The sequence below is a fragment of the Pituophis catenifer genome, unplaced genomic scaffold (genome assembly GCF_029215685.1).
Source record: "Pituophis catenifer annectens isolate HBS135680 unplaced genomic scaffold, rPitCat1.0.hap2 SCAF_2, whole genome shotgun sequence".
Classification (NCBI taxonomy): domain Eukaryota; kingdom Metazoa; phylum Chordata; class Lepidosauria; order Squamata; family Colubridae; genus Pituophis; species Pituophis catenifer.
In genome coordinates this window covers 224977697-225121875 of record NW_027256882.1, presented here as the reverse complement: position 1 = coordinate 225121875, position 144179 = coordinate 224977697, and the positions used below count along the sequence as shown (strand labels likewise).

Sequence of the window (144179 nt, the reverse complement as noted above, 5' to 3'; positions counted from 1 at the left end):
CAAGCTCACAAGAGCAACGAGGACCCCCAGAACCCTAAGATTTCCTGTTGGGTCTCTCATCCAAGCAATAGGCTCGGCCATTTGCTGGGGGGCCACAGCCTTTCCCAACTGGTATAGAAGCAAGGGGTGACTCTCTCTTAATGGGGTGGGGTGGGGGGGTTGGAAAACGTCCATTTCCTCTAAGGCTCCTTTTCTTCATACACAAATTTACCTCAGGGTGAGGCTGGGCTGGGAAAAGCCCTTCTGCCCCTACGCCTCGAACTGCTTCCTCTTCCTTGCACTTCCAGCCGTCGAAAGCACGCGGAAGGCAAGCGGCTTGGGCGACGCCCCCCTCCCACTCTCTGCAAACAGGATAGCGCAAATGGAGCGCAGGGCAGCTGGGCAAGGGCTGGGCGGGCGCTTCTGTCCGAAGGCGGCAGAGCGCGGCGGAGGCGAGAGACGGGGAGAAAGAGAGGAGAGCCAGCGAGCGAGCGCGCGCGCACCAGAGCCGCTTCTCCGCCTCTGCGTCGAGCAGCCCCAGACAGCAGCGGCAGAAGCGGAGGAGACCCGCAGAGCTGCGAACGCGCCCGGCCGCCGCGAGCACGGCGGAAACCTCGGCGTCCCCCCCACGCGCGTCCCCCAGACACGCACCCAGGCAGAGCCGCGCTGGAACGCGAGGGCAGCCCGGAGAGCTTGAGCCGGAGCCTTGCTGCCGTTGACGCTTCGCCGGTCCCTCCGCTTCTCCACCTGCCTTCCCACGCCGCCCTCCCAGATCCCTCCGGGCCGCCCGTGTCCCTCCAGCTTCCCGACCCAGCCTCTCTTGGGCGGCAGCGACTGAACGGAGACGCCATGGGGAAGGAACCGCCGGGCAAGAAGGAGGGATGCGATTGCAAGCGGTTCCTGAAGAACAACTGGCTGCTTCTCAGCACCATCCTAGCCGTGGTTCTGGGTGAGTCGCGGGGGAAACCTTTCGGGGAGGGAAGGGCGGGCGGCGGTGGCGCTCGTCTCCTCTCGCCCCCTGCCCGCGTTTCGTGGGAGAAGACAATGGAGACCCGCAAGAAAGGTGGTTCAGTGTGCAAATCGCGCAAAAACTGGGAAGGTTCCTTGAAAGACTACCCGGGCTTGCCGTTTCCTTCTGGCACTCCTCCCGAAGAAAGGCTATGCTCTTGGGAGCAGAGGAAGATAAATTAGCCGGCTGGGAGGAGGGTTAGACCGGCTGAGGAATAAGGTGCCCCGGGTGACATCACAATCGTATGCACTACGTTATAAGGAGAGTTCATCAGTCCTGTTGCCATTGTGGACAAAACTCTAAATCCTTCATTAAATATCTAAAATTGCTGGTAAGGTGAAATACTGCCGGGATCGAAGGGCTGGTTCAGTACCGCCCTCTGTAAAAGTTGTTAAAATTAAGAAATCGCAGCACTTAAATGGCAAAATCTTTCTATTCTGCCCAGATGATTCTAAAGCTGTATCTATTTAGAACTGGGTCCCATGGAATTCCACAGCTTCATGTTTACCTTGGTGTCAGGTGTGATTCAGTTTATAAACTTACATCTTTTCACAGGACTGGTCCCATTGCTGTTAATTAATTGAGTATATTTATCCAAATGAACATTCCTTTCCTTTCCATTAAAATGTTTCTGCTTTTCTCCAGTCTTCTATCATGTAGATCATGATAATGACAAAATTATGAAGGTTCCAGTTCCCTTCAGTGAATGTTTTATTACAAATGCCTTGTCTAACCTAAAGTGAAACTGGATGAAATCTGTTTCTAAGTAGATGTAGGGGTTGTCAGCAGTGAGAGATTAACTGTGTTTATTTAGAAACAGGTTGTTCTGTGTTTAGTGGCACTTATACCCAAGTAGGACTTTAAAAATCCAAGCGGCAACATGGGTGGAGTTGGCTGTCTCAGATAGCCAGGTTGGATCCTATTTGAAAGGAGGGCAATAAGCATTTGGAAAAACATCACAGAAGTAGACAGTAATGAACCACTTCCATGTTATTGTCAAGCAAACAAATGACCTTTTCCAGCCACTGGGAATTTGACTTGAGATATCTACTTTTTCCAAACCAAAGAAATGTTGAAAAGAAAATAGGTAAAGCGGCATGGTCTCTCTGCAATGTTTTTCAATCTTGGCAACTTTCGGATGTATAGATTTCAAATCTTCAATATTCCCCTGTCAGCATGCCAAGTTTGTCAAGTTTGGTATGGAAGATGAAGTCAACAAAAGCAAGCAAGTTTGAAACTGGGCCTCTGGGTTTGAAGGGGGAAAAAATTCCCCAATGTATCCTTATGGGAGATGCAGTAAAGCAGCAAGGTGGAATATTTTTCACCCCGTTCATTCTAAGGCTCCCTCCTCCCCTGCAGTCATGTGACCCAGAACACAGAATTTGCAGTCTGCGTTGTGTGCAAATTCAGAACCATCCACTAATGCAACACAACAGGAGGAATACAGAAACTCAGAGGCAGCACACGTACTCCATTGTGATTAGACCCTCACAAATGCAGAGAGATTCAATATACAGTATTGAATTAGTTTAACAACACAGAGTGTTGTATTGGTTTATTACATGGCTGCTGGTGGTACAGAAGTTGAAAAGCTTTCAGGAAAACATGGTTGCTATGCTTTTCCCACCTTGTTTAAGGATGTAGGTGACCGCAACTTTCATCTACTTTCCATTCCTGAAAACAATGTTATCACTTTCTATGTTATTCAAGCCAGAAACTGGTTTTCCAGTGTGACTGAATACTAGAGATAGATGCTTGTTTTTGAATATACCCTATAACTCATTTCAGTTTAAATTTCCCCAAAAATATAAAAACCCTTCACTATTGTTCCCTGCCAAGATTGATTAAATAATTATTTTATATCCCATATAACTGAACTCATTTCTTGGCATTAACCCTAACCCTAACCATAACCCTAACCCTAACCCTAACCCTAACCCATTAAACATGTAGATTAAATATTGATCTATAGTTAAATGCTGGAACATCTTAATGGTTAGAAACAAATAAATTCTAGAGAAAATATGCTTCCATTTCCATTTTTTCCTCTCAGTGTTACTTTTTTGTTCAGTTATTATTTCTCTCAATAGTCCAAGTGTGTGTGTATCTCAAAGCAAACTATATCCCTTTCAATTTTAAGTAACTGAATAAAATAATAATAAAAAAGCTTTTGCTTACTGTTTATAAATTCCATTAAACCTGTTCAGATTTAAAGGCAGGACACTGCTTTGGGATTGGGGCATTAATTACATACATACCCATCATATGACTTCATTTCAAGATACGCAGCATTATGAAAAGTGCAGAAAAAGAAAGAAATAATTAGATGAAATAATGATGTCATATGAAGTGGCGAAAGAAATAGAAACATACCAAATCTGCCTTATGCTGACACCATTCATTATACTGATCCATACCTTTCGACCAGGGGTGACATCCAGCAGGTTCTGACAGGTTCTGGAGAACTGGTAGTGGGAATTTTGACTAGTTCGGAGAACCGGCAAATACCATCTCTGGCTGGTCCCAGAGTGGGGTGGGAATGGAGATTTTGCAATATACTTCCTCCAGGAGTGAGAAGGGAATGGGGATTTTGCAGTATCTTTCCCCTGGAGTGGGGTGGGAATGGAGATTTTGCATTCCTTCCCCTGCCACGCCCACCAAGCCACGCCCACAGAACCGGTAGTAAAAAAATGTGAATTTCACCACTGCTTTCGACCCTTACAAACCAATTTTGTTTCATGTTACTACTTTATACATTGCCTTTTGTTCTTTAAATTTCTTCCTTCTCTCTTTCAGAGTATCTCATTATCCCCATCCAACGATAGCTTTTTGGTCTTCTTTGTTTTACATGTTGGCCTTCATTCATTCCCATTGTAGAACCAAACCCCCCGAATGTATATTTTTCATACTGGTCACTAATGTTTATATTCAATCCCCATTCATTTATTATTCATTCTGCTTCTTTTACTACACATACTTCTTACCTAACCCTTCTCATTGTATTCAATTTATTTTCACATTTTTCCTGAGAAACTCAATTCTTAGTATTATATAGGAAAGTGGGTAGAAGGACAATTTTATTCACACCACTTTTTACTTCTGTTATGAAACAGTGATTCCTCACAACAAACTGGTATTTGCATAGCTTAAAATTTCTCTCTTTTTCCAATTGTACTAAATGTTTTACACAAATTAAAAAAATTGCTCTAGTTTTTCACCAGGTACATATAACTTCATTTACCCTGTCTAATGCAGCTATTTTTATCTTTAATGTTAATTTCAAATCCATATTGCTCACTACATATTATTTGTTTAACATTCCCTGTAAATTATTACTCAGCCAATTCCTTATCATGGAATTTATTTTCATTCATGTTTTATTTCCATCATATGTTGCCCTCATCTTCAACCATCAACATTCAACTTCAGAGTCATGAATAACATTCTTTAATACAAGCTCTTTATGATAATTCACTTTATCATTTTTTTTTACTAAGATGTTAAACAGGAAGAATCTGGCCTTCACAGTCATAATCTGGCACAAAGCCAAACCAGACTTCCCTAATTTCACACTTCCCTAATTATAAACAGGTAGTCCTCAATTTACGACCACAATTGAGCCCAAGATTTCTGTTACTAAGTGAAACATTTATTAAGTGAGCTTGCCCCATTTTACAATGTTTCTTGCCACAGTTGTTAAATGAATCACTACAGTTTTTAAATTAGTCAAACTGTTGTTAAATAAATCTGACTTCCCCATTGACTTGCTTGTCAGAAAGTCACAAAAGGGGATCACATGATCCTGGGATACAAAAACCGTCATAAATAAAAGTCAGCTACTAAGCATCAAATTTTGTTCACATGACTATGGGGATGCTACAACGGTCGTAAGTGTGAAAACTGGTCATAAGTTGTAACTTTGAACAATCACTAAATGAATTGTTATAAATCGAGGACTACCTGTAGTCATAATTCTGCCACCAAACATTATTCCTTCTTGGTTTTTGGTTTCTTTCCTTCTTGCTACCTTTCCCTTGTAGTGGAACAATTACTGTGAACTATCAGTTATTGGGCACAGATTCAGACTTCACATGTATCTTAAATATCATACAGCCTTTTCCTAAGTAACATCCATTTTTGCCATCTATATAGGCTACACCTGCAGCCTTATCATTTAAAAAAAATCTCATGGCATTTATAGCTTCTGTTTCAGCAGTTTTGTTCTTAGACATATTGTTCTCATTCCCTTACCTAGAACACTAGCATTGTTTCATTTCATTATCCTATATCACTTCAACACATTTAGTTTTCATTCCTTCATTCTATTGGAGGTTTCTTGTTTTAGTTACTTTCACTCACTTCTAAAACTTTTCACCTGCATTTAAATGTGCTTTTTCCTTGCTCTTTTTGAATTAATTGTTTGCAGCTATTTTACACACGCACATACACGCACACACACACACTGTACTTTATCTGTTTTTCAGCCTCCTTTTTGGCAAAATTATTCCCTTATATCTATTTTTTCATCCACAACCAATATCACCAAAATAACCATTATTTTCATATAGTGAAGCCTTGTTTTAATGAACCGATTGCAGAGATGATTTCCCGTTATTAACAAATGTCCTGTAAATCAGCAAGTATGACATTACAGCAATAACTGGGTGATCATATCATTATGAAAGAACATACAACTTACCTAATTGTGACAATTTACATCATTGGGGAAGTGACACAAATTGCAACAAATATGAGTTTTGGTATGTGCAAAGTCTATTACATCAAGGTGCCATGTATCATAGTTTCATTATATTTCCTGTTGGTTCTCTCAAACAGAAATGTATTAGTTCAGTAAGCTCTATTAAATGGGGATTTTACCTGAGTAGATGTGTGATGACTTATTATTAAAGGTTTTGTTATCCTGATAGTTTGATGAAGAATAGTTTTAGCTTTGCTCTTTTAGGGTAAAAGAGTTACCAATAGCATTGCATATACACACAAACAATGTTCAGTATTTTGAAGCATTGTTATTATGAAGCCCTTCTATGCTAGAAGTATTTGAATATTTGCTTTTTTATAATTTAAAGCAATCTGTCACAACACATGTCATAATAAAATACAGATAATCCTCAATTTACACTATTCCAGCTGGTTTCTGAAAAGCAAAGTCAATGGAGGTGACTACTTATGATGCTTGAGTCATACAATTCCCTTTTGTGACCTTCTGACAAAGTCAATGAGGGAAGCCAGATTCACTTAACAACCGTGTTATTATCTTAACAACTGCAGTGATTCACTTAATAACTCTAGCAAGAAAGGTTGTAAAATGGAGCAAAACTCACTTAAAAACTGTCTCGCCTAGCAACATAAATTTTGAGCTCCATTGTAGTTGTAAATTGAAGACTATCTGTAGTGTACCTTCAGTTTTACAAATTACAATATTAAACCTTTTGTAACTCAATTCATTTTGAAATCTGTAAATCTGCCAAATTTCAATTTCACCAAATATTTTTGAGACTAAAACTCAAAACATGGTTTATTCTTTATTTTCTTAGTGAATAGCAGCTTAAAGAGAGTTGGTTGAACATTCTGTTTTCCAGCTGCAGACGGTGCATATTAAGTGTGCATTGATGTGCAACTTTGTGTCGTTATCAGTCTCGCTAAGTTCCAAAGGATTTGCTGATACATCTATGAATACATTTGATTTTTAAAATACTTCATTGCAAAATATAGTGTAATGGTAGATTTCAAAAGGATAAATTGGCAGATGATAGCCAGGCACCTCCCTCCTCTGCACAACTCATCTCCTGTCTGCTACAAAGAGTTTACAGCTAGTCCTCAAAATTGGGACTAGATAGAATTTCCATTGTTAAGCAAGGTGGTTGTTTAGTAAGTCATGCCCAATTTTATAACCTTTTCTGCCATGATTGTTAAGCAAATCACTGCAGTTTTTAAGTGAATGATGTAGAATCTAGTTGCCTTCATTGACTTCTGCTTTTCAGAAGCCAGATGGGATAGTGCAGTTAGTGATCACATGACTCTAAGGTGCGGCAAGTGTTGTAAATATTTGCCAACACCCAAATTTTGATTCTGTGACCATGGCAATGCTGCAATGTTTGTAACTTCAAGAACCAATCATAAGTCACTTTTTTCAGTGCCATTGTAACTTTGAACAGTTGTTAAACGAATGGTTGTATATCAAGCTCCAGTCAGATTTTGTTAAATTTGCCCTGGAAATAAAACAGCCACTGGTAAATCCCCATTGACTCCAAACTATGATATGCAACTTTTCACCTATAGTGTGCTGAATGTACTTCTCCAACGATGTATATGCAGTGCTCCTAATAGAATTGAACTACAACGTTTCAAGGGACATTTCTCTAATAATACAGAAGGAAGAGAACAGAAAACAGGAATATTTTATTGCAGAGTAGAAAATAGATATATTATACATTCATAGACTTCCTGAAAAACAAACTACACTATCAAATATAAGATGATATATTCAGAAGGAAGATACTAAAAAGCAGAAAGATGTTTATTTTACATATAGTCTTATACAGCTAGTCCTTGAGTTACGACCACAATTGAGCCCAAAACTATGTTGCTAAGCAAGACAGTTGTTAAGTGAGTTTTGCATCATTTTACAACCTTTCTTGCCACAGTTGTTAAATGAATCACTGCAGTTATTAAGTTACTTACACAGTTGTTAAGTGACAACTGGCTTCCCCAATGACTTTGCTTGTCAGAAGGTTGCAAAAGGTGATCTTGTGACCCGGAGACATTGCAACTGTCATAAATATGAGTCAGTTGACAAGCATCTGAATTTTGACCATGTGACCTTGGGAATGCTGCAATGGTTGTAAGTGTGAAAAACAATCATAAATAACTTTTTTCAGTGCCATTGTAACTGAATGTTTACTAAATGAACCGTTTTAACCGTGTAAATTGAAGACCATCTGTACAATGTTGGATCGTGAATAGAGCATATTTTCCTAATGCTCCTTTGTACAATGAGTGTAAGGGGCAACTACATATGATGCACAGATGGGACCCATGTTTACAACATGCTTGTGGATTCACCATGCTTCATCCACCTTGTTATTGTGGAAACTTTGATAATTGTAACTTTGGAAATCAAAGCATAGCTAAATTGGGATAAAGAAATTGTAATGAAATACAAAAAATGGGGTGCGGTTGAATGTGAGTAATACGAAACTCATCTGAGTCATTTTACAGCTGTCTACCAAGATGTCAATTATTTTCTTTGGTGTCTCTATTCCTCCTTGTTGTTACATTAAATGAGATTTCTATGGCTGTTCGGGTAGATAATGCTAATCTCAAAAGTATAGCTGTTCGGTTTATACTGAAAAATAAATTCTTTGTGCCTCTTCTAGAAATCAAATGAGTAATCTAAACTTAAACAAAAGCTAAATCATTTGATATAATTTCTAAATATATTTCCACATCATACATGCATTGTCAATGTTTTATTTCTTTCATTTTAGCTTGCTTTAATTCTCATCTTTTCAAAGGTTTACCAAGTAATTGCTTAGAATTCTTTCCTGTTATCAGGTAATTCTCTTGCAAAGAGGAAAGTTGCTAGAAAATACAAAAGGGAAAAGGTGAAAAATATCACACAATGAGGAGAGTTGTACTCATATCCTTATTACATTCTATTTGGAAGGAGGAGGCTGAATTAATTAGATCAGTTTTAAGATCTAGTTTTATGATCAACAGGGTGATGATATACATGATGAAACTTTGATTTGTTTACATTATCATAAAGAAGTAAATATCTTAAATACCATAGTTTACCATTTTTTCAGAATCTGAATTAAAAGTATAGTTTTTTTTTCATGAAGTACAAAGTCAACTAGATAAAGAAGTATTTAATAAAAGATAATTATTTATAAACCCAAAATTCTTATTCTTATGTTCCTATTTAAGAGAGAGCCAAGTCACTATTATCTAGTTCAGTGCAAATATTAACAAAGTAGTTTACATTTATAGCTCTTTAAACAATTGAAACAGTTAAGGAAAATATATGATATATCAAAAGTCAAGCAGCTGAAATGAAATTTGTGATGCCTTTGTGTTCATAATGGGATTTCTAAAACATATTTTGGCATTTTGCAAAATTTATTTTCAGCTATTGTAGTTTCCACCATATAGAGATAGTTGATGTTGAATAAGCATTTAGTTAAATTTACTGTTAAAACAGAATTACATTTAATGAGTTTCAGCTATCTGTTAAGATAATGGTTGGAAAAATCAGAACAATAGCAATATTTTAATTTATTGTGCCTGAATTAATCTAACTTTAGGCAAATTTATATACTTAGGAACCTACTATGGAAATCAGTAGAGAAAATTCCCAGAAAAAGTTTTACAGAATTGAAACTACTGTATATTTGTCTTATACATCTATCCTGTACCTTTAAAACCAAAAATAAGTTACCAGTACAAGTATTATCTATGATTAAATTTAATTTGCTGGATCAACTCATAATAAAGACAAAGTGTGTTATTATGTAATGGCTGAGTTAAAAAGAAAAAAGAATCCCATAGATCCAAATAGGACATTAGACAAAAGGTTACACCAATCATTACATTATACATACATTGCTGTAAATTTCAGAGATTTCAGATGAAGCCACATTTAAAAAAAACATACATTTTGGCTTAGTATATTGTCTGCCTCCAGCTATTTTAGTAATCTTTAGTAATTACTAAAAAAGTAATCCTTTTTTAATGAACCCCATGGTAAGGAGCCCATTCTTAACACCTGCCCCATAGTTCCTGCCAATGTATTTTCAGCAAGAGACACTACAAATAAGTACAACTTTTATTTCTCTATTAAAATATGCTTCAATAAAACATGCTAACATTAAATCATATTCTTTAAAAATAGCCAGGTAAAATAAGAAATGTTTTAAGTTAATCTATGTCTGTACAGTATATATGCATATAATCACACACATACATTACATACACACCAATTGGAATCTTAAGTTTAAAATCTGAAAACTATGAGATAAAGCAGTAATTTAAAGGTAACCTTAACTCTCAGCCGCTGCAGTTTGGAAAACATTACTTCCATCTCCCCCAGGCTACTAATATTGATGACTAAATTATCAAAAGGCTCTGAGCAAAACCCTCTAATCTCTACCACACGTTAGAATCCAAATGGGTGGCAGGAAATAACACTCGTTAATACAAATTTATTTATTTATTTATTTATTTATTTATTTATTTATTTATTTATTTATTTAATCAAATTTATATGTTGCCCTTCTCCCGAAGGACTTGGGGCAGCTCAGAAAAATAAAAAGCATCGCGCAATAAAATAATAAATTAATTTTAGTTAATTAAAATACTCCAATTAAAACCCTTAGAAAAACTAAAAACTAAAAAACTCCCAGCAGATCAGGCGATTTGTTTAAAGAGCCACGTCTTCAGGTCCCTACGGAAGGAGCGGAGATCGGGGGCCGTGCGGAGCCCGGTGGGTAAACCATTCCAGAGGGTCGGCGCACCCACAGAGAACGCCCTCATCCTGGGCGCCATCAGCCGACATTGCCTGATGATGATCAAGCTAATCTTACAGTTCAGTAAACTGAACATTTATATATTTAATTTCTCCAGACATAATGCCTAGGGAGGTATTAAAACATAATAGTAAGGTCATATACCTTAATTAAAAATTGCTCTTCATATATGATGTTATGATCTGTGCAGCAAATGTTGCTTCCCCATATTGTGACTGTTTGAGGCTGAGGTAGGAAAAGGAGGGGGCAAAGTTACACAGTCTTTAACAATCCTTTGTTTCCTTTGACTCTTTTTATTAATATGTCTTGTTTTGTAATTTATTTCACATTTTAGGAATAGGACTAGGAGTTGCTGTTCGTGAATATGGAAAGCTCTCCAACTTGGACAAATTTTACTTTGCATTTCCTGGAGAAGTTCTGATGAGAATGCTCAAACTCATCATATTGCCATTAATTATATCAAGCATGATAACAGGTAAGAAAAATGATCTTTTTCTTAACAGAGGTTAAACAATATTACATATTTAGACTGGTTTCAGTCTGTGTTGTATCGACTTTAGCAAAAGTTTACCAAGTTTACTGACCAAACTTTGTGAGGATGAATTTTGTTATTGCAAAATATTAGAAAAATCGAACTTTCAATGAGAAGTAAATGATTCCTAAACAATCCAAACAAAATCTAAATATCCAGCAGGTCTAAAAAACACATTTCTGCCTTTTAAAAAATATGTTGCTAATTGAGTCACAGCACTATTGTTTTTCTGATATTTTTAAAACAAGTTTCTAATATATCTTGTTAATTTGTTAAAGAAACAGCACATTATAAGAGAATGGGATGCTTGAGGAACCGTTATTTCTCTCTTTGTCTCTTCTCTCTCTTTTAATATTTTCAATGAAATGGAGTTTGACTGTTAACAGTTGAAAATAAATACTCAATGTAGAATGAAATCTGAATTCTCTTCCCCAAATACTCAAAATATGAACACACTCAGTGGTAGAAATACACCCACACACTGAATAATCCTATTTCTGCTAAAATAACCAGGAACTCCAAAGTTAGAATAGGTTTAAACAATTAAGGCTTATATTCACAGTTTAACTTCCTCCTTTCCAGGCAAGAAAAAAATTGATCGGTAAATGGAGAAGATGAAGCAGGGGTATATAAATTTGGTGGGTCTTTATTGGTCTCACATGAATAGTAGATTGTATATTTTTTTTACTTTAAATGGATTGATTTCAAGTAAAACACTTTCTGAAGTGGAGTGGGGTTGCAGTGTGATAAATTATAACATGGCTTCTTGCAGCCTGAAAGTGCCAGGATTTTAATTTTAAATTCCCGGTACATTAAACTTCCCCCTAATTTTACCTCTAACCACAAGAGGGATAGTAATCCAGAACATCAGGGCCAACAGCCAGTGGCTGCTTTTGTTTTTTGTAGCCCTTGAGATTCTTTTATCCACTATTGCTTAAGATTGGTGGCACAATTTCACATCAATGGAATGGAAGTAAATGGAAGTTAAAAAAATAATTAGAACTTACCATAAAGCAAGGAACTATTAGACTTGAAATATTAGACCTGCTGGATTCTGAATATCTCCTACAACTTTGTTGTTATTTAAGGAGGATGATAATAAATTCTATGTAATAAATTTCAATTTATGAAAACACAGATGTAAGAGAAAGAAAAAAGGCAATATATAAACCTTGTGATTAAAAGCAAATTAGGAGTAACATAGCTACAAAATTATATGACTTGCAATATATTGCTAATCACATAGATGAGGGAGTGGACTGGTTATCTATTATCCTAGTAGATAGAAGGAGAATTGTTATTGTTGGTATTATACAATTTAGCAATTGCTAGAATCTATTAGGGCTCTTGGCAGCTCACCATTTAAAAAAATACAAATATTATTGGGATTCAGTTGGTTAACTTAGTTAAAACTAAGTAGTTTCTAGCAGGAGGAACTGTCTGTCCATATGAGATGTCAGCAACAGAACAGGTTGCCACATGAAGTCATAATTACTTTGCTGGAGGTCTTCAGAGGCAGAATGACCATCTGTCAAAGATGGAGTCCTTCATTTAGCAGGGGCATGGATTAGGTGAATTCTAAGGTCATTTCTAACTCCGCAACTGATAAGTGGATAGTAATTGGTACTAATCCCACAAGAACTGTATCTGGGTGGGGGGAAGCCATATGTAGTATAAAGCTGTCATTAGAAAGAAAAAAAAACGAAGCAGAAAAAGCTATACATCAAGATTGATTCAGGCCATGAACTCTAGTAATTCTAGAGTTGGGAAATCACAGAGTCATGTATTAAGGCCTGAAGTTAATTAACAATGACTACTTGGAAAAATATTTGCATTACCTTTTTGTAAATATTAAAACTAAATCATTCAAATAAACATGAGTTATGGAAGAAAGCTGTCTATTAATTCAAGATTGCCAGGGTAGGAACTAGAGAAAGTTCAGTACAGACTTATATTGACATATAAGTCTCTAGAAATATATTTATGTTGACCCACTTTGGCACCTTTTAATTGGCAGCACTGGAAGGAATGTTTGATAATATATTTATCTTTTGGCAACAGGAATGGTGGTTACAACGTGCAGTACTCCAGGCACATATTTATCAATTCTAATCTACTATATCTATAATTTACCTTTACCTCTACATAATCATGTAGAATATTGCTAAAGTTGCAGCTTATTGGTCTGATGATTTTATTCATTTTTCTGAAGTTGTAACGAGTTTGATCTGAGCTGCAATTAGCACCAGTTCCTGTTCTTGCTGACTGAATGGAGTTTTTTCTACTGTGTTTGCAGAGTATATGGTCAGTTTAGTGTTGATATTGTGCATCCAGTGATGTCCATGTATAGATTTATCTTTTAAGCTATTGGAATAAGGTACGGTATATGCTATAAAGACTGAATTTTCTTGGAAATTTAATCTGTCTCTTCTTTGTTCTGTAGATTAGGAATATTTTTTTCCCATTATTCTGATGCCATTTTACTTCCATCATTAACATTACATGAATTAATTAACATTTATACAATGTTTAGTATTACATTTGGGATGGAGTGATGTGTAGATCACTCACTGTAATCCAGCTGCACATTCAATTTTTGATTCCTCTGGAATTTGAAGCATTGGGATATTGGTTGGCTTACATTAGATTTTGAAACCATTGTATCATTTCTGGGATTGTTTCAGAGCACTAATTTTGATACCCTTTTGTATTTCATTTCTTGTGCGATTTTCTTGCCTGCAATAGAAGAGCTGAGGCTATGAAATGATCCATTTTAATCCATTCCAGTTTGCTGAATACTAGAATATTTTTATTTATTTACTAATTTATTTCAGTATTGAATCTTGACATTTCTACTGTGAAAACTTGAAGTTTGCTTTAGTTTATGGTTACGTGCCAATGCAGCATTGCACTTTCCTTTGCTTCTGGGCACATCAGCAGCTGGGCTTCCTTTCGGCTTTGATCCAGCTGCACTGTAACCATTAGTACTACTCATACTTGCTTGTTACTCCAGTATCATGTTCCATATTTTCTGAACTGGGTGGGGGGAGTGTCGGGAGGCTCATCTTCCAGTATCACGTTGACATTATCCTGATTCTAAATGCCCATTTATTGTTCTGGACAGAATTTTGGACTTGTTTCCTTCTCTTCCCCCCCTCCCCCCATTTACATAGGCCCCAGGTTTCTACAGTTGGGTGCTTGCAAATCTCTCTCAGCCCTCAGCTTTCTGTGAACATACAAAATATTTGCAGCCAAGGAGTTTTGCCGTCATGCAATAACACAGATAAACACATAAAGCCTGTAGTAAAAATGGTGTGGGGACAGGGCGTTACAATTTAGTACTTCCCTGTTTCTATGGAGGGGATGGTGAGGGAATTTTTGTTACTCCAGGAAGCCTTGCAAGTCAATGGGTGAATACTGACGGAAGATTTTTATATACTTCCAAGCCAATCAGATGGAGGGAGGACATGATGTTTCCTGGATTTCAACATTCCAGTGTTGGCAGAGGTGAAGACAATCACAATGGCAGCTTCAAACTGCTTTGGAGAGGTTAAGAATAGAGTCAGTGTTGTGTGGAGGTAGCCATTGTCTAAAGTAGCAGTGGGCAACTCATGACTTAAGGAATCCTGACTGCTTTTTTTGCCAGAGCAGGTTGTTATTGTGTTGTTGTTTCTTTGCTAATGTAACTATGAAACAAGCCTTATTAAATAGGATCATTGGGAAAAGGTCTGTCTTCCCAGTGATCCTGCTCAAAATTCCTGGTCTCCTAAGCAGCAAATGAGAAGTTTACAGACACATCTTCATTGCTTTCCTCTATTATTTTCTAAGATTGCAGGTTTCCTACTTCTACTAGTAACAGGATGTGGGAAGGGAATGGGTATGTATGGATATTTGTGGATAAGTGTATATATCCTGTCATTTAATGCAGCCATTGCCATGCATATTATTTAGTTTTTAGATGTTTTTAAAAGATAAATATTTTGGAAAATTATTGTGGAAAAACATTTTTCTTTCTTTCTTTTTTTTTTACAAAAAGGGGGGGAAACAATCTTAGAAGAATTCATTATAGTTTACTAGCCACTTTCATTGTTCAAAAGACACAAAAAGAATTCTTCAGATTCATTAATATTTGAGCTTCAGTTTCTCACATTTAGACACTGACTTTTTCATTTTTATGAAATCCTTTCCTTTCCTTTTTATATCTATGATTTGCATAACATAATTTTAATGCTAATATTGGGACTAACAATTTCCAAACAGCATCATTTGATACAGTGTTAAAATCAGAGTCTAATCAAAACTCCATTGTAAAATAGTTAAACATTCAAAAGCCTTTTGCTGTGAGTCACTTCCATCAACTGAAGTAACCATGCTACTTCCTGGCATATGTCTAAAACCCATACACTTTTGAAGTTTTGGGCAGATTACTTTAATGTCAGTGTCTAACTGCCTGTCCAATAAGATTGATTAGAACAGGCTTACTCTGAGTCCCTTCTCTTAGGTCAGTGTTTCTTAACCTGAGCAACTTTGAGATTGTAGAATTCAACTCAGGCAACATGCTGGCTAGGAATTCTGGGAGCTGATCCATACATCTTAAAGTTGCCAGGGCTGAGAAACACTGTCTAAGGACCCTTATAAAGAACCCAAGGAATCAAATATTTTCAGTCACAGCCCTCTTCTTTGGAATAGTTTATCTCAAGATCAGATGAGCCCCCACTCGGCTGAGTTTTAGGAGAACTGTACAAATTTGGCTTTTTAAGAAAATCTTGTATAAGAGTTGGAGCCTCCACCCTGGGTTTTGTTTCTATTTTTATTATTCCTCAGTAATCATAGTCTTTGTTTTTATGTTGTAGTTTTTTTTCTTTCTATTGGTTAGTTTGCATTTTTCTTAAATTATTTTACTATTGTCATACTGTAAAAAGAAAAAGTATGCTCCTCAGTATTTCTGGGATGGAGTAGCATATCTCTCCCTCTCCCTCCCTCCCTCCCTCCTTCCCTTTCTCTCTTTCCCTCCTCCCCTCTCCCTCCCCCCCTCTCTCCCTATCTCTTCCCTCCCCCCCATCTCGTGTGTCACAAATCACACAGACCTTTGAGTCAGTGTTGTCTTCTAGCAACTGCCTGAACAAGTCCCTGCAGTTTTCTTGGCAAGTTTGTTTTCAGAAATGGTTTGTCATTGCCTGCTTCTAAAATCTGAGATTGAGTGAGTAGTCCAAGGTCACCTGGCTGCCTCTGTGCCTAAACTGGGACCAGAACTTGTGGTCTCTATGTTTCTAGCCTGACCCTATAACCAATAGAGCCAACTGGCTCAACTTCCCTTTTTTTCTCCCCAGGTTTCTTAATAGGTCCACCTCAGGTCAGCCAGAGGACACCTTCAAAAAGCTTGCTGTCAGGTTGCCTGGCAAATGGGCAACCATAACATCTTAATTTCAAATTTTTATTTTCAGTGCACAACATATGTACAATGAGATTGGTTGAGCTGAATTGAATGAATTGAACATTGAATTCATTGATGATTAATATGACTGTTTTTAAGTCTTACGTGCTTATGAGATATATAAATAAATATTTATATCTCTCTGGCACTAGTCACTGAAACTTAGTTTGCAAAAATGAGTCAGTCACTCTTGCTATCTAATGAGCTTCAGGTAATAGCTATGGCAGTCAAGCTTTCTCATGTAGGAAGAAAAAGGTGGTTGTGATTTTTCATTCAGTCTTGGCTGTTGGAAACTTTTATTTTATTTTCACTCAGACTGGTACTAATTTGAGGCACCAGCTGGCCCTTTTACTGATGGCCTCTATTTATCATCAACGGGGCCCATTTCACAATTATTTCTGGAAGAGTTATCTCCGTGGCTGTGTGAATTTCTTTTACTAATTTGTCCTTCACACCTTTGTGGGGATTTTAATATGTGTATTGATCCCTTACCAATGGCACAGGAGTTTTGTTCTGTTCTTTAAAAGTATGGTCTAATTTTTTTCTTCCTTTGATTTAGCATTGTCTTCAATTATTTCACATTCCCTGGATTTACTTTTGTCCTCTGGGTAATCAGTCTGTCTATCTGTCTGTCTGTCTGTCTGTCTGTCTGTCTGTCTGTCTGTCTGTCTGTCTGTCTCTCTCTCTCTCTCTCTCTCTCTCTCTCTCTCTCTCTCTCTTCTATTCGTATAGGTGTATTACACAATTACTATGTTGAATGCTCACATGGCTCATTTTCAGCTTTTAGAACTGTCTTCACAGTTCTATTTATTGCCAAATTTATCTCATTCTGTCTCTTCTTTTTTGTAAATTCTACTATTGTGGCTTTTTTGGCTGCTTTGTTTACTTATGTAGCACCATAGTATTCTGGATAGTCCTTTGTTATGAATTTATTTTGAGGGCCAGGCTTCTCTGCCATAAATGTCTGCAGTTGTGAAGATCAAAGAATCCTGGTTAGATGGTTACAAAGGCATCTGAAAATATGTACTGGCTGAGGACATAGAGAAAAGTACTATTAATATTAATTACAGCTTGAAGTCACTCTTAATGAGCATGATTATTTAGATTTTTCATCCAGAACTGAATGTAATAAAAAAGACACTGCAGACTGCATCAAAGTAGTTGTTGTACAATAAAGATTTCTATCTTAAACTGATTACTTAGTATTAAAGCTTCCATTGTATTGATACTTAACATTATTTGTGAATATTTTAAAAGGGGGGGAGATGAACAAAGCAATTTTGACAGCAATTAAAATACAAGGGAAAAAGGAGAAGGCGGCTATTCACTTTCTAATTCCCTTCCCTTCCATTGTGCTCCTGCTAATTTGCAATATTTAAATATTTTCCCCCCCCTTAGAAGCCAGACTGTAAATGTTTGTATTTCCATGCTGTATGATGTACTGTATACATGGGAACCATTGTTGTTTAAATTTTGTTAAACTTCTATTCTGAATAGAATAGAATAGTATATACTGCCATTGCTTATGTATTCTCCAAATTTAAATTCCCAATCAGATATTGATGGAATTGTATCTTTTTTTTCCAGAATTGAGCAAAATTTATTCTCACTGCTCAGAGCATGTATTTCATCGATATGATGTTTCTTGATTTTTTTTTCTGGACTTATACTTTATAAGCCCACCCCATGCCTTTAAATAGTCTTCTCTGTCCATATCAGTCAGGTCATTCAACTTAAGAGACACTTTCTCAAATTCTGAATACTGATAGTACTTGCTCATTATGGAGTCAATGGCAGTATCCAGTGGCAGTATGGTTTTTAGACTTTTTAAAATTCCATCTTTATTATTTTTGTAAATAACTCAAGGTAGTGGATATACCTATTGTTCCTTCTTCCTCTTATTTTCCCCACAATAGTAGTCCTGTGAGGTGAGTTGGGCTGAGAGATGATTGGGCCAAGGTCACCCAGCTGGCTTTCATATCTAAGGCAGGACTAAAACTCAAAAAGTTTTCCAGTTTCTAGTCTGGTTACCTTAACCACTATACCAATGATGGCTAACCTTTTTCTCATCGTGTGCCAAAAGTACACAAGTGCCGGCACCCATAATGCAATGCGTGCGCCCCCCTGCACATATGCGCATGACCCCCATACTCCCCCAGCCCCCGTGCATGTGCGCGCAACCTCCCGTCCCCCATTTTGGGCCTAGCAGGCCTCCCTGTAGCCTCCTGGGCCCAGAAACAGGCTGTGGGGGGGCACTCCGCCCTCCCCCGCCCCCCACACATCCCGAAAATCAGCTGGCCAACAGGAGGTGCATGTGCACGGTGGAGCTGAGCTAAGTGACGGCTCGCTTGCCCACAGAAAGGACTCTATGTGCCAACTGTGGCACACGTGCCATAGGTTTGCCATCACGGCACTATACCCAACTGATTTAGGTTGCAATCTCTTGGCATCATTGGGCAAGTACTTCATTGGGTCGATTTTGTTTTGTCTTGCTGTTCTTTTCCAACTTTACATGGCAGATTACAATCTAGAGAATGTCCTCTGAGAGATCAGTATTGGATGCTAAGTAACCGAATACTCATCTCTGGTGTGCTATGGTTCATGGTCAGGGTTTTCAATATCATTGTTATGCTGATGATACTCAAGTCTGTCGGTCTTGATGACTGCATGGTCAGCCATGATGTCATGTTTTATTAGTTTTTGATCTTAGAAGTCCTCTCATTATCACCACAGGATAAATACAGTATGGATAAAACAAAGATTGTGTATCTTTTCCACTCTCCATTATATTTATTTCTATGGCTTCCATATTGTTCCAGATTCCCCTCCTTACAGTACATTATTGGGATTTTGGTTGATATCAGCTGTACCTATTTATTGATTTTACAGCATGTTTTGCACATTTTCATTTGATGAGTATTTGGAGGAGGTCCAAGGAAACTGGTGTTACTGGTGCATGTTTTCTTTTTCATCCTTATATTACAGGAATAATTTCCTGACAGATGTTTCCAATTCTTTTGTCTGTCTTCACACCATAGTCAGGAACATGGCTGTTCAAACTATTATGTAGTTTCCATGCCATATTTTGCTTTGTACATTACAGAGCTCATTAATGATTCCCTATTAGGACAGAACACAGTTCAAGCTCCTGATGCTTATATTTAGAGCCTCCAATCATGAGTCTAGAACAACTCACCAGAGCCATCTCACAGTGGCCATCTTGCCGTGGCCAACTTGCCAAGTGACAACTCACTGCAGGACAATTCCACATGTGAATCATGCCTGGGTAAAGTAATTATTTTGGTTGGTCACAGTTGCTTAGACTGGATTTAATCTTTTTGTCCAGCTATCAAGTCCTTCCCAAAGACCTGAGATAGGCCGATGTGGATGGTGTTTGATGGTGTTGCAGATATTGTTGCAGGATGTAAACTGTTTCAAGTAAAGCCATCTTTTGCAGTTGACTTTTGGTGAATTTGTCAATGCCGATGGTGTTCTGAGATTGCACCCAAGGAGCCTAGTACTATTGATACTACCTTTGTTTTCTTTTATTTACAGAGTTTTGTATTTTGTTATCTTCTCCGTTTTTTTCTCTTCTTCTATCTCCTGGGTTGCCCATTTTACACAAAGTAAGTCTGGGTGGCATGCAATAAAATCCAGAGTTTAAAAAATTCCACAAAGCCAGTTAAAAACAATTGAAACAATAAACACAAATAAAATAAGTTTGCAAGTAGAAAAATATTACATAAAATGTAGCCAACACTAGGCTCCCTATTACCAGAGGATCCCCATTCGGGCTGAAAAACATCACATTTTGAATGCTATCTGGAAGGCCAAAAATATTGTGACTAGCCTGACTTTTGGAGGGACAATGTTCCAGATGGTGGCACAAAAGGCTCGTCTTCTAGGGCCCATTATATTGAATTCTTTTCCAGACAAGACCCACCAAATGCCTCTCCTGCTGGACCTGATGGATGGTTAGATGTAATTGGGAAGAGACAGTCCCTCAAGTAACCTGCCTTAAATTTGGAAGGGAATCTGAAGGCCATATTAATGATGAAAATTGGGTGGAAATATTTTTTTTTCCCACTTGAAGAAAGTGGTAGGATTTTTCAGTTTCTAAAATGATGTTAGATCTATTGTAGGACTTGTGCTACTGTTTAAAATGTTTCCTAATTTAAAATAGTGAAAAATTGCCATCAATTCTTCAAGTCTATAAAGAAAGGTTTCAAGGATTATAGAATGCTTGTTCTTAACAAGGGATAAACAGAAACTCTTCCCTCCATAATTTGTTTGTTGTCTTTATATTTTTGTTCTCTATTCTCCTTAGAATATTATTAAAGATATAAATCTTTAATGTCACCACAGTATTTTTAAAGATTTATTGTAGCTCCCTTTTGTGCATTCAAGAAAAGAAAAAGTTGTTAACGAGGAACCAGCCTCTCAATGATATTTTCAGCATAATGTATTGCTTGTGTCTAAAAACATAATAAAGATGTTAAAAAATTAGATTTCTATTTAAAAAGGAGTAATATCTTAGATGCAATTACACATCTAACTAACAATTTACATTAAGATTGCAAAAAAAAAAAATGTAGATCCATATTCTTATTTGTTAAAGTATATGGGTCAGACCTTAATGTGGAATAGGATGATAATTCCCAATTAAGAGTTGATTCACGCTGTATCAGTGGCTTTTCTTTACTGAGAATTAACATATTCTGAAGTAGCACAATGAACTCTCTTACAGATTTGGAGGACAAACATCTATGAATAAGATCATATATGAGCATCACATATGTGGTTTGGTTAAGTAATAGTCAAGTGCAGTGGTGGGATTCTAATTTTTTTACTACCGGTTCTGTGGGTGTGGCTTGAGCATGGTGTGGCTTGGTGGGCGTGGCAGGGAAAGGATACTGTAAAGTCTCCATTCCCAACCCACTCCAGGGGAATGATACTGCAGAATCCCCATTTCCTCCCAATCAGCTGGGACTTGGGAGGCAGAGAATAGATGGGGGCAGAGCCAGTCAGAATTTTTCCTACCGGTTCTCCGAACTACTCAAAATTTCTGCTACCGGTTCTCCAGAACTGGTCAGAACCTGCTGAAACCCATCTCTGGTCACATGGACAAAAAAAGTAACACAACTAGTTAAGGACTCTTGATTTAAAGCAAATGTCACAACTGCTATATCTGCCCTGATAACTGGCCAACTATGCAATATGAAATCAATTTCTATAGAGAAAAGCTTTATGATTGGATCATCAAATATTGTAGTAGCAGAACAAGTAAAACAGACCTGTTTTTTTACTGGTTCTGTTTAATAGTCAATTTATTGTGTGGGCTGAAATGGAATCAACAAAGAACTGAATTCTATCAAATTCCCAGCTGTTCTGCTTTTGCTAAACTTTCTGAGAAAGAAAAAAGAGGGCTGATTCATATGCAGCCAGGACTTTCACATTTGATCAGTGCTTAATTTCTGAAAGCAGCTAAATTTAATTTCAAACTTGCCTAAAAGACATACATTTCAACATGAAAAAGTAAAATCTTGATTTGAGAAGTGGGTAGAAAGTTCTCATGAAGAAAAAATATTCAAAGTAACATTATCTTACTACCTCATATTATGCACAATTGAAGTGTGCTCAATTAATTCTTAATTTTCAGTGGTCAGCCTTAATAAATTCAACCTTAGGTTTTGTGAATTAAATGAGGCTTTTAAAATGCTGAAATATTAATGCCTGGCTCTGTAAATCAATATACTAATGCACTGGCCAGTAATGTAGTATAGAGCATATAGCATTGAAGATTCAACTTAACTTGCTTCTGTTGTATAGAAGAAACTCTGAGGGCCACCCTCACAATTTCAGATACAAACAACCTGGAATTAGGATAATTTGTTAGCAAAACAAGGGACAGGTGAAATCTGTCCATTCCTTAAAAGATAGTAGCTTCAAACCCATTACCCCAGGGGACAATACAAACATGTAGAAAAATTTACATCTTGCTTTTATTATAAATAGGGTTTGCATTTGCTGCCTAGCAGTCTCTGGAAATCTTCTGTGACGGCTGTGATGGTTTTTGCAATAAACCTACTTAGCAGATAATTGCACTTTTCAAAGCCTACTTCTGCCTTCTTCCAGTTCTAGGTTGTTGATAGAAACCTAACAGAAACCCCACATTAAACTAAACTGGAAAAGTGCCTCCATACGATTCAAATATAATCCAGTTGATCTTGGTTTGGAAGATAGAAGTAAGATATGATAGTCTCCAACTTTCTTGTGTAATATAGTTTGTAACATAAAAGAAGAGTGCCATAAATCAGCATTTGTACAACTAAAGATTAAAAAAGAAAAACGTGAAAGTAAAACATAAATTTTAGCTATTCTTGAAAGAAATGCTACTAAAATAATATATTTGCAATGGTGCTTGTGTGTGCAGTCCAGGTTGGGAAGGAAACATACTGCAGCAATAGTTCAAAAACAGCTGCACTTCTAAGCAGATTTATAACCAGTAGTATGAGCATTTCTTGGTAATGGAATTAGAAGATTTGCACTGATTTAATCTGTTAGAGTTTTGTTCTATAGCAGTGACATACTGAGATCTTGCAACATCTCTAGCTGCTATTGCAAATTATATAATTATAAATTGGCATTGAGGCATGAAACTTGTGAGTAAGATTTTGGCTATTTTAATTTAATTATTTTATGAACTTTGTTACTTGAAAAAGTTGCTACCTATAGGAATACATATAAAAATCTATACACTTGAAAAAGTAATAGAAGAATAATTATATACCATAAATATGACAGTACAGATAGCTCTCAACTTACAATCACAATGGGAATGAGGCATTGTTCTGCTTAGCCTTGTTATTCAGATCCAAGCTACATTTTGAGATTCTAGCTAGTTAGTAGGAGCAATGAATCTCTCTTCAATGTTAGAGGGTGGATTGTCTTGAATAAATAAATGCAAGTAGCTCTATGTGAAATAGTTACTCTTCTGCTCTGTTCTGTCAGACTACTTCCTGGGGTTCCTATGAGGGAGGGAAACAAACTCAGTAGCCTGACTAGGAATTGTCCTTCCTTCTCTATGTTAGACTCAGGTTTTTGATCTGATCAGGTCATGAAGCCCCTCCTTCATACAACACTAAAACATGTGATGAACTGCAGGACTGAAGCTTCATTTTATTCTGATGTTATCTATCAATACACAAGGATCCAACACCCTGGAAGATAATAACTCATTTATAATGGAGCTGTTCTAATCTCATCAGATGGAGTAGGATTAACAAATAAATATCACCACCTCTGTGATGCCCAGGTATAACTGGGAGTAGTCTTCCCTGCTGAGATGGTGGAAAAGCAACTTAATAAACAAGATCCTTCAGCAAGTTACAGAAATCTGGTTGTGCCATTCCAGTTGTTCCAGTGTTAAAGCCCAGTGGCACGATTAGATGGGATGGAGATTACAAATACATTATGAATAGGTCAGTTAAGCAATGCCCTTAACTTTTGTCTGCTGTCAAGCAGCAGATAAATCTTCTTGTTGAAATTTTTTTGGGAAGGCTTGGTTTGGCCAGAGCACTATAGTGAGATGGTAAAGCATTGGATTTCCAAACCCATATTGTTTATCAAGTTACTTTTCTGATTAAGGATCTCAGTTTTGATTGCTGTAGTACCCCGGGAATTCAAGGAACCTTTCCTTTCCGAAATACAAAAATTAGTTCTCCATTGTGACAATGACTTTCTTGCAAGATCCTCAGAGGTAGAACTGACAGTGCAGCTTTGGAAATTCTACACTATTTTGACAAGTCAAATCTTCCTGGGGGGAAAAAAAAAGGAGAAATGTGAGACTGGAACTTCTATAGTCACATTTTGGGATTATGTCTATAGGTTTGACATAAGGCAAATTGACAAATTGATTATAGGTTATCAGCATAATCCTTACTTGAATTGCTTTTTAGAGGTTTGAGGGTACACTGACTATCCCAAACTCTGGTCCCTCCATGAGCCTGCAGGATTTACTCTTGGCATATTTAAAAGCTTAACAAGGCCTCCTGGACCTACAAGGCCAGGTATAAGCTCTACTATGCAAATATCTCCTCTTGTGGTATACTGCTTTGTTCCTTATTGTTCCTCTTCCATTGCCAAGGAAGTCATCCTAGCTAGTTTGAGTATGTCTTGAAGGTGACAGCTGAACTCAATCTACAAACTTTTTTTGGTTGGTCATTTCCACTGTAACCTCTCTGATAGCCTTTGTTGCCAGGCTTCTTTGATGGGCTTCAACCATGGGGCCCTTTCGGTAAGGCCAGTTGTGTCCCTACTGTTCTGCCACTGATCCTCAGTGACTGTACTACTTACTACCACAAGATGCCTTTGGTGGTGTCTCCTGCTAGGCCGCTGATGGCTGTCCCTGCCAAATCCAGCAATTTGGCCATTTTGGAGTTCCTATTAGATGGTCCTAGGCCTGATTTGGCATCCCTGTCTCTGGGCCTCTTCCTGGCCTTTCTTCCATCTGCTTCAGCTTCTGCAAGCTTATCACTGTTCACTGGTGTTCACTGAGGATGTGAATAAGTAAGTCAGAAAATATTAATTAATTAATTATTAATTAATAAATATATAATTTCTTGACATTCTGTCCTCATGTTCAGCCACAAAATGCTAGCTGGCAAGGAGACTCTAATTACCTTCTACTGAGTATGCTACGCGCTGAAAAGAATTATGCATAATATATTATTTCAAGAGTCTGGAAGTTTTACAGCCACTTTTATGGCTATGCCCTTGAAATTTGTATAGTTCACAAAGCTTTGCTGTGGCTTTTCTCCCATAATAAACCTATATCATCGTTCTGTCATCTACAGTATAGAGGTGGAGCCTTAATGCTTTAAATGATAGATTTGTCTACCAGCCATGGAGAACAATTGCAAATATAGATAGTTTTGAGCCGTCTACCTTTTTTGCTTCCAGATTTTAATGTGTCTGAAAAAAAATTGTACTGAAAAAAATTATCTTGAAATTTTTACCCAACCTACTAATCCAAGCTGATCAGATTGCAAGATGACTTGGGACATCATAGTAGCTCATATTGATGTGGAAAGGATGTTCTGCTGTGGAATCACCATAACAGTTCTTGCCTTTCAGTAGTCAGAAATGTGATAATTTTCCTTTTTTTAGACTTTAGAACAGGTTTCCCAAACTGTGGGTATACCCACCTTTTATTTATATTGTTACAACAAATCCATCTTTCCCCAAGTTTCCCTTGTTTTCATTATTCATTTTGGTGGTGGTGTTTTTTTAGGAGAAGGTATATACCCGTGATGGCAAACCTATGGCACACGTGCCACAGATGGCACACAAAGCCATATCAGTGGGCATGCGAGCATTGCCCTAGCTCAGCTCCTGCACACATGCGCACTCCAGCCAGCTGATTTTCGGGTCTTCTGGGCCCACCAGAAGCTGGGAAACAAGCTATTTCCGGCCTTCGTAGGGCCTCCGGGGGGATTGGGAAGGCCCGTTTTTTGCTCTCCCCAGGCTCCAGAAGCTTTCTTGGAGCCTGGGGAGGCCAGAAATGACCCTTTCCTCACTTCCGCTCTGGAGCCTGGGGAGGGCAAAAAACAGGCCTACTGGGCCCACATGCCATCATGTGCCAAAAGCGGGGAGAGCGCGCGGGGGGGTATGTGTACATGCATGGTGGGATGTAGCACATTGAAGTATGGGTGTGGGCACATATGTGCACAACCCTCCTCCCCGCACTCCCCCCGCTTTTGGCATGCGACGGCAAAAAGGCTAGCCATCACTGGTATATACATTAAGATTACACTAAAGGCAGGTATAATGGCAGTGTAAGTTTAGGAATCCCTGTTTTCAGAATGATCTTCTATTTAATTTCCAAATCCTTCATAGGGATATTCTTAAAAATCCTACCATTGACCAACATCTGATGTTACTAATGTATCATTTGTAGAACAAAACCAGTTTTAGGGACCAATGTTACATAGAAGACTGCCAATTTAATTACACCTGCAAAGAGAGTGAAGCAAGAATATATCTTGGCATTATTTTGTTTATCATTTATCTAAATCCCTTGACAAAACACTTATAGGAGCTTGATTTGCAGATACAAAGTTGACATGTGAGCAGCTGTTACTTCATGTAGATATTGCTATAATCTTTCACTAAACCAAATCAGCTTCAGGAAGTTCCTCAGAATCTTGGCTCAGTTTTGTAGGGAATTACAATGTCATAAATTATCAAAAAAATGAAAGTTATGATTTTCTATAAGAGTACCAATTATCCACAAATGGTATATAGAGAGCCAAATAACTGAGCAAGTGAAATAGCCGAGTATGTAAGATACTTGAAAATCCTTAGTAATAGTGCCCAATTCACCAATATTGCCTCTATGATCCAAAAGAGAATAGCAGCTCTCCTAATATTCTATCACAGAGAGAAATTTTATTTCGGCTGCCATATTCATAATGAGCCATGAAACTATTGCACAGCTTTTTTTGTAGAGTATACTTGGACCTTTGCTCTAACTACATAGTTTATGAAAAAAATCAAGAATACAAAAGAAAAAACTTTTTTTCCTCACCCCTGCATGTGTTTTCAGTATGACCTTAAACTAGAGGTTAGACTACCTATAACAGAAACTAGAGACTGTTCATCTGTTTACAAACTGTTTACCTGATTAAGCCTTAAATCTAGCCCAAGGGTGTCAAACTCAAGGCCCGCAGGGCAGATCCAGCCTGCGGGGTGCTTAGATCTGGCCTGCAGGGCTGCCCTGAAAACAGCAAAGGACCAGTCCAGGATGCCTCTGCCAGTGAAAACAGAGCTCCTGGACCCATTTTCAGTGGCAGAGGGCTGCAGGAGGCTGTGGTGGCCGAAAACCCATCCTGGCCATGCCTACCCTGGCCCCCCAAGGTCAAACACAATCCTGATGCGGCCCTCAATGAAATCCAGTATGACACCCCTGATCTAGCCCTTCTGTGGCAACTTGCACTCATCAACAAAAGAACCATAGACTAAAATTTATTAATTTATTTATGACACAGACTTTAACAACTCCTGATTCCAGTTGATTCCAGGGACTTTAAATAACAACAACAACAACAACAACAACAACAACATACATTTTAAGAAGATACTTGGTTGATACCTAGGATGCTAGCAGCAATCCGTATCAATCAATCAGTGCCAGTCAATGATATTTGTGATACATGTTTAAATGTTCAGTTGACTGAGTTTCATGTGTAATGAATAAAAGATGATGATGATGATGATGATGATGATGAGAAACAGATGATACACAGCATAAAATGAATCCACATAAAAAATTTGAAAGGGCTCAACCAGTATCTGCTCTAGGGTTTAGAAGAATAGCTGCATTTTCAGTGTATTTTGGAACATAAGCAGGATGTGAGCCATATAGATCTGTAGGGCAATGCTGTTCCAGAGTGCAGGCACTGTGACAGACAAGGCATCCCTCCAAGGCTCCATTAGGTGACATTGCTTAATTGAGAGAATCCAAAGTGTTCCCACTCTGTCGAATCTTACCAGACAGAGAAAAACATAGGTAGTTCGCCAGGTAACCAGACCCTATACGAAACTCTAAACTCTTTACCTATATCTTTTACAGGTAATAAGCAGCACCTTGGATTGCACCTGGAAGCCAATATTACTCATGGAGCAATGGTGTCAGTTGACATACTGTGGCATGCTCATTACTGCCTGCCTCAGTGCATTCTGGACCAGCCATAGTCTTAGGGTTAGATGGTAGAAGAAAATAATACTCATATGGTGCATCTGATGAGTTCTTATTATTATTAGGGCTAGATAAGGCCAAAAAAGTTAATAAGAAACAAGCCAAATGTACTTAATTGTACAAGTCATGGTTTGTTATTTTGTTTCCTTCTAAAAATCCTAGTTTTGAACAATTAACACAACATTTGTTACTTGATCAGGCTTTGAATTGATTAATTCTGTTTTTTATGAAGAAAAAAATTACTAACATCCATCTAAGTAGCTTGCTACCTGCAATGCTATACAAGTTTATAAAATTGATTTTTTAAATTTTATTGGATATATGGATGAACTAATATTCTGGTTTATAAAATGGTTTCTCGGATCTCTTAAACAGTTTAAAAATTATTAAATTCCAGAAAGGCAACCATCTTGGTCTGTTGCAACAAAGTCATCCTTCTAGAGTATGTAAAGCTTGATTACTGCAGAAAATGAGGAGAATGTATAATGTGCATTAAATATATATGTACAATTATAATAGAAATAAAATGTTTGGAAAGCAGAGGCAAAGGGCCGAACACATACTCCACTATAGTAACAAATTAAAAAGGAAATGGTGAAATGGAATATTGGAGGGAAAATTTTAGAAATTTGTAGGGAGTAAAATAAAAATGTATGATGTTATTTTAATGCAGTGGTAAAAAGAACTTGTGTGGTGATGAGCTATGTTAGTTAGTTGGTGGGGACTTAAATATGTGTACACTTTTGTATGCAGATAACGCTATATTTAGGGTGAGAACTATCTACAGTAGACATTACATCATACAATTTACCTAACAAGGAGTATGAACCTAAAATTAGTATATGAAAAACAAAGGTTGTTGTGCTCAACAGGAAGAATGTGGTAAACAGTAGTAATTTATATATAAATTGTTGTGTACATCTTGGTCAGATGTTTCCTAAAGATGGGGAAATGAGTGAGAAATTTTAAGACATGCAAATGCTGGCTGGAAGGTAATGAAAAGTATATGGTCTGTTGAGAGAAACAAATATTTGTAAGAAAAAGGAAAATGATAACTGCATTAGTGTTCTTCAGCCAACTTTGTTAAATGAAAGTGAGAGTTGATCATGTCAATTAGTTGTATTGGTTATTCAACTTAAAAATAAATTGAATGCACTGAAAAATAATTTAAGAATAAGGCCAAACAAGAGGAGTTGGGTGAAGAATGGATGATGAATGAATACAAGCTAAGTGCAAAACTAAATTATCACAATGAAATACTGTATGTACATTGAGGTAGATAGTTCATATAGGAAAAAAAATCAAACTGCAAAAAACAACAAGGTAAAGGAAGTGTGAACAGATTTGAGAGGAAGAGAAGACCAAAAAGTTGATGAGATCTTTAAAAATAGAGGGGTAACAAGTTTGAAACACAAAAGACAATATTTGAAGCGGTTTATGGACATGGTAGAAATGAAGATAAAAAGGTATGAAGAGGTATTGTGAATCACTATGAATAACCATGTTGCTATAACTATGTTTAACTGTTTTTTCCTTATTTTTATACTTCATGCCTTTAATATTTTGACTATTTCTGACTGCTTTCCTGAATTTAATATAATAGAAGTAGTCTTCGACTTATGGCCACAGTTCAGCCCAAACTTTCTGTTGCTGAGTGAGAGATTTGTTCAGTGAGTTTTGCCCCATTTTATGACCTTTCTTGCCATAGTTGTTAAGCGAATGCCTGCAGCTGTAAAGTTAGTAACATGGTTATTAAGTGAATCTGGCTTCTCCATTAACTTTGCTTGCCAAAAGATTACAAAAGGTGATCACATGACCCTGTGACACTTCAGTTGTCATAAATATGAGTCAATTGCCCAGTGGCTGAATTTTGATCATGTGACGATGAGGATGCGGCAATGGTCGTAAGTGTGAAAAATAGTCATATGTCACTTTCAGTGCTGTTGTAATTTTGAACTGTTGTAAATCAAGGACTACCTGTATAGTTTATCTTGAATAATAGCATGATGGGAATATATGTACTCAAAGATCAGCACATTTATTCCGATTTAAGTATTTTGTGATATATAATAACTAAATTTCTTTAAGGCTCTTCTGATTTTTAAAAAATTGCTGGCTTTTCTTCCACCAAGTTAAAGGAGTAGTATTTATCTCAAACAATAAAATATGCATACTGTACGTGCACATGCACACTCATAGATACACTATAATACAGCAGGAAAGAGAGCTGAGTATTGGATTTGACAGCCAAGTCAGATCCCCCTGTTTAGAACAATGTATCTTTGATTATCCATGCAAGAGATAGGCAAGAATGATAGCCATAATATTCTGCTTGTGAACTTAAAATTGATTGTATAGTCAGCAAATATTGGAAGCAGAGTGCAAGACTACTTGGATTTATGACCCAATCCAGAAAGGTAATTCTTATTATAGGAAGATGAAGAATGCAGTTAAATATATCACAACTATATCACACTGGGTTTATTTATAAATATATACAGTAAAAAATTCTCTTTTTCCTTAAAATCTTTCCAGGTGTTGCTGCATTGGACTCCAGTGTTTCTGGAAAGATTGGCCTGCGAGCAGTTGTGTACTACTTCTTCACTACTGCCTTAGCTGTAATTTTAGGTAATAAGTCGTTCAACCCTTGAATAATTAAATCCTTACATTTGAAATGTAGTGGGGCATTTTTAATAAGTTAGCAAACTAGCAATAAATAGTCAATTTTTATCTAACTTCGATTTACAGAGAAGAAAAAACTTGGATATTATCCATCTTAGAGTGTCATGATAAACAGTAAGAGATTGCACCTCTTGTCCAGGTTATAGTCTCCGTGTGCCATTTCACAAGGATACAGGTTTCTCTTTACTATCAAAATTAATATTTAACCATGTGATTGACTATCTAGTTTGGAAGGACTAACTCCTAGTTTTGCTTCCTGAAAGAGATTTTATCAAGTTGTAGTGGTACAGCAATGAGACAGTTAGTCGAATGATTAAGTAAGTTGTACATAAATCACAGCAGAATTGGGGTGCTTCTAAATGGAAGGCTTCTAATCAATCCTTTTTCTGATTAAAAAAGAAGAAGCAAAGGTGTGGAAAATTATGAGGATTACTAATTGAAATACATTACAGTTAAGCTTGCTATAGGTTCTGTGAAAAAAGCAGCATAGTTGCACAATAAAGCTTAGCAGAAACCAACATGGCTATTTTCTAATGGGTTTACCATTGTCAGAGGGGAAACCATAATTCCAAAGCTGTATTCCAAGGTCATTGGAAATATTAAGGATAGCTGAAACCCTTTTCCCCCCCTGTTTGCTGTAAATAACCACAGGGTTTAGCAAAATAACTTAGGTTTGTCTGCAGCTCTGATTTAGTAGTGTTCCTATACTCTAAGATAAAGCATTGATTATATGTCAGAAAATAATAAACTACATGGTTGGAACAACCAAGGCCTGAATTTAGGGCAAGCATAATTCTCATCTTTCATTTATATAGTTGCGCTGCTATCTTTTAAAAAAATGTTTTCTGCAAGTTTTCAACTTGTTCAGGCTGTGTTCTCTCTGCCCTTCCCCTTCAACCTCCCCCCCTCCAATTATAGGGATTGTATTGGTTGTGACTATCAAACCAGGAGTATCTCAGAAAGCTGATGAAATTGACAGGATGGGTAGCACTCCGGAAGTGTCTACAGTGGATGCCATGTTAGACTTAATTAGGTGAGTCATTAAAACAATGGATTACATTCACAATTTAAAAACTTTAATAAGGCAACACCATCTCCTAAATATTCTCCTGAGAGATGAGGACCCTATTGAATTGTGCTGAGGCATGGATAAATAGGGAGAATATCTGAGTAATTGATAGTACCTTTGAGAAATTTTCAGGAGTGACCTTTCCCATTCCAGAATATATAGTCCATTTTGCTATTTTCCTTTATCCCCTATGTTTTCAGAAAGTTGCTTGATAATGTTTCTTCATAAAAGAAAATAAATCAGGCAAATCAGCTTCCACTTTTCAGTTTTACTCTGAATTCATTCCTCATTTATTTATTAAAAATGCATAATAAAATACTTTCTCCCAATTTAAGCCACAGTTTTAAAAAAAGAATAACATCTGCTATAGAACTGTAGAAAAAATGCAGGGCTGTTCAGGTTCAGAAGGCAATATATTTCTGCTTTCTTCATGTCTGCTTTTTTTCTTTTATTTCATGGAATGATTCCTTCCTTACTTGCTGGAATTTGCTTTTTGTGTAACACAAAGAACAAAGTGCTGTAAACTGAAATTTTAGGGAAAAACAATATATTTGAGAAAAAGAAAGTACAGGACCCAGATAGTTTAAGGGTTCATATCTTGAAGAGTTAAATAACTAAGCCAAGTCAAAGATTTGAAGTAAGAGAAAAAGACTTATTACATCATGGTTCTTGAATATGTTTTCAACAATTACATGTTTATCTCTTTTAACCCTTTTACAGAAATATGTTCCCAGAAAATCTTGTTCAGGCCTGCTTCCAACAGGTAGATTCTATTTTTGTAATCATTAGCAGAAGTTCTGTGAAATTTTGGCATCTTCTTATGTAATGGTTGGACTGTTTATTATTACCTATTATTTTAGATCCTGGTCCAGAAGAAATAACTTTATTTTTACACATGTAGACTTTGTGTACAAAAATCAAATGAAAGTATGTAATGTTGAAATATGAAATTTTGTAATTAAGAATCCATTTCCTTTTCCAATAATCACTGTTGAGGAGATAATGCAAATCACTAGTTGGCAGTCAATAAACATCCATATGATTTCTTCTGGACTCTGTACCTTTTGTATCTTAAAAACAAATCCCACCACCTTTAACTTTTCTTTCTTAATATTAGAAAATGTATCTCAATCAAATCCTTAGTTTTAAGCAAGAACCAATCATCAATTGATAGTTACACAGATACTCATAAGTTATCCATTTCTTATGGATCCCTATCTGCCCAGATTCTTAGGTTTTTGATGTGTAACAAACTCTGTATTCTCACATTAAAAAAATAAGAGAAAAAGGAACAGCAAAAAATAAAATAGATATGGTACTGATAGTGTCTTAGAAGCAATAGTAGTACGTGTAAACCCTTGCCTATTAATGAAGTTTTAAAAGAGCTTTAAAAATAAACATTTCCTTCATCATTCTCCACTGACACAACTCATGTATTCTTACCTTCCAGTATAAGACCAAACGTGAAGAAATAAAAATCACAAGCACAGATAAAAATGGAACCTTTCCTACAGATGAACCAATCACAGCTATAATGCCAACTGAGACCTCACAGGTAAAGAGAAGGCAACTGTGTCATTCTGTTGTGGCACAACAGAAAGATTCCTGTATCCTTAATTGCTATAAGTCTTTAAGATATTATTAGGTGATTCCTATGATATGGCTGCTATTGTGTATTATATAGCATTCACATTACTGAAATAATGTAGAAATAATTTGTATAGTGAAATTCAGGTTGTTAAAATAATGGCTAATAACATGAAGTTGAAGACAGGAGTGTCTGTAGAGGAAGGGACAATATCTGCCTGATGATGGGCCCAGTGTCATGATCAAACCTCCACCCCCTTTTAATGGGCTGCCCATTTAATGGGTAGCAAAGCTAATTCCTTTAAGACCAAGCTACAGATGCCCTATGACGCTATATAGTCAAAAAAATTGAATACAAACAAACCCATAGCAAGGTTAAGATGCTCCCAGGCAAGAGTTTAATTGTTTAATCTTCATCTTTGCAAAATATGTTATTGCTTGTTGAGCATTTCCGTCTTCCCTTCTCAACCTACAGAACAAAACTAAAGAATACAAAATAGTGGGCATGTATTCGGATGGTATTAATGTGCTTGGATTGATAGTCTTTTGTCTTGTCTTCGGAATCGTTATTGGGAAAATGGGAGAAAAAGGACAAGTGCTGGTGGATTTTTTCAATGCCCTGAATGATGCCACAATGTATATAGTTCAGATAATTATGTGGTAAGTGAGAGAGTATCTTTTCATTAATTATTTTTACTACTTGGTTGCACATTTGATCCAATAATAATAATAATAACAATAATAATAATAATAATAATAATAATAATAATAATAATAATAATAATTATTATTATTATTATTATTATTATTATTATTTTATTTCTATACCGCCCTTCTCCCGAAGAACTCAGGGCGGTGTACAGCCTATTTAAAAACACAAAACAAAACAACGATTAAAATTTAAAATCATTAAATAATTAGGCTCCAATTAAAATCCCAAAAATTTTAAATACCCCAATTTAAAATCGTTATGTTGATAGCCTGGCCTGGCGGAACAACAGGGTCTTCAGTGTGCAGCGAAACACCCGGAGGTCGGAGATCTTACGTATTTCCGGGGGCAGTTCATTCCACAGGGCTGGGGCTCCCACAGAGAAGGCCCTCCCCCTGGGTGTCGCCAGCCGACATAACTTGGCCCATGGCACCCTGAGGAGACCCTCTCTGTGGGAGCGGACTGGTCGGTGGGAGGCTATTGGTGGCAGAAGTCGGTCTCGAAGGTACCCGGGTCCTATGCCATGGAGCGCTTTAAAGGTGGTAACCAACACCTTGAAGCGCACCCGGAAGACCACTGGGAGCCAGTGCAGCTCGCGCAGAGGGGTGTCACATGGGCGCAACGAGTTGCACCCATAACCACCCGCGCGGCCGCATTCTGGACCAGTTGGAGCCTCCGAGTGCTCTTCAAGGGGAGCCCCATGTAGAGAGCATTATAATAGTCCAGCCAGGAGGTGACAAGGGCATGAGTGACCGTGCGCAGGGCGTCCCGATCCAGAAAGGGCTGCAACTGGCGAATCAGGGGAACCTGATAAAAGGCCCCCCTGGCCACGGCCGTCATATGCTCTTCTAAAGACAGCCGTGCGTCCAGGAGGACACCCAGATTGCGAGCCCTCTCTGTGGGGGGCAAAGATTCACCCCCAGTAGTCAGCGATGGCACCTGCTGACTATATTGGGGCGCCGGAAGCCACAGCCACTCAGTCTTGGAGGGGTTGAGTCTGAGCCTGTTCCTCCCCATCCAGGCCCACACAGCCTCCAGGCAGCGGGACATCACATCAAGGGCATTGTTGGGGTGGTCTGGGGTGGAGATGTACATCTGAGTATCATCCAAGAGCAGGGAAAGGCTTCAGAAAGTCTGCCACCCTTTGAGAAGATATGGCTGCTTTGCTCATGCATTTTGCAAACCTCACCTTTGAATGCTTTGCATTTGGTAGCTACATATGGGACATATGTGCGTATGTGTATCTAAATAATTTAAAATATACATAAGGATCCAGTTCAACTAATAATAATAAAAAAAGTATCTACCTGGAAGTTTGAATGGTTTGATCAAACAAAATATCATTTTGAGAAATTGCTTCTCATGCTAAATTGAATTAATTAACTTGGTCGCCAAATAATTAGAATTTCAGTAAAATTTATGTTCTAAATTATAAATTAAATGCAGATTTGATCATGCTTAGAATAGATGCATGGAAATTAATGAGATAAATTACTCATCAGTAGCCATAGTTGAATGATTTCCATAGATACATCAAATTTGGATTTAAGATTATAACTCAGTGGGTTCATTTGTTTTTTTAAGAGATCTTTTTGTGGAAAATGGCACCATTCTTGTTCAATAAGTTGAAATTGAATAAATTCAAACAAAATAATTCACAATCAGAATCAATCAATCATTTTGATAGCTTCTGAAATATTGGTTGTGGATTACTCTATAAGATTATTTTTATTTAGTTATAATGTTTTAATGGTAATACTGTCTTTTTAAATGAATGATTAAATAGATTTATATTAGGAATGCCAAAATTGTACAATTGGTTCTACCCAAAGGATTGGTATAATCAATATCTTTTGGCAAACTTCCAATAATCCTACTAATCTTTTGGATTTCTTAGAAATATTGCTTTTTGTTCCTCAAAGTTTCCATTCAAATGGCCAGAAGAAAGCTGTCATCAATTATCTTACTTTGTAGTATGGATCTTTTGGGGAAAATGTGCTTACTTCAGCTAAACAATCTACAAAAACACTGTTTAGATATCCAGAACTGTCCATTTAGTTTTTCCATCCTTTCCAATAGATGTAAGAAAAGTTAGATAAATATCCTGTCTGTGAAATAATACTGCATTCCTCTCCCCTGTGGATTATTGTTATTATATAAGAAAGAATTGTGTTGCAAATTATCTTGGCATAAATTGTAATGTTTCTTTGTACATTCTAGGTATATGCCTCTAGGTATTTTGTTTTTGATTGCTGGAAAGATAATAGAAGTTGAAGACTGGGAGATTTTTCGCAAATTAGGTCTTTATATGGCCACTGTGTTGAGTGGGTACGTTATTCCTCTAATTAATAAAATGTATTTATTTTCTTTTGAATTTGAATTGATAAATCAGGTTTTTCTATAGTTAGGGGAACTTTTATTGTATTGATATTCACTGTGTTTCAGATACATTGAAAATATACTGAATTAAGAATATAATATTTTAAATTCAATTGTTAGTTCTCAGGCAATATATTAAAAAAACAGATTGCCTAAGATATGAAAGATAAAAGAAAGCACTTGAATCTGAGTATTAGTGGACTATTGTGAACTATTCTTAGGCTGCATATTCATGGTCTGAAATCCTTATTAGATTCATGTAGAATATAATATTATTTGGGTGCATTGCACAAGTGGGGAAGAAATGTTGGGAGAATAGAGGATTTCCTAATGCATGATATTTGCAAATACCTACAAATGTGTTTCAAGAAATTTGCTTAAAGAAGAGACGGAAAGATTGCTTCATTCTTTCTTCTCTGTTCCACATTGCCACTTTTCAGTTATTTTCATAGAACACAAAAGACATCCAGATTGATTTACATGCATTTAATGATTAATTAATGACTAATTGAAAGTTTTTATTAGTATTTAAAAACATTCTACCTTATGTTATCAAATACAAAAGGGCTAATTTGTGGTCTAGCCTAAACAGCTTTATAGATTTTAGGAAAATCTGCTTCTCTTACTGTTGATAAATTTTGAAACCCATCTACATCTGTTCACTACGATTCTAATGTTAAATATTCCTGTAGTTAATGTATGTTTCCTATTTCAGACTTGCAATCCATTCTGTGGTAATTCTACCACTAATATATTTAATCATAGTGCGGAAGAATCCATACCAGTTTGCCATAGGTATGGCTCAAGCACTATTGACCGCACTCATGATTTCTTCCAGGTAAGGATAACAGTTTTTTTCCTATGCTTACATTTGGGTAATACAGTATAAATGAATTTACACATGGATTTATTTCAGACATTCATTTAATATTAATTTAGACTTTATCACATACATGCTGTATTTTTTATTGATGTTAGTTTTGTCTTAATCTGACTGTGAAATTAATAAATGCGCACATTGGCTTCTTACTGACTATTTCTTCTTAATGTCTTTATCTTTCCCCTTGATTTTGTGGGATCTAGTTCAGCCACCTTACCAGTAACTTTTCGCTGTGCAGAAGAAAAAAATCATGTTGACAAGAGAATTACTCGATTTGTTTTACCAGTTGGAGCAACTATCAACATGGATGGAACAGCACTGTATGAAGCAGTGGCTGCTGTTTTTATTGCACAGCTTAATGACTTAGAGCTAGACATTGGCCAAATAGTGACCATAAGGTAAGGATTATGCTGTATCACATATTTTATTTTATTATTTTCACAGTAACTATTACCTTTTTTCATCATCTATAATATTTAGAATCAGAGAATCTTAATGTTGCAAGGGACCTTGAAGGTCATCTAGCTTCCTGAGATGAATTTCCTGTAAAATTATGCTTTGCTGCAATACACTCTCATAAGAACAAGACCTCTGGTCACAATTAAATTGTGGCATGGATTATATTTCAACACTTAACAGTAAAACTCAACTTTGTGCCCAGTGGATTGCCTTAGCACTGAAACCGATTAGCTGTATTCATTACTAATTTACACATTGTGTTGCTAAATTCAGAGTATCACTGAATTTAACTGTATTACTCAACTAAGATCATCATATTTGGACACCATATTGCCTTTTATAACTAATTTCAAATATATTACGTTACAAATTGCTTGACTTTATAGACAACAGAAATAGAAGGAAGATGCAGAAAAGAGGTTTGTAGCTTCTTGATAGAGTTATAGATTGTTGGTTTTTCAAGTTGGGACATATTCTCTTCTCTGAATACCATATTCTGTCAAGCAAGTTGGCTCAGCTGGCAGTAGTTAGCAGTGTAACACATCTTCAATGTCAAAATATTTTTATAAAAGAGTAATAATGAGTCTTATTCCATGTCTGGAGAAGCTAGTAAGAAAAGGATCTCAAGATGGGGAGCTCTTAAACAAGGAAATAATAACAAACAATTCGTAAGCCATTCCTTTGAGCAGTTGTCCAGTTAACACTGTTTATTCCTGCAGCCTTCCTATTTCTCAACATTCTTGTATCGCTTACGGCTTCCTTTCCACCACCTAGTATTTACAGCATTCATTTTAATATTACCATCCCACTGCCCCATAAACATCTCTAAAACATTCCTTCCACCATTTCCTACTTCAATTTCATCCAATTATTTCATTACTTTTATTTTTTTTTATTCCATTCATGTTGTTCAGAAGCACCTTGTTTTGCCCTTTTCATTGTCTTTCTAATTGTAGTTGATTACAAAGAAATATGAATCAGTGATGTGGTAACAGCTTTAAAACAAGGCAAATGCAGTTTCAGGCGCCATCAACAGAGTTTACAAATACACTGTACCATTTTATGTTCTGTTGGTCAGACCCCACCTCAGTTATTGTGTCTTTTTGATTTGGGATGCAGTGTGACAGCCACAGCCGCCAGCATTGGAGCAGCAGGGGTACCACAGGCGGGCCTTGTTACCATGGTGATTGTACTGAGTGCAGTGGGACTGCCAGCTGAAGATGTTACCCTCATTATTGCCGTGGACTGGCTTCTGTAAGTTCCTACACTTCTTATGCATCTCTTTACATGAAAAATATCAATGAACCCATTGCATTGTGTAATCAGTATACTTCTAATGAGTGTTTTCTGCTGGCACCAGTTAAGATATTTCACAACTTTGTTAACATTTAGTTGACACTGTGTTGCAGTATTAATAAGTATTGGACTGAGTATTCATTTTAACGCTCCAGAATATTCAATAATATTCCCTTTTTTTCTTTTGCATGAACTTTTTCATTATTTGCATGCAATAGTAGCTAAAATTAACACCATCTGAAATATTATAAACTTGTAATCACATCTGATGCATTTTTCAGAAGACATATTCTTTCAGCAGGAAGAAAATGACATGATAATTATATACAGAAGGAATGAAATACCAAGCAATTCATTACTTTAGAAGATTTTCACATTGTTTCACTTATTACCTTAACTCTATAATCTTTCACCTTGTAAAAAGTAACTCAGAGTGCAGAGTTCAATATCCCTGAATTTGTATTAAGTGCTTAGCATACCTTTGCCAAGTGGAAGCACCTTTTTTTAAAAAAGGCCCTGCCAATCTGCTGAAGATGTGTCTGGAGAATAGGAAATCAACACTCCAACACTTAAGACATTCATTAGATTTCCTGATTTAATGTTTTTCTTTTTTCAAAGGCCAAAAACTCTTTCATGCAGAAGAAGTAGTATTGCATTTACTAGAATTTGAATTTATAGCAGTGGTGACTGACATTTCCCTTAGGTTGGTCAAAAGTTATGACCAAAGTACTGTATAAGAAAGTCAGTGCTTATAAGAAGGCTCTGCCACACAGTTACCCTATTTTATTCACAAAATATGATGAAAATTCCAGAGGATATTGTCTCCTACCTGTAGTCCTCCCAGATCAGGGGTGAAATGCTCCCAGTTTGGACTGGCTCGCCCGAGCCGGTAGCGATGGCAGCAGGTAGTTCGGAGAACCGGTAGCAAAAATCCCTGTGCCCCCCGCTCCATGCCCAGCTGAGCTGCACAATCATCAGAGGCTTTTTTTTTTGTTTGTTTACTTTTAAAAGCATTTTTTCTACAACCTCTCTGGCTGAAAAAATGCTTTTAAAAGTAAAAAAAAAGCCTCTATTGATTGCGTAGCTCAGCTGGGATTGTCAGAGGCTTTTAAAAGCATTTTTTTCTGCAACCTCTTCAGCCAAAGAGGTTGTAGAAAAATGCTTTTAAAAGTAAAAAAAAAAAAAAGTTGGCCACGCCCACCCAGTCACATTACCCCACACACACACCAAGCCATGCCCACAGAACCAGTAGTAACAGATTTTACATTTCACCACTGTCCCAGATGCATTCAGCACTTCATCCATCCTTTTCCTTACTCTCTCTCACCCACTTTGTATAGCTATTCCATATTTTCCTTACCGTGTCTTTAGTTCAGTGGTCCTAGTACTTGCCACCTGGAAATCTCCAGTACTACATAAGTGATGAAGATGTAGGTATAATGTAACCCTAGACCCCAGCATTTCTTTTGTCATTCTGTTGACCCCAAAGCAGATAGCTCTGCAGAAACGGGAAAGCCAACAGATATTAGATTGGACTTTGATGGTCAAGGACACTTAAAATTCCAATGTTGAAAAATGAATTATTGATTGCCACATGAGACTCCTCAAAATTTATTTGATCTTTGCATCATATCTTTAGTTACAGTATAAGAATTCTGAACTGACATATTTTTGCCAATATTGATAATGATGGGATATAAATCTTGTTTATATATAGGTTGAATTTATTGTCACCTATCCTGACTATCCTAAAAATGTTGTTTTGTAGGGATCGATTCAGAACAATGGTTAATGTTCTTGGTGATGCCTTTGGAACTGGAGTTGTGGAAAAACTCTCCAAAATGGAACTAGAGCAGATGGACACTATCTCTGAAGTTAACATTGTGAATCCTTTTGCTTTGGAAACAACCGACAGTGAGGAAAAAGAGACAAAGAAATCCTATGTGAATGGAGCTTTTGCGGTTGATAAGTCTGACACCATATCATTCACCCAGACATCACAATTCTAAAGTTGATTGACTAACAGAGGACCACATTGGATTAAAGGACATGAGAGACCCTAAGTCAATCCATATTTTGGGATCATTACACTATCGATTCCTCATGCTGTTCTTTGTCTTCTGCCTGTATTCCTACAGGCATACAGAGAAAAGAATATATATCTATATATATCTATATCTCACAATTCCCGTTTCCCTCAGCCATTCAAAAACAGAGAATGCAGCCATTCTGTTCCTCCTGTTGTACAGGCTGCCCATACTATATTTCCCCACAACTGGGAACATGGGCTCGTTCTTCCCAGTCAATTGATGAGAGGCAGCCATCCATGTTCAGAGCTGTGGAGATTTCTTCAGGAGGCCCAATACAGAAATATAAGTATATTCTCGAGCCTAGTTATGTTGTCAGAAAAAATGTTCCTCATAGTTGAGAATGAATGTTAGCACTCTAAGATTCCTCAGCAGCACCTGTCTAAGATTCTGAATTGAAATCTTTTAGCGAGATTCAGAGGATAAATACATTTCTTTGGGACAGATTGTCTTTGGCTCGTAGTTATCACAAGATTCGGTCATTGTGTACAGATATATGAAAAAGCCAGGTTATAAAAATATGAATCTTTTAAAAAGCTGTGTCGTATTTCTAGGGATTCTTAGATGTCTGCTTACTATGACCATTCCCAGAAGTTGGAGCAATGAGCTGGAGACAAGCTATTTATGAGGAATAATAAAACAGTATTTCCAGATGCACAGAATTCCATGCACAGAATTATTTTTTAAAATGATATCCTCACTATTCTTATATTTCAATTGCTACTGAGACATTTCTCTTTAAATTGATTCTGTGCAAAAATAATTACTCCTGTAGCTAATTAACTATTAAATAGAAAAAACAGAAGGATAGTTCTGGAGTAAGTGTGAAGTTTTTGAAAATATATGTGTATTTTTAAATCTTGTTGTTGAAATTGGAAATTATTACTTGAGAACTTTATATTTTCATTTCCATTAGAAATTACAGCTATGACATAGTGGAACTTCTTGAATAATCCAATCACAACAGCTTTGCAGCAAACTACAGTAAACCCTAATAATGTAGTTTTCCTCATTTGGTAATCTTCTTTTGGAAGCTGTAAGACACAATTTTAGAGCTCTCTGTTTGAAAGAGGAGATAAAAGAATGCATTTCATGGGTATATAAGCAAACTATAATTTCATATCTTTCCTCTAGTCTCCTGTCTATTCCAATCCAAATTCCTTATGTGTCATTGCAGATGCTATTCTATCGAGGGAGAGGGTGTAATTAAATACAACCCTAACTTCACAGCTATTCACTGAATGGCTTAGAGAAAATGTATGTTTTTAAAGTATTGCATTTACTGTATGTGATTCACTGCATGTTGTTTGTTTGCTTCTTTGTTTAATCTTGTAACTGAATCAGAAAGCTTGCAGTACCAAAATACAGGTCTCATGACCGAGAAGCAGGCTTATGGTGAATTATATACCAGCTTGTCTACCAGCATATACACCTTGACTGGTGAAAGATAAATAGCAGCCTTTTATGAAAGTTCATAGTGTAGAGTAATGGAGATGTATTCTCATATGGCATTTGAGTGTGATTTCTTTATGAAAACATTCCGTACTGTTAAATAGTTCATCTAGTTAGTACTTAACACCAATACCTATGGTGCAGTTTTATTCTCCCTTGAAAAACATTATTGCAGAAGATAAACTTTTCTTTGGACATTGCCGGTTAGCTACGTAACACAAACTGAAATTCATAGAAGATAATGATTTTGTAAATAAGCTTGTGCTAATTTGAAAAAAATGCACTTAATTACTATCAACGAACAACGAATCTGTAGCCTTAGACAGTCTTACACTGTTCTGTTCAATAAATAATCCAGGTACGTGCCAAAGAACACTGAAAAGTAACTATTCAAATAATCATGTTTTGATAAATTGCACCTTAATTGTGTGAAAGGCATAATACTGTACTGTATGTATTTAAATATAATAAGCTATAAATGAAATGCGCAAAGTGCAAACATTGATCTGTTTGTACAAATAAAGGAGTGTACAGTGTAAATCTTGTGCAAAATTATTTTTTAAAAAACATTTGTACAGCTTTGCTATTGTTAGGGGGAGAAATGTTCTTAATAGTATTTTGCCTTTTCCTTGCACCCTTCAATACTATACATGTTCCCTTTCTTTGATTTCAATAAATAGTTTGATCATCCAGTCTATCCTTGTTCTATGTCTGTATTAGACTTGTGTATCAGCACTGATGAAGAATGGGAGCTTCTATTCATCTGTTTTAGTTAGAAAAGCAGGATAGAAGGAAAGCGCAGCCATTCTATTCCTCTTCCTGTTGTGCAGTCTGCCCATGCCATAGTTCCCCACAAATGGGCTCTTTCTTCCCAGTCAATTATGAGAAGCAGCCAGCATGTTCAGAGCTGTGGCGTTTTCTTGTGACATAGTTTTGTGAAAAGCCATATTAGGAGCTAGTCTCAAATAAGTGGCTCCTGATGACTCCTATGTTAATGGATTTCAACATTCGCCTATATTTAAGTAACAAAAGTTTTACAATTAAGCCAGATGGGTTTACTTATATCCTGCCTTTATTACTTTCTTATAATGGTGGCAAATTTACTTAATATTCCATCCTCCTATTTTCTCCAAAACAAGTAACCCTGTGAGGTTACTGAGACAAAATTGACTGGCCCAAAGTTACCGAGCCACATTTCATGCCTAAGGCCTTAACCTGGTGCCTTAACCACTACACCAAACTGGCTTTATATAATATAACAAACAAACATACATTTAGCAGATATTTTTACCTAAAGAAACAGTGGTGAATTAGACCTGAAACTCCTAAAGAACCTTGAAGAGAACTGCTTCAATACTTGGGATGACAGAAGCAAGCAACCTATAAGAAACAATCCTAAGCAATGGAATCAATTGTGTACACATCCTAAGCCATGATCAATACATAGTTTACTTCTTTTTACTAATGGAGAGCCTGAAGCAACAAATCACAAATATTGGCTCTGTCCTAAAGAAGTACATTATGTGCCCGGTTGAAGGGCTGCATCCCTTCTTTCAGAGGTCTACATGTGCAAAAATTAATCATTTCCATTGGAGTTTCTGTATATTACTTGAGCATTTTAAGTTCCTTTTTAAATATGGTATTCCTAGGACATTTTCAGACTGGAATAAGAGTAGCAAGGAATTTCCTATTGGGAGAATAGCAGTGTTGTCTTATATACAAACAGTATGTATCAATACTATATTCTAAATATTAAAATATATTTAAAATACTTTGTGTATGCAGCCTAATTTCTTTATAATATTAACTAATTTTATTTAAACAAGGTGTAATCAGAAATGTCATAAAGATGCACAAAGGTGGCTTTCTTCCGTTCTTATGTCCCAAAAAGAATGAATTGTTCATGTTTCAATAATTATACCCTGCCGTTGTATAAAATATTGAGCAATAAATAGGTTATGTGTTATGTTCAATACTTCGGATGAATTCAGGCATTTCTAGGCAGGTTCTATCTCTTCTTCATGATTTCTGCCTGAAACCTAGAAGTTGAGAGGCCTTGCTGAGTAGGCTTAGCTGTTAGAGAAGAGCTCTGCAGTTGAGCAGGAGACCCTTTTGTGAGCAGACTGGTTTGGTTTGATTCTCAGAGTACCTCCCTTCTCCCTGCTTCATAGCTACTCCTTCCAATAGGACCTCCTAGGGGAAAAAGTGGCAGAACCTGGAGGGGAAGTTTAAAAAAGGATCAGCCTAGAATCTCTACATAGCCACAAACAAGCTAATTCCACCCACTCTTTGAATTCATTCATCCCTTATCTAATCCTTAGCACAGAGTTCCCCAATCTTTTCAGATTTGCGGGCCACTGGGAGGAAGAGGGGATGGTTCCACGTGCGCCCACCACTTCCACGGCTCAGTTCTGAAAGGCTCAAGGCCTGGTAGTGGGTCGCGGCATGAGGGTTGGGGACTCCTTCCCTAGCAGGTGCTAACCATTAGTTAAGATTTCTGTGCATAGGCATGAGTAGTAATATATCAGTTTAATTGGACCATCATGTGTGGACCTGATCTTTTCTGCTTGACAGACCTGCCTCCCCCATGAAATAATGTTTTAATAGTTCCAGTAACAATAGTATCATAGAAAGAGGAGGCAGGAAATTGACTAGGGATGTAAATCAGCATCTCCACACAAAATCGTGTTCCTAATTTAGTCATCTGACCACACATCCAGATGCTTAACCAATATGCCCATAAAGAATTCAGATTCCGCCGGGTGACATTTTCAGGTCGAGTCAGGCAGATTTCTAGCGGTAGAAGTGACCAACAAAATCATGAATGCATCTCTTTACATTACGGCAAACCACATTTTTTGCCTGTCTTGTACCTACTGCAGTTAGGTGGCTTAAGCTTTTAGTATTCATTTATCATGGCTGGATTTTTGAAACATGATCTTCATTTATACTAACAGATTCTGGGAAATGAAGCAGATGCAGAGGAGGAATGAGTAGGATTCTTATGTAACACATTGTACTAGAAGGAGCAAGCTAACCTCAGAAATAAAAATGAATGGGTAATTGATGGTTTCTATTTATTCTGTTTGCAGTCATGAAACCATGAAACTATATTGTCACATCCTTTAATACAGAATTCAGAAACAGTAGCTGGATTAGAAACAACTCCTCCATACAGCATTCATATCACAATTAAAACTAGTTTCCTTGCCATTTGTATTGTGTAGGATCTTTTAAAAAATAATAGTTTTAAAGACAAGGTAGAAATGTTTAGAATGACCCTGGAATTCCTGCAAAGAATTCAGTTTTTGCAGTGTTTTTTTTAACTTTTATATAGTTGAAAACCTACAAGTAAAAAAGGTGTTGCTACAATTACAGTGTAAACATATTATATACCATATTTGATTCAATAGAATTATTTTCTGAAGTAGAATGGTATGCAATTGGAATATTTTAATTGTCTTAATGCCATTAGTAATGTGGGAGAGGAATTAGGATTAAGGAGAGAAAGATTTGCAACTCTATAATGCGAAATATAGGAGAGGATAGAGAAGTCATACCCAATTATTAAAGACAGGAAAATCTGAAATAGAAAAGCTCTTTTAAGGTGAGATTTCCTTTACTGAATTCAGGGGGGTGAAGGCTAAAAGTAGAAGAATGACTGTTATAATAAAAATAGTGCATAGTATTTATGATTACCAATCCCATATGTAGGTGGTAATTTGCCCATCCAGAATGCTGGGGCAGCCTTGCCATATTTGAGTGCTAATTCTTGGGCCTTTTATCTTTGTTCCCAGACTTGAGATTGGTGCTCGATTTAGTGTTGCTCAGCCCACTTCTATAAATGTCTGCCATAGCCCTTCCCTTGCAAATCACTTTTGGACCCTTCTAGAGATCTGAAAGACATGTTACTTTCACATCATGTGGCCATGGGCATTTTAAAGAAATGGCTGACTGGAACAGGAGGGTAGTTGAAGTAGATGGCTTGTGCTAAGCAGGAGTATCTGCAGAATGTGGAGACCACAACAGCATGAACAAAAACTCTTGTGTTAAGATATTTAAATTTAGTAGCTGGTACAATGGGGTTGTACAATGAGCCAGAAGACACAATTATAGTTTATTGGTTTGAGATTGCTGGCACCAGCATGAGGCAATCTGTGCTGTGATTGGTTGCTGTGGATATGAAAGGGGAGTTTTCCTTTTTTCCCGCCTTTTTCTTCTGTGTGCTCTGTGATTTACCTCATGATGCTCCTGTTTGCCAGACTACCTAGTTTGCTGGATAGACATAGATAGACAGACAGATGATAGACAGACAGATGATAGATAGATAGATAGATAGATAGATAGATAGATAGATAGATAGATAGATAGATAGATGTAAAATATACTTATTTATATAAAACTACAAGTTTGTGTCAGCATCTATTACTTCATTTGGATACCTGCTGCACAATTCCCAGACATGCTGTCCAAAGAATATTGCACCACACATAAAAATCAGGCAATGCTTCTCAGCCACCCTGCCTTTTTTTTTCAGGAAGTCCAATGGACATCTCTGGGCTGAAGGACAATTCTTTCATGACAAATGGTTGCCAGAAGGAGCAGACCATCCACCCTCTGGACCCACATCATGGTCTTGATCAGGCTCAGTTGACCTTGTACCATTGATTTATGAAAAGCCATAAAAATCATGTCACACCTGTTTTACCTTAGTGTATGGAAAACTAATATCTACCTAACATGAAAATTTGGAGAAGGATCCAACATATGGCGCACATACTTGTTTGTCTGCCACTTACCTAGAACTAGAATTGCAGGGAAGATAAAAAAGAGGGCAGTTCCATGAGATTTTATGCCAGACTCCTTTACATGCTACCCCATACAGCTATGCTGGATGAGGAATTCTGGGAATTGAAGTCCACAGGTCTTAAAGTTGCCCAGGCTGATAGCTTATGATTGAATGTTAAGTATTAGAGGTATTTAGTTATCTATAGTGGAGTTAAGGTTTCAGGGGGGGAGTTAGTAGTCTGAGGATAAGTAGGTTAATCTAGTTTATGATTGTTAAATGAAACACCTTGTATTTTGCTCTGGGAAGTCTGGGGGGGAAGGTGGGATGAGGGGAGGGAAAGGGTGGGGGGAATAGGGGAGGGAAGAAAAAAAAATTTTTTGTAAAACTTTTTAATAAAAGTTGCCCAGGCTGGAGACCTCTGCTCTAGTCTATCAGGACTAAAATTCCAGAAAATCAAACTCATACTTCTAAGGTATATTAAGAGCATTTTTTGCTTTCCTTCTATAATTTAAGCATGAATTCAGAGGAGCAACAACTTCAGCAGCATGTTTGGTTCTGCTTATGATAATGCTGAAATGCCCAAGACCTTAGTCCTAATATCACCAAAGAAACATAAGACAGATATTGAGGAAAGGATAGATATATCAGCTTAGATATAGACACAGTAATGCATAATTTTCTGTTCCTATTTTTGGTTTTTATCTCTCAGACATACACATCCACATACTTTTCTTTTGAGCAAGAAAGTGTTTGAATCTGTTATCTGCTAATGTTAAATCATAATTACAGTACATTGTAGAAGCCAGGACAGAAGGATACCGAACAGTATGAATGCTAGTTAGTATTTAGTTTTGTGATAGAGAATATCAGGGGAAAATAGTTATTTTTCATTATTCCAGCAAAATAGAAACTATAAAAGAAAGTGCTTTGGTCCACTTAATTTTACTTGCACAGAATGAGAATATACTAAAAGAAATGTATATTTATGTTCTTAGAAAAGAGTTTCAAACAAATAGGCAATTGTAGCTCAACCCTACATGGATTTACATAAAGGTAACTTTTTTTTTTGCGCAAATAGGACATACAGGTATAATGCATCATGTTGATTTCAGAAGTATAGCAAGTATACTTTGAATTATTCTCTTTATAATTCAGGTACAGGACAGGGAGGCAGTTTGCTATTGTTTGATTTTTTTTTAATGCTTCCACAGTAGCATCCAAAAGACAATGACCACATGCATGGAATGACATCGTCCTGCAAATGGTGCAATCATATATTTGCATCAGGACAACTGACACAAGTTCAAAAGTCATTGGTGTGATTATATTGTCACATGTCTGCCACGTACCCTTGTGTTTGCACTGAGCATGTGGAAGTACTTGACTATGACTGTAAGATAAAGTCAAAGCTCAGTGCCTAACTATTACATAGCCAGGTCCAAGTAGCTCTTTTAGCAACAACACAAAAATTCTTATCTATTGACTTCTGGGAAAAAAAAGTTTTCCCAATCTAGTCTACAGGACTGAATTTTCCTGGTGGCTGTATATCCAGCTATTAGTTGGGTCTAGCGTCTTGAGATCAGCCAAAGTGCTTTGACAAAGGTTAACGAAAACCTCAACTAGTGGTAAAAACACATCATTCAGTCTTCTTGCCAACTAGTATACCAATATTTTGCAGCCCCCATCTTCCTAGATGTGTTAATTTCCCAATTTAGCTTAACAATTCTGAAATTCCCTAAGGAAAACTCATCCAAATGCCAAATAGCTTAAACCTATTTTAACCTTTCTCATTTTAACTTCTCTCAGCTGCTGACTTAGGTTCAGAATCAAATCCCTTTAGTTGGTTATTGGCTGTTTGGTATTTTGAACTTTGGCTTCTAGTCATTTCCTTTTTTTCCCTCTCTTAATAATTTTTGTTTTCTTTTAATTTTTATCTGTAAGCTGCCTATGGAATTACGCAGCCTCAAAATAAAAATAAATAAACAAACTTCAAAGTTGGTTAGGTACTATCATAGGATGAGACATTATGGCCATCATCTTTTTAATCCAAGATTAATCTCCATTTCCAATTTGTGGTGGGTTATTTTTTGCCTTCATTTTTTTTCCTGAGGCTGATGGCATTGAAGCAACTGATCTTAATTAAGTTTTGGAATTCCCTACCACAAGGGAATTCAGCATAGCTGGTTTCCAAAAAGAATTGGACTAATTCATGGAAATCTTGGGTTATATTACAGTATATAAACTTGAGGGTGGTTGTGCTTACCTTTGAAGATCATCTGCTGGAAGACTATTGGGCTATCTTGGACACTCTAAAAACAAACTGCTGGACTAGCTGAGCCAAGGGTACCAGCCAATCCCCCCACACTCCCTATATCCTTATGTTCTTAATGCTACTCAGGGAATAATGTCTGTTCATCCAGTGAATAGGGCTGTCATACCCATTTTCAATATATAATTATTATTTGTTATATACCATTCTGGTTTAATTGGTATCCAAATAGTTCAATTTAATTTTTTGAAAAATAATGTTATAATTCAATGTTACAGATGTCATTGTCATCCTCTCCCTAAATTAAATGACTCATCTTTGTGTGCTGGCTGTTTCTGCCATGCTGTTGCCATTTCTTATAGCTCTTTCACTGCTGCAGAGGACCTCTCTCTCCCCCCCACCCCAATTTTAATTAAAAAAAAAACTCACATAGAGGAAAACAATCTAAAATAGCACAATTGGGATGGTATGTCACTCCTTACCAACATCTATTGATTCCTACCTTCTGTACACCTCCAAATTTAACCCACAGGACAGGAAAAACAAAACAGGTCCAGAAGTGGAATATATTGTTCCAGTGACAAATGTCAGAAAAGATACTTTGCTCTCCTATAAATAATTTGTTTGTTAGTAGTAGGAGTTGATAAGAGGTAAATGTTCTAGTTAACCTAGTTAAGCAGATCATTTATGAGACAGATTTCTCTCCCAACCTCATAGTCCAGTTGAATGAGCCATGCAAACACGGTTACTGAACTATAGGTTAATGAACAATTTAGCAAGAACTAAGATGGATTTTCCTGTCATTATTTTTTTCCTTTCATTATTCTTTTCATTATTGTGGCTGTTATTACTCATGGTGACGTGGCCAAATAAATAAAATCTGTACCTCAATCCACAGCCCCACAAATTAAAACAGAATCATCAGTTGCTAATGCTCTAATTGAATAATATATTGCTTAAAAATATGTAATCCTAAAAAAAATCTTTCTATACAATGTTGTGTTTAGTCTTGAAAGTCTTCATTGTTTTTTGCTCCAACTACTTGTCACCTATTTGTGCAAGAACATTCTCATATTAGCAAGCAGGAAAATAATTATAATTTTTCCCAGAACATATTCTAAAAATCTGGGAGTACATCACGAGTTCAGTTTTGGATGTGGAATTTTACTCCTTCCAAGGTTAAGTAACTCAGCTGATTGAAATGAATTGGGGATGGCAATGTCTGTGCACTGTGAAGTATCGGAGCGGAAAGAAAGAAGCCTGCCATTCCATTAGAGTTTCAATTTGTATAAATCATTTTCTTACAAGGTGGTAAGGGTGAACAATCGTTTAAAACAGCAATTTTAAGAGAAAATTACTTTGATCTTCTTCCAACTGTTGAGACGTAATTTTGACTTAGCAATTTGCTGTGAAGAATAAATTTGTGTAGTTCAAGGTCATTTTTTTGTTTCCTGAGCAAAAGCATTCCAAAATTGAAAAAGAATCGTTAATATTCTCCTCAAATAATTGTGTTGCCTTTCCAAAAAGAATCAGAGATGGATTGTTTGTTTGCAAGAAAACAAAAAACAAAATCTACCTGGAAGTTGCACTTTCTGAATCTAGAAATCTTCCCACATGAATCCAATTGTAAACCAGGGCTTCTTGGCAATAAGCTAAAAGCCCTCTTTAGATATTGAGAGAAACTATTATCATATCATGTTTCTGGCATGAGTAAAGCTGAATAAATAGAATTAAAATTCTGAGTGTACTCTTCCCTCTGTGGCCTAAGTCTCAGAAGGTACTATTGTCCTTGATATGGTAGTTAATCCATTATTTCTTAATTGTAAATAGCCGCTGCCAGTTAATGCAAAATCAGTTCCTTTAACTTGTCCGACATATACATGAAATATGCCTATACTCAATTTTAAAAATTCTCACTCCCCAAGTGCATTGGAAACTATACTTTTGTGAAGAGGTTTAGAATACTTTCTTTAGAGAGGTCAGATCAGTATACGTTGCAGCTTTTCAAGCAGAGTAAAAGTCACTGGAGAATAAAAGTCCTCCAATGCTTTAGTGAACCTCCTTTTAATTTTCCTTCTAAAACTGCAAGACCAGGGGATGATGATGTTAAATAGTAGGCCACACAAATATTGTTGTTAGGCTGGGCGGACCTAGCCTTCTCCTTTCCACCCCTTTTGTTTAACTTTCTTTGGCTCTGAGCCATAGCTGAGAGTGATATGGCATTCATTTTCCATAGCAGTGGTATACATTAATTGTCACTGGCAGTGCATCTCACAAAAGGAAAATAGTTGATAGTCTAGACCAGTGGTGTTCAACCTTGGCAACTTTGACTTGTGGACTTCAATTCCCAGAATGTCTCAATCAGCCAAAGAAGTTGAAGTCCACAAGTCTTAAAGTTGCCAAGGTTGGACAACATTGGTATAGAAGGAGAATGACATGATATGTAGCTCAAGGTTAGACCACTAGATGTGCTTAAGCCTGTTGAATTTCAACAGGATTTATATACATCTCAGTCTGCAGTGGTTATAATTGTAAATCAGTGATGTCAGAATGACTACTTTGGTGTACTTGTAAGATCTCATGGTTTGTTTTCAAGGGAAAAAGTGACTCATGTTTCTTTTTAGAAAAACCCAGGATTACAATGCCAGTGTGTAATCTGTTTTTCAAGATACATTCAAATGAACTGTAAGTTGATAAATACTTAAGTCACCCTATCATTGTGTATTTGGTTTAAAACATAAGAGGAGATACTCTCAAAAATGAAGACGGAAAAATGCAGACTTCAGGTGTTTTTTATTTGAACAAACTTTTTATTCATAACTGTGATTCTTAAAATATTTGTGCATTTGACCTTCTCAATTGAGTATCTTCTGTAGAAAAGTGTTGGAAAGAATTAGCCTTACCCAAGCTGCACAATTTCAACAGAAGGTGTGTTCTAATCTCCCTTCTCAACTCTGGAAACTACTATAGTAACTCTAGAAATCTATTTTTTAAATAAATTCTACCAAGGTAGTAGTCAAAATGGGCACTGCCCTCTGCCCACTGAAATGGGCCACAAAAATATCATTGTTAGGCTTGGTTTTCAATTCAAGTTTATGGAACAGATAAAAAATTACTCATGTGCAAGTTCCAAGTAAAGCTAAGCAGAACAAAACTAACCAGCTTTTATAATATGATCTTGATCATACACTTAACATTTTCAATGAGTACATTAGAAATCGCTTTGAAGTTCTGAACCTGGTTGATAGAAAAAGGGAACAATGGAATAAAAGAAGCTGGTAAGGATGAAAATGAAAAGCAACTGCCAAAGACCAAGAAGCTAGATAAAAGAACAATTGTGGAAATTGCCAAGATTAACAGAGAAGCCAAAGCCAAAGAAAATCAAAGATCTTGGAAAATAACTTAACAAATTTTTTTTAGAAAACTATTAGAAGAAAAAAGGAAACAGTATTACAATGAAGCCTTTAAGAACACTGAAGATGGAAACAGACATAAAAGAATAATGGAAATCTAAGATTTCTGGACTCAGGAAGGTCCAACATCATACTCAAATTGGTATACTTTGTTGTTTGTATGTACACTGAGAGCTTATACACCGGAAACAAATTCATTGTGTCCAATCACACTTGGCCAATAAAGAATTATTCTGTTCTGTCCCAACCCGTCCCGTCCCATTCCATTATGGGGTTGGAAGGGATCTAGGTCTTGCCAACTTTAGGAATTTTCATTTTATTATGGACAAATGGCTGTCTAATTTTCTTTTAAAAACCTCTAGTAATGAAAACCTCAACTACAGGAAGAGGCTGTTCCATGGCTTAATAGTTCTCACACTTGGGAAATCCCTCCTTAGTTCAAGTTTTGCTCTATCACTGTAAAGCTTTCACTGCTCTTGCCTTGTCTTTATGTGAATAAATCCACATTCTCTGCTCTGTGACAACCCTTTGTATATTGGAAGGCTGCTATCATGTTTTCCTTTTCCCTTTTCTTCTTTAAGCTAAACATACCATGTTTCTTTAACCGATCTTTAGACCCCAAGCCCCATACCATCTTCGTTGCTCTTCTCCTATAAGGCGACCACGGCAGTCATGCCTGGGTAGTGACACGTCTGGCAGCCAATAGGACCGAGTCTACTGAATTTTGTCACCGCCCCTTCCCGGACTATCCAGTTTTTCGACTCGGTCTGCACTTGGACAGTTGTGTCTGTGGATTGCTTCTTGCCTGATTGTGACTTGCTGTCTTTTTGCTTCTAAATTTGGACTCAAAATTAATTTTAAAGCATTTAGGAGCCTATTGTTAATTTAACAGCTGCGAGGACTGCCGGCCGGCAGCTCCCTTCGCCCATGCGCACGAGCTTGCTTGTCTCGCTCCGCCGCATTATTTCGCCCAGCCGACCCTGCAGCGCCGATTCTAGCGGCTCCAACCTTTGATCTACAGCTGAGGGGCGCGAGGCTTGATTCCGCGCCTGTTTCCTGCCTCCTCGCGTCGGACCTGCCGGCTACCGATATTAGACAGACCGCTGTCTTCTGTGGCTGTCAATCAAGGCGGCGCCATTTTACCGACTCACAGTTGACGGGTGCGGCGCGGCAATTCCGCTCCCTTTTCTTCTCGCAGTCAAGCCTGAGAGCTAGCGAGAATCTGGGCCAGCAGCTGCATCGATCGAGCCTCTTCAAGGTACTGGCATTATTTGGGGCTCATCTTTTCCTCTATCGGAGAGTTTTGGCGCCATTTTTGCCCGCCTTTCTTTCACTCCAAAATGGCTGCCGTAAATGATAGAACCTCGGATCGCTCCAAGTCAAAGGCTAAGCGGCGCTATGAGGAGGATCCTGAGGAGGGCCCTTCAACTGGCCACAAGAACAAGTCTAGGGCAACAACCTCTGACCGCACCTCCCATAAAAAAGGGGCTGCTATTTCCAGGGATGAGGATAGGCGCCACAGGGCTATAGAGAAGGCCTTTCAAAAGGCGCATTCCAAGGCGGCGCAGGATCTTCCAGCCCCATCCGTCACGGTCTCTGGCCCTCATCCCAGGCCTCCACCTTCTTTATCTCCTGACCATTCAGTTCAGGATGATCCAGCCAGCGCACCTGATGTTGCCTCTATTTTCCCATCTGCATCTGAGGAACCTCAGAGGCAGGCTCAACAATCGCCTCCTCCAAACGAGGCTGAGCAGGGCCTTACCTCTTCTGGTACTACTTCTCAACCTGCTACGTTAGCTTCTCAGTTGCCTCTGGATATGCAGGGTTCCTTGGCCGATATCATCTCTGAGGCTATTCGCCAGGGGATTGCCCAGGGCCTGCAACAGCATCTGTCTGTGGCTCCTACTCCAGTTAGCCATCACATGAAGGGCCAAGCTAGGCCTCACCATTCCCATGGCGAGCCAGAGGATACCTGTGATCACGATTCGGCCAGTCAGGATTCTCTCTCTGAAGAAGGGGCTTTACCTGACCAAGATCTCTCGGAGGACGAGGGTCTAGAGCCTGATCAACCAGCCTTCGTGGGCCTCTTCAAGCCCCACATGTTTCGTTCCTTACTCTACAAGGCGAAGACGATCACCCGCCTAGATACAGGTAATTCTGATTCTTCGGCACCTCCTACTCCGGTGGATCCTGCCTCGGCCCTGTTCCAAGAGCCCACAGTTCAATCTGAGGTGATCCCTGTGCCTAAACTGTTTTCAGAGGTTCTGAAACGTCAATGGTCATCTCCCAGCTCGGGGCCCATCCCGAACAATTTGGACAGAAGGTTCTACAACCTGGCCCCAGACGTCTCCAGTCTTCTGCAAGTACCCGCCGTCGATTCCCCGGTCGTGGCCTTATATTCTTCTTCTCCCCCGACGGGGCCATCGGAAGACTATTTGCGACCTGAGGAAAAGAAGGTCGAAAGGACCCTCATCAAAGGGCACCAAGCCTCTGCTTGGTCTATCCAGGCCACCTCGGCGGCGTCTTTCTTCAATCGAGCGTCCATTCTGTGGTTGCGCCAGCTTCAAGACCACATCCCGGCATCCGACCACCGCTCCCATCAGGACATCAATAAAATCCTAGGGGCGGTGGAATCCTCTGCCGACGCTACGCTTAACGCCGCTCGCTTCGCAGCTAAGGCCATGGGTACGTCAGTAACATCGAGACGTCTTCTCTGGCTTTGAAATTGGCAAGCTGATGCCTGCAATAAGTGGCGCCTGGCTTCTTCCCCGTACTCCTCTGACAAGTTGTTCGGCTCCCAGCTGGACCCACTGTTAACAGAAACGAGGGACCAACATAAAATTCTTCCTCCCATAACCCGTCGATCTGAATATCGTTCTCAAGGCTCCTTTCGTGCTTCATCTTCCTTTCGAGGCTCCGATTCCAACTACTTCCAACACCGTTCTCACCGATCCCTGCCTTCCAGGTCTCAGCAGCAGTTCGGAAACGAGGTCAGACAGGGGGCTAGGTTTACATCGAAACCTTCCTTTCGTGGGGGGAGGGGTCGCCCCTTTAGACGGTCCCGTTGAGGCTCTGCCTGACTCTTTAATTGGCGGCCGTTTGTCCCATTTCTCTGCCCAATGGGATATTTCTGTCTCGGACCTTTGGGTCAGGGATACAATTAAATTTGGTCTTAAACTCGAATTTCTATCCCCACCCCCTAACCACTATCTCCGTTGCCCCGTCTCCCTGGACCCTATTAAGAGGGCTAGGGTTCAGCAGGCCATCCAACATCTATTGGCCATTAAGGCCATTCAGCCTGTCCCCTCCCACCAAAGGGGCCGGGGGTTCTACTCCCATTTGTTCCTGGTTCCCAAATCATCGGGTAGCTGGAGGGCCATCCTTGATTTAAAGTCCCTAAATCGGCATATCACATATCGCCGTTTTAAAATGCAGTCTCTTCACACCATTCTGCTCTGCATTCGGAAGGGAGATTTCATGTCCTCCATTGACTTAACGGAGGCCTACCTCCATGTCCCCATTTTCCCTCCCCATCGCAAATTCCTTCGCTTTTCGTATAATGGGCAACATTTCCAGTATGCTGCCTTACCATTTGATCTTTCCTCTGCCCCCGGGTATTCACTAAAATCATGGCTGCCCTCATAGGCCATATTAGCTCTATCCCTATTCGCACCCTCTTTTACTTAGACGATATTCTCATACTTTCTAAAACCCAGTCCCAGGCTACCAGGGATCTAGCCTCGGTCACTTCCATTTTGCAATGGCATGGCTTCTCCATTAATTGGGCCAAGAGCCATCTGTTCCCCACTACATGTCTCCAGCACCTCGGGGCTGTTATTAATTCCGATACCCTTCAAGTGGCTCTGTCACTGGAGCGCCAGACCAGCCTATCTGACATGGCCTCCAAGTTCCAGAGGCGGGGCTCCGCCTCCCTGCTGGCTCTTTCTAGTCTTCTAGGCAAAATGGTCTCTGCTTACGGCATCGTGCCGTGGTCTCACCTCCACAGCAGGGAGCTGCAGTGGCTTCTTCTCCCCTACCAACGGAGACGGGCCAACACATTGTCCGCGAGCATCTCCTTGTCCCCGGAAGTTCGAGACTCGCTCACTTGGTGGACGTTGTCAGCAATTTCCCAGGGCTCTTCGTTCGGGGAGGTCCCCAGGATGGTCATCACTACAGACGCCAGTCTCTCAGGTTGGGGGGCTCACCTGGACTCTCACATGGCGCAAGGCCTTTGGTCCCAGACGGAACAGGCCATGAACATCAATGTCCTGGAATTGAGAGCCATCTACCTCGCTCTTCTCAACTTCGAGCATCTGATTCTTGGTCGGGACGTTCTTGTCCTGACGGACAATGTCTCGGCCAAGGCTCACGTCAATCAACAGGGGGGGACTCGGTCCCGATCCTTGATGCGGGAGTCTCTCCAGTTGGGTCTCTGGGCCGAATCCCGCCTCGAGCAACAACCATCAGCTTCCACGCTTCTTCTCCTGCTTCCCCTCTCAGGGAGCGGAAGCAGTGGATGCTCTGAGGAGCCCCTGACCTCCGGGGCAACTGCTCTACGCCTTCCCTCCTCTTCCCCTTCTGTCCAGGGTAGTGAGGAAGTTAGTCATGGAACGGGGGGAGGTCCTGCTGCTGGCTCCTCACTGGCCTCGCCACCCGTGGTTCGCCGAGCTGGTGTCTCTGTCTGTCTCCCCCACTTGGAGGATACCCGACGATCGGATCTCTCTTCACCAAGGTCCTCTCCTCCACCTGGAGCCACAGTCCTTCCAGCTGACCGCATGGCGGTTGAGCGGCTCCTCCTAACCGAGGCCCGAGTTTCACCGGGCGCCATTACCATCATTCAAGCTGCTCGCCGCCCGTCTACCCGCCGGATTTATGACTCCACCTGACGAGCCTTTTCTTCGTGGTGCCGCAGAAAGGGCATTTCTCCCACAAAGATCACAGTTGTCCAGCTGTTGGACTTCCTTCACCAGGGTTTTGTCTCGGGCTTAGCCCCTAATACTCTCCGACGTCAGGTGGCCGCCCTGTCGTCAATACTTACCTGTTCTTCACCTATGTCTCTCTCTAATGACCCTCTCATAAGGGCCTTTCTACGGGGCGCTACTAACCTGCGACCACCTATGGTCCATAGATTCCCCACTTGGGGCCTAAATAAGGTCCTTTCTGCCTTGACTGGTCCTCCGTTCGAGCCTTTGTGGGACATCAGCCTTAAGTTTTTATCCTTTAAAGTTTCGTTCCTAGTGGCTATCACCTCAGCTCGGCGGATATCTGAACTCGCGGCCCTGTCCGTACGTTCCGACCTATGCATCTTCCACACGGACAGGGTGGTTCTTCGCCTGGACCCGGCGTTCGTCCCGAAAATCAATACCATCTTTCACAGAGCGCTCTCCCAAACTTTTGTTCTTCTCCTCGTCGACACCAGGAATACATGTGGCATAAACTCGACGTCCGTAGGGCACTCAAGATCTATGTGGCCCGTACGGCTTCCTTTCGCAGAACAGAGGCTCTCTTTCTTTCCTTTCAACCGGCTTCGATGGGTTCCCGTGCCTCATCAGTGACCATAGGGAGGTGGATCAGGGCCACCATAGCGTCAGCCTATGAAGCTCACTCGCTTCCCGTTCCTCAGAACATCACTGCGCACTCTACCAGGAGCGCCTCCACCTCTGCCGCCTGGTCCACACAAGCTCCCTTGGAGGAGGTCTGCCGAGCCGCCACTTGGTCCTCGGTGTCTCCGTTCATAAAGCATTACCGGCTTGACTCATACGCATTGGCTGACGCAGCTTTTGGCAGGAGGGTCCTACAGCAGGTCCGGCCTCTCCCTCCCTAGGAGACATCTGGCTTTGGTATGTCCCAGGCATGACTGCCGTGGGTGCCTTATAAGAGAAAGGGTGTTGGTCTTACCTGATACGCCTCTTCTCTAGCTGGCGCCCACGGCAGTCAGCCCCACCCTTTCGGCCGTCCCTGGTTCTGGTGGGTGGGTGGTCTTTAATTCTCTGATTTCTTTCCACAGACACCTTCAATCTACTGCACAACCTCGCCTCAAAACTGGATAGTCCAGGAAGGGGCGGTGACAAAATTCAGTAGACTTGGTCCTATTGGCTGCCAGACGTGTCACTACCCAGGCATGACTGCCGTGGGTGCCAGCTAGAGAAGAGGCGTATCAGGTAAGACCAACGCCCTTTCTCTGCAGTCTTTCTAATTTCCTCAGGATTCTTTTTGTATTGTAGTGAGCAGATCTTAAGATATATACTTTCCCCTTATTTATTCAAACCAAGTGTGTAACATATGGAAGAAATCAGGATTAGTTTCAAAATTGGAGGAAGAAACTCAATAACCTGTGCTGTGCTGATCACACTGTTCTAGACAGCTGAAAATGAGCTGGAAAAATGAAACAATGAAACTAACTCTAGGCTCTATAAAAATGAAATTCAGTGGTAGAAAACCACTGAGGCAAGAAAAATCATATTCATGGGTATAGAATAGGTGGTACCTGGCTAAACAGCCATAAATGTGAGAGGGATAATATCAAAATAATGTGAAGGGTCAGTAATGCTTTAGCTGCACTGGTAGGATCACACTTGGAATACTGTGTCAGTTTTGATCACCATGATACAAAAAAGGATGCTGAGACTCTAGAAACAGCGCATAGAGTAAGAATAAAGATGATTAGGGGACTGGAAGGTAAAACATATGAACGGTTGCAGGAACTGAATATGTGCACTCTAACAAAGAGAAGGACTATGGGTGACTTGATATCAGTCTTCCAATATTTGAGGGGCTATCATAAAGAAGGGGGGTGTCAATCTATTCTCCAGAGCACCTGAGGGCAGGACATGAATTAACAGATGGACATCTGTCAAAGAGAGATCCATTCTAGAACTAAGAAATTTCCTGACAATGAGAACAATTAATCAGTGGAACAGCTTGCCTCCAGAAGTTGTGAGTGTTCCATCACTGGAGGTTTTTAAGAGGAGATTGGACAGCCATTTGTCCAGACTGGTATCAAGTCTCCTGCTTGAGCAGAATGCTGGACTAGAATACCTCCAAGGTCCCCGTTATTGTTATTTATAAGAAAGAAAAAATAGTTTAGCTGGCACAGTTAAGATTAAATGTAAAGACCAAACTAAATACAGCAAGTGCAGCACCCAACCTTAGAACTGAAGATATTGTAATGGTGAATAGTTTCTGTCTTGGCTATCGGAAGTAAAGGAACCAAGAATCAAGAAATATACGACAGACTGTATTACATTCAGATGCTATGAAGTTTCTCTCTAAATTTTAAAATGCTTTTCCTGACATCCTATAGAGGATATTCTCCAGCGCGCTGCTTGGAGAATTCAAAGCGTGGGTTATTCTTAGGCTATTAGCTAGAGACTGAGTGTATGTTCCTTTAAATTTTTCTGGTCACGCCTCCTGTGCTTGGCTGAGGTCAGTTTTATTCACTCAGTCGAACTGAAGAGGCTGATTTTTTTGGCTTGCTCTGACGAATAGATGAATATTTCCACGCTTTGGATTGATTTTTGTTGTTTCTGACCTTATTTTTGTTTTTGAGATTCTTTTCTGGACTTCTTAATTTGATAGTGTTTGGCTGACAATGGTGGTGAGTCGTCCTGGGGCTCCAGGGGTGTCCCCCTGATTTTCCTACCAACTGCTTATTAATATCTTCAGAGCTCTGTCCCCTTAGGGCCATCTCTGTCCCTTATCATTGCCGCCAGTGAGTGCGTTGGTTCCCCGGCCAGCACAACCGCTGCCACCTCATCGATCTTATTGACTGTCAGCCAGTTTGGGCGGCTCCAGAGTCCCTGCCACCTGTCAGGGCATACTCTGTGTGATTTGTCGGGTTCGCTGCGCTGGGAGCGAGATCTCCAGAGCTTGCACAGCTCCCCTAAACGAGGCAACGGGCTGGATTTAAATTTAGAACATTTTCGTTGCAACCGGCTCTTTGAATGGCAGTCGGCGCAGAGGCTTGAATTCCCGCCCGACGCCATCCTGTTCCTTGCTGAGCCGACTGCGGAGGCGTTCAGCGACGGTTTTCCCGCCCGGCGCCATTTTGGATCGGCCAGTCAGACGGCGATTCCCCTATCAACCGGGCTGGCAGCAGGGTCGCTCCCACCAATGTGACAAACGAGTCCCTAACACAAAGAAGGACACTAGACCCACACTCACGAAAACCACACAGGATGTCACCACCACACATCTACGCAAAAAGCAAACCCACACCGATGAAGCACGACCACAAACCAGAAGCCATACCACAGCTCCATCATTAGCCACTTTAAATCCCTCTAATCCATACATGAAGCAAACTGACACCCACCATGAAGATGTGGCACGACCACGAACGCGAAGCCAAACAAAAGCAACGCAGCTCACCAGCCAAATCCCCCTGCAACTCAGACTAACCTGAGCACAACCAAGCCCCCACCTAAACAGAACACACCCCCATCCAATCAGAGCACAGCCAACCCCCATCCAATCAGAGCACAGCCAAACCCCCAACCAATCAGAACACACCTCCACCCAATCAGAACACAGCCAAGCTCCCACCCATTCAGTTCACACCCCCACTAGCAGTTAAAAGGAAGAAACAGCTGCGATCACACATTGCTCCTGGAAGCACGAAGCCGAGAACACCAGCCTAAAGATGACGAATGAGACTTCGTCAAAACATCGCCAAGACACTTCCAATTTTATGTGGGAGAAGACCCGAATAACCAAAGACCTATATATATCCATATCCATAATTAACTATTATTCTGTATCTGCAACAATTACAAATATGGCTGACCCTGAGTTGTCCTCCGACTTGGAGCAACCTGACAGACCTGTCACTGCCATACCGCCCCCCCTAAGAAATCCAGGGGTGCCGGAAGAAAGGCTATGGACGCTTCATCTGGGTCCGCCCCACAGTCCTCTCGGGTATCCAAACAGCCGGCAACATCCAACAAGGCCAAACAACGGAGGCACTTGGTCTTAGAGCGACAGTTTGAGCTGGCACAGCAAAGGGCCCAGCCATCGAGCCTGTATGGGGCACCTGTATTCGCTCAGGGGCTGCGGAGTACACCGATACCGCCCCGCGCCAGTTGTGACAGCTCTGAATGTTGCACCAGATGTGGCAATACAGCAGTCTGCTACAGACAGTTCCAGTGGCCATGCTATTTCATCCAGGGGTGGTGTTTCCTACCCGGTCAGTGGCGGCGCGCCCCACACCTGAGGCCACCTTCACGCCAATGGCAGCGGGCCTCCGCACAGGGGAAGGTCTCCATTCTAACCTACCCCTTAATGTGCAGTCCATAGTGGCGGAGACAATCTCCAGAATTTTAGCTACGGGCTCTCTTCCCTCACTGCAACCTCAGTTGGATTTGCCACCCCCTCCGATTCCAGCCCCAACCGGCTGGGACTGTCGTCAGGAGTACTCCGGTTATCAGGATTCCATCCACAGCGGTGATTCGCTTTGGGACGATGATGACCACAGAGATACGAGTTCTCCGAGGATGAAGGGCTGACTTCTGACTGCCCCCCTATGACCAGGCTCTTCAAGCCATCCCTCTTCAAATCCCTGCTACACAAGGCCAAGGTGTCTACCAACTTGGTTACCTCTGAAGGGCAACCTGAATCTTCAGACGATTCCCACCCACATGATGGTTTGTTCACGGTTCCAAGGGCGGAGAAGGATTTTATACCTTGCCCTCAATTATTCTCGGAGGTGGTCCAACGACCATGGGGGGTTCTAGGTTCAGTAGCCCTGCCTAACGCTCTGGACAAGAAGCTCTACTGTTCAGCTCCTAACCTACAAGAGCTGCTGCATCTTCTCTCCATTGATGCACCGGTGGCCCAGTTGACTTCATCCTCGATGCTGTCCAATGATGTGGCAGATTGTCTGCGTTCCGAGGATAGAAAGACGGAACTTGTTCTCAGAAAAAACCATCAGGCAGCGGCTTGGGCGATCAAGGCAGCCACATCGGCTTCATTTTTTAACCACGCCTCATTAATTTGGCTCCGTCAGCTGCACCAGGACATTAATAAGTTGCTAGCGGCCACGGAATACGCTGCCGATGCCTCTCTGGACGCTGTGAAATTTGCTTACAGAGCCCTCACCTCATCTGTCACTTCCCGTTGCCTCCTTTGGCTTCGCCGTTGGAGGGCAGACATCAAGTCCAAGTAGCAGCTGGCAGTGGCCCCCATCAAAGGCTCCACTCTTTTTGGCACAGCGCTAGATCCCATCCTTGTGGAGGAAAAGGACAAACGCAAGGTGATGCCTTCCTCCTATCGAAGGGCCGATCGGAGACCTACACCATACTCCAAAAGGCCGCCCTTTCGAACTGACCCCGGGCCCAGTGGGTCCTATCATTACCGCTCCTATTCCCAAGACTTCGACAGGTCCTCCGATAGATCTACTTTTGGGGACAGAGGTCACAGGCAGCCCCCGTTCAAGAAGGCCTTCTGGGGAACGGCCAATAAGGCCTTCAGGAGGGGGAAATGATTATCTAACTACCCCTCCCATTGGTGGTCATCTCCGTCTGTTCAAGGACCAATGGGAATTGACCACTACGGACGCCTGGGTCTTCCAAATGGTGCGTCTGGGGCTTACCTTGGAATTCCGCTCCAACCCTCCGACCAGATTTGTCCAGTGTCCCGTTTTGGCAAATCCGGAAAAGAGGAGGTTGATGGAGGCAGAAATCCAGCACCTCCTGGACATTTGCGCTATAGAGCCGGTTCCTATAAAACATCAAGGGACCGGCTTCTACTCCATCTTTTTCCTTGTGTCCAAGAGTTCCGGGATTTGGAGGGGGATCTTAGATCTCAAGGAGTTAAACAGATTTATAATCTACCACCAATTCAAGATGCAATCCCTGTGGTCAATATTGGATTGCATCTGTCCGGGAGATCTGATAACATCAATCGACCTGAAGGAAGCCTACCTGCACATTCCCACCCGGTCCGCACATCAACGATTCCTCCGCTTCTCATATGCCCAACGGCATTTTCAGTATCGGGCCATGCCGTTTGACCTCTCGTCGGCCCCCAGATCATTCACGAAAATGCTGGCCTCCATGGCAGTTTCTCTTCATCAGCTTCAGTACGACTCCTCTGCTACCTGGACGACATCCTCATATGTCGTCCTTGCCCGAACTTGCCTTGCAGGATCTCGCCACCATACAACATACCTTGCAGGTACACGGTTTTACCCTGAACCTCAAGAAAAGTCACCTCTATCCGATCACTTGCATCTTACATCTGGATGCAGTGACAGACTCAGAACAAGCCATGGTGTTTCTGTCCCAGGACCGCCGCCTCAGTATCTGTTCCTTGGTGGCTCAGATACTCTCGCTCCCGATGGTGCTGCTGATCTTTCTGTCAACACTGCTCAGGAAAATGATATTGTGGATATCTATCATTCCCTGGGCGAGATTCCATTCCTGGCAGTTGCAGTGGTACCTCCTACCATACCAGAGAGCACGCTGCAGCAATTCTAGGTCACGTGTTTGACTTCCATCAGAGGTACATCTCTCCCTTCGCTGGTGGGCCTCGTTGGCCACACACCAGGGGTGCCTGTTCCAGGAGCCGCCACGAGTGACTATAACAACGGATGCAAGTCTGCTAGGGTGGGGTGCCCATCTTCAGTCCCACGTTGCACAGGGCCGATAGTCTCCCGCGGAGTTGATCAACGACATCAATTGGCTCGAACTTCGGGCAATCAGACTTGCCTTTTGGCAGTTTCAGGCCCTTGTAGCAGACCAGCATGTCCTGATTCTCACGGACAACATGACTGCAAAGGCGCACGTAAATCGCGATGGCGGGACAAAGTCTCTACCCCTAATGGCGGAGGCAACGATACTCCTCACCTGGGCAGAGAAGCATGTTTTGTCGCTGACAGCGGAGCACATCGCTGGGATGGACAATCTCCAAACAGACTGGCTCAGCAGGCAGCAGATAGACCATGCGGAGTGGCGTCTCCACCCATCCCTCTTCCGCGAATTGTCAGACAGGTTCGGTCACTCAGTCCTCAACCTGTTTGTGGATCTGAACAACACCCATCTGCCACGATTCTTCACCCGGTTTCCATGCCCCACGGCCAAAGGCGTCAACGCTCTCCGCTGCCCTTGGCCTCCGGGCCTACTCTATGCCTTCCCCTCCTTACCACTCCTGCCGAGAGTTATTCGGAAGCTGCTGCGGGAGAAGGCAGAAGTCCTGCTAATTGCCCCACACTGGCCTCTCAGATCCTGGTTCGTGGACCTAGTGAGCCTCTCTGTCGACGGTCTCTGGAGGATTCCAGGGGACAGGATATCTCTCAGCCAGGGGGTCATACTGCATCCAGAGCCTCAATGGCTCCAGTTGACCGTCTAGCACTTGAGAGGATCCTCCTGAGGAAGGACAATCTCTCGGGGCGGGTGATCTCTATCATTCAGGCTTCCAGGCGGGCTTCTACGATGAGGATCTACAATGCTACTTGGCGTTCATTCTGTTCCTGGTGCGCAACCAAGCATACAGATCCAACTACTGCATCTGTCTCTGACGTCCTTGACTTCTTGCAAGCAGGCTTTGATAAGCGCCTGGCCCCAAACACGCTCCACAGACAAGTGGTGGCCTTGCACACGATCCTCTCCAATGGCGATGAGTGCTCTCTCACACACAACTCGTGGATTCGGAGCTTCCTGAGAGGTGCTTCCAACCTCCGGCCTCCTGTGGTTCACCGCTATCCTACACGGAACCTTTCTCTGGTGCTTCAAGCTCTTACTTCTTCCCCCTTCGAACCATTTTGATCTATTGGTCTCCATCTCCTGACGCTCAAAGTCGCTTTCTTGATAGCGATAACGTCTGCATGCCAAATCTCAGAACTAGCTGCCTTGTCTGTGAGAGACAATCTGTGTGTCTTCCATTCAAATAGGGTCGTCCTGCGGATGGACCCCTCCTTCCTGCCCAAGGTCAACTCACTATTCCATCACGCGCAAGAACTTGTTCTTCCGGATTTCTGTCCGAACCTGAGGCATCAGTTAGAAGAACAGTGGCATACCTTGGACGTTAGGAGGGCCCTCCGCAGGTACATTAAAAGAACTGCATCTTTTCGATGATTCGAAGCCCTATTTGTCTCGTTCCTCCCGGTTTCATTGGGCAAGAAAGTCTCCTCTTACACCATTGGGAGATGGCTGAAGGCGTGCATCTGTAAGGTGTATACGATCAAAGGCAAGCCCTTACTGGGGAGAATCCTAGCTCACTCCATGAGAAGCGCATCTACAACCGTGGTTTAGGCAACTCAAGCTTCCGTCTCCGAAATCTGCAGAGCAGCTACATGGACAACCTTGTCTCCATTTATCAGACACTATAAGGTCGACTCCTTTGCATCGACTGAAGCATCATTTGGTCGCCATGTATTACAATCAGTTCGATCTTCGGAGGCCACCCCAGACCAGTCAGCTGTCCCCCCCTAATTGAACTTGCTTAGGTATATCCCATGCTTTGGATTCTCCAAGCAGCACACTGGAGAACGGACATTGCTTACCTGAACGTCCCTTCTGAGCGCGCTGCTGGAGAATCCAACCCACCCTGTTGAGTTTCTGTGTTTCAGGTCTAGTTGGCTTGAGTTTCTTGACTTATCGTTTGGACTCCTCAGTCTGCCTTCGTGAACAAAACTGACCTAAGTCGAGCACAGGAGGGGTGACCAGAAAAAATTAAAGGAACATACACTCAGTCTCTGACTAATAGACTAAGAATAACCCACACTTTGGATTCTCCAGCAGCGCGCCCAGAAGGGACGTTCAGGTAAGCAACGTCCATTCTCTTTCTATCCTATATTCTAAAGAAGCAGGATAGAAAGCACCATTAGAAAACCTGACTATTGGGCTGGTGACAGATCATCTTGGAGAAAATTGATGTGATTATTAAGGATTGATACTGACTTAATGGCACTTTAATAATTGTCAGTCAACTCTATTCTTAAATGTTGAATGAATACTTGCAAATATGAGATGAAGCCCAGTGAATGAAGCAAAAGACAATATTGTCTCTAAAAATATGAAGTGAAGAATAAAAATTATGGTTTCCATTTGTAAGGTGGAGTCCAATATAGCAATAGCAATAAGACTTATATAGCACTTCACAGTGCTTTACAACCCTCTCTAAGTGGTTTTACAGAGTCAGCATATTGCCCCCAACAATCTGGGTCCTCATTTTACCAACCTCAGAAGGATGGAAGGCTGAGTCAACCTTGAGCCTGGTGAGATTCGATCTGCCAAACTGTTGGCAGCCGGTGATCAGCAGAAGTAGCCTGCACTCTAACCATTGCGCCACTGCAGCTCTATACATATGTTTATGTCTTGCTGAACTTTCGTGTGCCCTCTTAACTTATTATTGAAGTTGTAAGGTGAGCATTAGTTACAAGCCTTGTCTCTTTGTAGAGACAAGTTCTCCTCCAGGGATCTGGCAAAGCCAAAGGAAGCCTGAAGTCATATGTCTAATTCTGAACTTTCCAAAATTCATGTTGGTTTTTGCTGCACAGAGTACTCTTATGAACTGAGGAGGGGGGACCAAACAAAACAGAGAGCCAGTCTGGCTTAATGGTAAAGGCACCAGGCTAGAAACTCAGAGACTGTACATTCTACTCCCACCTTAGCCATGAAAGCCAGCTGGGTGACTTTGGATCAGTCATTCTCTCACAGCCGAACCACTCCACAAGCTGTTGTGGGGAAATTAAGAGGAAGAAGTAATAGGTACATTAGCCTCTTCGAGTTATTTATAAAAAATAATAAAGGTGGGATGTAAATAAAACAAACAAACTCAAACATTATAAATGTCTATCCTATTATTCCATCTGTTAATAGTACATATGTCTACTCAGAATTAGAGTCAGTTAAACTTCTTTTTATGGCCCTGCAGTCCCTTAATTTGGGTCCCTTAATTCAGGGCAACTGAATGAAGCTGAGTGTTTACTGGCCAGATGCCCTTCCTGACACCTACATGGAGTTCACGGAAAATTTTCTCTTTGCACCTTGAGAGAGAGAAACATCCACCACTGCCTAGGATTGAACTCTCAACCTTCTGAGTGGGAGGCAAGACCACCATGCTGCTCTTCCAATTAGACTTAAATTATTCTAAGTTATTTTCAAATTAAGTGTACAAATTAAGATAGTATCCAGAGAGAACAATACTAATAACACTGGAGAAGGTATGTAGAATAGACTCCACCACTTTCAAAGTCTATAAAGTTGGTGTGATCTGACTGGTTTCACTGGGATAGTAATTACTCCAGCTCTGGGTCTGATGTAATGTCTCTCTTTTGTCAACATTGTGTTGAGTAGGAACATAAGAACTTTGAACGTACTTAATTTAAGGCTTCCCCAATCATCTTCTACAGCATGGAAAGCAACCGTGGAGTGACACTGGCAACTTTTCCATCACTATAATGGATAAGCTTCCAGCGATGTACTTATCTCTGCTTTAAATATCTGAGCACTTCCAGAACCTTCTCCAAAAATGTAGAATTTACCTTCTAAATCTGAATTTATTTGAGATGGACTCTTATTATGTGGTAACTTCCTTAACCCACCTGACTAAAAATATCTGGTTATCAATCTATCCTAAACTCAGTAAGGCATTTAATTTTAAATCCACTAAGTACCATCTTAAGGTAGCAATACACAACCTTCCCGAAACAATGATTCAAATCATGCATCTGCATGATTATGCCTTCAACCTTAATACGTCAATATATTTACACTCCTTTCAAAATGTATAAATCCTCAGTTTAATCAAGGCAACCATACAGCGGTGACTTGTGTTCAAATCAATGTTGACATAACTTCATGCTGATAATGAACTTTCCATCATCTTCATTTTGTAGTGAAGACCTTGGCAGCAATAAATCTTCCAGGATATATCTCAAAGCCATGGCATTCTTTCTGCAAAAGAGATATTTATTAACCATTACTATAGGGGACAAAATAGAAAAACACTATATGAAATACTCCACTTTGAACAAAAATAGATTTTATTTTCCAAAAGACTGCAACATTATTGCTGTGAATTATTCTAATTTAAAGGCTGCAGGCTTATGAATGACAGGATAAAAAACGCTTAAAGCAAAACAAACAGATAAGACATTTCATGGATCAGAGCATACTAATCCAGACACCTATCCCTCAACCTTAATGTTTTCCAGGAATGCATGACCCACCAGGACCCAGGAAAGTTAACACCATTAAATAACTTTAATCTAGCATCCAAGGTCAAGTTCAGTTAGCGTTTGGACTTTAAACTGACTTGCAGCGCTAACCATTCAGTTGGCATTTGGACTTTAGACTGTTTTGCAGTGCTAAATAGTGTTTCTATGCTCTTGTGGAAAACAATATTAAGAATCCGGCATGTAATGTCATTTTTCTCCATAGAAGTGATTCCTTATTTTCCAACTGTTCTGGAGGGCGGGGACATTAGAAATATGTCTGGCTATAATACTGCTGTAATGGCTTATCTTACAGCTTTTGTGCATGATTTTATAGCCTTCTTGAGTTTTTTTTTTTAAAGTACATGAAATATGTTATTGCTTCCACCCCCAAGACAAGACTGCTTAAGAAACCTACCTTGCCAACCATAACTACAAGCTGTATCTCTGTTCTGTTGAGTCACAGTGTGGGGAACTCCTCAAAGAGATGGACCTTCTCTCAAGGACATCATCAATCTCAAAATCAGTGGCTCCCTGCAAAATACTTGTCCCATTAACTTGGATCATTCATCGTGATCAGCAATGCTAAATGTTCCCAACTAAAAACAAATATATCAGCTGTTACAGGAAGAATTAAAACAGCTTATCATTACATGTTCAGGAAGAACTGATGGATGACACTGTCCTCTGCACATTATTGGTCAGAATAATTTTCTATTAATGTTCATTACAAGTATGTATCATTTTAGAGAGACAACAGCAAGTAATGTCACTGTAGGTTAACTCACATGGATCTGCACTTCCAACATAGGGCACTGGATACGAGTGCAAACAGCTTCTCTGATTTAAACAGAGCATAACAAGAGGATTATGGAGGTGAGATAAAATCATCTGATTTCTGAAGAGAAATGAGCTGTGCAAAGGAGTGGGTACACCAGTAAGAAGAAATCTCTTTTATATTATAAGAACCAGCAGATTCACAAAGACAAATTCTGTGCATTTATCTACAGCAAGTGGCTCTACCATAGTAAATTAAAGGTAGCCTTGGTTGACAAACAACTCATGAGCCATTTTGCAACAATGGATACTGGTGTCATTTGACTATGGGTTGTTGTTTTTTAGCAACAATTTATGGCAACATTTAAATATCTAAATAACCATGTTCCAAACTATCCAACTAGCAAACAGGAATCAGATTAGCTTGCTAAAAGATATAGAGCAACAAGAATCTGCTGCTTTTGCTGCCTGTTATTCAAAGTCATCTGTCCCAAATGAGTGTTATTCAATTCAAATAGAAAAAGTTGCAATACAAAGTCAGAATGGCAGAAATCCAAAAAAATCCTTTTCTGTGATACTTCTTTCTCTCTTTCTTCTGATTTTCTAGTTTCCCTGCTGCAACGGGGAGTTAATATTTTATGTACAGACAAGAGCTTTTTTCTGAATGGCGGAAGGGGTATTGGTAGGATACTTTTTCCTCTTCGTTTTTTTAATTCCTACGATCCTTTTTGTCAGCCCTGGAGGCCATCTTTTTCTTTGAATCTTCAGGGCTGCCATATTTAGTGCTCTGGGAAACTAGTGCCAATATGACATCTCTAATAAAGTGGAACTTTGAGGAACATCTAGCCTTGGAATCTTCTTTTGTTGGGGGTGTTACTTGGAATCCTGACACTTTTATTTCTCCCCAAAAGCTCTTTTATCTGACCCTCTGCATAGCTGTTACAATTTTGGCTACCAAATAGCCACATTCAAGGAATTAAGTTTGCCAGTAGTACAGTCCATGGAAGAAAAGCTAGTGTATAAATGTAACAAAAAAATAGAATTCACCAGCCAAAGAGTTGTAGAGTCTTAACAAACAGCTGCTTAATACATGATATATGTAGGAAATCAGGACCCATCTTTCCCCTTATTTAAGCTGAACAAACTTCCAGTTCTGACTCTTGAAAGCTACCATCGTCTGCCTGAATCAAATATATCACATGTTCCATTGTTTTTGCTCATAAAGAGATACCAATAGCAATAGCACTTATATAGGATATATAGAGAGAATAGCAATAGCACATATACCGCTTCACAGGGTTTACAGCCCTCTTTAAGGTAAAGAAAGTTATACTCACAATGGAAAGCCGTTCTCTGGCTTCAGGAGAGGTAAGCAGATTCCTCACTCTCTCATTAATCTCCTCCCAGCTGAAATTGGGGCTGGAGTAAAGCCTGAAAAACATCCGACATACAATATTCATGCTGTTGTCTAGGCCAGAGGTCTGCAACCCATTTCTTACAGAAAAGAAAACACCGGGAGCCACAAAACCCTTCCCGTGCCTGACTATTTCTTGAGCGGCCATAAATCTAGCATATGTAGCTGAATTAAACATTCTGTTTACGTCTGAAACTTTTCTTTTCTTGGATTTATCCATGGTTGGCCTACTGGGGGTTGAAAAGCTCAATAAATCACGCGCCAGCGGGTGTCACACATTGGCGGTTGTGACACATATTTTGAGTGACAGCGAGCCGCAGCAGAGGGGTGAAAGAGCCACATGTGGCTCCAGAGCCGCAGATTGCTGACCCCTGGTCTAGACCATGGCTGGCTGGTGAATTCTGAGAGTTGAACTCCATAGGTCTTAAATTTGCCAAGGTTGGTCACCCCTGTTCTAGGCAGATGGTCCCATCAGATAACACAAGTACTTCCGTCTGCTGGCATTTCCACAGGTTCCCCATTAATAACAGATCTCCCTTGTTCTTTACTACTAAATATGACTGCAAAATATGTTCAGCTTTTGTTTTCTGCAAGTTGGGCTCACAACTTGAACAGCAAATGTCACTATTTTGCCGCAGAGATAAACTTTTGCTAAAGTGCTGACTAAGAATCCGAAGAATCTCTTTTACCAAGCGATTCAAATGTGTGAAATTCTCCCTTTTTTTTGCTATTTATACCACAAGGTCAGAATTGTTTATGGGACTTGCCTAGATCTTAGCTCATATTTTTATTAATCTAAGATGATCAGCATCACTGCATTGTATCCTTTAGTCAGCAGGAGAGAAGAAAATGCAGAAGACTTTCACTTGGACTTTCACTTTAAATTGTCAATAGCCAAGTACTCCAGACATTGTCATCTTTCATCCAAGTATATACATATACATAGATATATCTAATTTAGTCGTTGGCACTTTTCCCCCCTAACAAAATTTTGTTCCCCCTAACAAAATTCTCTGAGGCAGCTTGCAACAAAATTTTAATCTAAACTTTACAGAGTATAAAAAATAACTATTCCAATTTGTGACAGACTAAATAAAATCCATCCGATATCGCTATAGATTTGATAAATAAAATCTATTAGCTGATCTCTAAATTGTAAGAATCGGGACATGCTCAAATGAAAGGTTTCTGGTCCTGGAATCACCTCAGAAAAAGTCTCTGAGATTCACAGATGATTCAGAGTGAAAAAGGGCCATAAAGTCAATGGTGATCCCTTTCTGAAAGCTTTAAATGTCTTGGAACTGTGTCTAGAAAAAGACGGGCAGCAGGAATTTTGCTAAGCATTAGCAATAGTGTGGACAAATCTATTCAAACAGATAAAAGGGCCAGGCTATCTGAAGGATTGTCTATTTCCTATAGTTTGATAAGACCAGATAGAGCTGGAGTGATCCTGTCACTCAATGGCACCATTTATTGGGATGCAGGAAATTTGTTTTCTCTATAGTGGCACCTGCACGGAATGATATCAGTCAGAGATTCAGAACATCAGGATAAGAGCCAAATCTTAAGTGTTCTTCCAGATCTTGGGGTAGAATCCTGTTAATCATGTTTACATACAGGCAGTGTGCATGTCCAGACCCACAGAATTTTCTTTTTGTTTTTAGTGTAGGTTATGCAGGTCAGGCAGCTTCTAAATCTCATACAATAGATCTGGTGGCTGAATTTCATGCTAGCTAATGTTTCCAAGACGACTTCAAAAATAGCCCTAATTACAGCATTCTGGAGGACTCTAACATGAATGTTACTTTTAATTTTAACCTTCACGTCCTGTAGTTCTACTGCAGTGTAGACTACTAATCAACCTTATTTCTTCTGTTGAAGCAATCATTTGTTTTAATTTCTTGCTTACGTAAGTCTTTATCTGTACTATCTTAGTTGCTGTGCAGCTGCAACAATGGAAGACTACAGTACAAGATGTTTAGAGAAATGAAATAAAATTTTAAAAGCCTTAAAGAGATTTTGCTAGTAAATCAACCAATCGCTGAAAAGGGTTTTTGGGACTAGAGAATAGTGGGCATCTACACAAAAAGCTAGATCTGGATGCAATCATAAGTCGTAAAACTGATCATTCAAGAAGACATGAGCAAGCAAGATATAATGCATCCAAAACAGGCTACAGTATATACAAACTTCCTGATCTGCTGCCTTGACTGAACTGAGCTTCTGATTGCTGACTTCATTTGCAACTACAGTAGTTCTTTGACAACTGTTAACATAGCCTATGCAGTGGTAGGGAGGGAAAAATAGGCCTCTTTCCTGGTAATAGAGATTATAATCAAGAAGTGGGAATTTGAGGCTTCCTTGACAGAGAGATGGAACTTGATTATTGTATGACTGTTACTGATACCGATGAAGGCAAGAAGCAGCATCAACTGCAGCTGTCAACAATTTCTGGTGATGGGGATATGCTCTAAATTAGATAGCTGGACAACCGGTGCTACATTTAACACTTAATTATCTAAGAGTGATAACCTGTGTTGGGGAGATACCCATCTTCCACTAGGACTCATTGACTCATAATGGTTTGGGGAAGAACTTCTGTGGCAAAGACCAGGGGTCTTCCATGCATAAGTGGCAGCAGATGGCCTTGTTTCATGAAATGATGACTCATAATCCAAATTTTGGTCTTCAGCTGGTTCTCTGATAACCTATGAAGAAGAAAGAATTTCCCAATAATTAGAGAAGTCTGCTGTAGTCTGCTGTTTTTCAGATTACAACTCCCCAAAGTACCAACCAGCATTATGGCAATTACAGACTCCAAACATATCTAGAGGGAAACAAGATGGGGGAGGTGGAGTCAGAACAAGGAAAATTAATTGTGAAAAGAAAGACATAGATGGCTGCCACTGATGAGTATTAATGGAATCAATGGACTCCCAGAACAGACCTCCAGGGAGGAAGTGGGCAAATGTAACATCCTGATTTTCATATATACATATATATATATATATATATATATATATATATATATATATATATATATATATATATATATATATATATGTATATATATATGCATATATATATATATATATATATATATATATATATATATATATATATATATATACACCATCACCTGTGTGGAATAAGCATTTGTCTCACACAGGCCAAGTTTACAATGTCAGGTACATTGATGCTTCAGCCATTTTCCATTCTGAATTCTAGCATTGGAGTGGGGTGGGGGGTGGAGCTCACACATCAAAAGGCTATATTAACTATACAGTGGAATAGTTTGTTAAATGATCCAGAATTCTGAATTCATCAATTAACTTATTAGCCATGTTTTTACAAACCTCTCCCCAAATGTTTACCTTAGCAGCTGGAGATGTTGTTTTCCAGCTATCAAACGAAATTGCTACAAGAAACAATGACAAGCATTCTGATTAATGCAAATAATTTTTATATTGCACATATCTTGTATGGTAAAAGATAGTTTATGAAAGCTCACAGGACAGTTTAACATGTCTGGCTAGATCTATTTTCTGCAATACTTGTCATCCAGCTCTAATCAATTTTCAGGTACAATCTGAAATTTCAGGCGTAGATCTTGGCTACATTTATTAAAGTATATAATACAGGGCATGGTTACAGCTTCCTGCTGAATTAAAACTTCTGATTAATGCTTAAGAATAGAACAATCTATAACTAACGGTCTGGAGTGTAGCTAGAGATTGAAGCGCAGCCATTTGGGGAAGATCAAAGTATGGAACTGGGTAATCTGGACTGAATTAGGTATATGTATATTTTGCATATTTCTATTGTTTTTATTGTTTTAAAATGTTTTAATATTTTGGTTGCAATATATTCTTTGAATTGTATCCCATCCAGAGTCATTGACTGAGATGGGCAAGGATAGAAATTGAACAGGTAAACAGACAGAGAGCACAAAAGTTGTCTATTTCTCTGTGATATGCAGTGGTTTAGAATGACACAATGCCCTGATTCTCTGAAATTTAGACTAAAATATTTTTTTTAGACTAAAGTATTTTTTTTCCTGATTAACAAGAAAAAGAAACATGTTGAGCTCAACAAAGGAAATACTAATGCATGAAAGGTTTTGCTCCTTTGTTTGCCAGAATTTTGACAACATACAATTGGGCTTTCAAGAAAAGAGACAACCTCACTAGTTTCCCTCTATTAGCAGTTGAGAAAATGATTTGGCAAGGAAGAGCAAACTCCCATGTCACACATTACTTTGAAAACCAGAGAAAGAACTGTATGTAATATAGATGCTTATGATTATTTATTAGCTGGCTAAATGCCACAGTTTATTCACAACTGAGTAACTCAGAAGTGTTTTCATCACTGATAGCACCTTCTACTGTAACATGCTAATTAAGTATTTACAATACATTTATCCAGACATATAAAAGTGTAAATGTATCTAATTAGTTAATATTTAATGTTTCAAATTGTTACAAAAATGGTATGAAGTTGGAAGAAACATGCAAATCCATGGATATCTAACGAGCACCTGGGACAGCAGCTTATCTCAGTTACAATGAATTTTTTAAAAAGACAGATTTGGGTCAGGAGCAGAGAAACAGATGGCAGTTTCCCAGGTAGAGAAATCTATGATTTGAGGGGAAAAAATCTCTCTATGGGAAGACTTCTAATGAAAGCTACTTGGCTCTCTTCCAAATTTATGTAACAACTGCACCTTTATTTCACAGATAATCTATTCCAGATTTCCTACATAATATTATCTAGCAAGTGCATGCAGCAATGACTACAAGAAGAATCTTCTGAAAGAAGGCTCAGTAGATACAGGTACAAAATGTGATGCCTGAGGAACATTTTTCCTCAGCATGAACAGCATTATGAAGGATTTGTATTTATGTGCCATATTCTATTTTAATTTTATGCCATTAAGAAAGGTATTAACACATCTGATATAGAAAAGAATCAAGATTACTAATGGGTTACACAACTTGGCTTAAATCACAGATCTGGGTTATCTTCTGGGCCATAGAGACTGTGCGTCATTCACTAAAATTACTCAACTAGTCCAGCCATGTAGTTTGTGGTCTCCAATGTACATTACTGATAACGATCTTTGTTGTAATTTACAGAAACAGACATTTTTATTTACTAAATAAAATTAGAGGTTCTGCTTTTGCTCTAAAATAACTCTACTAATTTATTTAAGATCTAAATAGTTAGTGCATCTAGATCAGGCCAGTAGACCACATGCAGCCCTAGACAGTTTGTAATGCCACCTCACAAGATGTAAAATTTTAACATTATTATGTGATTTATATACTTTAACTTACACACATACACACACACACACACACACACACATATAATACACACACACACACACACACACACACATGTTCATCAGAAGAAATAAAAATGACAAAATTCAGCTTCCATAGCATCAAAACATAGCACCCTGAGATGTAAACAGACATAAAAACAATTAATATTTTAAATCAATGCCTAATAAACGAGTAAGTACCTCGTTTTAACTGGTATTTGTGAGGGTTTTTTGATGTGATGGTACCCTGTCTTGCATTTTGATACGATAAGGGAGACCGAGCTTCCTCAGAAAATCCTTTAGAAGCATCCACCTAAAAATAATGAGGAAATAATCTCAAAATGGAATCCTAAACAATACTGAAATAATTGAAATAAAGTTTCAGGAGTGTGTGGTACACTAATTACTTATGCACATTTGCCCATAACATCCTTTAATTTAATTAGTTTTAATATGATTGCAGGGTAAATATTAAAACAACTGGCTATTTAAAAACTTGAATTAAGATCAAAAAGTGGACTGCTTTTAGACCCGACATTAAGATGTCTATAAGTCAAATGCAGGGATATTTGAGGTCTTTATATGGTCCACATCTATTGTGTAGATAGGAAGGAATGCCATTTATTTATGTATTTATTTATTTTTCATACTCCAATTTTTAATGCATTTCTTGGCTTAAAATGTACCATACATTATGAGCTGAAAACACTGTGATCCGCTTATCTCCGCTCCCAAGAACCCAACTATGGCTGTTTCCTTATTGCTTACTGTTCTAGTTGATTAATTTGGGTCAGTCTGCTCTATTGATTGTGATTACATTGTTTATTTATTCAAAATTAATTCAATGAAGCAACTGGAAGTTCTAATGCCTTTGAATGAATCAGCGCCTTGGTCTCGCCTCTTTCAAAGTAAGGGTGGGGGTTCAGAATTAATGGTGTAGATAAATTTACTGAGAGGCAGTTTGGTCTAGTGGTAAAGGCACCAGGTTAGAACGCCAGAGATCATGAGTTCTAGTCCACCTTAGCCAGATCATGAGTTCTAGTCCACCTTAGCCATGAAAATCTTGGGCCATTCACAGTCTCTCAGCACGCTCACTTTACTGAGTTTTGTTGTGGGGAAAATAGGAGGAGGAAGGATGTGTTCACTGCCTTGAGTTATTTGTGAAAATAATAAATCAATGTGTATAAGCTTGCATAATGTTGACTTTATCCTACCCCCAAATAGTGGATGATACACATTTTTGTATTATCAAATGTAGAGAAGGATCATTCTCTTATTACATCTAAACCTATACTGTTTAAATCAGGGGTCAGCAATCTTAAACACTCAAAGAGCCACAAAGGTCCTAACTGAAAGCCTCCATTCAATTCTGGAGCAGAAATCCGGTTCCTGCATCACAGTCTCCTCCTAGCGCAGCATCCTTTTTCCTCTGGTGACTGGAAGTCCGGTTCTCCCACCATAGAGTCTCCTCCTAGCACAGCGTCCTTTTTCCTCTACCTGTCCTAAATGAAAGCCCTATCAATTGTGGAGCCGGCCAGCAACAGAGAGCCGCAGCAGAAGGATGAAAGAGCTACAGAATCGCGGATTGCTGATCCCTGGTTTAAATAGACCCAAGTGTATTAAATCTATCACAGTATGTGGTTTGCTGTTAATTAAATCCTGGCATTTCTTGAGAATAGGAGAAATGATTTACTAACTGGGATTGATGACATCCTGAGATGTTTGTTTTTGATATTTACAGAGGAAAAGGGCTATATTGTGAACACTGAAATACTGGATTTATGAAAACTTCTAAAGAAAGTTTTTTCTTTAGTTATAGAGAAAGAAATCAATGTAACTGCCTCTATATGGGCAGGGAAGAGACAAGAAAGGGAACATTAATTTTGGGAAGGGAAGAAAAGTGAAAATTGCACCAGAGAGTTTTCTTGGAAAACATTACAATCAGCTTTGCCTGAAGATGACAGTAGTAGGTTACACCATAAGCCTACACATGCTTACCTGGATTAAACTCTTTGAAATCAATGAACATCATTCATCAGAAATCCAGACCAAATGCTCTTATTAGGCAAGAATCCCCACCAATAGATGTACGTCTTACATCCGAGTAAAGGCACACTGGTAGCACTTATAGATGTTTGTAAACATCTTTAAGTCAATAAGAAATTATGTACTTCCCCAATTTTTATTATAACAGAGGAAAAAATGACAGCCAAAACTTTATTTTATGGCTAGATGCAGTAAAAGGAATTGACTGAAAGTATGTGTGTGTGTATGTACATGTACATGTATGCATATCTGTACAAACACACGTAATTTCTGTACAATGCAAAACACACATGGGAAGTTGAGGCAAATCAAGGCTATTTGCATGTTGCTGGAGAGAGCCTAGCATCAGAGAGAAGAAAAGTGTCTTTACAACTCTCATCAGACCAAGCCATCATGGTTAATGGTGAGGATGATGGGATGCAATCCATCAACAGAACCATATATTGTCAATCTGAAATTCTAGAATCTAGCAACAGAGATAACATTCCAGTGTATGTTGATTGCACACAGATAAAAAATAGAATCTATTTAAATCAGCCCAATTTGAATTTTAATCAGCCCAATTTGATGTATGTTCTTTTTTTAAAAAAATGACTATAATTGAGCCTCATCATCCTTTTGCTTTATTTAAAGCAAAGGTGCATTTAAAAAAAGATATTACCTATGGATGAACAGATCCTTAATGAATTTACACAACTGCCTATCAATATAATGTTGTTAAAAGATACCAAGCAGCATATATTTAGTTTTTAGGATATATAACAAGTATAATTTAAGTTTAAAGTCAACATCTGCACTTTATTATTGCTTATAAATGTTACAAAAGAAGAGAAAAAGGAAAGATGCTCCCTCCGAAGTAGAATAGGTAAATATTTAACTTCTTACTTTCCTCTTCTTTGTGCTCCAATTTACACTGAGGAGTGTTCTTTATTGTTCCAACTGAAACCTATCATTCAATTGAAATTAATTTTTATGGAATGAAGCTCTGATAAGTTCTAGTCGATCACCCCAAAAGGAAGATGCATTTTGTTTTTCTACAACGTTATGTTCGTGAAGCTTTGAGAAAACTGCCCCAATATTGAACTGAACATTTCCATCATATATTTGGGACTTACATGCCTAACTACGAAAGGCGGCCTGTGCTCCGCTTCTGTTTTGAACCGAACACCTCTCAGGTTCAGGGAAGATGATGGCTGGTCCTTATCTCTGCAGACTTCATGGAGACGCCTTCTTGAGTTCGGTGATGAGGAGCGGGACTCAAATGACCTCGAAAGTCTCTTACAACTCCGACTTTTTGCTGCCTTATGTTGCACTGGTGAGATGCTCCTTTTTTCGGGTGATGTTGAAGGCTCCCTTTGTAACTTGATTTTATTGCGATCCTGCAAAATATATCTGGTTTGTAATCTCAGGAATCAGTTGGGAAGGCAATACAGATAGTTCTCCACTTACAACTGTTCGCTTAGTGACCATTACATATGAAGTTACATATGAAAAACATATGAAGAACGGTTGCAGGAACTGGGTATGTCTAGTTTAATGAAAAGAAGGACTAGGGGAGACATGGTAGCAGTGTTCCAATATCTCAGGGGTTGCCACAAAGAAGAGGGAATCAAGTTATTCCCAGGACAAGAAGCAATGGGTGGAAACTAATCAAGGAGAAAAGCAACTTAGAACTAAGGAGAAATTTCCTGAAAGTTAGAACAATTAATCAGTGGAACAACTTGCCTGCAGAAGTTGTGAATGCTCCAACACTGGAAGTTTTTAAGAAGAGATTAGATAACCATTTGTCTGAAGTGGTGTAGGGTTTCCTGCCTGAGCAGGGGGTTGGACTAGAAGACTTCCAATGTCCCTTCCAACTCTGCTATTCTATTCTATTCTATTCTATTCTATTCTATTCTATTCTATTCTATTCTATTCTATTCTATTCTAGTCTAGTCTAGTCTAGTCTAGTCTAGTCTAGTCTAGTCTAGTCTATAACGGCACTGAAAAAAGTGAGTTATGACAGTTTTTCACTTATGACCATTGCAGCGTCCCCATGGTCACATGATTTACATTCGGATGCTTGACAACTGATTCACATTTATGATGGATGTAGTGTCCCAGGGTCATGTGATCCCCTTTTGTGACCTTCTGACAAGCAAAGTCAATGGGGAAACCAGATTCACTTAACAACCGTGTGACTGCACTGATTCACTTAACAAATGTGGCAAGAAAAGTCATAAAATGGGACAAAACTCACTTAACAAATTTCTTGCTTAGCAACATACATTTTGGGTTCAATTGTGGTCACACGTTGAGGACTATCTGAATTAAGAATAGAGATAAGGAAAAAAATAGATTTGAGTAAATATAGTTGGCTCTAAAAATGACCATTTATTAAAATTACTTACACTATACCACTTGCTGTGAAGAAGTGGAAGTTCTGTAATAGTTGTTCTTGTTGAAAATTCTAATTTTGGTGCAATGCCCTTTAAACAATTTTAACATGAGGAATTAATATAAATAAATGCATGCAGAACAAGATAATACATTAATGCACTACATGAGATTGCAACTGTCTATTTTTCATTGTTGAAGAACATCAGGTAAAACAGAAATCAATTTAAATTGACAATATGTGCATGTACTTACAAATTACTTCAAATAAGCATGTAAAGGCTGCATCATAAACTTACCGATTGCTTCCAAGTAATATTTTTATTTGCAACTCAGATTCTAGCTAGTAGTTATGCTGAGCTATCATATCATTTCAATTATCTCAAGGAACAGCAACATAAGGGTTGATTAGCAAATTGCTTAGTTTGATTGACATATGTGTGTTCTACTTTTAAATCATTCTGAATCAATTTCTAACTTTATATAGACTATATTTCCTTCCAGCAGAGGGACCAATGAGTTGGTTAGACCTACTTAGTTATTATAGGTAATCCTTGACGTATGTGATAGAGCCTGAAATTATGGTTGTAAGATATGTTGGCCATTAAGCAGGTCACACGACTGACTTGATTCTATTTATTTTTTTCAATAGTCATTAAGCAAGCCAATTGTCCTCAATGGGTATTTTTTGTCATAAACCAGAAATAGATGTCAGTTTCTGGTAAAAAACCATCATAAATTGTGGTCATATGACTACAGGACACTGTAAATGGTGGGCAATGTGGGCCAGCTGCCGATGGCCTAAAATGTGATTTCATAATTGCAGGGGGGGGGAGCAGCCATCAGAACTTCAAATCCAGGTCTTAAGTATCTTTTGGGGGTCCATTATAACTTTGACCGGTCATAAGTCAAGAACTACCTGTATAAATGCCTACTTTAGATAAATCATGACACAATTTGGGAAGGAAAGCTCTCAAAAAATAGGTAGCCACAACTGCCACTGTAGCTTTTTGAAAGCCCCTGCCATGCCCCTGGCCTGGGATCAAGCTTCAGGTTTTTGATATCTCTAGCCTGAATTTCCCTCAGGGCTCTTAAGGTCACTGTTTCTGTTTCCCAACATTATTTCCATTTGGAAACATAAAAGGCACTTTCAATATTGCACAAGAATTATATATTCAAAAAAGGATTAACAGATTGAAAGGAGTTCTCCGTCAACAGCTTTAACAGATGAAAATAAAGATGAACGATTAGAACTCTTGTAAATTTTTAATATATGTTTTCATAAAACAATCATGTGAGTTGGCAAAAATTGAGGGAGAAAACCCAACAATTTCCACCTAGGAAATCTCTTGTTATTATCTTTCATAATTCTGGGGCTGTCCAGACAACTGCTGAGAATTATGGGGTTTTAATTCTGGCCCATTTCAAATTAAATTAAAGCTGCACTAGCACATAAGATTAAAAAAAAAAAATCACACCCAAAACTTTGACACACGCTTTGTCACTTAAAAAATAATCCAAATTCCAAGTAAAAAATTAAGCTCTTCCCATACAGTGCAATGGTTTATCACTAACTTACTAACTACTGTTTTCATGATGTCAACTGAGGCTATCACTGTAGTATATTTTACCCTTTGAATGATCAGAAATGATTTTACTATAAAGGGCTTTGTGCTGTTTGTGCTCTGAAGAGTTTCTAACTATATAACATTCACAAGTAAAAAGCAAGAAGTTGATAGATCAAATAATTCATATCAAGATCGGGTTACTAAACAGACATTTCTTTCTTTGGTAGATGAAATCTCATTTCATACCAACATACCGGGAAAGAAGGATGGGTGTTCATTAATAGCTCTCGATCCACTCCAGGATATGAAGGAGTCAGCTTTGGCTCAGGAAACAGAAAATACCGAGTGTTTGTTTCATAAAATGCCAGCTCTTTTCCATCTGAATAGTAAATAGAGAATTGTGGCCAATGAATACGTTTGATCAATGAAACATACAATCTCATTACATTGTATCATATTTCAGAAAGACAAATCCCACAAGGAACACATTTATGGCACATTCTGTCCCACAATGAACAACCAATAGAATTCATACATATAGTAAACATTGGATCCTGGGTTCTTCAGCCAAATGGAACAAGCAATATGTTCACATGTACAGCTATTTCTTCTTTACACAAGCAGATAAACTAACCCAACAGAGAGATCACTGCATGATGAATAAACCCTGTATTATTCCCAGGTGGGCTAAAAATATAAAGCAGTTTCAAACAGGGTTTGTTACTGACTTACAAATTGTGGCTTGTTTAGATTTCATAACCCCAAATCCCCTAGTCAAACAACACGGTAAAATTTGAAAAAGGGCTTGTACCCACAGGCAGCTAATATCCTCAATCGTTTCATTTACAAGAATGACTAGCTTATGTGCTGCATGCAAAAGCTTTGCATTAAATCCTTATGCCTCAGAGCAAGAAGAAGAAAATGTTGATGAAATTCCAAGAATCATGACAACACCTTTTTAAAACACAAGAATCCCCAATTGTACAGAGACCTTTTTATCTGAAATCAGAGGATATATCATATTATACATCCAATTAAAGATTTCAATATCTGAAATGTGCTGCTGAATCATATTAGGAACACTGCTGGTGTGTGTGTGTGTGTGTGTGTGTGTGTGAGAGAGAGAGAGAGAGAGAGAAAGAGAGAGATGGAGGGAGAGAATGAGAATGTCACTCAATAAAACCTTTCTTCCACTGATGATCTTTTCCTTTTTTGCAAGAAATTACTTCAGTGTTCTCAGGTGGTCATGAACACTAGTTTCCATATTTCTCTCTTGAGTTATAATACAGTTTAGGACGATAAAGCTGTCTAAAGCAGTTCCAGGATACAGGTAGTCCTCATTTAGCGACTGCAATTGGGATTGGCAGCTTAATTGTTAAGCAAAGCAATTGCTAAGTGAAAAATCACATGACTCACATTTGCTTATGATTTTGTACTGACTGTAATGGCAAACACGTGACTGGGAGAGAAAAATTCAAGGACTGGTTACACAGTTATTTTTTCATCGCTGTTATAACTGCAAATGGTTGCTACCTGAGGCAGTTGCTAAATGAGGTTTACCTGTATATTCTATAAGGGCAGAGGGATCATCATAGTATCATAGAGTTGGAAGGTAAATTGAGGACCCAGTTGTGGGGGCAATAAGCTGACTTTGTATAAATATACAAAAAGGATGAAGACTATTGCTGAGCACATTGTAAGCCGCCCTGAGTCTTCGGAGAAGGGCGGCATATAAATCAAATTTAAAAAAAAAAAAAAAAGGGGGGGGGCCTTGGAGGACCTGTGAGGTGGAAGTAAAAAAACTCAGGATGGTGGCTACAACCACATGATCAATGATGGAAAAAGGGGGCGGGACTTCAGACTGTATACTCGTATTTGCCCTTCTGACTTTTTTAAACCCGCCCCTCACAGACGAACAAAGACCAACCACCTTTCCCCTCCCTTTGCAACAATCTCTAAATAAGAGTCCTTACACTGAAAGGAAGCCCAGCATAACTGGTTAGAAAAAGAGCTAGATTTTGTTTTGCCATTTGCAAAAACTGAAACATTTAGGAGCAAGGCAAATTTACTTAGCTATCAATGAAACAGCATTCTTCACTAGAGATTAAAGAGGATTTTTCCCTTCAGATGCACAAGCGCATTCTTCAGCTGCAGTGAAGCAAATTGCTAATTGCATTGATATAATTTAAACCTAGCCATAGGAAAAATGGATAAATATAGCACATGTGACTGTTTCTTATTGTAAAATATGTCATTTTTCTCAGTGACATGGAATTTAATTTTCTGTTCTCCCTGTCCTCCGGGATGCATCATTATTATATATAATTGTATTTGACCCTTCATTATCTTGAAGCATGTGGTATCACCAGAAAGTATTGTCTGTTCGCTTTCACGCATTTTGTCAGCAAGGATTTATTTTTAGCTTTCAATAGCAAAGCAAAGACATTTAATTTCAGAATGGCAAGATTCACAGCAATGTCCAGTTACCAGAGAGGGAGATTTTGCAATGAAAACATATATATGTCTCCTTCAAAATAAATCCCAGTGAATTCACCCAGTGAACAGTATAAAAAATTTCAACCATATCCAAATGGTTGAAATATACCAATGTAAAAGCATAATCAAACCCCAAAGGTTTCAAGGATATACAGGGTTTATTGTGATTATTCCTACACCTCATAATAACACAAAATTACATGTTCTCTTGAGAAATAGCCACATGTGATGATACAAGACGCCATGAGAGAAAGCAGGAAAATAGTCATTCTACACTGGATACGTGGGTGCATCTGTCTGTGAACTCCAAATACTCATCTTTTGTTTATCTTATCACAAGAGTCTCTTTGTGGTTTGTGTTGTTGTATCTCATTGGTCTAAATAAAAAGATGAAGAGGTCTTAAATGTCGGTCATTCAGAAATCATTGCAATGGAAGTACCATCAGAACAGCGAAAATCCCTTTCTTTTTGGATTGGTTATTCTAGAGTTTGTGGTGAAAAATAGCTGAAAACTCTGTCTCAAAATCCAAGAACATGCCTTGGAATTAATTGATTTGTTAGGCCACCGATTTGGCTACCATGGTATAATAATTAATGTTTATAACCTGGGAGGAGGAGGAACCCTGAAGTTATGCTTTCTTCTGTAATGAAAACTTGGCGCAATGTTGCAAAACTAGAGTGTGATGCTATATTAAGCTCTTGGCTGATTAGCCCTTAGTACCACATTCTATTTATGGATGATGACTATAAAAATTCAATGTCAAACTGCCCTGTTAATTTGTAGACAACTTTCAAAATCACGTCTCAGCAAAGAACATATAATATTAAGATCCTGTTCACCATTCACTTTTTAAATTCTCTATTTCTTGGTCATTAATTTTAGGAAGCTTGTGAGGGGCTAAAAAGTTGTCAATATCATGAATGTTAAGATACAACTATTGCAATGTGAGAATATTGGTTGTTTTCCAGTATGTTATCAACACCATTAACATACTTATAAGTATGTTTGTATAATCTTCATGAAAACCACCACTGCAGTGTATAACAACTATATGTGCCTATTTTTATGCTAACTACAGAGCTTTCTGGATCAGAACTTCTACACATGGTGAGTCATGCTATAACAACCTTGCCTCTTGACCTCTGCAATATACTCCACAGGAACTGCCTTTGTTAGATGGCCTGGAGCTTCAGTTGGCGCTGAATGTTGCTGACTTGTTACGCAGCAGTGTGCAAGATAAATCTGAATCTACTGAGGAAACCTTACAATTGGAAAGTAAAGATGATACAAGCAGACAGTGAGGAATATAAACGTTGTGATGAAATCCAAAACTTGAACTCAGGAATTCCAAATCACGTCTTAGCAAATGTCTGCACAGTGAATAATATCAGAGAGAATGGAATATATCCCCATTGTTCATTAACATGATAGCAAACAGAACAAACAACCTATTCTCTTTTAACTAGATTGTGGATCCACCTTCAATGTGCTACTAGTCTTCTCTTCCTATAAATAGCATGCTATTAAGTATATTTTTATGTACAATAGGCCAACTCTAAAAGCAGCGGACAAGGGTAAAATTAAGATTTCCAAATTTAAACAAGAACTCATAATATTTTTTTTTTTTTGGGAGGATCAGTATTCAGACCATTGCAAGGGAACAGAGTTGTGCAGGTCATCATGTCTTAAATGTCCTAGGAATCTGTGATACTTTGCTGTTTGAACAATAGTGTAGAACAGGGGTCTCCAACCTTGGCAACTTTAAGACGTGTGGATTTCAAAGCTGGCCAAGGAATTCTGGGAGTTTAAGTCCACAAATCTTAAAGTTGCCAAGGTTGGAGACCCCTGGTGTAGAATAGTGAGTTCTAGTGCTGCCTTAGGCCTTGGACCAGCCCAGCCCAGCCCATCTCACCAGGTTGTTGTTGTGGGAAAAACAAAGGAGGAAGGATTATTATTTATGTTCTCTGCCTTGAATTACTTATAAAATAATAACAGCACGATAAATAACTAATAAGTAAATAAAGAAACAAGGATCAGCAACCCAAGCCCTGTTGGGTTTCATTAAAACCTAAATCAAGAAGAGGAGCCTGAGTGGCACAGCAGACTAATGCTACTGTTAAAAGGTAGTATTTAGCTTCCAGCTGCCTGCAATTACTGCGAGTTCAATTCTCACCAGACTCAAGGTTGACTCAACCTTCCATCCTTTCTAAGGTAGGTAAAATGAGTTTGTAGGGGCAATAAGCTGACTTTGTATAAAATATACAAAAGTATGAAGGCTATTGCTTAACGCATTGTAAGCCGCCCTGAGTCTCCGGAGAAGGGCGGCATATAAATATAAATAAAAATAAAATAAATAAATAAATAAATAAGGAGCATTTTTCAGGCAGAAAAGTAATTACAGCTGCCATCCTCATTACTGGAGAAGAAAATACTGAAACAGAAACAATAGAAGACTTAATTTAAAAATAGGTTTCTTGTTTTCTTAGAGTGGCACAATAAATGGAATCCTAATGAAGTCCAGCTAAGACTGAAACAAGTGCTTTATAATGGACACTTGTTGAAAGTGGAGTCCATAAGCTGGACTTGGGAAAGCAATGTAAAGGATATTAAGACCAAAGAACATGAAAGGAATCCAAAAATTCTTCAGCATAATACGTAGCCTGGTAGAATTTTGCAAGGAGATCATTGTGGAACACTCTCACAACTCAAAAAATAAGGACATTGGGTGAGAATGATCTGAAAGTGATTTGCAGGTATTATTTTTAAAATTAAAATCTATCCCAAATCCGTATTCTCCTGTACTAAAGTTCAGCAGAACAGCTTTTTTCTGCAAAACAACATAATAGAGAGATGACTAGGAAGTCTACACGGTACATTCTAATCAAGCATTCTTTTAAAGTGATCAGAGTTACACAAACATTGAGAAAGAATTATTGCCTGTACATGGAGAAGTTCCATTTGTTTTCGTTTGGCCAAACAGTGCAGGCCCAATAAGAACACAAACCTTGAAAATGTATTGCATAGAAAGTGTTGCCAGGTGCCCTGAAGAGTTTCAAGAAGTCTTAATAAAATTACAATAATTTGATATATGAAAATTCTACAAGAACATCTTGCACTGGAAGAAATTTCATACAGAACATTCCTCTATAAATCACCAAAGAGGGTTTTATAGAGAAGGACACAGAATCCATAAAGGTTACAGTACTTAACCATTTTCTAACACTATTGACAGGCAATGGGAATACAGAAGACCATAGATGAAGATGAAGTTTTACAGATGGTCAGACACTGGAGGAGTGGCCAGACTACATATGAACTACCAATGGAGGCTTAGTGTCCAAGATGGGACCTTATTCAGGGGCAATGAGGCTATTCTCTTTCAGGCTTTGCAGTTGGACATAATTAAAAGAAAGTACATCTTCCACAAAAGTACTGATAGCACACGATCTCACTCTAAGCCTGGCATAAATGCCCAGATGAAAATGTAGAAAACAGTGTTTGCAAATCACTGAGCTAATTTATTGGATTTTTATTCTAATTTGAGGGAGGAAGACTCACTGTCAAACACCAGGTCCTAAGGTTAAGAGTTGCTTCGCTCACTGTGTGATAGCCGATGTAACAGTCTTGAAAAATAAGTCACAATTTATATTTGGGGAATTTAATGCTTTCCAGACATAGTAGAAATCATAATTTCAAACTACTTCACCTGCTTATTCCCAGAACAATTAAAAAGCACATTCAGTTGTCAAGATAATAATAATCAAAGAAAACCAAGAAAGCTGGATCTAATTTATACTGTTTTCTTTCATCCCTTTAGATGTTTTTGCAGGACCCAGATCAGAGTTTGACTCAAGAACTGATGAGTTGGTGACCATCCGAAGGCCATAATTAAGAACCTGGATTTTAGTTGAGCAGAAAGTAAGATGTAAATATATTGATTAAGCATCTTTCTGCCTTAAGAACAAATTGCCCAGTGGAGGGGGGGGGTGTATACACATACTGTATATATGAGATAGCACAAAGAGCAGAAGAATTGATTTATGAAAACATTGGATACAAATTCTGAAGTGGAATCACAGGCAATTGTAAAGCCCCAACTCATCTACTGTTGATGTGGGATCAGATTGATGGAGATTGACACCCCAAAAGGATATTTTCCCTGCTTGATCCACAACATGTAGTGGGCCCAGTTATTAAAACTGGAGATTGCAGGACCAGAAAAGATCAGCACAAATACTTTTGGCTGTCATCAATTTCAACACTGCCAGGAGAGATCAACCTTGTTGTACCATGCCGTAAAACTTTGGCTGGGTTACTTCTGCAGAGATTCATTTCATGAGGGCATATAAACAAAATTTAAAAATATAATAATATTTGAACGTTGCTGTTAAAAATAATATTTTTGTGAAAGTGGATGTATCAGTACAGATTGACCTAAATTGAAAAGAAGTAGAGAAGCAGAAAGTAGGACTAAAAAGACTTAGTCCTTGCTCAGAAGGCCTATTCTGCCACCCTGTGTTCACTTCCAAGAACGTTTTAACGCAAGCAAGCATAGTGGCTTCCCTGAACTTTCAATTATGCACTGCTCTCTGGGCATTTATTTTGCCCAGAATGATTTCCAATTTTGTGGGCCAATGAATACATTAGAAATTTTCAGAACATGTAAGGGCTGGTGGGTAATGCCTATTCCCTAAATGGTTTTTGTAGGAGAATAGGCATGACCAATCACAAAACATAGTGTTTCAATATAAAACAAATGTGGAGATCCGAGTTCTCAAACTCAAAGCAATTCTTAGTATCTTTCATGAAAAGAAAAATCACTCCTAAATCAATTTTCCAAACAGAACCTACGAAATAAAGACATACATCCTACACACAGCAAGCTCACAAAAGTGCACTCAGAATGTTTATTCCTCACAGAACCAACTCACCATCCTTCTGCCATTCATATTCTCCAATTTTCTCAGGATTCTAGCCCTCGCTTCACAACCATGTTACTATTTCCTTTAAAACAGGCCTGTCCAATCTTGGCAAATTTAAGACCTATGCACTTCATCTCCCATAATTCTCCAACCGGCCTTGCTGCTGAGAATTGAAGTCCATTCTAAGAGTTGAAATCCACTCTTAAAGTTGCCAAGACTGGATGCCTTTGCTTTAATCTCCATGATTATATCCCTTGCTCTAAAATTGTCACAATTACTCCAGAACCCATCATTCATGTTGACCTCAGGTTTCCAGGCTCCTTTTCTGTCTTTTAGTTTTAACAGAGATCCAGAATGGGTTTCAATGCCAATCACTGGCCTCCAGGCACTATCAACTTCCTACGATGCTAGGGGTAGCTTAAGGAAATAAGGACTGGGGCTAAAGAATTAGCATTTGTCTTGTTTATGCATCAACTGTTACATAAAAAAAGAAGCTTTAACAAAGAAAGAATGAACTTCACAGATTTCTGAGGAAATAATATTTTTCATATACAGGTAGTCCTCAACTTACCTTTACTTACCTTCATTTAGTCACCATTCAAAGTTACAACAGCACTGAAAAAAGTGCCCTATGACCATTTTCCCACTTATGACCATTGCAGCATCCGCGTGGTCATGTGACCAAAATTCAGATGCTTGGCAACTGACTCATATTTATGATGGTTGCAGTGTTGTAGGGTCAGGTGATGACCTTTTGCAACTTTCTGACAAGCAAAGGCAATGGCGAAGCCAAATTCACTTAACAACCATATTATTAACATAACAATTGCAGTGATTCACTTAATATATGTGGCATGAAAGGTCAGAAAATAGGGCAAAACTCAGTTAACAACTGTTTTGTTAGCAACATATATTTTGAATTAATTGTGATTCTAAGTCGGGAACTACCTGTATAAGTTTCATACTGGGAAACTTCAACTATATAACGTCTGTTCAAGACCACCTCATTTATTTATTTATTTTATTTATTTATTTATTATATTTCTATACCGCCTTTCTCCCGTAGGACTCAAGGCGGTGTACAGTCAAGAAAAATATAGACACACAAACATCATAAAATTGCTAATTAAAATTATTACTTAGTTTGGTCAATTAAATAAAACCCAGAATTAGATAACATTTAAAAAATCATTCACATGTTCGTATGTTTAGCCCTGCCTGTTGGAACATCAGGGTCTTGAGGGCACGGCGGAAAGCACGGAGATCAGGGATATTCCGTATCTCCGGGGGCAGTTCATTCCAAAGGGTTGGAGCCCCCACAGAGAAGGCCCTCCCCCTGGGAGTCGCCAGTCGACATAATTTGACTGACGGTACCCTGAGTAGTCCCTCCCTGTGAGAATGAACTGGTCGGTGGGAGGCTATTGGTGGCAAAAGACGGTCTCGTAGGTACCCAGGTCCTAAGCCATGGAGCGCTTTAAAGGTGATAACTAACACCTTGAATCGCACCCGGAAGACCACCGGGAGCCAGTGCAGTTCGCGTAGGAGAGGTGTTACATGGGCGTAACGAGCTGCGCCCATAATCATCCGCGCGGCTACGTTCTGGACCAGTTGGAGCCTCCGGGTGCTTTTCAAGGGGAGCCCCATGTAGAGAGCATTACAGTAGTCCATACGGGAGGTAACTAGGGCATGAGTGACCGTGCGCAAGGCATCCCGATCCAGAAAGGGACGCAACTGGCGGATCAGGCGAACCTGATAAAAGGCACCCCTGGCCACGGCCGTCAAATGATCTTCTAAAGATAACCGTGAATCCAGGAGGACACCCAAGTTGCAGGCCCTTTCTGTGGGGAGCAAGATCTCATCCCCTATTGTCAGTGATGGTACCAGCTGACTATACCGGGACACCGGAAGCCACAACCACTCGGTCTTGGAGGGGTTGAGTCTGAGCTTGTTTCTCCCCATCCAGATCCGCACGGCCTCCAGGCAACGGGACATCACAGCAAGGGCATCATTGGGGTGGTCTGAGGTGGAGATGTATAGCTGTGTGTCATCAGCATACTGATGAACACTCACCCCAAAACCACGGATGATCTCGCCTAGCGGTTTTACATAAATGTTGAACAGAAGGGGTGAGAGGACTGACCCTTGCGGCACCCCACAAATAAGGTGCCTCGAGGTCGACCTCTGCCCCCCTGCCAACACAAACTGCGAACGGTCAGAGAGGAAGGAGGAGAACCACCGAAGCACGGTGCCCCCTATTCCTAACCCCTCCAGCCGGTGCAGTAAGATACCATGGTCGATGGTATCAAAAGCCGCTGAGAGATCTAATAGGACCAGGATAGAGGAGCAACCTCTGTCCCGAGCCCTCCAGAGATCATCCACCAATGCGACCAATGCCGTTTCCGTGCTGTATCGTGACCTGAAGCCCGACTGGAACGGATCCAGATAGACAACTTCATCCAGGTATCGGGGTAGTTGTCGCGCCACCACACTCTCAACAACCTTCGCAACAAAGCGAAGATTGGAGACTGGACGATAATTTGATAATATAGCCGGGTCCAGGGAAGGCTTCTTGAGGAGGGGCTTCACAACCGCCTCTTTCAAGGCGACGGGAAAGACACCCTCACTCAGAGAAGCATTTATAATCCCCTGGAGCCAGCCTCGTGTAACCTCCCGGGAGGCCAGTACCAACCAGGAGGGACACGGGTCCAATAAACATGTGGCAGCGTTAAGCTTGCCCAGAATCCTGTCCACGTCCTCAGGAGCCACAGAGTCAAACTCTTCCCAGATAACGCTCTCAAGACCTGCCCCCGTCTCCTCCCCTGGATCTACCCAATCGGAGTCCAGGCCTTCCCGAATCTGAGCGACTTTATTATGCAGGAATTGTACAAAATCCTCAGCTCGACCCTTTAAGGGATCTTCCCGTACTCCCACCTGAAGTAGGGAGCGGGTCACCCTAAACAGCGCAGCTGGGCAGTTCTCTGCAGATGCAATAAGAGTGGAGAAGTAGCTAGACTTCGCCGCTCTTATCGCCACTAGGTAGGTCTTAATATAAGATCTCACCTGTGTTCGGTCAGATTCAGATCGGCTTGTCCTCCAATCGCTCTCCAGGCGTCTTTTCCGACGCTTCATCTCTCTCAGCTCCTCGGAAAACCAAGGAGCTAGACGAGATCGGCATCGGGTCAGAGGCCGCAAAGGCACAACGCGGTCCAAGGCCCCAGTAGCCGCCCTGTCCCAGGCGACCACCAGGTCCTCAGCCGAGTTGTGAGCCAGAGTCTCAGGAAATGGCCCAAGCTCCATCAGGAACCTTTCGGGGTCCATCACTAATACTAATAGTAGTGATAAATATGGCAACATCAGAGATCAAAAAGCTCACTTCATTGTTTCCTTATTAACTCTTCCATTACAGGATAGATGAGATTGAAAAAATATTTCTCAAATTTACCTGAAGGTATCAGTTCAGATAATCGAAACTTTGCCACGTTTTCTGAAAATGAGAGATCAAATATATTATTCATGAGAGCTAAGCAAATATAACACTTATGTGCAAAAGTGCTCAAAACCCTACGAGGGACATGTTCTTAGATCTTCATATGGTATTACCATATTTTAGTCTTCAAGGGCCTCCCTTTCATTTTAGTTCACTTTAATGCAAGATAGATACTGAAAAAGCATTTATTGATTTATTTGTTTCCCGCCTTTATTATTATTACAAACAACTCAAGGTGACCAACATATCCAATACACCTTCCTCCTCCTATTTTCCTCACAACAACAATCCTGTGTGGTAGGTTGGGGTGAAAGAGAATGACTGGTCCAAGATCACCTGGTTAACTTTCATATCTAAGATATCCAAATATTACTTCCATCTATTAATACTCTAATCTATTGTAGGAGGGGAATAAAAAGCCTTTCTTGAAATATTCCCAAACCACATATGATCTTCAAACATATTCCTGAACACTACAAAGAAGAAAATACAAAGAGCAGCACACCGCATCTCTTTTTTCTTCACATTCTGTATTTTTAAAAACTATACTTTCAGTTGTGATTTCACCTGAACCCTGAAAGCTCGGTTTGATCTTTATTTGATCTCATTATTAATAGTTTGAGCAAATCAATCACCCAAGCTCAAACAGCATCAGGATAGCAGTTCCTGATTTAATTTAAAAGTAAAAAAAAAAAAAGGTTCTGCTTTTAATCCTATGCACTGCCACACAAGAACAGAAAGAAGGGAAAGATTTTGTATGACTCAAGTTTTGGCACACAATAGGAAAATGATTGTTTATGATGTCTGAACCAGATCATCTGTAACACCTCTGGCTATATCTTGTGATAATGCCTACAGCACCTTCAATCTGGTCTAGTTTGGTGAATTGACTTATGTATTTCCCTCAACACATGTTGAGTGGGAAAGCAGAGTTAGAATGGACTCCCAAGAGGTTAGGGGAGGTGACTGTTGATGATACAAATATTGCAACTTCACAATGCACTTTATGCCCATTTTCTACATGTGTTTTGTGGCACTGCAACAGCTATCAGGCCAATTATGGCACGATTACTGAAAAACAGAAGTGAATACCTGACCAGAATTTCAAAACTATCATTTTATATTTTTACAATGTTAAATATCACTGATAGTAAATACTATTTACTCATTTATTGAGGGTTGTATACCTACTGTAATTGCCTAAGTACATTTAAGAACTAATGAATTAGAATGTTGGGATCTCTTTGTCTCATTTTTTTTACTAAATGTGTAGTAATTAGTCTGATGGTTGTTGTAATTCAATAATTAATTTTGTGTTTCCAACATCTCTTTTTATACCTCATTATTTTATTTTTATGTCTTCATGTATTTAACTTCTTTAAAAGAAATTTGTATAATACTGATCACTGACCACTCAAAGCAAATTTTACTTGGAAGACCAGGGAACATATTTTGAGAGACTTACTTTCTAGCAGTTCTACAACGGTAATAGGATCTGTAGCATTTTCAAATACCTACAAGAATAGAAACAAAAAAGGATGATAATAAAAATGTTAGAAATAGCCATTTGTTCAAGAAAATTTCATCTGATTAATATTCATCCTTTCAAATTTTAATGTATTCAATTGACTGAAGTTAAATGCACATAAATATCAAAATGTCAATATAGATGTTTTTGTTCTAATGAAGGAAATTTAAAAGACCCTTTACTGTTATTCATCAGATAAAATAATCATTGCTAAATAAAACTGTTTGAATTACTAAGTTGGATTCTGGCATGCAGACACTGTGGTAGAAGTCTGCCATCATTAACTATTAAAATAAAGCAAGGTTAATTCACATTAATAAGACACACCAACAATCCTTAAAAAAAACACCCACCTAATACCCATAGTATATGACAACCTTTGCATGATGGGTGGAAAGCAATTGGCCAAAGTTAAGCCATGCTAAAAAAAGAGAGAGAGGGAGAGTTTACTCATCTTAAAAAAAGGACTGGGTTAAAGGGCACAGTTTTGCCTTCTGCTCCCATCCTGCCTCTCTGAAAAACTGATGGAGATGGAAGGGGTGGGGAGGGGAGCAGCTGCCGCATTACGGCAGGAACCACTGAGTGGCTGATGAAAAAAGCAGCATCAGAGAGCCCCCAAAGCAGCCTCTGAGGCCTAGAGACACTATGGAAAATCAGGATGGCAGCTGCTCTACAGTAAATGTCTCGCCTGATATTTATATTCAGTGAGCAGAATCCTGAAGAACACTTATTTGAAATGATTGGAACAAACATTTCAAACGTTGGATTCCAACAAAGGGCTCAAAGATATCTGCAGTCGGAGTACGGGTCAAGATTACAGCCATGATCTGTTATCAAAGTCCCAGCTCTTTTTTACTTACGTTGTACACACAACATACATAAAACTGGGGTGAGCTGTTGATCCCACCATGGCTATTCCCTTTCTCGGCAATTAACATTTACAAAGTGCAGAGAAAGCGTAAGATACAAAAGGTATCAAAGGCAGAGGATAGAAGAAAAGCCAAGGAAATCCTATCTAATCCTTTTTATGCTTACACCCTTCCCTGTGCCTTTCTATTCTTTTTCATCTCTGCAAACCAACCGTGTATCGTAAGAAGAAAAAAAACTACCTATGTACTAGATGTGTAAAACGGCTTTCAAAATATTGACACCTCCCACAGGATTATAACAGGTGAATGTAAACTGCAGACAACAGCTTTCCACCAAGCATTAAGAAAAACAGCCTAATGCGAGGGTTATTTAATATTTCATCACTCTGCCTTAGAACGAAGTAGATACTCTTTAAGACAGGGGTGAAATGCTCCTGGTTTGGACCGGCTCGGGCGAGTAGGTAGCGATGGCGGCGGGCAGTTCGGAGAACCGGTAGCAAAAATCCCTGCCCCCGCCTCCCATGCCCAGCTGAGCCATGCGATCATCAGAGCCTTTTCTTTCTTTTAAATGGCTCTGACGAGCCAAGCTCTGATGATCCCAGCTGAGTTGCCTGCTAATCAGGCAACTCAGCTTGGATCACCAGAGCCATGTAAAAAAAAAAAACCTTTTTTCCTTTTAAATGGCTCTGACGATCCAAGCTCTGACGACCCCAGCTGAGTTGCTTGCTAATCGGTAGCAAAAATCCCTCCCCCTCCCTCTCCTATCCCCCCCTCAGCTTGCTTACCTTAGCTGCTGGTCGCAACGCCTTGCTGTAATCCCTGCGATCCATTGCATCAGCAAGCAACTGAATCTCCCTGCCTGCAATTAAGCAGGCAGGGAGTTGTGGACTTCAACTCCCAGAATTCCTCAGCCAGCAAAGCAAAGCTGGCTGAGGAATTCTGGGAGTTGAAGTCTACAAGTCTTAAAGTTGCCAAGGCTGGAGACCCCTGTTCTATTGGGTAAGTTTTTTTCCCCTTTGGGAGCTTTAAAAAAATAGTTAATTGGGGTTTTTTTTAGTTGTTCTTTTTTTAGACCTAGCCATTTAAAGTTTAGGAAGTTTTAAATGTAGCTGCTTTTATATAAAAATAAAAATAAATTAAAATAAAATAATATTTGTGCAGCTTTCTGAGATTTAGTGTGTTTCTGTAGTGTTTCACTCTACACAAACACACAAAATCTCACAAAGCTGTATGTGGAATTTTGTGTGTGTAAAGTGTGAAAGTTGGTTTTTTGGGCTTTTTGTGGCTGTGTAAGGTTCCTGCTTGTTGCAGGGGCCATTTTGGGTCTAGCACAGCTGCTTTTACATTGTGGGTGAGCCAGTTGTGTGGTGTTGTGTTGTGTGTGTGTAAAGTGTGAAAGTTGGTTTTTTGGGCTTTTTGTGGCCGTGTGAGGTTCCTGCTTGTTGCAGGGGCCATTTTGGGTCTAGCACAGCTGCTTTTACATTGTGGGTGAGCCAGTTGTGTGGTGTTGTGTTGTGTGTGTGTAAAGTGTGAAAGTTGGTTTTTTGGGCTTTTTGTGGCCGTGTGAGGTTCCTGCTTGTTGCAGGGGCCATTTTGGGTCTAGCACAGCTGCTTTTATATTGTGTTGTGTTTTATATAGTTGTGTTGTGTTGTGTTTTGTAGGTTAAAAAAGGGCAGTGACATTGACTTGGCCACGCCCACCTGACCAACAAGCCATGCCCTCCCAGTCACCTTACTGCCAAGCCCCGCCCACTAATTAAGCCACGCCCACAGAACCGGTAGCAAAAAATTTTAGATTTCACCCTTGCTTTAAGACATAGCTGGGCATCTGCCAGGAGTATTGTCATTATCCTTTGCATTACAGATGCTGTCTTGACAAGAGATTGGGTGGGACAGATGATCTCTTAGGGATTTCCAACGAGGTTATCTTGCTTGTGACCTTCCATACTTATGGGTCCAATTAAAGCTTTCACTTAAATAAGAAACCAGGCCATGACATTGGGCATTTCTGTTTGTTTTTAACATACCTTCTCAAACCACATTTTCTCATGGAACAAGAGAGGGAACACTGGAGGAATGCAATCGGTCTCCTTGCACTGGCCCAGGATACAAACAGTGAGATAAACATCGTTCTTCTCTGTCAAATACACACCAGGGCAAGATACCTTTGATGAAAATGAGATGAGATCACAACCATCATGAGGTGGTCAGAGTGCTCAATGTAAAATACAGGTAGTCCTCGACTTACAACAATTCATTTAGTGACCATTCCAAGTTACAACAGCATTGAAAAAAGTGATTTACGACTGTTTTTCACACTTACAACCATTGCCGCATCCCCATCAAAGAAAAAACCAGGAAGTCTAGGTGCCTCTTGAAAAACCACCTTTGGGATCCCAATGACCATGTGATCAAAATTCAGATGCTTGGCAACTGGTTCTTATTTATGACGGTTGCAGTGTCCCAAGGTCATGTGAAGTCAATGGGGAAGCCCGATTCACTTAACAACTGTGTTACTAACTTATCAACTGCGGTGATTCGCTTAACAACTGAGACAAGAAAGGTCATAAAATGGGGCAAAATTCACTTGATAAATGTCTCACTAGCTAGAAATGTCTTTCTAGCAACAGAAATTTTGGGCTCAATTGTGGTCATAAATTGAGGACTACCTGTAAATGGGACATTTGCCACATCTAGCATTATCTAATTGCTACATCTTCTACCATTTGCAAAATTATGTACAACTCTAATGAGACACAGTAATGTAGACATGAGATGGCTTCGATATTTCCTTGGAAATGTTTGTCATGGTAGAAAAAGAAGACCTGTCAGATAAAATAGGTGGGGAACCATCCCACACTCTGCATGGCTTGCTTTGACCTGACACAGGAAGTGTTACACATGGCTGTGTGATACTGCATGGATGTAATGTTAGGTTGACTGAGGAGGACAGATGTTCTTCTACCTGCTGGAGGTCATAGCATTCCATCTGCAAGTGAATGTTGTGCTTCTGTTTAAAGTTTTTTTAACAGTTTGACATAAGGGTAGAATAAACTTAGGTTTAGGGTTCTAAATGTTTTATCCTAAAAATAAATCTGAGGATTAGCATTAGGAGATTTTGGACATAGCAATACTTTAAAAATTGACATTAAAGTTAAGGTGGAATTCTGGGGCAATACTTCAGGAAAATATTCTGAAAGACTAAAGTTGAAGTTAAGGTTAGGGCTAGATTTCCTTGAAATCTATGATAAAAATGAGGGTGAGAATACAACATGAATGTTTATGCATAGTGCTATCCTTTGGTTGATCTTATGAGGAAGATAGAGTGCTAAAGCAATATCTGAAGTACATATTATTTATATACGTAAGGATAAGGATACGGCTAGGTTTAGGGTTCCTTGAACTTGGTGAAGGTAGTAATGGTTAGGTTAGAGTTGGGATTCTATTCACCCAAATGTGACCCGCAGTAATAATTCTTAAGTGCAAATTATGCAGAAGATTCACTTTAAGCATAAAAAATACTGTATAATGCTCCCCAATTTTATTTATTTATTAAATAAACAAACATATATGGCTGTGTGACTCCAGGCAGCTTTACATTAAAAACAATTAAAACATTTTTAAAATCCTATCATAGTTTAATGGATTTTAAGTTTAAGAAAATTGAATACATATAAAAGTTTTGCCTATCCATTGTCCTATTATTCAGTTCTCACATTAACAAAAGTCTAAAACACAATCCATAAAATTGCACTGCATCCTGGTTTGGCTTAAGATACCTTAAAAATGAATTAAGCTTTCATATGAGCGCTGGGATTAGAATGCATTCTTATGGGAAGTAGTGATTATTAATATTGATTGTTGATTAATAGTATTAGTAATAATATTGATTAATATTAATAAATGAAATTCAATGTAGAAGTAAAGTTCTATACTTAGGCAAGAAAAACCAACTGCAGAGGTTCAGACAAGGTCAAACTTGACTCAATGCCAGTAACTTTGAGAGGGATCTTGGAGTCCAAGTGGACAATCACTTAAATATGAGTCAACAATGTGTGGCAGTAGCCAAAAAAGCAAATGCAATTCTAGGCTGCATTAATAGAGGGATAGAATCAACATAATGTGACGTATTAGTACTGCTTTACAAAGCTTTAGTATGGCCCCACTTGGAATATTGCATCCAGTTTTGATTAGCACAATATAAAAAAGATGTTGCGATCTGGAAAGAGTGCAGAGAAGAGCAACAAAGATGATTAGGCGGTTGGAGACTAAAACATATGAAGAATGATTGCAGGAATTGGTTATGTCTAGTCTAGTGAAAAAAAGGACTAGGGGAGACATGATAGCAGTGTTCCAGTATTTGAGGTGCTGCCACAAAGATGAGGGAGACAAACTATTTATCAAAGAACCTGAAGGCAAGGCAACAAACAATGGATGGAAACTAATCAAGGAGAGAAGCACCTTACAACTAAGGAGAAATTTCCTAACAATGAGAACAATCAACCAGCGGAATGGCTTGCCATCAGAAGCTGTGGGTGTGCCCCATCACTGGGAGCTTTCAAGAAGAGATTAGACAGCCATTTATTTGTCTGAAATGGTATAAACTCTCCTGCTCAAGCAGGGGGTTGGATTGGATGGCCTCTGAGGTCCTTTCCAACTTTGCTATTCTATGTTCTAGTATATTGGGAATTGCCTGCTGGAATAAGTGTTAATGTGAATATTTGAATTGGCTCTAGGACGAAGTTACAGTACAGGTTAGGATTGGTTGAGGCCTAGCTCAAATTTTGTATTGATATTTCAAATGACTTATGCTTCATGTTAATTTTATATATATTTCCCCCCTAAGAATTATTCTTTCCTTTCACTGTGGAGTGAATATGTTTTTATGTATGGGTTAAGGTTAGAGTCTAGATGAAGTTAGGGTTAAGGACTGCAGAAAGTATATGCTAATAGTAAGCATCAGGGTTAGTGTTATAGGGAGTTTTAATGCATAGAATTCCTTTAAACTTATATTATAATTAAATTGAGTGTTGCAACAATCCTTTGGGAAAATAATCTGATGGCCAAAGGTTGAAGTTAAAGTTAGAAATCTGTTAGCATGTTAGCAAGACGGTTAACACCAGGAGGCAATTTTATAGTGATGATCTTCGGTTAATTTATCAAGTAAGATTTATAAGTAGGGCAATGTCTGACAGAATATTGTTCTTTAATAGATTGAGTTTAGGGTTAGGATAAAAGTTTTAACACTATTAACCTAGGTCGGGAGCAGCTCACTTTAACAGTGCATATAACACAGAAAGCAAAAAGTGACTTTTGCTTTTCTTCAATGCATTTTTGGATTAGAAAAAAAAAATATTTGAATCAATAATAACGATTGCAAAAATGTCTTGGGGTGGGGTGTAAAGGGACAGCAGAGCTGGATCACCGAGATCGGGAATTGCCAAATTTCTCCGATTATTCTTTTGCAACTTCACTCCCGTTTTGCAGAATAGCAGGGCATCTAACGACACGAACCTTCTATCAACTATCCCCACCACCACGCACGCACATCTTCCATGAACCACTGAAAGTAGAAAAGGCACATTTCCCAGTCCGGGATCATGGGGGGGGGGGCTGCAAACATTTCCCGCTCCAGCTACCTTTGCAAGATTCCCCCTTGCTGGCTCCGCGCCCCTCTCACCGCATGGATCTGCAGCTCCACCACTACTTTCAGTGGCATCCCCACCAGCTCTCTCGCTCTCGCTCTCCACCCGAGGTCTCGGCGCGAAAAGGGGGGGCTCGGCCACGACACCTGTCCCGTGGAAGGAAAAAGCGTCGCGTCACCCTGGAGACGCCAACGTTCCAGCAGTCCCGGCTAGGCGGAGGGGAGGAGAGGGGAGGGGCCTCGGGGAGGCTTCAGGCGGGAGTGCCCGGGTCGCCTCGCAACTTCAGGCGTGGGGAGGTGGGGAGGGTGAGCGGGGGGGGGGGGAAGGATCCCTGGTCGCGTTGGGGATGCGACTTCGGTTGGACTCGCGGTTCGCGGCTGTTCTTTTTGCGCGCTCAGTTTCTCCTCGCCCAGCCTTCGGGAAAGGGGATCGCCAGCCCCGATCGAGCCTTTTGTCGCTTCCAATATTGACAGTTCAGGGATTTCAATGCAGCCTGTTACATTGCGGACCAAGTTGTTTGAAAGTTGCTTGAATTAAATGGTCCGTCGCTTCCCAATTTGGTGCAATCCAGACTCCAGGTGTTTGAAAATAAACTGAGAACTTCTCTTCTCTTTTCTTTTTTCTTTGCTTGCCTTTCTCTCCCTCTCTCTCTCTCCCTCCTCCCTCCCTCCCTCTCTCTCTCTCCTCCCTCCCTCTCTCTCTCTCGGGAGTGGATGTATTGACCAAGTTGTGAAAGTTGCTTGAATTAAATGGTCCGTCGCTTCCCAATTTGGTGCAATCCAGACTCCAGGTGTTTGAAAATAAACTGAGAACTTCTCTTTTCTTTTTTCTTTGCTTGTCTCTCTCTCTCTCTCCCTCTCCCTCTCCCTCTCTCTCTCTCTCTCCCTCTCTCTCTCTCCTCCCTCCCTCCCTCTCTCTCTCTCCTCCCTCCCTCTCTCTCTCTCTCCTCCCTCCCTCTCTCTCTCTCTCTCCTCCCTCTCTCTCCTCCCTCCCTCCCCCTCTCTCTCTCTCCTCCCTCCCTCCCTCTCTCTCTCTCTCTCTCTCTCTCCTCCCTCCCTCTCTCTCTCTCGGGAGTGGATGTATTGACCAAGTTGTGAAAGTTGCTTGAATTAAATGGCCCGTCGCTTCCCAATTTGGTGCAATCCAGACTCCAGGTGTCTTATAATGAACCGAGAACTTCCCTTTTCTTTTCTTTTTTTCTCCTTGTGTGACTTTCTCTTTCTTTCTTCTTCCCCTCTCTCAGGTGTGGATGTATTTCTTCCAAAAAAACAAAAGGAAAAATGGAGCACCATCAAGGCTCCCCGACCGGGAGCCTTTAAGTTTGTCGGCTCAGCTACTAATTGGAGTTGGTGGGAGCTCAGCCTATCTGGAGAACAGCAACGCAAATACTTGAAAGATCGCTGGATGATGCGCCATACATGTTCCTGTATTTTTTTTTCTTTGCAGCAACAACAACAACAAAAATCAGCAATCCCGTGTAGTGACTTTAAAAGAAAAAAAAAACCTCCGTGGATCTTATATACAAACACAGGCGGGCGGGATCGCTTGTATAGCTGTTATATTTTTTAAGCGAGATAAAACTTCTTATTTTGCGCCGACAAATGACTGCCAGCTGATCCGCCGCAGCCGCGCACTGAGCAGCCGAGGCACCATTCACAAATTGCTCAAGCGCGCGCCGTGGTAGCGCGCTTTCCCCGGTCTCCTAGCAACGTCCTCCCCGCCCGTCAATGCCGAGGCCGTCACGCGATAGAGTCAGACACAGGAGGGAGGCAGCGCGGTGAAATCATAAATAGGGGACGCTTCGTTGTTGCCGGAAATGACTTGCACTCTCACTTCCGGTGGGGTCCGCAACGGTTTCGGGTAGCGGCTCAAGCCAGGAGGAGGTGGGGGGGGAGGTCCTCGCCTTTGGGTGGGCTTCGGCGAGAGAATGGAGCTTTGGCCTCCGCGTCCTCGTGAGGCACCTTCGGGTCGGGCTGAAGACTTTTCTCACCCAAATGCGCAGGTACGCTCACTTTCTTCGTAGCGACGCCCCTCAAAAAACTTGTCCGCAGGTGGAACATGAATCTCCCTCAGCCTGCGCATTCTGCTCTGGCTACTCCCTCCCCCAACTTTATTTCCTTTAACTCTCTCCCTCTTTCCTTCCTTCTCTCCTCCCTCCCTCCTTCTCTCCTTTATTCTTCTTTCCCTCCTCCCTCCTTCCTTCCTTCCTCCTTTCTCTCCTCCCCCCTTCCTTCTCCCCTTCCTTCTTCTTTCCCTTCTCCCTTCCCTCCTTCCTCCCTCCCTCCCTTCTCTCCTCTCCTCCCTTCTTCTCCCTCCTCTCCTTCCTTCCTTCTCTCCTTCCTTCTCCTTTCCCTCCTCACTCCCTCCTCTTCTCTCCTTCCTTCCTCCTTCCTCCCTCCTTTCTTCCTTTCTCCTCCTTCTCTCCTTCCTTCTCTCCTCCCTCCCTCCCTTCTTCGTTCCTCCCTTCTCTCCTTCCTTCTTTCCCTCCTCCCTCCCTCCTCTCCTCTCCTTCCCCATTCTTCCTCCCTCCTTCCTTCCTCCCTTCTCTCCTCCCTCCCTTCTTCCTCCCTCCTTCTCTCCTCTTTCCCTTCTTCCTCCCTTCTCTCCTCCCTCCCTCCCTCCTCTCCTCCCTCCCTTCTTCCTTCCTCCTTCTCTCCTCTTTCCCTTCTTCCTCCCTTTTCTCCTTCCTCCCTCCCTTCTCTCCTCCCTCCTCCTTCCTTCCTTCTCTTCTTCCTCATCCTTCTCTCCTTCCTTTTTTTCCTCCCTCCTTCTCTCCTCCCTCCCTCCTTCCTTGCCTCCCTCTGTCCCTCCCTCATAATCTCAGGCATTTCAGTATTGACCTATTGTCCTTAATGGACTTGATTTAATGAAAAAAAAACACCTATTTTTGGAGGGATTGAGATTAACTTAATCTCGGGAGGCATCCATCGCTCACAGAAAACTCCCTATATGTTCTGCATGGCTATTATATAAACATCTGTATTAATTTTCCTATAATCTATTGAAATAAATGCCCCTAAAAAGAACCATGTCATCCAATTCTGTTCCTGTTTGCATATTCCACTCATGTAGGCAGTAAGGGATACATTTAGTAAGTATCATGCAAACTATCCCTATACAGGTAGTCCTCAATTTATGACTACAATTGAGCCCAAAATTGTAGCTAAATGAGATGTTTGTTAACTGAATTTTGCCCCATTTTATGACCTTTCTTGCCACAGTTGTTAAGTGTATTACTGTAGTTAAGTTAGTAACAGGGTAGTTAAGTGAATCTCGCTTCCCCATTGACTTTGCTTGTCAGAAGGTCACAAAAGCAGATCACGTGATCCCAGGACATCGCAACCATCATAAGTATGAACTGGTTACCAAGCATCTGAATTTTGATCATGTGATTATGGGGATGCTGCAGCAGTTGTAAGTATGAAAAACGGTCATAAGTCACTTTTCAGTGCCATTGTAACTTTGAACAGTCACTAAATGAACTGTTGTAAGTTGAGGACTACCTGAATATATTTGTGTTGGATCTATTCTCAAATAAGTGAAAATTTGCTTCTAAGGGCTAATCTAATTTTCACAATTAGAAGGTAGTCCTATTGAGCTTTGTTGTAAGTACAGAAGTCTACAATTGTGATTCAAGGGTCTTTCCTACTCCTGCTTTTAAGTGTTAGTCCGTCTCTCTTGAATTGGTGGAAAATTATATTGATGTGAAATATGCTGTCTCCATTGGCAATCTCTGTGCCTCTATTGTCTCTGTTTCAAGTCATTGAAGTAATCTGATTTCCATTCAAGGTAATGATAACAACGCCCAACATATTCTATAGATTGTACAAATACCTTTGGACTAAGGGGGAAAAAATACTATTATTAACACAGCCTAAGGACAATTTAAGCTTTTTTCTCTCATGGCTAGGAACTAATTTTTATTTCTTTAGCTGTCTTGTACTTAGAAATAGTTCAAGTATATGTATTAAAATGAGATGGAGTATGAAGTCCTTGATTATATTTTTTTAATGAACATTGTTATAATTCCTTCCTGTGAACAAAGACAATCCTGTGTAGAATAAGTTCAGTTTGTCAAAATGATTTAAGGAAACCAATTAAATTTTATCCTTTACTCACTATCATTCTACAAGTTCAAAAATATTTATTATATTGACTAGTACAAGGCTTTTGAATGATTCTTAATTATGTGATAAAGAAAATGTAACATGGTACCATTATTAGCATATGTGCATAGTAAATAAGTACATTTAGTGAGACATTCAGATTCACTACTGAAGTAATAAAATCTGATCATAGTGTGTCAATGTATATATTTTCTCTCTCTCTCTCTCTCTCTCTCTCTCTCTCTCTCTCTCTCACACACACACACACACACACACACACACACACACACACACAGAATGGCCAGAGGCAGGATCAATTGAAGCACACTCGTATATTTTACTGAGTCTCACCCATTTGCACCATGTAACTGTTCCATATGTAATTTCTTAAGACATTTTAAAAATTGGTTCATTTATCCCCAAGTTTCCTGTAATTTTGCCTGTCTTATTTCCAAATAGTAATGGAGACATTAATTTGCAGACTTATAATGATGGAATCGAACTGGCTTGCCAACAGCAAAAAGAATATGTAAAGAGTTCTGTGGAATGCAAATGGAATTTAGCAGAAGCCCAGCAAAAACTTGGAAGTTTAGCATTACACAATTCAGAATCTCTGGACCAAGAACATGCCAAAGCACAGACAGAAATTGATGAATTGAGATGGAGAGAAGAAGAATGGCGGCGGAAGGAGGAAGTATTAAGACAGAAAGAGAGACAGAATTTATGGAATATGGATTTTGTTAGCAAAGAGGTATTTAACAAGGTATAGAATGATCCAGATTGTATAAAAAATTCTGTATTCAGGTTTTCTTTGTGTCTGAGTTTCTGAAGTAACAACTTCAGGTATACCTAAACTCTTCATAGAATTGAGTCGCTAAAGTTTGTTTCTTCTGAATCCTATAAGTACTGTAATTTTGTAGAGCACTACTATGCTAATTGAGGTCTGAAGCAAAACATCAAGATACATGAGAGGAATGTATAAATTACAATGGTTAACATGACTTATTTCTGTTGGCATTAGCAATTGAAAGTATTTAAATTTAGGCTTGCTTCCACAGTAGGATTCTTTAATATTGCTTTATTGCAAAACTAGAATGCCTTCCTAGTAGCCAGAAGATTTACTGGATCTTCTCTCCAACTCTGCAAAAAAAAAAAAAAAAAAAAAAAAAAGTGGGAAGAATATATTCTAGAGGCATTATGGAAAAAGCTTGATTACAAATCAGCAAGATATATGAATCCTTTGAAACCAAAATTCCATTTTTCTCCACTTCCTGCTTTGATACTATTGACAACAGTATTGTGCAGTTGGTCTAGTTCAGAGGTGTCAAACTTGATTTCATTGAGGGTCACATCAGGGTTGTGTTTGACTTCGGAGGGGCAGGGGGGGCGTGGCCAGCTCGACATCACTCATGGGGGGGGTGTCTGTAGTGGCCTGAGCGCTCTGCCCGTGAAAATGGGCGCCTGAGCTCTGTTTTGGGTTGCAACAGCTTCCTGCAACCCTCTGCCAGTGAAAACGGAGCTCGGGAGGGCTGCATGCGGCCCTCCCAAGCTCCGTTTTCACTGGTGAAGGCACTGTGGGCTGGCCCTTTGTTGTTTCCATAGTGGACCCGCGGGCCAGAACTAATCACCCCGCACACTGGATTCAGCCTGCGGGCCTTGAGTTTGACACCCCTGATCTAACTGGAAAGAGAAAATGGGGCATTAAGAACAATTTAAAAATGCCACAGTCTTAGAGATTTTTAAAGTGTTTTAAAAGAAATTATTAATTTTCAGTACACACTAAATAAGCTACTGTTGCATTTAAACATTTAATAAACATTTAAATACATAGCATATTTTAAGATACTGGAAATTATGAGGTGGCATCAGAGAAAAAAATATAAAACCTGAGTGAATGAAAGATTCAGTTCAGATTCAGACTGATGTATAATAATTAGAGTAGCTTCTCTAATCTAAATAAGTAACTCCTGACTATAGAGAGACTAAGTGTATTTTAATTAGTATAAATGAAATGGATGTACGTAGTCCAAAATAACCTTGAGGACTATTCACAATGATAATTAAGCAATGATTAATTAGCAACTGTCAGATGTGACACTTTAGTATATTGCATATTTTGTTTGCCAGAGTTTTATTAATCAAAAGAAACGGAAAGAAACTGAGGAAGATGCATCTAAATCATTCATGCAAAAACATGAGGAGAAAATTAGACATTTTGGTAAGTTTTTTACTTATGAATCATTTCATGACCTACATCTACACTAATAATGCATTTCTAGTTTAACAAGTGATATATTTTGCCTAAAATCCATAGTAGGCTCCTTGAGATACACTGTTTCTGAGTAACTGAACTAAACAAAGTATTAATCTCTCATTGCTATGGGATGGGTAGCAGTACCAAAACGCCTAATTTATTCCTGTCTAACATAAATCGGACTCAATTATAACCAAGCATTTTTTCAGTTTTAGGAAAACTATTTGTTGCATCTCATTGTTTTTCAGGAATGTTGAGCAGATGGTTTGATAGTCAGAGATTTCTCTCTGATCACCCATACCTTGTCTGTGAAGAAACAGCAAAATATCTTCTTTTATGGTGTTTTCATCTAGAAGCAGAACAGGTATAATTTCAGGGTTTTGATGTTGTAATTGGAATAAAGCTGTTTTTCTATTTACCCTAAATTGCATTGAGATTGTCCATATTTGGGAAATTTACTAATTTCAGTGTCATTTTCTTCTGGACTTAAATATTTTAACTTCCTAATATAGTGCAAAATTGTATTTCATTTTAGCACTGAGAAGTAGATATTCTGTAATGGCTTATCACATGTTTAAGATGATTTCTTACTTGCTGACTGAATCTTCATTAAAACCAATAATTATATAAAAGTCAAATTCTGAAGTCATAACTGTACATAATCTCTATATAAATAATTTGTGGGTGGATAATGCAATTAATTTTTAAACTGAAATCTCAAAATCATTTACTCTATGTAACATTGCTAGATTGATATTTAAACACAGATTTGTACATTTTGAAAGGTAGTGTTTGGTTTACATTAATAATTGGCCATTGTTACAACAATCATCCAAATGCTTTGAATGGCCCTTTTTATTAAGCATCAGCCTTGAACATTTTTTTATTCTGAACTGCAAACTAATGACTGCAGTCATAATAATTCTATTGTGTAATGTGTTTTCAGAATCAGACTGATTGAGCTACTTCTATACAGCAACTTATTTGGAAATACTGATTTATCTATAGTATTACATTTACATATGGGTCTGTGTAGTTACAGCATGTCTTTCTGTAAACATACTGTGAGCTAATACTGTATGGACATCTTCAAGTATTATTTGTAAAACTAAGAATTATTGAATTCTTATAATTCTAAGAATTATAGGAATCCTGTATTTCACATCACACCTTGACAGTTAACTAATATATTTTGGTTATCAAAGGGAGCTTCCTAGTGCATAACTTAGTTTGGTCCACTTAATATGGGCTTCTTGAATTGTTGCTTTATTAGCTTGCAAATGTGGTACAGGTAGTCCTCAAAGTACACATTTACTTAGTGACTGAAGTTATAACGCTGCTGAAAATTATGACGATTGGTCCTTACACAACCATTTCAGCATCCCAGCAGTCACATGATCAGAATTTAGATGCTTGATGACCAGCATGTGTTTACAATGGTTGCATTGTCCCAGTTTACTTAATCACCATTTGCGATCTTCTGTCAAGCAAAGTCAATAGGGGAAGCTCAAAGGCTTCACTTAATGACCACATTGATTTGTTTAACAACGGTGGTAAAAAAAAGGTCATAAAATCAGGCATGGCCCATTGAATGACCATTCATTGAATCACAGATGTTCCGGTACCCATGTAGACATAAGTTTGAGGACTACTTGTACTCTGTTTCTTACAGATTGTTTGAATTGTTTCTTTTATAGAAAGGAGCTCTAATGGAACAAGTAGCTCATCAAGCTGTAGTCATGCAGTTCATTATAGAAATGGCCAAGAGCTGTAATGTGGATCCCCGAGGATGTTTTCGCCTATTTTTCCAAAGAGCTAAGGTGAGGAGGGGTGCTTTCTGTTCAACATGGAGGGAGGGGAAGGGAGGCCATTTTAAAAAGTTTTTAGGAATCCACTTTTTTTTTTCTTTAATTTATATGCCGCCCTTCTCCAGAGACTCAGGGTGGCTTACAATACGTTAAGCAATAGCCTTCATACTTTTGTATATTTATACAAAGTCAGCTTATTGCCCCCACAATCTGGGTCCTCATTTCACCTACCTTTGAAAAGATGGAAGGATGAGTCAACCTTGAGCCTGGTGAGATTTGAACTTGCAGTAATTGCAAGCAGCAGATGTTAATCACAGTGCTTTAGTCCACTGTACTACAGGCTCTTTGAAGCCTAGCCAGACTTTCTCCTTGGTTGTTAGATGCTAAAGTGCTTTTCCAAGAGAATAGTTTGGTGGGATTATTGCTATTACTGTTGTCATTGTCATTATTTCAGTCAATGGCCACCCATCTTAAAAACAGTAACTCTGGGTGGCTAATAAGATAAAATAAAAATCAATTAAAAACACAAACATATAAGTAAGCATAGTGGCAGATTGTCACAGCATAGTGACAATCATATAAGTAACCAAAGAAAGGTATCCTAGGTATTATTTCTTTATAGATGAAATCCAAATCATGCCTCATCTGTTGGACCTTATATTTTTATCCATCTTCTTCCATTAAAACCCGTTCTCACAGAATTATGGACATTGTTATATCATAGGGTTTTGTTGCATTGCTTGATCAGTGTGTGTGGTAACAATTTTCAACAAATACCTGTTGAGAGTAAGCTGTTTTAAAGGGCACTGTAATGCAAATTCATTAATAAGAATGATGGATTCTACATAATGACACATAAGTAAATTTATATACATAAATGGACTTTGAATTCTCCTTATCTCCTTATCTCTTTTCACTTCCTCAAGCACAATCCAAAACTATTCTAAAGATTCTTCATCTTTATAGGGACCCATTTTTATACTGTTTGTGTTTTAACAGCTTAAGTGAATGTAAGATTATTTCCTAAATTATGTATGAAAATATGAATGCTATTCACATAATATGAATCATACAGTGGCAAAAATATGAGTGTCCATCTTGTTGAAAAGATTATAAGGGGGGAAATTTGCTTTGTGAGCAGCGCTTTTACTATTTATGGATGGTCAGATTGGATGTATTCCCCACTAAGAATATTCGTTGGAGATATAACTTTAAAATGGCTGAATAAATCTTTGTAACATGTCTTCTGAGACTTCAGGAAGTTTAAAATGTAATTACTAGCACTTATTTAAATTAGTGGTAATTTTATAATTGTAGATTAGCTCATTTTTAACTCTGCATATGAGTAAAATTCCAGAAGACTTGATAGCTCTAGGGTATATTCTGCCATTCTAAGTATACACTTTTAGTTTAGTCTCTTTTTGGACTGAATGTAGGAAACTGATAGCTAAAATAGTTATCTACTGATGGCCTTACACATGAAAGATTATGAAAAGGTTTTTCTGCCAGACCTGATGGGACAGGCAAATGTAATCAAGTGGAGGTGGTCCCTCAACCCATTTTGCAGGCACCTCCTTAAGGGGCAGAGGAATAACAGAATAACAGAGTTGGAATGGACCTTGGAGGTCTTCTAGTCCAGCCCTGCTGAAGCAGAAAACCCTATATCAGGGATGAAATGCTCTCAGTTCGGACCGGATCACCTGATCCGGAAGCGATGGAGGCGGGTGGTTCGGAGAACCGGTATCAAAAATCCCTGACACCCCCACCCCCCCAATGCCCAGCTGAGCTGCACAATCATCAGAGGCTTTTTTTTTTACTTTTAAAAGCATTTTTTCTACAACCTCTTCAAAGAGGTTGTAGAAAAAATGCTTTTAAAGGTTAAAAAAAAAAATTGGCCATGCCATCCATTCACATTACCCCACCACCACCAAGCCACACCCGCAGAACCGGTAGTAACAAATTTTAGATTTACCACTGCCCTATACCATTTTAGACAAGTGGTTTTACTTGCAATATACAATTACACATTAAAGAGAAAAGTTAAAAGAGAAATATTGGGAGAGGTTAATTCTATCTATTACAGCTGAGCACAGTTCAGTATTTTAAAATATTTCTATAACAAATTTGGTATGACAAAGATTTTATATAGTTTGCAAGTCTAATGGTATATCCTAAGATTGAGAAAGAAAGGAGTCATTTGATGGTGTTTTTCTTCATGTGGCAATTTATCCCATTCTTACATCCTCCAGAATGGCTATGTTGATGAAAATTATGGGCACTGTGGTATAAATGATGTGGAGGGGAAGAAGAATGCTTGTGTTATAAACTACATTGTTTGAATAACTTTCATCAGGATTTGAACACCTGTCACTGATTAATCCTCCACTATGATTAGCCAAACTAAAAAAAAAACCTACATAGAACAAAAACAAAAGTAAGAAATGTGAAAATCTACGCTTATCTGAATGATATAGATTCTATGATTAACTCTTGTCTGCTTTGCTGGAATGTCTTATTTTTTAGCACAAAATATTGAAAATTAAATTGTAGGGTTATCTAATTGCTTTTGTGTTTGTTTGACAGACAGGGGATGAAGGCTATTTGGAAGCTTTTAAAAATGAACTGGAAGCATTCAAATCAAGAGTGAGGATTTGTTCACAATCTCAGAATTGTCAAGCTATGCCTGTTCAGAATCCTTTATTTCACAATGATCTGAATTGTATAGGTGGACTTGCACCTCAGGTAGCTTTTGTTTAATTGTATGTATTATTGGAGTATCAAGAAAAAAAATCTTTACTTCCCATCTTCTTCCCTACATTCCCTACATTCCTTCTCACAGCCCATGGTAGAAAACTAAGGCTCGTTTGAATGTTAAGTAATTAATATATATCATTTTACCATGTAGGTTGAATGAAAAGAACAAAAGCTAATGTTTACATTTATTTATTTACTACAAAAATATCCTACCTTGGTGTCCACTGTCTCTCTGCCTCTGGTCTCCCTGTTGCAGTATTTTCCACTATTTTTTAAGTGTGGCTTCTGGCTACTACAAAGTTGCCTGTTATAGCAAGAAGCCGTTACAGTGAACTGGGCATTTTTTCCCAGTTAGTTCAGTTCATTGGATGATTCATTTAAGCTATAACTCTCCACCTTCACTAATGTGTGTGTATTTCATAAGCTAATGTGCCTGATTAAAATATTAAGCAGGACTATTTCCAGAACAGCTGGCAGAGGAATTCCTCACATAAAGTATGTCTACTGCACGCATTGTAATCTCTGCTTGGATTCTGCATTCCCTGACATAGTTTCTTGGGGTGTCATGTCAGTTTCTGTTACGTAACCAGTTCCTGTGCTAAAATAATTGTATTATTTTTTAAAAGAACAGTTACTTGCTTAGCAGTAATACATGAAGGAAATTCATACTTGGTTCACGGTCAATGAAGCACTTTGTGGGACGCAACCCAACTTTTGAATATATTTTCCCTTATGAAAAACTAAAGGGAACAGGAGAATGATGCTGTGATAGGCCTCTCTTTCTGAGATTTTTACTTATTCCACCTTTTCCAGTTTTTTTTGTGAAGGACTATAATATTGAAGACATGGGTAGAACCATTCAGAAGCTTTAAGTGTTATTTTCACTTATTGCCTGATGGCTTTTGGTGGGAAATCACAGGTAGGAATTTGGTTAGCATAATCTCAGAAGGGTTCCATTCCTTGTGGAAATTAGTTTATCTACCTTTAGTCCAGTATAGTTTGAGATGTGATGACAATGAAACTTGAGTGAAGTGTCCACATGTCCCACCAATGGTATAAAAAATGCAAATCTGCAGCAACACAAAGCATAGATTTAAATTAAATGTTTTTCAGAAATTGATTTCTGACCTGTGTGTGCTCTTCGTTGCAGAATGCAGAATCGCTTCAAGGCTGCAGTTTGCAAGGTTTAGTGGTACACAGAGAGGAGGAAGAAGCTAAAATGATGGATACAGTATAGTACTCTTAAGACTGAAGCCAAGTACACTTCTTTCCAAGAGAAGACGACGGCAATTTTCTTAAGACTTCTTTTTATGGGTGCTGCACTTTATTTTGAATGGAGGGAGGGGAATTGTTTTGTTTTGAGCTTTTGGAGAGAGAGTAAGGCAGAAACACACATCATTTTTTTTGAAAAACAAATGTGCTGCTATCTTTCTTCCTATGTTTCTTACTTTTAAGAAAGAGATGTTCTTGTAATTTGCTGAATGTGAAACTACGTTTTCTGCTACTGCTAAAATCTTGCCTTTTAATTTTAGTAATCAAAGTATGAGAAATCTGCACAGTTGCAATGTTTACAATTGATTCCTTCAGGAATCTGCTTTAATCTTATTAGATACTACCCAAAAGTTGCTGTGGATACTAAAGATCATTGTAATGTGTTCCGTTGCTTGCATCCTAGGCATTCAAATCTGATTTTATCACAAAAAGCAATAAATCTATGATTGCTATTGGTGTTGCATCTCTGGATGGCTCACAAAAAAGCACTAGCCATTTATATTACAGGGATGTTTTTTACTGTTTCTGAACGAGAGCCTTCTATATTTTATTTTGATTCTTACATATCTTGATGTGTAAGTGGCCATAGTGGAATTATAACCAGTATTTCTGGAGATAGATCTGCATATGTCACAGAAAGTTTAACTTTTCTTAATCTTGGAAATGAGAACAATATGACAAACATCAGCCACTGCTGAGTGTTTCATCAGGTGCCAAATTCTGATTTTTCCCCCCCTCAGATCTGAGCTTATAATCTTTTATTTGGTAAACTGTTGAATGCCTCAAAAGAAATAATCAGTGACTATTTTAAAACCAAATAACCCAAATAGCCATGAAATTACTTTGATACAGACTTGGTACTGAAATGTTGTCATTTACATCAGACTGTGTAAACCTTTTCTTATAAATTGTTTACAAAGCCCAAAATAATGAAAAACATTTTTTTCTACTATTCTATCCATCTGCTTCTGAATTAATCACTCTTGATGTAGCAGTATGTTAAAATACAACTTTGTAAATGCTATCAATACATAATTGCATTCAATGAGTAGTCTTCAAGCATCACAGTTCTAGAGTAAGGAAGGATTTGTAGATTCTATCCAAAAACATACTTGCCTATGATAAAGTCCCTAAGAAGCAATATTGACATGCAAGATAAGAGTGACGTGTGATTGACCAGGGCTTTGTTGCTTTCTTTAGTTTCCTAAATTTCTCTCCTTTAAACGGAATATTGACAGTGGGAACTACTAAGTAAAAATAATTGAGTCTCAACTCATTCACACAATCTTCCCAGAATTGACAAAGTTCCTTTGGGTCTTGTTTTTTTGTATTGAATGCAATTTCATGTTAGTTTTCTGATTAAAGCAAACCATAATCTCTTTAGGTCTCACTTAGTACTATGACTTGGGGGTGCTTCCTGTCATAAGTATAGAGGCTGATCTATCATTCTGGATGTTCCCCAGAATAGCTTCAAATAATGAGGTGTTCATAAGAGTAAATCATGATTAGTTATTTCATATTTCTGAAAATCTAATCCAGAAAGTAAGGTCAAAATGAGACACTGATTTTAAAATTAATTTTCAGTGGTTGATTGAGAAGATAATTTTATGAACTAGCAACTCCCTGGTACCATGGATAATTTTTTAAAGTGTAGCAAGGGAACATCCATGTTAGAATTGGCTAACAAGCAACCGGTGATGTGTCTTGGGTCTTGGTTATTTTAATTATGATGAAGTCTGGATTTAACAAGTTGGTTCAGATGACAAAAGATCAGATAGGCCTTGATGATACTAACTGTGTAACATAGAGAATCTTATTTGCAAGAAACTAAGTCTGAAAATCCCATTTAAAACTCTAATTTATAAAGACATTAAATATTGCAATTTAATCAGAACTTTTTGGGTTGAGACAATAATGTGTGATTCTGATTTGTAACTGAGTGAGAAATGATGGTTGATTATGCTCACAGAATAACGGAATGGAGGAAATAAATCTTGAGATGTGGATAATTGTATTGAAGCATCGCTTCTTTTAAGTTCAGCCATTACTGTTTTTAAATGGTTGCTTACATTGTAACATTGTAATATACTTTCTTAGAGATCACTTTTTATACTTTTCAAATTTGTGGCCTCTCTTCTGTATTTCTAGGTACTTTTGCATGGTCATGTTTTCAGCTCTGTGAGAATAGAAAAATATGGTTGGGACTAAAAACTGGATTTCTTTTCCATTAGGTCTGCTCTTGGGAAAATTAATCTGCAGGCAAAGTAATTTGGAGCAAGCAGGGAAAAGGCCCCTAGTGATTTAAGTAGAAAAACAAAAAATTGGCATTTTTTAAATTCAAGTAGAACAAAATTAGGGATGAAGCAAAACTAATCAGTATTTCTTTCCAAAAATAAATCTCACTTCATTGGAGCGTGGGAGTGGTTGAGTTCTATTTGAATTCCCCCATAAATAATCAACTATAGCAAATATAGTGTGTTGCAAGATTGGCAAAACAGTCTCCTGAAATTTTCCAATGGAACTCTAATTTAGATGCAAGTGGACTGGGATAGTTACATTTAAAAAAAAATTTTTTTTACAGTTTTAATGAAAGCAATAGAAAAGAATTCTCCATCTGGTTCCTTGTAGATAGGTTGAGTTGCATTGTTTAGAATTTCAGACCAATCCCAACACAGTAAATCAGCAACAAGTTTGTGAAATGGCTTTAGCTATCTGTATTACTACTGTGGTTTTAACCTGATGTTGCAGAATCGGTGGCAAATATGAGACCAAATTTGATAAGAACAAGGGAGCAACAAGAATATTAAAGTCAGTAGAACTTTTTTTTTTTTTGCATGAAATGTTAAGGGTACATGAGAAAGCAGTATCCAACTTCAACTAGCCAATACTCTGTTATTGGAATGTTCTGAACTCAGCTTATTTCTAAGATGGTAATTGAATTGGAAATAAATTCTTAAAGCAAGAGAGTAATCTGGCAGAAGAGAAGTTGACTCCATTTTATGTAAACATTCGGTCATCCACATAGAATAGAAAAATAGCCATGGCTGTCTAGTGCGGCTTTGTACCTATTTTTCTAGCAATGTGATTAAGACAAGGAGTGTAGACATTTCAATTTTTGAAGGCAAAAAATAACAAATACAAAATCTGGACACTAAAAATTGCTAGTTGGCTGGCTTGCAAAATGGGTTGGGAAATAGTACTCATCTTTGGATTGTTCTGGGCATAGCTAAAGAAAGAATTAAACTGATACAAGTTAAGAATTGTGTTTTATCTGACAACATTGTTTTGCCTGTGATTTTTTTCCATTCTGTCTCTGTAATCACCTTCTCATCCTAACATCTGTTTTTTCACAAACATATTTGTTTTGTTGATCATTTCATTAATTTTTTTTACAGCTGTTGTATAATCCAAAGATTCTGAAACTAAAGCCTATGAGCAACTTTGTTCTGTTCTGAGACAGATGACATCAGGCCTGTATTCTGAATTTTACCCTCCATTTGACTGGCATTTAGGGTAGCAGAGGCTGTTTTAAGCAAGGCTTTTTACCTGCGTGGGATGGGATTTTGATTTTTTTTTTGCTGTTTTCAAAGTCAAATACAGAAGGAGTATGAACAGTGACGCTGATCAAAGCTAAAACTGACAAAAAATATACTGGCATCATAGTCCTTTGCTTATTAAAAAGGTGTATTCATTAAAGGCAAGATTACATTTGTTAAAATATGAGTTATGTTTGTCCTTTTGATTTGTAGAATAAACCATTTTCAGTGATCCATAGTCATCTGGTATATTTGAAGCACTTGGTTGAGGGGAAAATTGAGAAGTGCTGATTTGAGTTCTAGCCAATTTGCCTTGTGACTTCTTTAGATTATTCTAAAGCAGTGACTCCAAATCTTGGAAACTACCAGGTGTGCAGACCAACTCTTGTGATTACCCAGCCAGCCTGGCCCTTGCTGAGAATTCTGGGAGTTGAAGTCCATACATCTGCCCTTCCCCACTGCTGCAAAGCACTTTTCCAAAGCCTTAATAAGAGGGCAACGTGGCAAATTTTGCTTCATGGTCTGAAATATATTGTAAATTTAAGATTGCCCCATATGAAGTTTGGAATTAAAATATAAGTTGCTGTTAATAAAATAACTGTACTTTTGCTGTAATGTGTTTGATTTAATCATGACTTGAGACTTTATCGAGAATCATGATTTTAATAAAGGAAGCACATTTCTGTTCAGGATTGTATGGTGTAGAACCATCTCATGAAAGGGCACTTGGCATGGGAATGCATTACTTTCTTTTTCACATTAACTGCTATCAGCCAATATGGGCTGACCGGCCCATGTTGTTTTGATCTTGTAACCTACCTTAAATCTTTGTGACCTTTCCCAACTGCTAAGGACCTCTACTTTGAGCTTACCATTTGTAATTAGAATACAATAACAGAATTGGAAGGGACCATGGAGTCTTTTAGTCCAACCCCCTGCTCATTAAATGAAAACCAGATGATCTAGATGTCCATTATACCGATAGGCAATATACCTAGCACTATTTGGGTGACTGAGTGCCAAAGGCACGGCTGGTTGTTGGAGGGAAGAAAACAATGGGATCTTCTGGATTTTTTTCCTTTGACCTTCCAAAAGTTTGAGGATTTTCATTTTCTTTAAACCAGGTTAAACCTATTCTAAGTTAATTCTCTAAGTTGTATGTTCATTCATGTTTCCTATCTGCAATTTTCATAAAACTGCGACCAGTTTTCAAAAAGTCTGACAAGAGATGGCTTGAAGGAATACACTTGGCTTTTCACTTGCCCAGTCCTGGCCTAGTGGTATGTGGGAAAATATTGCCATGAACTTGTCCTTTCAGAAACATGGGGCAAGCAACTTAGAAAGGGTGAAAAAAAATGGCGGAGGAAGGAAAGAAATTAGTATTCTGACTGCATCTTCTCTGTTGTGGCCACTTCATCTAAACTTCCTTACTAGGTTCTAGTTTTCCATATGCCCTTATCTTTTGCCTCACCCCATCCCCATCCCCAAACTCCAAAACAGAAAACCCCATTTGTTCCCAGTTTACTGCCCTCTTTTTGCGTTCACATATTTGTTAGATAAGTGAACAAAAGGATTCAAGGCACTGTTTGCAAAAGGCCGATACATAACAGATAATGGTTTAGAAATCATTTTTCTATGTGGTAATTCGGATATAGCTGAAACTCGGTGTATCATGTTAGCTCAATTTCTTCCAGCCTGATGTGTTTTGCTAAAACAAAAGACAAGCTCAACTTTGTCTTGTATCCCAAAGTACAATGGAAAGGCAAATTGCAAATATTTAGAAACATTTGCTCTAATATGAGGAAAATAGGCCTATTAAGAAAGTACCTTTGGATCATTTTGAAGAGTGTCCAATTGGGGGGAGTGGGGTGTTCCTGTAGTTGTTTGGTTTTTTTACTATTACCCATTGGCTGCAATTCTGGGTTCAACTGCAGATTCAAAATATACAGTAAGTGCTGATTCTCTTTCTTCCTCTGGAGCCAGTTCTACTCAGTGAGGAGTGGTGTGGAATGGTCAGGCCCTTTTCCCATGCTGTGCATTGCTCCACCAGGCTTAAAGTGTCTCCACTCCTGTTTAGAATCTGCATGAATCCATTGGTGAGGTCATCCCACAGCACAGGTGAGGTATCAGTATAATATGCTGACACACAGTTTAACTATACCTGCCTGCCCAAATGATAATGTGGAAGTTCAATCTTTGTGTCTCGGGTGTGAGGTTTGAAAGGGAAACAACAGCTTTACTTCAACTTTAGCAAGACTGAGTGGTTATGAATATTAGGGCTTTCTAGTTTTAGAAATTTTCTCTGGGTGGGGTTGTGCTACCCCAAACAAAATCTGTGCACAATCCGCCTGGACTCATGGTTTCTCTTCAAGGAACTGGTAGCAGCCATGGCCAGAAACCCCTTTGTGCAACTTCTTGTTTGTGCCAATTTTGCCCATTCCTCGACTGGCAGGCTCTGCTCATGATCACTCATGAGCCTTGGTCACCTTTGCAAAATATGCTTTAGATGGGATTGCCTTGAAGAGCATCCAAAATCAGTAAGTGATACAGAATGCAGTGATGTGTTGGCAGCTCTTCAAGGTAGACCAGGCTAGGAAACTGAAGTTAAGAATGCTACTTGTATTATAAATTTACGGTAGCATAATTTTGCAGGCCTGAATATACCTCCCCTCTCTTTCTCTCATCTTCTTGAGAACTAGGGGGAGTCATGCCTGAGACACTTTCACAAATTACATTTCTTCCCAGGAATCAAGCTTTGTTTCATCTTACCAATATCTTAGTTGCAGCCCTTCCTCCTCTTCCTCAAGGTTATTCCTTCTGCCCATTACAAACATGCAATTACCGTATTTTTCTGACTATAAGACGCACCGGAGTATAAGACACACCTTAGTTGTTGGGAAGAAAATAAGAAAAAAGCTGATTGGTGGGGGGAACTGCCTCCCGGAATACCCCAATCAGCTGTTCCCAGAGGTGAATTTTGGCAATAGGTTTGTTGGTTGTGAGCTCTGCTTTTTTTTCAGCCTCTGAAACCTCGGTTTCAGAAGCTGGGCAGGGCTACATTCAGAGTATAAGATGCACCCAGATTTCCACCCTCTTTCTGGGGGGGAAAAAGGTGTGCCTTATACTCCGAAATATACGGTATGTATTCTCCTCGTCAGCCCATTACATCTTTGCTCCAGGAGCTGCACTGATGCTAGTATGCTTCTGGGTGCAATTCATGGTACTGGTAATGATCTATAAAGCCCTTCATGGCATGAGGCCAGGTTGAGGGACTGCCTCTCCCCAATTATGTCTACATGAGCTATTAGATCCAGCAAGAGATACACCCCAGGTCCTATTTCAAAGTGCCATCTTGGCAGGACCAAGAAGGCAACATTTGCTACCATGGTATCCTCCCTTTAGATATCACCCCCCCTCCCCAACCCTTACCCTTTCATAAGATCTTAAAACACAAAGTTTTGCCACTGAGGATTTGGATGTATGGCAGAGTCTGTGCAATGGTTACCTTCATTTGTTGGGGCTGGTTGTTTTTTTCCTCTCAGCTGATGATTATGCTTATGGGGTTTTTTTATAGCTGTGTATTATGATGTTTTAACTGTTGTTGGCTGAATAGAATTTGTTGCCTTCCTTTTTTTCTAAGATGGTGGGATAAAGAGTGAAGGGTTTGTGATAACAACAGAGATTATGGTACATTTGAAGAAGCAAAATGGCTGCTTTAATTTTGAATTACTAATTCCATCCAGAAACTCTACAAAAAGAGGCATCTTCCTCCACTACTGCTATCAGCATAAAGAAAAAACCCTCTACAACTGTTGAGAGATTTGAAAAAAAAAAGTTAAATTCTAAATGCCCAAGCATGAAAAAATGTGTCCACCCCTGATATAAACACCATAACGGTACAAATTTCACTTTCAGGACTGCTAGCCATAAGATCTGTCATAGTAGCACAAAGCATTGGAACATTGTGATAAATATTGACGAAAGTAGTCTAGAATTTGAAACATCTGAAAATGTTCTAAACAGTTTTCAGTCTGAATTCTTAATACATGTTTCAGGGAAGTATCCAAAATAGTAAACTGATATATTCAAGATTACTATTCATTTATAGAAGCCTCGTGCCCAGCAACATGTATAGAGTACAAGACAAACTACCTCATTCTTTTTACTATGATTTTACCTTACATCCTGTTTAAGGGGTCTTGTGTAAATTCTCAAAATGGGACTGATTTTAAACTGCTATCCTTTTCTTGACAAACTCCAGGGATATTTTAACTAAATGTTGCTAAAAATGGGTTTATTATTAAATACATTTTACAAAATCCAGGTATACCCAGTACAAAAAACTAGCAGTCAATCATCCTACTAGACTTTGGCACAGAACTAAAACATGGTCATTTTAGAGATTTCAGACAACTATATATCAAGCTCATAATTCCATCACAGTCCGTTCCTGAATTTTTATGATTCCAAAGATTGCTGGAAACTGGATATTTAGCCATATATTAGTAGTTTCCATGTGTTAGTAAAACGAATCATGTTCAGCTTTGAGTAGCAGTCCCCTTCTGGCTCACTTCAGGCAGCTTGGTTTGGAGGAAACGATAAACATGAGGCCAGATTTTGTTGGTCTCTGTTCCAGAAAAAGATTCCAGCACTCCTTTTTGGCTAGAGAGAAGACGAGGTACATTAGTTATTTTCACATTAACAGTTTTTCTCACAATTCTTAGATTCTGAGAGTCCAGAATGAGAGATCAATTGCACAAAAAATAAATAAAATAAAGATTCTATGGCTACATGTATACAAACTTTTATAAAATGCCTACAGGTAGTATTCAATTTCTGACCACAATTGAACCCAAAATCTCTGTTGCTAAGTGAGACATTTGTTAAGTGAGTTCTGCCTCATTTGACAACCTTTCTTGCCACAGTTGTTAAGTGAAACACTGCAGTTAATCAGAATAGACGTGGAAGAGACCTTGGAGGTCTTCTAGTCCAACCCCCTGCTCAAGTGGAGACCTCATACCACTTCAGACAGGTGACTGTCCAGTCTTTTCTTAAAAATCTCCAGTGATGAAGCACCTACAACTTCTGAAAGGAAGCTGTCCCACTGCTTAATTGTTCTCACTGTTAGGAAGTTTCTCTTTAATTCCAGGTTGCTTCTTTCCTTAATTAGTTTCCCACCATTGTTTCTTGTCTTGCCTTCTGGTACTTTGGAAAATAAGTTGACCCCCTCTTCTTTGTGGCAGCCCCTTAAATACTGTAATACTGCTAACAGTTGTTAAGTTAGTAACATGGTTGTTAAGTGAATCTGGCTTCTCTGTTGACTTTTCTTGTCAGAAGGTCGCAAAAGGTGATCCCTTGAACCTGGGACACTGCAACTGTCATAAATATGAGTCAGTTGCCATGCAGCTGCATTTCATCAGGTGATCATGTGGAAACTGCAGTGGTTGTAAGTGTCAAAAACAGTAATAAATCACTTTTTCAGTGCTATTGTCACTTCAAATGGTCATTAAACAAACTGTTGTAAGTTGAGGACTGCCTTGCTTGCTTTTGCACTCTTTTATTAAGTAGTTTTAAAACCTCCCTCAGCTTTACAAGCTGTTTCCATGTTTTCTTTTGGCCTTCCCTTACTTCAAGCCTACTGTTTCGTTCATAGTGGACCTGTCAACTATGTAAAAAAATCAAATTTTTTTAAAAAATTTTTTTGCTATATTGCTTTCTTCATATAATTTGTATCAATTCTTATTCTGTGCCTGAAGTCTATACTTAGGACGTTACTTGGCTCAGCAGGAGATAGACATTTGAAGATGGCCTTGCAGTCAGAAACTGAATTATCTGGCATGTGGGAGAGGCCCTTCTCTTGTAGAGCTTCCAGATCACGGAATGGATTCCCTCCCTAAGAGCCGTGTTTAGTCTTCTCACCCAAAGTTTAGGAAAACGGCCAAAATGTGTCTCTCTTGCAAACTTTAATGATACCATTTTAGCACTTAACTCTTATTTCACTTCTAGCAATTTTATGTGTTTTCTAAGATATATTTTAATGGCTGCAAACCATCTTGACTGTTTATCCAAAAAGAAAGGCAAAGTATAACTTTAATCATCAGGAAAATAATAACCACAACTGAAAACTGATGCAGTAACCAGCAACTTCTGGAGGATAAAGACACAGGATACAGTCATAAAGTTATCATCTCAGTGAACAGTTGATAACCAATAAATAATAATAGATAACCATTTCTCAGTAGCAATCATCTAGCAGGAGCTGGTTAGGAAATGACAGAAGTTAATATAACCATTGGCCAAGTTTTGTTTTGGTTGCCAGAGCACAGTATTCATGCAATATTGTTTTGGTGCTACAAAAATCCAAGCGACTCCATAACAGGGTTGATTTGACTCTAAAGCAGGGGTCCTCAATCCCCAGGCCATGGCCCATTCGAAACCAGGGCACACAAGTGTTGGGTGAGCACGCACAGTTCCATTTGCACAAGCGGCAGGTACTCGTGCGGGAAGCTCCACTTGAGCAAGCGGCAGTACTCGTGTGGGAAACTCCATTTGTCTGAGTGGCAGGTGCTTTAATGGAGCTGCGTGTGCGAGTATGTGATCCACTGCTTGCGTGGAACCATTCTCTCTCCTTCCCACCCCACCAGTCCACAAGCAGGAAAGGTTAAAGACCCCTGCTCTAAAGTACCTTTCTTACAGCATACTCCTATGTATGCTGAAGAACTCACCAAGAAGGATACATTCCTTAAATTTATCCTCTCATCCCAGTTTTGAAACAACAGGAATAATTGTACTGTCTTGTCATGTTTGTTTCAAAATCCTTTCTCCTCCCACTGGGCATTTTTCCTCTTTTAATTCTAACTCACTCAGAATGGACACATAGCAACAAAAAAGAACAGATATCTAAATTCACAACAATTCCTTGACTTATGACTGGTGACTTAGTGACCTTAGAGAGTTACAGTGGACTCCCCCAAAGGTACCCATTCCGAAGTTCTGATGGCCATCCTTCCCCATGGTCATATGACTGCATGGTGGGCGCTTGGCAACTGGCCTGAATTGACAGCCATTTGCAGCAGCTCACAGCCATCTGACTACATGTTATGACATTTTTGCTGAAAACTGGCATTTACTTCTGTTTTTTGGCAAAAACAGTCCATAGTGAACAATGGGTATGCCACAAAAAGTCAAAAAAACAGATCTGGTCACACGGTGATCTGCTGTGCGATAATGCCAACTTACGACTAACGGAGAGGCAGTTATAAGTCGAGGATTACCTGTAGAGGCATCAATGAGAGAAAGCAAGATGTTTCTTATTCCTCTTTTTCCCCTTTGGGGTCTTCAAGTCAATTTTGATTCCTGATGTCATATATGGGAAAATCATTCGTTTTTTCAGAATTTGTTTGCAATTGCCTTCTTCCTAGGGCTCAGAGAAAGTGATTGGCCCCAAGCCCTTCAAGTGGCTTCATGCTTAAGGCATAACTAGAACTCAGAGTCTCCTGGTTTCTAGTCCGGTGCCTTGAATCGCTATAGCAAAATGCCTCTTTTTCTACTAATACAAAATTAAAAGACTTCCTTTGAAAATATGAAAGCATGGATATAATCAAACGTGAGTGTGGAGGAAGAGCTATTGGTAAAAGACTGCAAAGACAGAAGACAGTAGTAGTATTCTTCATGCAGGCAGGACTTAAAAAGGGATTGAAAGGGATTACAGGGATGCAAAATCAATATATAGTCATGACACACACCTGTGTGATTATAAGCAAACTTAATCTCAGCTTAATTGGTTCTTAGTTATATAGATTCAGATGTAAACACGGACTCCATAACAGCTTCTCTCTTTTCTCCTAGATCACCCCATGAGTTGGAAGACAAAAATCCATGCTTAGGCTTCCTTTCTCACTGTTTGTGTCACACATCTGAAACATCCCTAAATTGTTGCAGAGATGTTTAAAGAAAATGTATTAAGACTAAATATTGCACATTGAAATGTGCTTACCGGTAATACTCCAGGACAGGTTTGGTTTCTGCTTCATAAGATTTCAATCTCTTCATAATCGTTTCCGGTTTATCATCATCACGCTGAACAAGAGGCTCCCCTGTGTGATCATCATGGCCCTGTTTATAGGAAAAGGAAGATTCCCTACTATGAACAATAGCAGTTTATACACCTATCAGTTTTCTTCTATGGAATCTGCATGCTCTCTGGTTTTTGAGTTATGCTATAAACTGCTAATCCTGCCCTCATTTTTATCACAGAAGTTAGCACATCATGTAACAGGCGGTATTCTTTATATTTAATAAATGAATATTCAGCATCCGTGCAATAGTCCAAGAAATCTCTTGAGCAATTAAGAGACAGGTTTAAAATATTGGGCAGGAGACAATGACGGTTTCTATGGCAATTAAAAGGCTGCATTGTATGACATGATCTTTCAAAAGATGTGTCCAATCTTTCTAACATTGTTACTATTTTTACAAAGTTTGATCACTGCTGATTTCTATAAAACACTATTATTGTATGTATGTACGTACAAAAATATAAAAACAAAACTGCAAGTTGGTAAAAAAAAATCAAGTTATGGACTGAACTAGAATGGCTTTATGGAGGCATTACTGACATACCTAGAAGGTAAATTGTCTGTTTCTAGATTTTCTGTCACTTGAAAAAAATATAAAAGCTATTAACAGTCTGATTAAAATACTCTTAATGAAAATATTGCTCAAATGTCATCACAACCAATTCTTACTCTGCCTTTTAATTAAAAATTTAAAAAATAATATGACATTCTCAACAGGCTGTCCTGTAGCATCTGCAACATTTTAAGAAGATCTTCACAAAATCCCCAAAGGAATATTGTTTAAAAAAATAATAACTGAAATCTCATGTTAGTTTATTTCAGCCATTTTAAAATGACTTTTATTTTTAAGTCTGAAGCCCAGCATCAAAAGCTTCTTGACCCAGCAGGCTGATACTTCTATTTCCTTTTTAATTACCAATATTATACAGTTTCTGGAAGTGAAAAGTGCCAATTTATGTCCCTACATTATGATCATTGCAAAAGAGGAGAAATTTTCCAACTAAACTGGGATGAGCCACGGTGGTACAATGGTTAGAGTGCAGTACTGCAGGCTGCTTCTGCTAATCACCCACTGCCAGCAGATTGGCAGATCAACTCTCACCAGGCTCAAAATTGACTCATCCTTCCATCCTTCCGAGGTGGGTAAAATGAGGACCCAAATTGTTGGGGACAATATGCTGACTCTGTAAACCACTTAGAGAGGGCTGTAAAAGCACTGTGAAGCAGTATATAAGTCTAAGTGCTATTGCTATTGCTAAACATAGTTGTCCAGATATTGTTAAATCATGTCAGCTATGATTGTTTACTCATCACAACAAAAGAGAAACAACTCTAACACTAATCCCAGCCTACCTCACAGAATTATTTAAAGACAACACAACTCTATTTTGATTACAATCACAATGAACTTTTTTCAGGGGTTAGCAACAGAGGGGATCAGCCAACATTTAGCACACATTTGCTGACTGGAAAAAATGGGATTCGATGTACAAGTTGGTGAACACTCATGAACAGCAGATAGCTTTCAATATCTGTTTTTGCATGGCTGTCCTAGATATAGGCACAACTTACAGAGACTTTGGGAGGGTTGAATTCAAGATTGTACACCCTGCCACTAGCAGGATGAATCCAGCGTGCAGTCAGACGTTGCTTGATGGTCTCAAAAGGCACATCTAAAACAATCACGGTGTCAATTGGGCACACCTTATCCAGCGATTCAGCCTGTGGGACAGTCCTGGGGAAGCCTGTGTAAAAACAAAACAAAATGGCATTGCAAATAGCTAAAGGCACAGAAATGAGTTGTCAGTATGATGGAGTCCAATCAGGCCGATGGCAGCAGCTGAGGGGTGTTTCTTTGATTAATGTTTTTAGTAATTAATTTTGTTTGTTTATATCCCACCTTTATTATTTTTATAAACAACTCAAGGCAGTGAACATGTTCAACACAGCTTCTTCCTATTTACTCCACAAAAACAACCCTGTGAGGTAGGGTGCGTTGAGAGTGAGTGACTGGATCAAAGTCCCACAGGTAGCCTTCATGACTAAGGTGATACTTGTTCACAGTCTTCTGCTTTCAAGCCTCGTGCCTTAAATCCCTAGACTAAACTGGCTGTGTCTGATTAATTTTTCTAGTTCTTTGTTTTTAGTTCATTCATATTTAATCTTTAGTAAAATGTTTTTAGCTCTTTAATGCTTCTTTGATTAATGTTGCTAGTTCTTGAAGGAACAAAGAAAGCTACACAAGTACAGCCTGATAAGAGAACTGGTTCAAACTTGCCAAGGGCGAGGATTTTCTTTTCACATACATGGACTTGAACTTTAGTAACTTGCAAACTCATTATAATGTGAGACCCTCCTGAATATGTAGATGAGCAGTAAGAAGTTCATACTAAGAAATTATGAGATGTTACATGCTGTATGCATCAGAGATATGTCAAATGATAATAACCAGCAAAAGAACTCACTCCAAACCCTTTACGATTGAAGTGATTAAAATTAAAGTGATTCTCCACATGAGGGATTCTTGGGGCTCTCAGGTCAGACTTATACAGACCATTATCTGATGATGTTATCTAGTTTGGGTAATGAAACATTTGCAAGAAAACAAGCAATCTTGAAGAGCACCAAGCCCCCCCCCCAATTTCAATCCTGAGCTACAGATATTATCCTTGATTGATTCTCCACCTTTCTAAGGGGCTCTTCAAATGGGCGAGGTGCCCTCTTTGCTTGTGTACATCAATAAAGAATAAATGTTTAGTCTACCTTTCCGACTTGGGTTCTGTTTGGGCAAGGCACACCAGGCTTACATATCTGCCGATGTTTACGGCTAACATATCATCACTTTTCTCTTACTGAGTGTGGCTTGACCTGCTTATTAATTGAAAACATTTATACCCAAGTGCCAAAAATCGATATATTTTGGAATATTCCCATATAGCACTGCATCATTTCATTTAAAATACAGTAGCCTGATAGTTTCTATATAACACTTCATTTCAACTAAAACTCAATCAAACCATTGTCGGATCTAACCAGATCTCAAAATCCACCTCCTCCTCGGTGTATTGGGAGCATGTTCATATTTAACCATCATGCTCACTAAGCATATGCTTCAGAATTCAACGGAAGTTGCTTTTTTTGGGGCCACCTAATCTCACACGGATTATTTTGCCAAGTGTTGCAGAATTCTCGATAATAACCATACTGTTTAAGAAATTGTGACAGTCAAAGGCCATTTAATTGGAAGGCTTCCTAACTTGGAAAACATCAGACCAGAGAGCTTATCTTGGTCTACAGTCCCTATACCATTTAATTAGGCAATGAAGCTTTATCTCTTGCTTGAACAGATATCAAAGAAAGAATTAAGAATTCCCAAGAGACAATATTCCTTTCCATTGCCTTCATCTGGCATTTTTTCATCTTGATTTATATAGCTCAGAAGGTTATTATCAGATAATAATTTTATAATAAGCCCCTCAAGATGATCCAGACAAAAATGCATCAGGGGCTTGAACAGACTTTTACATCCTTTGTCTAACAAAGCTCTAGTAATATAAATGTTGACACTTTTCTTTTGTATCTTTTTTCTATAACTGGATCCAAGCTCTTTTATAGCCCATGCTTAAGAATCCAATTTGGATATACGTGTGTGTATGCCTTCAAGTCAGTCTTGACTCATGCCAACACCTTATCATCAACCAACATCCTATGTTTTAACATATAGGGTTCACTACCTGGAAACTACCTTTCATTTACAAAAAGGTACAACGCAAGCTCTCACCATCCAGCAGCACATGGTTCTGATCTAGTGTTTTCAGCTCACTTAGCATCAGCTTGGTCATGACGTCATCAGGAATCAATTGCCCCTTTTCAATATATGACTTAGCCAGTAGGCCAATTTCTGTGGAAGCAAGAATGAACAGAAAAATCTTAATGAAGTGGGATGTTGCAGGCAATTGTGTTATAGTTTTGTTTTGTTTTGCTCTCACTAAACATTCATCTTTAATTGGTGGGGAAATGAGCAATAAAAAAAACATTTTTCCCAGAGAATTATAGACTACACCTAAGGGTTGCTATTACACTAAGGACTCAGTAAAGGTTAAAGAAACACAGCCAAAAAAAAAATATCCCCTTGCAAAACCAAAATCAAACTATTCTTGCTCAAAATAAGCATTGCTCAAATTATTAACTCTTTTGAGTTTCAGTATTTAAGGACAACAGATATCTTCTTGTTCCTCTTTCCTTCCATAGCTGAAATCTTTGCTTTTTGGCTCCTATAGCTAATTCATTCCTTTCCTCTCCTTTTACATTTACAGACTGTTCAATTCCACCTACTCCTCCATTCAAGTCACTTCATTAAATTTCCATTTTGTTTCATTGGACATTTTCCAAATCAACTACTTAATAGACTATTAAAGTTGTTTATGGCCTTGCAGCTTGGTTTGGAAGTATTCCATAACTTGGGATAATTTTGGCTTCTAAACAAACACTGGTAGATCAAATAGGGTGCTAATGAATTATTGTGGTTTACTTCGGCATTTAGTGATTGTAGAGAGAACCTGGACCAGTGATGGCGAACCTTTTTGGCACTATGTGCTGAAAAGTTTGCGTGGAAATATTATGCATGCGCGCACGCACTAATCGGGACTGCGCTCCGGAAAAGCTGAACTTCCGGGTTCTGGCGCGCATGCACACCCGACAATCAGCTGGCCAGTGTGCATGCGCACACCGGTTTTCGGCACTGCCATGTGTGTGAAAGACAGCTGATAGTCACCCATGCATGCGCGCTAGAAACCGGGAAGGCAAACAGGCAAGGCCACGCGTGCCAGGTGACATGGGTTCGTGTGCCACTTTGGCCACGCCTGCCATAGGTTTGCCATCATGGGCCTAGACTATACAACCACACTTGCAAACTGGCTGTCATAATCATATCTATTAAATGTTTACATTACATGTTTCCTTTCAAATAACATGACTTCCGCTGTTTATTTTTAACTGCGTCATTTCAGATTTAACCTTATCATTTGTTTCTGATTCTGGTTTTTCGGGAAATCAAGAACCGATTCCAATTTGAAAGAAACATTAAACAAATGATAATGGTAAGACAAACTATAAAGCGGGAAAGCTGCATGTGTATTTAGTTGCTTCTGCTGACAGAAGGAGTCAGCAACTTACTATGATGCTTTAGTAGCAAAGAGCAGAAAGTGCACCCAATAATCTCACACAATTATTGAGACCACATTTCCCTGAACACAGTAGTGTTTCTTATTGCCTGTGTAAGTTTAATTTTTAAAATATACTGAATTTAACAAAATGTAAATATAATCTTGGAATTTGCATGTAAGCCATCATGTACCATTCAAACTCCTAGCATAAAGTAGGAACTTTGTCAAAGAAAAGGAACAGTAATTTATTAATATTATTTAGTGTATGGCATATCATACATGGACTAGCAATATATAAACATTTCATCTAGATTAGTAGAACACAATAAAACATAAATGTTAAAAAGATCTATGTTCAACTACCAATCTCTAGGCCATCTTAACCATTGAAGCACACCATCATAGGAGGGTTGCAGGAGGATGTTGCAGCCAAAAACTGAGCTTGGGAGCCTGTTTTCGCTGGCAGAACTCTCGGGCCACCACAGGCGCCCCTGACACGAGTGATGTTGAGCGGGCCATGCTGACCCCAGCTACACCCACCCCGGCCCCATGAGGTCAAACGCAACCCTGATGTGGCCCTCAATGAAATCGAGTTTGACACCCCTGTTATAGAGAAAGGAAAGCTCAAGCAAATAACATCTTTCCTGCCCTAAGAAGAAAAGTCTAAATCTGTGCTCTTTTCTTTATTATTAAACACACTTTCTGCAGCTGCTAACATGCTCCAAGAACAGCAAAACTTTAAACTCAGCGAAGTCACTGATGTTAACCTTTAAGTGTTGCTACAAGTAAATGTTTAACTTATATGAACTTGAAACTATTTAAACTGGTTAGATGCCTTCAGGGCATGCAGAGGAAATTCTGCAACCAAAATAACAGGGAATATCTTTTAGTGACTTTATACTAATCTTTAGAAATCTAAAAAGTAATCTAGTACATATCTATCACTTTGTGTTTTTTCACATATTCATATTTTGGGCTGTTTTTTCCTCCCTATTTATATTACAGGTAGACCTCGACTTACAACAGTTTATTTAGTGACTGTTACAGGGGGATTGAAAAAAGTGACTTATGATCATTTTTCACACAACCTTCGCAGCATCCCTGGGGGTCATGTGATCAAAATTTGGACGCCTGGCAACTGGTTCATATTTATGATGGTTGCAGTATCCTGGAATCAGCTGATCACCTTCTGTGTCCTTTTGATGAGCAAAGTCAATGAAGAAGTCAAATTCACTTAACAACCGTGTTACTAACTTAGCAATTTTAGTGAGGCATTTAACATCCGTTGCAAGAAAAATCGTAAAATGAAACAAAACTCATTTAACAAATGTTTCACTTAACAACATAAATGTTGGACTTAACTGCGGACGTAAGTCGAGGACTACTTGCACTGCTTATAGATTTGCTGTGGAAAAATGAGGTTATAGTAGAATTTAAAAATAATCTCAAAGTCTGTTTTACCATGCTATAATATTATGGAAATTATTCTCATAAACACAATTCAAGATGTGAGTCATTTGTCAAATTCCCTACAACCCATCTTTCTAATATGGATTATAAATTAATAGATTACAAACTAATGGATTATTGTAGTGTGAGTCATCATAGTGGTTAATTTAGAAAATTTAGGCTTTGCAGGTTATGCATTAGCTTTCTTATATCCTGGTTCTGTAAAATATAATACATTTACATGTTATGCAAAACACGTCAGAGAATGATGCTCAGAAGCTAAACAGATTCTACTATCTGTTCAATTGGAAAAATTATAAACAAAGTAGAACAACCCAACACCAATCAATTGTGAACTAAACTGAATTTCAGACACAGCATATTTCTAAGCATCACTTTTTTTCTTATCTTCAATCATGTCCAAGGCTGCCTGGACAAGTCTTTCTTGCAGTTTTCTTGGCAAGATTTCAGAAGTAGCTTGCCATTGTCTCCTTCCTAGGGCTGAGAGAAAGTGACTGGCCCAAGGTCACCCAGCTAGCTTTGTGCCTAAGGAGGACTAGAAGTCACATTCTCCTAATTTCTAGCCTGATGCCTTAAACTCTACACCAATCTGGCTCTCTAACATCACTTAGAAATGTACAAATAAAAAACACTGTGTTACAATATATAAAAGAGCAATTTACGATCAACTAACAATTCAGATAACACTTAAAAATAATCATAAAACCAGTTAAAAGATCAGCAATATCCACATACTTCTTGGGTCTCAGAAGGCCTGCCAAACCATGTTTTTCTTTAAAAGTTTGAACAGGGCAGGATTTGGGTCCAATTCAACAGGAACTGCTCTTTATTCTTTGCACATTTTCAGTGTTAATCTAAGATGTGCCATCACGTTATTTTTGACTCCTAGCAACCACGTAACTTTTCTCCAGGACAATCTATCCCTAACCCAAATACTAAATTGATGCATTAAAAAGGATGGATATGGGGATACATACATACATACATACATACATACATACATACATACATACATACCTTTAATATGGTCACTCATCAGAATACAACAATCAGATGGAACAAAATAAAACAGTTTATGTCTAGATCATGGATAAAATCAAGGACTGTCTGGTTTTACTGGCAGTGTAACAGAATTTGACCACATTCACAGAAATGGAATCATACTGGTCTGGTAATAACTGTATATTAAATATTTCAGAATTGCCTGGGGACTTCATCAAAAGACCGTTGTACCCTTAGAAAAAACCATAATATGGCAGAACACAGATTATGGCTTTTATGGACCATTCTCCATAAGGACCCAGCCTTAGTTCAGGAATTATTTTGTATCTGCCCTCAAGAACCCCTGTAGGGAGTGTATTAAAGCATGCTAAGGTTAATATCCTCCAGAGTTTAGGTCAACTGCATAGCTATCTATGCATAGCTATCTTGCTAAGGTTAGTGTCTTTCAGAATTTAGGGATAGTTGTTTAGCTATCTATCGTAGCTAAGGTTAGTGTCCTCCAGAGTTTAGGGTAATACTCTGCTGTCTGTAAATCTATTAACTGTCCATTGAAATATTGATGTGAACTGAGCAGATGGAAACAGGAAGACAAAGGTTGCTACGATTAATGTCCTCCAGAGTTTGGGGAGAGCTGTGTAGCTTTCTTACTAAGGTTAGTGTTCTCCAGAGTTTAGGGACAATTTAGGGACAGTTGTGTAGCTATCTTGCTGACCCTCAGCAAAAGTATCCAGTTAGGTTTCCATATCTTGGGCACATTGCTTGAGTGCAATAAGAGTTTATCAATTAGAAATTTACAATTAGAAAATTATCAATTAGAAATTTTCAATTTTCCCTAGGAGAAAAACCATAATTTTGCAATTTTTCCTACATTGTTCTATTCCTTGTTGATTCAAAATTTGCAGAACTTTGCAAAAAGAAAAGGACCCAAGCTTTCCGAAAAGAACAACAGCTTCAACCAGAATGCAATAAAGCAAAGCCTATTTCAATTTCAGTCAATCCTGCCTCCCTCTTTAAATACTATATTAGGAGAACATGGGGCCACTTGGAACAATTCGGAGCAGACCCTTTGCAATAGGACAAAAAAACAGTAAGGTCCCATCTAAGCACCAAACAGTAATTGCACATGCACTTTTGCCAAATAAGGCTTTCATACTACTCTGTTAAAAGCGAAGTACTGTTTTTTGGGTTGGGATCTGTTTAGCATAATGGCCTTGCATACTGCAATGAACCTTTATACTGGCATTCTCACAAGGATTATGGATTAACAGCAACCAGGTATCTACCTATCATAAAAGAATCTATGACTTTATTCCACAACTTTGCTTTTGGAAATGAAATCAAATGCAGAGGCAGAGTCTGTCTTAGATGAATATTTTTCAGCCAAATGTTGCCGTACTACTTGAACATAGTTGAGGATAGCGTCCATCTCTAAAGCCAGTTTGCACATCTGCCTCTATATCCTCTAACAGTTAATCCAGACAGCCAATTTGTTGTGTTGACTTTAGCACAGAGCTTTCTTATTATGCTTAGGGGCTGATGGGTCGATAGCAGGCAGTTCAGAAGTACCCTTAATAAACAAGCACTCTATAATGGTTAGACCCCTGTTGTTGGGCATTTGTGTGGTACAATCCATGTAGATGAACAGAGGAGAAAAATACAAAGGCTAGTTATTTCCAATTATGGCATAAGACTTTGGCAGCAATAAAATAATTATCTGAGGTTTATTAGGCTTGAACTGTTTTATGAGGCCTGTTATTTCAGAGCTTGTAAAAAAAAAAACTTGCTAGAACTTGTTCAGCAAGTCTCTGAGAATCTCAGACATGATTTAATGTAAGAAAGAAAAGGACCAACTAGGGAACTGGTTAACATTAGGTTCTATTTTAGATTCAGGCAAATGTTCTTCTCCATATAGTGCCCTAAAAGCATTCCCCTTGTTCTGTGGCTGGTATAAGGTAAGGAAATGAAAGGAGCTTATTAATTGAATGGGAAGCTATTAGTTGCTAACATTAGGCTTTCGATGCTGCTATTAAGTGTAGTTGGGAAACTTCAGGTATTTATCCTAGGGTTTTTCCCCCCAGATCTTGTGTATAAAGCTAAATCATCCGTAGGTGTTTTAAAATATATAATCAGTTTATTCTTAGCCCTAGGTACTCATTAAATCAGGAATGAGGGGCAAGCTTTGCTTTTAGAGTTCGCTCTTCCTCAGTATTTGAGCAAACAATAGTGGCTAGAGTGATTTCATTTGATAATGTTCAGTTTCCAGGACAACCTTCAATTACTATAAAGTATATCTGCAATGCTACATTAGAACAGTTGTGACTCTTTACACTGATAAATCCATCAAACACAAACTAGCTCCAGCCCCAGATCAAATGCCATGTTAACAACTGGATCCATTTCCAGAAATAGATTACCCAATGCCATTATCCCCGAGATACTAAAAAGATTATCAAAATCAGAATGGCTATTTAGGTAAAAATTTTGTATAAAGGAAGTTGAATTCCTGGAGATCAGTGGTTTCCAAGCTTGGCAACTTTAGGACTTGTGGACTTCAACTCCCATACTGGCTGGGGAATTCTGGGAAGTGAAGTCCACAAGTCTTAAAGTTGTCAAGGTTGGGCAGCCCTTAAATTATCATGTAATCAATCAGAGAAGTCTTCTCCTCGCCCAATGATGGAATCTGCCAGTGTTCCATGCCAGGTTGAAATTTATTAAGATACTGCATGCTAGAAAACATGCCAAATATACCTCCACAATGTACACACATATGTTGCTTCTTTGGGATGCATGACGGCTTGCACTACAAACACCAGAAAAATATGACTTAAGCTATGCTTAACATAACTAAGTAGATCTCTGAGGACTAAAGTGAATTTCAGCTTGCTGTGCCACAGATTTGGTCCTTCATCTGTTAAACATCTGAGCTTGGTTCAAGTTCTTCAATGAGGTGAAACAGTGAAAGTAAAACAGACACCAATGAAGAGTTAGTACATTAATAAAAGCACTTGTAGCTCCATTTAATTTCATTACCGGTGTTTTAATGATAGTTGGGAAAGAATTATTGATGACAGTTACGGTATATACATTGCCCAGGGTACAGGGATACCATATGCTGTGGAATAAATAAATGTTGGAGCAATAAAAACCCCAAACCCACATGAAGAGAATACTGTTACAAGGCCTGCCAACCAAACCTTTATATAATAGTTGCAAACTTTTCATTCTAGGACGTCTTGCAACTATTTTCAACTATTTTGTAACCCTTCCCTTTCAGAATTTCAACTCTTGAATCAACCAGGGCTTGGTTCACATTTAACACCAGGCTGGGGGCTGAACGTCTGGCTTCCCATATTCTGCAAATCGTCGAGTATTGGCTTAGCACAATAGGTGAACCAAGTCACCTGAATACCAGGCTTGCCCAAAGCACGTTTTCATTTCCCACTCTTATCTTTGTATGGAATAACAAATATAACCGTTGGATTTCTGTACTTTTCTAGATAAGGGCGACTCTGCCGTTTCTGAACTAGATCGCTTTACGTAGTGGCGTCCTCACTCGCCTTCCTTACCGGTCTTCTTGTTCATGTTCTCCCTCAGGATGTCCCCGCTGGAGAGATGCTTCAGGGCGAAGTGCTGGACGATGCGGGAAGACACGGTGCCTTTCCCAGAGCCCGGGGCCCCCATGATCAGCGCCCGCATCAGCGCCGCCCGCACCGCCATGGCCGAGCCGCTTGGCGGGATGGGACGAAAGCAGAATCGCAGCGTCCCCCTCCCTCGCCTTGCAGTGGCGCCCGCTAAGTCCACAGCATCTCCTCCGGAGGGCCACGCCGGTCCCGGCCTCGGCCCGACAGGTACCAGCCCAACAACTCAAGAAAATGGGCGCCTCCCCCGCCTGGTCGACGAAGCAGCCCGGAATGACTCCTCCCCCGGTCCCAAGCCCGGCCTCCCGGCTGCAAACAGGCCTCGCTGCAGAGGCGGCGTCAGCGGGGCTCCGTTCCCCTCATTTCACTGTCTGCAACCACTCTGCTTCTCCCTTCTTTCATTTCCTTCCTTCTCTTTCCTCCCCTTCCTTCACTTGTTTTTTCTCCCCTTCCTTCCTTTTCCTTCCTTCCTTTTCTTTCCTCTCCATCTCTCCCTCCATTCTGTCTCCCTTCCTTCCCTTTGTTTTTTTCCTCCCTTCTGCCTTCCTTCTTTCTTTCTCCCCCTTCCTTCCCATTTTTTCTCTCCCCTTCCTTCCTTTTTTCTTTCTCTCTCTCTCTCTCTCTCTCCCTTTCTTCTTTCCTTTCTTTCTTTCTTTCCTTTCTTTTTTCTCCCTCCCTCCCTTTTTTTCCTTTCTCCCCTACATTAAAAGGAATGCCCAGTAATTCACTGTCAGTCAGAATTATCAGATCAGATCTGATCTGTAAAAAATCAGGATGACCAATAGGGCAGCAAGAAGTTTATTTTATTGCATTGGGCCAAAACTTGGCAAAATGAATGGCAAAAGTGGGTAGTTGCTTGAAAAATGTAAAGTAAATAGATAAATATATGTTTGAAACAGTATTTATCTGGTTGCACGTTACTGGAACCTGAGATTTACTCTCTCTGCTCAGTTACCTCTCAGAGCTAACTTATTAACTCTCCAGGAATTTGATTGAACTTTGAAGTCAGTACAGTTGGTCACTTTGGGAATGTCTGCCTCCAGTATACTCCTTTCACAACATATAAATCAGCTTGTTGTGGAAATAAGGTAATTAAAATATAAGCCACACCACCTTATAACCATAAGTATAAACTTTAAGTAAGCACTTCAGGTATCTCACCTGTAAAGTTTGTCTGCAAAATAATGTATTTCAGTGCTGTAAATATTTTTGCATGCAACACAACATCTATAATTGCCTGTCTCCTATCACTCTAATTGTTACTGGTAAAGCCAGATTAATCCAAGGAGATAATGTTTTTGAACCTTGGCAACTTTAAGATGCTAGCTAGGGAATTCTGGGAGTTAAAGACCTTGCATTTTAAAGTTGCTCAAGGTTGAAAACAAAACAAAACACGGCTCTACAATTATTTAGGTTTGTCCAACCTTGGCAACTTTAGTGCTATAAATCATTATGAAGGAGTATATAAGTCTAAGTGCTGTTGCTATTGCTGTTTAAGACTTGTGGACTTCAACTCTCAGAATTCCGCTGCCAGCCATGTCACCTGGAGAATTCTGGGAATTGAAGTCCAAAAATCTTAAATTTGCCAAGATTGGACAAACCTAAATAATTGTAGAGCAGTGGTTTTTTATTCAACCTTGGGCAACTTTAAAACACAAGCTCTTTAACTCCCAGAATCTAGAATGAGACAAAGTTCTATCAAAGTTGTTTCCCATATTTTTAACTTCTGCATGGAGCCTCTGCTTACTTATGAAGCTATTTTGCATAAATTTGGAGCAATTATCAGTGTACAGATAATAGCTGCACTCCACTGGGTTCTGGGTTGGAAATCTCCAGGCTGTGAGGGAGCAGATGTAGAAGAACAAACTAAAAATCTCTTTCCATTTTGTAAAAAAGAAAGAAAGAATGGTTACGAGAGAAAAAGTGGAATTCCTAGGGATAAGCCCTAATACGTTCTTTACAATGGAAAACAATTTGTGGGATGTACATTTTGCTGTTTTACAATTATTTGAAGCCAAGCAAACTTGTAGAGAAGCTCCATATCACACTGGGAAATTGGCAGCAGTCTTTCCGTGTTTCTATTTTTGACAATGCTTCTAATCAGGGGGTCTAATGCACATGGCAAGTTATGCAACCTTTTAGTGTCACGGTTATCCAACACAACCACTGTGCCATCCATTTCTTCTTTTGATCAAATAAGTTATTTTAAACCTCCTATATGTTTCCACCAAGCAACCTCAAGTACTGAGACTGCTTGAGTTTTGTACTTCTGTTTTCTAATGAATAGCAGCCCTGTTTAGTTTCTGATAGATTTTAAGGAAGGACTAGTTTAAAAATGGATGGTTTTTTGATAAAGTAAGACCCTTAGCAGGAAGATAAGCAGAAATAATTAATTATACCATTACTCATATAGCCATATTTTGAGATGTATGTTCCAAATACTTAATGCATTACACAAATATTTCCACTATGCTATCAAACATTTTAAAATACCGTAGTGATTTTTAAATTTTCCTCCATGAACGTACTCCTCTTTTTATTCTACACTGATGAAGTTGCTTCTCGCTTTGGTGAGAGAAATCACATTTCACCATTATATACAACTCTAATACGTAGCTGTAAAGTTCATCTGAAAATTCATCTGAAAAAGCATTGTTTATGTGCATGCATTAGCTTTATTACTACGTTAGTATAAACTGGTGTTACATATACATATAACATTTAAAATAATGTAGAGAAGAGATGTCTATCACCTTCTCATGTATGGTGAACTCTTGTTAAAGGATGTCCTGAGCTTATGTCGATTGCTATACTGAGTAATTAAAAAGTAATTACTCTTATCCAAACATCTTTGATCATCACTAAATATAATGGCTGACCACATCATAACCATTCAATGTTACAAATTTCAAATACAGATAGTCTTTGAGTTACGATGATTTATTTAGTGACAGTTTGAAGTTACAATGGCACTGAAAAATGTGACTTATGACCGTTTTTCCATGACCGTTGTAGTATCCCCATAGTCACGTGATCAAAATTCAGATGCTTGGCAACTGGTATTTATGATGGTTGCAGTTTGCCGAGGTCATGTGATCACCTTTTGCGACCTTCTGACTAACAAAGTCAATGGGGAAGCCAGATTCACTTAACCGTGTTAGTAACTTAATTACAGTGATTCACTTAACAACTATGGCCAAAATGGTCGTAAAATGGGCAAAATTCACCATCTGTCTTGCTTAGCAACAGAAATTTTGGGCTCAACTGTGGTCATAAGTCAAGGACTACTGTACCTCTATATAGCTGAAAATTAACCATGAAAAATCAAAGCATGGAAGAGAAAAGTGACATCAAGCTACTCCTAAAAAGTAGTACAATAACTGATTTCAAGAATTACTGAAGGGCTTGTTGGGGTTTGGGTTCCTTTTTGACTTTGAAAAAATTAAAACCAATGATTAATATTTCAACTACAGTTCATAAACGTTTTAGTCTTGTTCTATTAAATTTAGAATATTTATTAAACATTGCTGTCATTGCTATCCATTATAAAACCAGACTTAGCCTTTTTAAAAATCCCAGAATGTTTTGCAAATATACAAAGATGCATATTAGTATCTTAATTTTTACCTAAATTATCTGCTTTATAGATTAAGACTTAATTAAGTCCTGTCCCAATTATCTTAGGCTTGCTAAATTCTGCATTAAGACTAGACTTCTAGTTGTCTATGGAGATTCTCAATCATCTAGGTCATGGTTGTCCCAAAGGTGTTTTTTCAAGAGGTAACTGGACTTTCTGGTTCCAAGAACTTCTTCAGCTCTGACTGGATGGTGGGGTATAGAAGAATTTATACTCCTTGCAGACAGATTTATACTCCTTGCATTCTTTTAGAGTTGTTGAGGCCATCTGGAGGTTTATCTGTGTCATCAGGGTCACCTGAGTACACCCATTTCATGCATTTGCACTACTCAGCTGATAAAGTGAACAACATTAAATTTTTAAAAATCTAATTGTTAACACCATCACTGACCAATGGGTGTCACTCATTTTTGGAATGGACAACTTGACTCCAGCAATTTTTCTATAGTATCCTATTAAAATTCTATGGAATAAATTTGTCCTTATATTCTGATGTTAGTTCGAATGGAATCGCATAGAAGTTTAATAAGTATAATTATTACTAATCAAGAAATGAGAGTTTTAAGATAATATTTAAATAAAGTCAAAAGCCAAGTCAGTAAAATCAATTTTAAAACTTTAAAATATCTATAAATTAAACAACCAGCAAAGACATGAAAATAAACTATTTAACTGAATATTAAAATATTTTAGAATATTTTATTTAGCAATGGAAATAACAACCCTGAGAATATAAAGGGTGTTTGCAAAGCAATAAATAATAATAAAGTAGACAACAAGTGAATCAATCTGGAAAAGTAGCACAGGTAATTCACTTTGTTTAGTGATTGTTCAAAAGCTGGTTGGGAAGGTTACAAATGAGAATCACATGGCCCCAGGAAATTGCAACTGTTATAAATACATGCCAGTTGCCAAGTGTCCAAATTTTGATCATATGACCACAGGGATGCTGCAATGGTTATAAGTGCAAAAAATGGTCATAACTAACTTTTTTCAGTGCCATTGTTAACTTTACACAGTCACTAAATAAATGGTTGTAAATTGAGGACTACCTGTAAATAGGAATAAACAAACCATGCCTTAGAATTATGTGGAAAAAGTTAGTCTTTTCCTGTGCAAACGATTTTTAATTGAAAGAAAACAGAAGAGATTAAGAGAGAAGAGTGGATTATAAGTGGAAGATTATGATGATTTAATAATGATATAATTAATTCTATTTATATAATAAAGTGCTCTTCCTCCCAGAGGACCTGAGTGCTATAATGATGTCTAGAAAGATCAGAAAGAGAGTCTGGCATCTGGATGGCAATGAGTGTGCTCCAATTATCTGCAATTCCTTTTCAAAATAGATCACTGTACGTAGCTATAATACCAGAGGTGGGTTTCAGCAGGTTCTGACCAGTTCTGGAGAACCGGTAGCAGAAATTTTGAGTAGTTCGAAGAACTGACAGTAAAAATTCTGACTGGCCCTACCCCCATCTATTCTCTGCCTCCTGAGTCCCAGCTGATTGGGAAGAAATGGGGATTTTGCAGTATCCTTCTCATGCCACGCCCACCAAGCCACGCCCACCAAGCCATGCTACGCCTACCAAGCCACACCCACAGAACCAGTAGTAAAAATTTTTGAAACCCACCACTGCATAATACGATTGGTTTGTTTGGAGCATACAGCATACACTTACTGCTGTGATTCTTCCAATAATGAAGAAACAATGTTGTCTTTTTAAGGGAAAAAAGAGCAGAAAAGATTCAAAATTTGATTTGAAATATACTGCCTATTTCTGAAGGACACACTAATAGTTAGCTTATCCAGAATTACTCAATCACATTTTTTAGGATAACACAATGCAGTAAATTAATACTGTGTTTCCCCAAAAATAAGACCAGGTCTTATTTTCTTTTGACCCCCCCCCAAAAATGGCTAGGGTTTCTTTTGGGGGGTGTCTTGATTTTTTTGAGGTGCAGGAGGTGCGGTCACCTCATAGTTGCTTGGTCCCTTAATTGTGGCCTGCGGATCAGCTGAGCCAGCGAGGGCCAGGAGTTCTGTCTCTCCGGGCGCCTGGAGATGTTTCTGGTGCACTCTTGCCAGCCACAGCCCTGCCCATGGCACCAGGCAACCTCGCAGCCGAGGGCCCCTCTCTTCTGCAGCTCACCTTGTGGCTCTGGAGCAGGCAGCAATCACGGTTTCTGCCAGTGGTGGGCTGCTGCCGGTTGTAACAACCGGTTTGCCTGGAACCAAAAATGTGAGTGCAAAAATGTTGATCTTCCTGACTAACATCCACTCTTTTAACAGCATCAATTTCTTCCATATACACAGAACGTGCAGAAGTCAATTCAATTCTATAAGAACTGTGAGAATAAAACTTTAAGGCTCACAATGTTCAGACTACAATTCTAACCATGTTTACTAACCCAGTAGTAAGCTCAGAGACATAAACTACAAATCTACTATGTTAAAAGTTTGTGTTGCACTTGGAAGCTGATCTGAAGCGAGCTGAGCCTTCCTCATATACTGTATGGGTAGTCCTCAATTTACAGCCATTCGCTTAGTGACTGTTCAAAGTTACAATGGCACTGAACAAAGTGAGTTATGACCAGTTTTAACACCTACAACTGTTGCAGCATCCCCATGGTCACATGACCAAAATCCCAGCACATGGCAACTGACATGTATTTATGACAGATGCAATGTGTTGGATATGTGATTACCGTTTGTAACCTTGCCAGCCAGTTTCTGACAAGCAAAGTCAATGGGGGAAGCCAGACTCACTTAACAGCATGATTCAGTTAACAACTACAGTGGTTTGCTTAACAACTGTGGCAAAAGGTCATTACCATATTTTTCGGAGTATAAGACGCACTTTTCCCCCCCTAAGAGAGAGTGAAAATTTGGGTGCGTCTTATACACCTAATGTAGCCCCGCCTACCCACTGCCCCACACCCTTTGGCCTCTGCCTCCCATCAATTTACCTCCTTGCAGCAAACAGCAAACTGCAAACAGCCGGTTTCAGCTTCAGCAAGCCTGATTAGCACAAGCAGTTGATTGCAGGGGTGAAATCCAGCAGGTTCTGACAGGTTCTGGAGAACTGGTAGCGGAAATTTTGAGCAGTTCAGAGAACTGGCAAATACCACCTCTGGCTGGCCCCCAAGTAGGGAGGGAATGGAGATTTTGCAGTATCCTTCCCCTGCCACGCCCACCAAGCCACGCCACGCCATGCCCACAGAACTGGTAGTAAAAAAAATTGGATTTCACCACTGGTTGTCTGTTCCATGGGTTGCAGCTGTTTCATGCTGCAGATTGCCATTGCCTATTGCCTAGCCGGCCTCCTGCAAGCAGGCAAATTGCTGGGAGGCAGATTTTTTTTTCTTGTGCTAATCAAGCTGTGCTGAAAATGAAACTAAAGCAGACTGTTTGCTGTGCTGCGAAGCAGAGGCAGAGTTATTGTCTTTATTGAACTACTCAAAATTTCCGCTACCGGTTCTCCAGAACCTGTCATAACCTGCTGGATTTCACCCGACT

General features: G+C 39.1%; 4 protein-coding genes across 7 annotated transcripts; 2 read left to right on the top strand and 2 right to left on the bottom strand.

Moving 5' to 3' along the window:
• The first annotated feature begins 828 nt into the window (after positions 1-828).
• On the top strand, positions 829-41837 carry SLC1A1 (solute carrier family 1 member 1). Its single transcript, XM_070935565.1, has 12 exons — positions 829-928; positions 10871-11011; positions 30796-30888; positions 31861-31975; positions 32732-32774; positions 33462-33566; positions 34074-34258; positions 36528-36635; positions 37402-37524; positions 37770-37964; positions 39145-39279; positions 41090-41837. Exons 1-12 carry the CDS (start codon positions 829-831, stop codon positions 41328-41330), a joined length of 1584 nt encoding a protein of 527 aa, XP_070791666.1. The 3' UTR covers positions 41331-41837.
• Positions 41838-69125: 27288 nt separating this feature from the next.
• Positions 69126-102013, bottom strand: SPATA6L (spermatogenesis associated 6 like). The gene is made up of 13 exons (XM_070935564.1): positions 101975-102013; positions 98322-98459; positions 95363-95411; positions 93853-93894; positions 83246-83370; positions 81438-81515; positions 80163-80426; positions 77203-77314; positions 75050-75093; positions 74208-74383; positions 71599-71692; positions 69903-70018; positions 69126-69224 (listed from the first exon to the last, which is right to left on the bottom strand). The coding sequence occupies exons 1-12, from the start codon at positions 102011-102013 to the stop codon at positions 69917-69919; spliced, it is 1263 nt and encodes a 420-aa protein (XP_070791665.1). The 3' UTR covers positions 69126-69224; positions 69903-69916.
• Positions 102014-103791: 1778 nt separating this feature from the next.
• CDC37L1 (cell division cycle 37 like 1, HSP90 cochaperone) lies at positions 103792-125690 on the top strand. Of its 4 annotated transcripts, none has more exons than XM_070938616.1 (7): positions 103792-103941; positions 106527-106808; positions 108173-108263; positions 108548-108663; positions 109997-110119; positions 112691-112849; positions 125518-125690. In XM_070938616.1, the coding sequence occupies exons 1-7, from the start codon at positions 103867-103869 to the stop codon at positions 125527-125529; spliced, it is 858 nt and encodes a 285-aa protein (XP_070794717.1). In that variant the 5' UTR covers positions 103792-103866; the 3' UTR covers positions 125530-125690. The 4 variants fall into 4 exon arrangements, with proteins under 4 accessions (XP_070794717.1, XP_070794715.1, XP_070794714.1 ...); XM_070938614.1 differs by lacking the exon at positions 125518-125690 and adding an exon at positions 117529-117901; XM_070938613.1 differs by lacking the exon at positions 125518-125690 and adding an exon at positions 114012-117901.
• On the bottom strand, positions 121362-137256 carry AK3 (adenylate kinase 3). The gene is made up of 5 exons (XM_070938617.1): positions 136951-137256; positions 129529-129648; positions 127320-127492; positions 125666-125784; positions 121362-122331 (listed from the first exon to the last, which is right to left on the bottom strand). The coding sequence occupies exons 1-5, from the start codon at positions 137099-137101 to the stop codon at positions 122208-122210; spliced, it is 687 nt and encodes a 228-aa protein (XP_070794718.1). The 5' UTR covers positions 137102-137256; the 3' UTR covers positions 121362-122207.
• Positions 137257-144179: the final 6923 nt, after the last annotated feature.

What these genes read in the sequence shown, in the direction of transcription:
- SLC1A1 (XM_070935565.1), top strand. Translation starts at nt 829, where the DNA reads ATGGGGAAGGAACCGCCGGGCAAGAAGGAGGGATGCGATTGCAAGCGG. An exon ending in TTCAGGCCTGCTTCCAACAG is followed by an intron (nt 32,775 to 33,461) that starts GTAGATTCTATT and finishes CTTACCTTCCAG; the next exon opens with TATAAGACCAAACGTGAAGA. An exon ending in GGCCAAATAGTGACCATAAG is followed by an intron (nt 37,965 to 39,144) that starts GTAAGGATTATG and finishes TTTGGGATGCAG; the next exon opens with TGTGACAGCCACAGCCGCCA.
- SPATA6L (XM_070935564.1), bottom strand. Translation starts at nt 102,013, where the DNA reads ATGCCACTGAAAGTAGTGGTGGAGCTGCAGATCCATGCG. An exon ending in TGGAGCTGCAGATCCATGCG is followed by an intron (nt 98,460 to 101,974) that starts GTGAGAGGGGCG and finishes TTTTCATCAAAG; the next exon opens with GTATCTTGCCCTGGTGTGTA. An exon ending in CGTTGTAGAACTGCTAGAAA is followed by an intron (nt 93,895 to 95,362) that starts GTAAGTCTCTCA and finishes TCTCATTTTCAG; the next exon opens with AAAACGTGGCAAAGTTTCGA.
- CDC37L1 (XM_070938613.1), top strand. Translation starts at nt 103,867, where the DNA reads ATGGAGCTTTGGCCTCCGCGTCCTCGTGAGGCACCTTCGGGTCGGGCT. An exon ending in GCAAAGAGGTATTTAACAAG is followed by an intron (nt 106,809 to 108,172) that starts GTATAGAATGAT and finishes TTTGTTTGCCAG; the next exon opens with AGTTTTATTAATCAAAAGAA. An exon ending in TTCATCTAGAAGCAGAACAG is followed by an intron (nt 108,664 to 109,996) that starts GTATAATTTCAG and finishes TTTCTTTTATAG; the next exon opens with AAAGGAGCTCTAATGGAACA.
- AK3 (XM_070938617.1), bottom strand. Translation starts at nt 137,101, where the DNA reads ATGGCGGTGCGGGCGGCGCTGATGCGGGCGCTGATCATGGGGGCCCCG. An exon ending in GAACCATGTGCTGCTGGATG is followed by an intron (nt 127,493 to 129,528) that starts GTGAGAGCTTGC and finishes GTTTTTACACAG; the next exon opens with GCTTCCCCAGGACTGTCCCA. An exon ending in TCAACCCTCCCAAAGTCTCT is followed by an intron (nt 125,785 to 127,319) that starts GTAAGTTGTGCC and finishes TCCTATAAACAG; the next exon opens with GGCCATGATGATCACACAGG.